Source organism: Sorex araneus, chromosome 1 (genome assembly GCF_027595985.1).
Source record: "Sorex araneus isolate mSorAra2 chromosome 1, mSorAra2.pri, whole genome shotgun sequence".
Classification (NCBI taxonomy): Eukaryota; Metazoa; Chordata; class Mammalia; order Eulipotyphla; family Soricidae; genus Sorex; species Sorex araneus.
The window spans coordinates 222,584,764-222,728,942 of NC_073302.1; the positions used below are offsets into that span (position 1 = coordinate 222,584,764).

The 144,179-nt window shown below is 42.9% G+C and overlaps 1 protein-coding gene and 2 non-coding genes across 3 annotated transcripts; all 3 read right to left on the reverse strand.

The window, feature by feature from the left end:
* Positions 1-592: 592 nt before the first annotated feature.
* On the reverse strand, positions 593-62,483 carry FAM124A (family with sequence similarity 124 member A). Its single transcript, XM_055119530.1, has 4 exons — positions 62,264-62,483; positions 50,872-50,903; positions 24,967-25,703; positions 593-4,076 (listed from the first exon to the last, which is right to left on the reverse strand). Exons 1-4 carry the CDS (start codon positions 62,326-62,328, stop codon positions 3,288-3,290), a joined length of 1,623 nt encoding a protein of 540 aa, XP_054975505.1. The 5' UTR covers positions 62,329-62,483; the 3' UTR covers positions 593-3,287.
* A 40,521-nt stretch (positions 62,484-103,004) lies between these two features.
* Positions 103,005-103,113, reverse strand: LOC129401410 (U6 spliceosomal RNA). Its single transcript, XR_008628326.1, has one exon. It is a non-coding gene; the product is annotated as a U6 spliceosomal RNA (small nuclear RNA).
* Positions 103,114-103,930: 817 nt separating this feature from the next.
* LOC129401395 (U6 spliceosomal RNA) lies at positions 103,931-104,034 on the reverse strand. Its single transcript, XR_008628313.1, has one exon. It is a non-coding gene; the product is annotated as a U6 spliceosomal RNA (small nuclear RNA).
* Positions 104,035-144,179: the final 40,145 nt, after the last annotated feature.

The following is a 144,179-nucleotide window of genomic DNA, read 5'->3' on the forward strand; positions in this document are numbered from 1 at the left end:
GCCCATCTCCTACATGCATCTGCTCTCTGTGAGTGACTCTCCTCATGTGGGGGACAGCACAATTTGGGTGACTTATGATCATTGTATTACTCAGCAAGCCAGTTAAGGAAAGGCTGAGAAACTGGTTTGTTTCCTGCCTCCCAAGTGGTGTTTGTGGGTATCTGAGCAGAGGCATTTCTGGTGATATTTTGTGTGTAGGGCCAGACGTTTCCATGATCAGTCCCCACAGTGTGGTTTGCTGGTACTTGTGGGGGAGGAAACACTTGCTCTTTGATGCAGACAGAAGGTGGTATTTAGGAACCAGTGAGATAGTACTGAGGGCTGGTGCCTGCCTTGCATGTGGATGACCTGGGTTCAGTCCCCAGCATCCTCTACGGTTCCCTGAGCCTGCCAAAAGTGGTCCCTGAGCACTTCCAGGTGAGGCCCAAACCACACCTTCCCCCCAAAAGAAACCAATAAAAGAAAAAAGGTGGTGATTATGGTAAGCCCTGGTCAGACTGTGGGCAACCTGGGGAGCCCTGTTTGGAAAAGAGGCTGGTAGGGGTGGGATGTGAGAGAGAGCAGGACACTTGATTACAAATACGCTTTACAAATACGCTTTATTACAAATACTCCTAAGACAAGGAGTGAAAATTGAGTTTTATTAAATGAGAACAAATTAGGATCAAATCTAGATTTTCTGTACTACAGAGTTTAATTCAGGGGAGAAATAATTGGAGACCATCTCATGATTTTAATTGAACACATTTATTGAGAACTTACAGTGTACCAGCATCTGTCACAAGAATCATGAAATCAGGATGGCCCAGGGGGTATCCTTCTAGGATGAAGAAAATGCCAGTGTAAGGCCTGAAATGGGAGCAAGGGCTTTCTGATTCATTCTCAGAGTGACTCACGGTTTCCACACAGTCTGGGGGATGAGCGGAACTGGGCAGGGCCCAGGCCTGACTGCGGTGTGTCTGAGCTGGGCTTCCCTCCTGTCCTGTGTTTTGGGGAGCAGTGATAATCTCTGGCATCACTTGGTTTGGTGAATCAGATTGCTCTGTGGGCAGGTCACTGAGAAAGGGCGAGGGCACATCAGTGTTGGGCTCTGAAGTAATGCTGGGCTGCATGTGAGTGTGCCCCATGAAGGACACTGATTAAAGGTGAAGACAGGAGGGGACATCACTTGGGGCTGCCTCACACAGATCAGGTAGTTTTGGGCTTTTACTGAGATCGCCTTCCCCTCTCCTGTTCTTTGGAGGCTACATCACCTCCTTTAACTTTTCTCCTTCCCTCTAAACTTAACCTGTTACTTTCCATCATGCAGATGGATTGAGTTACTTGTCTGGGCAGGAGTTGATGGAGAATTGGTAGCACTCTAGAAATCTCTGCAGAAAGCAGCTTCTCACAGCTGGATCTAACGTGATAGGTCTAACTTAGGGGCCCATTTCTTTTTCAGCCCCCACAGTTATCAGCTATGGCTGGAATCTTGAATCAACCTCAGTCTGGCACAAAAGAATTGGTAAGTCATGATCCTTAACCCAGACCTTGGGTCCTCTCCTGGTCCTAGTGAATAATGACAGATTGGAACTCAGTCTCTGCCCTTCATTCCTCTCTCATTCCTGCTGCTCTGCTACTTTCCTGTCAGAATGGAGTAGCTGCAAGAGAGACCGTGAGGCTGGTGAAGCCTAAAATGTTCTCTCGCTCTCTGCAGAAAAATGTTGCTCATGCCTAGTTTAGAATTATGAGACCATTTAAAAAAATTTATCTTCAACCAGAGCACAGAGTCACAATTCCGAGTCCTAGATGGCCAGGATGTCTGAGAAAGGAGCCAGCGTTATGGGGATGTCCAAGACTTGAGGCTTTGAGGCTGCGGGCAGGTCTGTGTGAGTCTGTCTCTGGGCCCTCTCATACTGTTGAAAACTGTGCTGTGAGTGGTAGCCACAAGAAGCACCAGAGTGGGGATCGAGCAAAGCAAATCCATGCCTTTCTTCCCCAAAGGCAAACGGCACTTGGGGACAGCTTGGCACTGCCTCTGCACTTGGCATCACTGAGGTTGAAACTGTGAACATACTTTGGTTGCAGAGAGAGATGTAAATAGGACCCGTGAGCTCAGGCTGGGGGGGAGGCTGGGAGAGCTCCAGCTCTCACCAAGAACCTTATGCCCATGTGAACCGATGCCCCGTGTGTGACAGTGCAGGAGGGCATTTCCTGGTGAGTGTCCAGTCTGGTGAAGAGAAGATACCCTCTGGTCAGTGTGGCCAACACACCCATGAAATATGAGTTAAGAAGTGGGGAAGACAGGTTGTATGATGATGGCTGTTTACTGGAGAAAGGGAATATGAAAATGGCTCTAGTCTTTGATGTACATCAGTAGACAGTCCCTAGTTTGCAGTTTTTATAAATAGAAGAAACTTTTTCTTTTGGTTTGGTGATGCTCAGGCTCTGTGCTCGGCGACCACTCTTGCTGGTGTTCAAGGGACCAAACCTGGGTCATCATGTGCAAAGCAAGTGCCTTACCTGCTGTATTATCACTTCAGCCCTTAAAATGGAGGAATGTTAGTTCCACCTCCTCTCTGTGTAGGTCTAAGGCTCTATTATTCTGCAATTCCAATGAGCCTTTTAATGCTCCAAAAAAGTACAGGCAGTGCAGCGAGCTCATTACAGTGAATGCTACTGAAGGGCAGGTGCATAGGTAGTTCTGGAACACAGGCCCAAGATCTGACCAAGAACCTGCTAGCTAATGCCAAACCCATACCAAACAGGTTGGTTACTTGTTGGTAAAATCAGGTTTGCAGAAGTTGTGCTGCTCCCAGGGAGGCATGGCTGGAGTCCCTTCCTGGCTCTCCCTGCTCCATGCAGCACCTGAGAACTCTGAGGCCCCAGTTCCCAGCTGGGGACACTGGTCAGATCTGATCCTGCTACTAGGGCCTCCATCTCATTTATAGATTACATGGTCTCATTTCCACACCAACACTTGGGCTTGTTTGTTCTTCACAGCATGGAAAATGCCACATTTGCTCCAGCTGAGCAGGCTCTCTTCCCATTTTTTTAAAAATAATTTTTATAATCGTTTTTTATATAAAAGCAGATGCTTTTATGGAAAGCACCCAGCCCTTAGAAATGCAACAACCTCTTGGGTAAGGCTGCAGGTACAGCCGACGTGGCAGCGATCTGGGGCATGGTCAGGGTCCAGATTGAGCCGGCGAGCATGGGGCTGACGCCATGGCTTGTGTTCAGGCCCGGGCTGTGGTGGGGCAGTAGACCCTGAGCTTGTGTGTCTGGTAAACAAGAGTCCAGGGTGTTCAGATATAGAATTCCTCCGTGTCGTCCCCGGGTTGAGCCCGTGCTGCAGGTGGCGTGTCCTCTCTGCCAGTCCTCTCCACCTGGGGACAAGGACAGGACTGCTCTGGGGGGGACACCAGGGACAAGGAGACACTGGAGGGTGGGCGAGTAGCCATAGCTGTCACTGTGGAACTGGCAGGCCCTTTGGTGAGCCAAGGGAAGGCCTCCCTGGAGGTGTCCAGGGCCACCCCGCCCCCCAGGGGCAGCAGCCCTTCCCGGGAGCCCCTGCACTGGCCGGAGGGACTGCCATAGCTGCCCGCAGCAGGCTGGGTTGATTCTCCAGTGCGGCAGAACCTGCTGGGTGCAGAGTACGCAGAGACAACAGAGAGGTCCGAGGCGGACAGCCGCAGGCCTGTGTCCACATCTGTCTCCTGCGCCCCCTCCAAGTCATCAATGGACAGGATGACTCCATCTGATGCAGCGTGCCCCGTGTTTGCAAACCACGGGCATGCAGAGAGGGAGGTGGGCGAGAGGCCTCCAGTGGGCAAAGAAAACAAGGACTTGCTTCTCTGGAAAGAACAGGGAAAGCTGGGAGGGCTGTCGGCTGCTCCAGAATGTTCTGGCGGTTGACCCAGAGACAGGCTTGTTGGACTGAGCCCCAGGTAGGACCTGTTCAGCGGGAGATGGTGGCTGGGGTCCTGTGGATGGTGGGGTGCGATGAGACTCGGTAGAGGCAGGGCGTGAGGATTCTTCTCCGAGGCGAGGGGAGCTCGTCTGGGCTGGGGGGACTTCCTGTGTACCCTCTGTGCCTGTTGGGGGAAGGAGGCATGATGGGTTAGTGCGGGACTGGGATGTGTGGAGATGAGTTGTGAGAAATGCATCCTGGGACATGGAGGACAGGGAATGTGCCATGGGATCCTGGCAGTAAAGCGGCATCTCAGCTGGAGAGTTTCACTGTCACACTCTACAGTGAAGGCAGCGAAGGCAGAGTTTGGGGCAAGTGGGATCTGACTTCTTGGTGGGGGAATACTAGGGGCCATGGCCCCTGTAGCTACAGGGAATACCATTTTGAGCGCCTGACTGAGCAGGATAGAGGAGATAAGGATGGGCATGAAAAGCAAAGGGGGTGCGTGACTGGTTGGTTCCCCTCCAACCAAAGCATTATAGTGTTTTTTTTTTTAATTGAATCACCATGTGGAAAGTTACAAAGCTATCAGGTTTAAGTTTCAGTTACACAATGCTTGAACACCCATCCCTTCACCAGTGCACATATTCCACCACCAAGAACCACAGTAAACCTCCCCCCTACGCCTCCTCCCTCCCAGCTCCCCACCCCACCTGTGTAGCTGATAAATTTCACTTTACTTTCTCTTTATTTTGATTACATTCAACATTTCAACAAAAAACTCACTATTATTGTTTGAACTTCCCCCCCTCCGCAAAATCTGACCTGCTGAAAAGGAAGCAATTGATAATTTGCTTTCCATTGCTGAGAATGAAGAGATATGAGGTCGTGTGGCCACAATAGCGGCCGCGAGGTTTTGGATTTCTGTATTTTAGTATTTTAGCAACTAAATCCAGAGAAATTTCTGCCAGAAGTTGCATCATTGCAAGCTCGTACCTTTCTGCTACTTTATATTCCACATATGAGTGCAATCTTTCTATGTCTGCTTCTTTCTTTCTGACTCATTTCACTCAACATGATACTTTCCATGTTTTAAAAAAATTTTTTTTTAAATTTTTAATTAGTGAGTCACAGTGACTCACTAATTAAACCACAGTGAGGGTACAGTTACAGATTCAAACATTTCGTGCTTGTTTTTCCCTCATGTTCGGGAGCCCATCCCTCCACTAGTGTCCATTCTCCACCACCAATGAACCCAGTATCCCTCCCACCCCCCAATCCCACCCCCCACCCGACCCTGCCTCCACATATATAAAGCATCATAGTTTGAACATGCTTCTGATGAGAGGCAGAAGTGATCAGGCTGATGGGTACAAAGGGAAATGCCATATCAGACAAAGGTGTGACAGACTCTAGCATACAGGTAATGGTCAGGAAATATCTGAGAAGCAGGTGAGGGTAGGACTCCCTTAACAAGTGAATGGCTACCAGGAGATGAGCACTCATTTCCTCAATAACTAAAACTACTGATTCATCTGCAGAGTTTGTCTCCAGAACCCGGTAAGGGAGCAGCCGGATATGGTCTGACCACAGGAAGCCCTGTAGTGCTGTTCTGTTCTCTCCACCCTCACTGCAGCCCACCAGGAATCCACTTCTGTTGTACCAAACTGGGATCCCATCTCAGTTTGTGGATGGGAAACACACATTTCCATATCCACTTGCTTCTCTATCCCTCTGCTCTGGCCCTGGTGTCTATACTGTGACACAATGCAACCTATCGATTCAATAGAGACTTTGGGGGACACCGAGTCTGGCTCTGTTTAGTACAGGATTATCTAATTCACGAATCTTCAAGTTCAGTAAAAGGTTTGTATTGTGGTTTATTCTCAAGGATATTTCCTGGCACCCCTAGGCAGGTCCTTTCCTAGACCACAAATACCCTGTCCTATGATTAAGCATGTTTTCCCACAGCTATGGTGGTCATGGAGTTTGATGCAGTATCATTTCTTTGGACATATTACAAAGGAGGAGAAACCCTAATGGGAAAGGCTCCATCTTTCTTACGTTTAATTGACAGACTAGGAGACAAAGCAGACAGGCGTGGTGAAAGGCTGTGAAATATTGGGACACTGGGGTCTTCAGAGAGTGGCCAATAGGTAAACCTTGAGCCAGACAGTCGCCTTAGCCTGCTAGCAGCTGACACAAGTAGAAAAGAGGCCCACTGGAGAGAGAAGCAGCATGGGCAGAGAGTGGCTGTGGAGAGAGAAGGGAAGGGCGTATGCGTGTGTCTGTGTCCACATGCATTGGAGGGGGCAGAAAGGAGTCTGGTTGGAGTATGTTTTGGGGGACAGAGACCTCCCAAGTGATGCTCAGGAGGCCAGGGATGCCACTGGCAATTCACAGCCAACCAGGATGGCAGTCCAAAGCAAGGGCCTGGAGAGGCGGTGCTGATGAGGCCTCTGGTGCCAGGGCAGTGGCACCTGGCAATGCTGGGAGGACCATGTGATATAAGGATTGAACCTGGTTCAGGCATGTGCATCCCCAAAGCTATACGATTTCCTGGTTTGATCAGTCTTCATACATGAAAACAGCAATGGGAGGACAAGCTAGGAACAAAGTCTTAGTGGCATACTGGCCAAGAAGATCTTGACCTCCAGAGCAAAAAACAATACATTTATTTTCCTACTGTTGGAATCCAATTTGATCCTAATTAGGTCTCTTCTTGGTGATAATAGCCTTACACTGATTTCTAAGGACTTTATTTGCCCAATTCCAGATAATTCTTAATCCTACAAGCAGACTGATGAACTCATTATTTTAAGCAACATGAACTGAGAGTCTTATATGTGGTTTATCAACTCTGGCATGATTAAACTATGAATGGACTATCAAGATATGATAAACATTGATCTTTCACCAGCAGCTTTTTGAACCATATAAATATATCAGTCACTTTTTATGTGTTTCTATGTGTTCCTTAAGGTGAAAAAGGCCTAGATAGAAAGGCACGACTAATTTTGGATGAGATCCCTTTGCAGTCAACAATTTATTCACTGGTAATAAAGGGTGCCATGATGATAAAGTGGGCAGCAATACATGTGGCATATTTGGGGGCTTCAAGTGGAGGGAGGGGCTGATTTTCAGGACTGAGGCACCACAGCTGTAAAGGTTCAGAAAAACTAGCCTAGGAGAGTCAAACTTGGACAAAATTCTTTGAAGCAAAGGAAGTGTCTGCCAATTGGAGTACAGTGGGTACCGCAGGGCAGGGCACTTAGGCCCAGCAACAATCTACTCAGAGCTTGGAGGCATGAATCACAGCCAGAGGTGAGACCTGAGAGCCGCTCCTATGCGAGTCGCGTGCACCAAGAACTCATACTGCAAAGCCTGCAGGCCAGGTTGCCTTGCGGGTGCAGAGGGAAGGCAAAGAATTAGACGGAGCAGCAAACCACTGAGAAGACACTGAGTCTTCAACTTAAAAGTGTTGAGGCAAGCATGTCAGATTTTCAGTTCTGGCATAATTCTCAATCATTAGGTCACTGAGTCAGAATTCTCTGTGGATTCTTTGTTCAACAGAGAATAATTTCAGATCCTCTTAGTCCTCTGTCTCTATATTCGGGAGTGTGGGCATGGACGGGAGGGGCTGATTCTACTCCCCTCTTCTGTCTCTGTGTAATTTGTTGGAATCCTGAAGTCTTTTTAATTAATTTCTGGTGGGGGAACACTTCAGCAGTGTTTAGGGGTCACTCCTGTTGGAGCTCAGGAGGCCACATGCAATGTTCAAATTCAGGGAATTTGAAATGTGGCTTGTTGCCTTAACCCCTGTACTATCTCTCCAACCATTCTCAAATCCAAGTACCTGGCTTAAGTAAGGAGTGTAAGGTACAGAACAGAAATTAAGGGGATTTCTGATAGCCTGAAGCATAGATCCTTGAGAAACAGAATGAAAAATATTTTCATTTCAGATTGCAACAGGGTAAGATGTGATTCTTTCAAAGATCACACTCCATGGGGTCATTTGTACCATAGTCTTTTAGTCTGGAGTGGTTCCAGATTTTGTACACACAGGGGAGGGAGCCAGCAAAGTATGGGGGAGAAAGGTTTGGAGATGAGCAGGTTCTCCCTGCAGAAGGATCCATGCACCCAGGGTGAGAGTTCTGGGCTCCAGCCTGTGCCCTGCCTTGTGCTGTCCACTGTACTCCAATTGGCAGAAACTTCCTTTGCTTCAGAGATTTTTGTCCAAGCTTGACTTCCCAAGGCTAGTTTTTCTGAACCTTCCCAGCTGTAGTGCCTTAATCCTGAAAATCAGCCCCTCCCTCCACTTGGAGCCCCCCAAATATGGTAGCCCTTTGACTCAATGCCATTTCTTTGGTTAAAGATTTAGTTTTCGCACAGGCAGTGGACTCTGCTATGGAGGTGCTGACCAGTAATCCCAGTCCCGTACCTGCCCCATACCGGGAGTTTAGACATGAATAAGAGCCATGCTTCGGAATCAGGTGAGGCGTAACCTTGGCCTATGTACAAAGGACACTGATGAAAATTTCTGGAAAAATCATCGAAAATTTGTCCTCTCCAGTTGTGCCTGCTTTTAAACCAAACGATTTAAATGAACGCTTTAAATGGTCTTAACTCAAACCTATCTGATGGTGGCGAGATTCAGAGGTCTCCCAGCAGTGCCAAGCATGGGAACCTTGGCCTTGGGGTGGGGCCCAGGTGTGCCCGAGCTATTCATATCTGGGGGTGGGGGAGGGGCGCATCAGAGAGAAAAACTAATTGCTTTTCATCATTTGCATTTGGCTAAACAAGGCAAAAAAGGAGGCTAGTTCTTTAGAGAAGGAAGTCATTGGCGTGGTGGTCCCTCAGGTAATGTTTCTGAACGAATATCTTTTTGCCCCGTTGGCTGCTGTGGGTGCTCTGGTGTGATTTTCCGACTTCAGTGTGCAGCAGCCCCATCTCTGGAGTCTTGCTGTTGTGCGTGTCTCGGCCTGTCTGCGGAGGCTGTGAAAGGAAGTCTCTGTGGGCATCACACCATGCCGTGACAAGCGCGAGGAAAAGAAAAGACAAAAGCAAACAAACAGCAGAAAGTACGTGTGGTCTGCTATATGCGGCCTTCATCATGGCACACGTTTAACACAGAGGCGCCTGCATTTGGAACACCAGGGCCCTGGTACACTCCATGCTCTGCTGCTTTGAAGATAGGTGACATCTGATCTCTCTCTCTCCCTCTCTTCTCTCTCTGCTCTCTCTCTCTCCCCACCTCTCTCTCTCCTCTCTCCATCTCCTCCCTCTCTCATTCTCTCCCTCATATGCTGGAGGAGACCCTTGTGCATGGAGATGCCATCAGTGATGGCAGAATTTCAGCTGGCAAATGCAGGCTGGTGTGGCTGGCAGGGTTCTGGGGGAGGGGAGCCGGGCGAGCTGGCAAGGCACAGCAGCTTCATCCCACCAGCTGCTGTGAGTGAGGCCCTGCACTGATGTGAGAGCGGGGGGACTGAGGGTAGGCCTCAGCTCGCAGCTCACACTGGAAAGATGGGGTTTCTTTCTGAGCACCACCATCTTGCAGAGGTGCTTTTTCCTCTGACTTGACCAACAATGTGAGAGTAATCAGTACCAGAGTCTGAGAATGCCCCACCCTCTGTGATCCCTCACCCACCCTCTCTTGGGGACTGCCCCGAGTTTCTCCTCTGGACACAGTATGTATCTCGGTGCTGGCTTCCTTTCTCTCTTGGAATCAGTACAGGCTAGCTGGCTCACTGGAACCAGCAGTACCCATATTTGCTGTCTATGGAACTTTCGCTGACGAATTCTGATTAGATGAATGAATATCTTCAGGCAGCCAGCAGGGAGATCGGGTTATTCCCTGAAATCACAACCTGAACTGCAGTAGTTGACTAGGGAGTCTCTCCTGCACCCAGAGCACAGAGAACTGGAGAGTGTCTCTTTCAGGATCTGGCTGCAGGAACGCAGTTCCCACCACGGGAACGGACTCTCAAGTGAAGATGATGTGGACTCTGGCCCGGTGCCCTGGTGTGCCTCATGATCATTCATGATTCTTGCTCATCTCATACCACCTCTTTCCAAGGACATTTCTTTTGTCCTTGTTAAAAGGAGCAATAGTATGGCATTCTCTGCTTTGTAATGAAATAGCAATGGACCACTTAAGTCAGGGACCTACAAAAATTAGGAGTTGTTTGGGTCAGAAGGATAACACAGCAAGTGAGTTGCTTGCCTTGCATATGGCTAAACCATACTTGATTCCTGCGCCGCGCCCCCCCCCCGCCCCACCATGGTCCTCCAAGCCCAAAAGAAGTGGTCCCTGAACACATGTGGGTGTTAGCACTAAAATAAAAAATTAGGAGTCCTCTAAAGAAAATTGGTCAAGGATCCACATGCAAATCAGGTTTTTAAATCAGAGAGATAGCTCAACAGACTGAATACATGCTTCAAATTTGGGATAACCAGGTTTGATATGTAGCACAAAAATGGCTTCCTGAGTATTGCCAAGTATGATCCCCAAACAAAAAGGAAAATCATATTTTTGTTTTATTTTTATTTAATTTTTTTGGCTTTTTTGGGTCACACCTCACAATGCACAGGGGTTACTCCTGGATCTGCACTCAGGAATCACTCCTGGTGGTGCTCGGGAGACCATATGGGATGCTGGGAATCGAACCCTGGTCAGCTGTGTGCAAGGCAAACGCCCTACCGGCTATGCTATTGCTCCAGGCCCCATGTTTTTGTTTTAAAGAAAAACATTTTTTTCTCCTTTGACTGTTCTTAGGGTGTTTTGCAGATATGCACTAAGACTCACAGATAATGACTATGTTTTAAAATTAAAAACATATTGATGTGTTCACAGAGACTGGCCCACATCCCAAAAAACAAAAGCAACCGGTGTTGGCGTGGATGCGGGGAGAAAGGGACTCTTCTTCACTGCTGGTGGGAATGCCGACTGGTTCAGCCCTTTTGGAAAACAATATGGACGATTCTCAAAAAATTAGAAATTGAGCTTCCATTTGACCCAGCAATACCACTCCTGGGAATATATCCCGGAGAGGCAAAACGGTATAGTAGAGATGGCATATGTATTTCTATGTTCATTGCAGCACTGTTTACAATAGCCAGAATCTGGAAAAAAACAGAGTGCCCCAAAACAGATGACTGGTTAAAAAAACTCTGGTACATCTACACAATGGAATACTATGTAGCTGTCAGAAAACATGAAGTCATGAAATTTGCATATAAATGGATCAACATGGAAAGTATCATGTTGAGTGAAATGAGTCAGAAAGAAAGAGACAGACATAGAAAGATTGCACTCATATGTGGAATATAATGTAACTGAGAAGTACAAGTTGGCAATGATGCAACTTCTGGCAGATATCTCTCTGGACTTAGTTACTAAAATACTAAATTACAGAAACCCAAAACTGAGAGGCCGCTAAGTGTGGTCACTCGACCTCATACCTCTTCATCCTCAGCAATGGAAAACAAATTATCGAATGCTTCCTTTTCAGCAGGTCTGACTTTAGGGGAGAGACTCTCCAAATAATAATAGTGAGTTTTGTTGAAATATTGTATGCAATCAAAGTGAAAGTAAAGTGAAATTTATTAGTTACACAGGCGGGGGGGGGGCTAAGGGTGGGGGGGCTAGGGGCGTGGGGGGTTAGGGGTGTGGGGGGGTGGCGTGGAGCTATACTGGGATTCTTGGTGGTGGAATATGAGCACTGGTGAAGGGATGGGTATTCGAGCATTGTATAACTGAGATTTAAACCTGAAAACTTTGTAACTTTCCACATGGTGACTCAATAAAAAATTAAAAAAAAAATCTCATAAAAAAACCATATTGACGTGTTAATTGACTTATGATGTTAGTTTCAGATATACAATGTGAATCTCTACACAGACTGAAAAATGGTAGCAATAAGAATATATTACCATAGTGACAACTTTTCTTTTTTTTTTTTTTCCTTGTTTTATTTATTTATTTATTTTGGGGTTACATCTGGCCATTCGGGGGTTACTTTACGGGACCATGAGATGTTGGGGCATCAACTCTGGTCTACCCATGAGCAGAGCACATACTCTGTCATATGAGTTATCTCCTGAGCCATAAGGATTGACTCTTAATGCAAGATCATAGAAAGAAGTCTCCTTTCTTTTGATTAGTTGCTTTAAATTTTGGCTTGTTCTAGGGCCACATCCACAGTGTTCAAGCTTACTCCTGTCTCTGAGGGCTCATTTCTGACAGCCCTCAGGGTACCACATGAGGTCCTGGAAATTGAACTGGATGGTCTGTTCGGTGCAAGACAAGCATTTGACCTGTTGTTATATCTCTCCTGACCCTATTTTATTTTATTTATTTTTATTTTTTTATTATTTTTTTTTTATTGAATCACCAAGTGGAGGGTTACAAAGTTCTCAGGATTATGTCAGTTATACAATATTCAAACACCCTTCCCTTCACCAGTGCCCATCTTCCATCACCAACCCCCCCAGTATATCTGCCGCCCCCTCCCACCTCCCTAGTCCCTACCCTTGTACGTGATAAGTTTCACTTCATTTACGCTTATCTCGATTACATTCCATGTTTCAACACACAACTCACTACCGTTGCTGGGGTTTCCCCCCAAAAAGAAAAAGACAGTCCTATTGCCAATGAGGCATTTGATAGTTCTCCATTGCTAAGAATATAGAGATATTAAGTCCTGCTGTTTGTTACATAACTTTTCTTTTTCCCCCTTGCCCCGCGCCACCGAGTTCACGCCTGTTTAGTAATCGCCACGCTGTCTGACAAAGGGAAAAAAACCGAAGAGGATGGTTATTTCCCGTCATCAGCTGGCGTGGGGCTCTGGCTTAGTTGATAGTCTAATAGAGTGTCTGCAAGCAGTTTCTGGAACCAAAGGTCTTGCGCTGATATCGGCTCCGGCTCGAGATACCACCAGCGTCCCGCTGGTCCATGTACCTAATTTTTCTCCTTATTTCCCATTCCCACGCCACCAGGTCTGTTTGCTTAATGGACATCACACTATGTTTGACACCACACCACATTTCTTCCCGAGAAAGAAGGATATTTCTTCTCAGCCGGCGTGGGGATATAGCTTAGTTCAGTCTAGAGAGATGGCTACCATTTTGATTGCCTTCAATATTTCAACAAAATACTTACTATTCTTGTTAGGATCACCCACAAAAGTCCGACCCATTAAGAAGGAACCATTACATATTGCTGATACTAAGATGACATTAGGTCGCACGGCCGCGGCAGCGGCCGCGCGGTTTTGGGTTTCTGTCTAAAGTCCAGGGAAAAAGTTGAAGGAGAGAGAGAGAGATTTCCGCACGGGGGACCTGGTGGAAACTCTCAAGTCACATACTGCAGGTTGCTGGTGGGCTGCTGGTGTCCCAAGCAGCTCCTTCCTCTTCGTCAGTCATTCTGGGGGTGCGGGCGCGGAGAAATGGGCAGTGACAACTTTTCTTGTGATGAGAACTTTTAAGATCTGCTCTCAGTGATGTTCAAATTTGCCATGCAGTATTTAAGACCATGCTCTAATGACATCCCATGACTTATGATGAAAATCTGTATCTTATGAATACTTTAACCCATTCCCCTGTTTTTTCCATACCAGCAATCCTTTGTATGAATGATCTTTTTTCTTTTTTAGTTTCTATATATGTTAGGTCGATAGTATTTCTTATTCTGTCAATTAATTTCATTTAACATAATGACCCCAAGCTTCATCCATGTTGTTGCAAATGGCAAGATTTCCTTCCTTATTTTACTATGTTTGAATAAGATACCACTGTGTTTAGAGATGTGTGTATATGTGTGTGTATGTGTAAGTTTTTCTTCATACATGTGTCCACTTATGGACATTTAGGGTATTTTCATATCTTAGTTACTGTAAATAATGCTTCAATGAGCACAGGGCTGTAGATAGATATCAGCCTGTGGTTAGTTTAGATATGGTTAGTTTATTATATCTTCAGTAAATTTGAAAAAAAACTGGAATAAGTTTACCATATGGGAGTTATATATATTTGAAAACTCTTCATATTGATATTTTCTATAGTGGATGCACTAATTTATGTTCCTACCAACAGTCTATAAGGATAACTTTCTCCATATCTCAGCCAAGAGTTACCATTTCTTGTATTTTTATAGCGATTTAATAGATGTGAAGTGATATCTCAGTGTCGCCTTGATTTGTATTATTTAATGACTAGTCATACACCTTTTCAATTGACCATTCATATGTGTACTTAGGGAAAAATGTTGACTCAGATTCTCTGCCCCCTTTTAAACTGTCTCATTAAACATTTTTAGTGGCCATTCTTATATTTAAAATCCAGTTACATACAATGTATTAATTTAACAATTCCTTGGAGCAAAGAATGATCCTAGTTACAGACCTTCTAACATTGTTATGCCTAAGGTGTACAATTTAATAAATTGATATATGATATATTGCAAATGATTGCCACAATAAGGTCATAATTATATCCAATTCCTCCCATAGTTGTAATTCTTTTCTTGTGATTAAAAATTTTAAGATCAACTCTTGGCAACATTCAAATATGCAATACAGTATTATTAACTTTAGTTGTCATGTGATTTAATTATTGCCAGGATTTATTTATTTTAGAGTTTGAAGCCCATACTTTTGGCCACCTTCATCCATTTTCCTTAGCCCCACCTGTGGCTGTTTCTATGTCTGTTTCCACGTATAAGTGAGAGCATATAATATGTGTCTCTCTCTGTACCAAATTATTTTACTTAGGACATCTTATATTTATAAACTGTGTTGAGCTAATAACATTAGCTAATCACATTCTGAAGATTTACATTCTTTGCTCCCTACTCCATGGCTACTGTATGGTGTTTCATCTTACATCTTTACCCTAAATGTATTCCTTGGCTAGTGACTGTAGCTTAGTTAGTTTTCTGCATTTGACTTTTAATCTTGATGCTTGCTTTAGAATGTTCAATCCACTACTTTTATTGTTTATTGCCTTATCCAGTAATATATTTTTCTTTCATGTATTTTCTCACGTTTAGTGTTACTGCTTTTCATTTTTGAAAAGTAACCTTGCAAAGCTAGTTAAATAGTAAGATTTTAAACTTACCTGGGAAACATTCTCTCCTTCCATGCTGGGTAACTTTTCTTAATCAAGTCTTTTTGACTGGAAGTTTTTTCCTTCTGGCACTTAGATTATGTCTTGATACTTTTTTTCTGGCCTCTGAAATTTCTTTTGAAGTATCTGTTGCAGCCTTATTTAGTTCCCCTTGTATGCTACTTTTAGGATTTTGTCTTTAACTTTTCTGTCACTGACACTGTCACTGACATCCCGTTGTTCACTGATTTGCTCTAGTGGGCGCCAGTAATGTCTCCATTCATCCTTGTCACATGCTAGTATAGCCCGATGGTGTATTGGGGGCTTTTATCATTTAAAGTTGTTATACCTATCTTATGTATCAATCCACTTATCATTATATGACACTATTTGTTTCCTTTTTTCCTTTTGCTTTTGGGTCACACCCAGCAATGCACAGGGGTTACTCCTGGCTCTGCACTCAAGAACTAGCCCTGCGGTGCTCAGGGGACCATATGGGATGCTGGGAATCGAACCTGGGTCAGCTGCATACAAGACAAACACCCTACCCGCTGTGCTATCGCTCCAGCCCCACTATTTGTTTATTTTACCATTTCAGTACAAATTCTATTTAAGGAACGGCAACGAATGTGATTTTGTTATTATGTAGACCCATTATTCCAACTGTTACCTCTGTGTGTATTCTAATGCTCGTTGCAGACTTTTCATAAAATATACTATTTTAAAATATAGCACTGTAGCACTGTCCTCCCATTCTTCATCATTTTGCTCAAGTAACGTCTCCGTTGTGAAACTTGTTACTGTTTTTGGCATATTTAATACGCCACGGGTAGCTTGCCAGGCTCTGCTGTACGGGTGGGATACTCTTGGTAGTTTGCCGGGCTCTCTGAGAGGGATGGAGGAATCGAACCCCAGTCGACCACTGCAAGGCAAACAAATGCCCTACCCGCTGTGCTATCACTCCAGTCCAAAATTCCTAATTTTTACATTTTTGCTTCTTTCTCTCTCATATTTTGTGCTTTTTATATTACACTTTGTATTGTACAATAGACTACTATATTTATAATTAAGTTTACTTAAACTGTGTAACTTTTAAGACAGTTGTGGGTGAATTATACATTGCCATAACCAGATTATAAACTCCTACTTGTATAATTATAATTAACAATTTTACTCTTATGCTCTAATACATTTAACACTCTTATTTTTATACTGAATTCCCTTTTGTGTTTCTTGTAAGGTAGTATGGTAGTGATTAATTCCTTCTGTTTCTTGTTTGGGAAAATCTTCCCTTTTTCTTTCTTTCTTTCTTTTTTTTTTTTTTTTGCTTTTTGTGTCACATCCAGCGATGCACATGGGCTACTTCTGGCTCTGCACTCAGGAGTTACTCCTGGCGGTGCTCAGGGGACGTTATAGGATGCTGGGAATTGAACCCAGGTCGACTGCATGCAAGGCAAACGCCCTCCCCGCTGTGCTATTGCTCCAGCTCCCCCCACCCCCCTTTCTTATTTCTGAAGGACAGATTTTCCAAGCATAGTATACTTGGTTTACAGTATTACTTTTTATATTTGAAAATGTCATCCCTTTTAACTTCTGGCCTAAAATTTTTATTGAGAAATATACCAACAGCCTGAGGAGTACCTTTGTATATAACTTTTTCTGACTTCTGACAATCTAATCCATCATGTTTTGTGATGTAGCCCTAGACAGCATCCTTAGGTCTAGCATGAAAACAGGCACATAGAAGCAGAACAGAATAGAGTGCTTCCATATAAAATCTCACAAATAGTCATGTGCCACATAATAACACTTGGTCAAACACTGCCTACAGGGACAATGTAGCCCTAGGCCATATTAGCTAAACCTTTACCATCTAGGTTTAAATCCGTTCTATGACAATCGCACAATGACAAAGTTGCATTAGGATGCATTTCTCAGAATGTATTGAGGGGCCCAAGACCTCCTGCAGGGGTCAAGGAGACTGTCTTGCAGATAGCCGACTCTGGCCCAATCTCTGCCACTGCAGATGACTCCCGAGCACTGCTTGGCATGGTGCTGCCCCACTCCCCAAACAGACTCAGTTTCTCAAATTGATACCTTGGGGGCCCTGGGATGGCTCAGTGACTAAAAGCACCTTGCATGCATGAGTGCTAGTTAATCCCAATTCTGCCCACAAGTGAAACACCTGCAACTCTATTGCCTAGGACCCTTGGCACCATGGTCCAGAGAATGACACTTGGCAGGAATATATGTAAGCACAGCAATGAAAGTTCACAACCTCGATGAGAACTGCAATTAGCATGTGAAGCCCAAAGGCAAATACATCTTTATACCTATATTCATTACAGTAGTCAAGATATGCAGAAAGTGGATTATCAGTGTTGCTGCTATTGTGGGACTGAGCTAGTTGCCCATTACATAAAAGCAGATGTACTGAACAGGAGGCAACAGCAGTGAACCAGGTCTGCTAAACCTTCTAGGGATGTGGCCAAGTTGGCATGACTACTCAGATCATCACAGTGCGCCTGTTGGCTGCCTTCTCACCCCAGCCCCTCACTGGGATCAGTGAATACGTCTCTGTGCGAAAAAGATACCCACACACAGCCACAGTCCTCAAGACAGAGTTTGTCAGGCCAGAGTGGGGAGAGCACTTGCCTTGCATGTGGTCCACCTAGATTATATCCCCAGCATCTCACGTGGTCCACAGAACACTATCAGGAGTCATTTCTGAATGCCCAGGGGTAATTTCTAAGCATCGCCAGGTGTGGTCCAAACACCAAAAATTTTAAAAAATAAAAGAGGCAGAGTTTTTCAAGAAAACATGCAGAGAGAAGTAGAAATAAGAGAATAGATGGTATCACTTAGACCAGTGTTCTGCCATTCAGGTGGAAAAGAAGTCTGGCATATAAATCATATCAACCCCCAGTAACATACATGCGATCAAAGAGTCATCTGGGAAACTTCTTTTAAAAATTCCTCCAAAATCTTAAAAAAAAATTCCTCCAGGGCAATTGAAATAAATCTCAGGAATCATTGCATATGTGGACCAGGTATAGGCTGAGTCCTGGCAGGCTCCATTTCTGTGTCGTGGATTCCAACCTTGTGCTCATGGCTACTGGAATGCTATTCCGAATGACTAGATCCTGCATTTTTTCACAACCATGCGCCTTAAAAACTATAAACCTCTCTTTCTTGGTGAAGCAAACTCTTGTAACCTTTCAGCTCTGAAAATCTGATTCTGAAAAACTGTGAAAACCGAGACCTGAAAAATTAGGCCATGTGTAATATGCACAGAGAAAGTGAGTGGGAGAAATGGAGCTGACACACAGGGCTATTCTTATCTTGTCTTAACGCACTCTCCCTTCCCTCTGGCCCCCGCCATGTAAATTAGATTCCAACTCACTCTCTTCCTCTTTTATATAATTATTTTGACTAATGTATACAGAATTTATTATCTTACTTAACTTTGGTAAAAGATCCAGATGGTGGGAATTCCAAAGCTGAGAGCCTTTACTGTTACATTTCCCTTTCAGGATTTTTTTCCAACTTTGTTTTCAGGTGCAAATTTGTTTTTCATAACAGTACTTGCTTTCTAGTCCTGAATACTCATCAATTCCAACCAGTGCTATGCCTTATAGAGGTTTGCTCTGGTGGCGTTATCTCTCAACTCACTTACAACAGAGAACTATTGAATATGACTGTAAAGCTTATGCTAGAAACACAAAGCTGCCTACCTCGGGAGAGATCAACTAACTCCCCCACTGAACACAGGCCAATCTCAACAAAGGCTCCATCCAATCTCCACACGTCACTGGAGAGTCCAAAGAGCAAAGATGAGTCTAATCTTCATCATAAATCTGCCTCACCATGAAAAATGTTGATTGTTTGAATTAGTATAGCAATAACAATGCCTCTACTCAGCAAACAGAATTTGGGACAGCACCTTGACATTTCATGAGCAACTTAGAAGCAGGCCAACAGTGTGTCAAGAACTCACGCTCACTTGTGTTTGCAAAGCAGCAGGCTGCCTATGTCCTTGGGTGCTCCCCGATCACCACTGTGGGCTTTCTTGGGTGGTGAAAACAAGTAAAAATATCACATTAAAAAATCCTGCCTTCGAAAAGCATGCCTCTCAGAGATAAATGAAGAAATAGAAGGATGTAAACATGGGACAATTTGGTAGATGTTCAATGAATACGTTAATTAAGCAATTTTCCCAAAGATAAGATGGTTGGTAAGAGCTGTCTGTGGGACATCGGGCCAGATGTGAGTGTGAGACTGGGTAGGTTGGGTCTTCCTTGGAGTTACAAAAGGTGGTGGAAAGAACAGGCCAGATTTCCCATGGGGTCTGGGACAGACCTGACTCGGCCAGAGCAACAGTACAGTGGGTGGGGCACTTACCCAGCACCCATATGATCCCCTGAGACTATCAGCCCAGAGTAACGCTGGGTATGGCCCCAAACCACAACAAAAACTTAAATTAATTAATAAAAAAGGAATTCTCTCAAAACACAGCAGGTGAAATTGAGTCTCAAATGATCTCACTAAGACTTCTTCAGTAACTGGGTTCTTGGGAAATTGGTCTATCTCCTGGTCACACTTGGTCTAGTATCTAGGGCTTAAATTCTATTATTTACACAGCTAAGACTTTGTCCCATTAATGCAGGTTTTTTTTTGGGGGGGTTGTGTGAGAGCAGTGGACCACAACCAGCTGTTTTCAGGGTCTCTTGGTGGGGTCTGTGGGATCATATGTGGTGCCCGGGATGGAATAGGGGTTGACTGCATGCAAGGCAAGTGTCTCAACTTCTCTGGCCCCAATGAAGTTTTTCTGAGCTGCTCTGTACATAGAAAAGTACACAAAAGCTACTTAAAAAATGAATATCCAATTAACGTTACCAACTTCAAGACCATTTTCTCGTTAAACTCACAAATCTTATTACTCTATTATTAAAGCTAGCAAATGTTGACAATTAGCATTTATTTTTAACAAGGATCTTACAGCTTAATTAGCTAATTTCCTTTAACATATTTAAACTGAATTATATATTTAATGCATTGATTTTCTTTTTAAGTAGCTCAGAGATCTAATTGTAATGAAAGACTTATGTAAATAACTATTGGAAATTTAATCAATCAGCATAAACAATAAAAAAATCCCCTTAAATGTTTCAATGTTAAAAATTTACTGAAAAGTTACCTTTATAATCCTCTTAAAATTGAAACTACAGTCAACTTATTTTGTTATTATTATTTGGGGGCAACCTGCAGCTGTGCTCAGGGCTTCCCCTTGGGTCTGCTCAGGGATCACCACTGGCAGGGTTCGGGGCTTCCATAGTGGCTCTAGGGATTGAACCCGAGTTGGCTGTATGCAAGTTTCAGCCACTGCAAACTGAAGTTTTTTTATAGCCACACCTGGCTTTGCTTAAGGATCACTATTGATGGGACTTAGAGGGCCGTATGGGATGCTGAGGATTGCACCTGAGTCAGCTGTGTTTCAGGTATGTGCCGTAACTACTTTTCTCTCTCTCTGACCTCCCAAACTAAATTTTCTTTCCCAGACAATACCAGCTTTCCAATACACAAATAACATCAGTGTACAGAGGGCCTAAGCATATCAACTACAGTGAAAGGATAGGGTTAATTATTCTAACATGGTAATTTAGCTATGCTGGCGTGAATGTGGGATGAGGCTCTCAACAAAGAAATTCTGGGATGGGAACCTTAGTTGGCCACAATCTGGAGATCATCTGTGATAAATATTGATAAAGGGCATTTAACCTTTACACTTATCTTCATAGCTCAAATGGTTCAATATTAGACTCTTAAACACCCAAGTTATATTTTCATTTATTCTGTTTAAATGTCTTGTGAATCAGAGAAGAACATTTCTAGAAATCTCATCTATATGAAAGCTAGGTGACGACTGTGAAACCTAATTTCGTGGAAATTTGTAGAAACCGAACAGGTTGCCAATAGCCTAATGACATAGGTGTGATTTCAGCCTTGAAGGTTTAGCTTTTTTCTTTGCTTTTCAATTTCAGGAATGGTGAAAGACTAGAGATCAAATTCCATTGCCAGTGACCTACTATTTAATCAGTCATACGAGGTAATGAAGCCTCAGATTAGTCCAAGAGGGCTTGGAAGAACTGCTGGCTTTGCAGCTGCCAGGAGATTTGGGTACAGTTGGACAGATTTGTGACTGCCTGAGAGACATGGATACTCCATGCCTTTCCCTTTCTGCTGTTAAGCTCTTACATGTTAGGCTGTTTCTGTTTAATGTCCACTGTAATAATATATCAATGATCTAGTAACTAAATGGGTTTTCGGAGTCCTGATAACTGCTCTAGAAAATTCAGTGGAGGGTGGAGGGTTTCTTGGGAACATGTGGAGGGTTTCTTGGGAACCTCCTGTAGCCAGTTGATAAGTACAGGCAATAGCCTGGATTTGTGACTGTTGTCTGAAGTCAAGGGTAGTCTTGGGAGGTCGAGTTGCTAATCTGTAGAATCTAATTCCCTCTCTGGGTAGGAAGTGTCAGAATTGAGTTGAATTCTCCTACACCATGATGATATAGTCCATGCTAGTATGCTACAGAAACTCTATCTGACATTATTCACAGAAATTAATTCAAATTGGATTAGAGATATAAAAGTAAAACCTGTAACTATAAAACTTCTTGAAGAAAATGGAAAATATACCTTGGAAATATTGTCTTTAGATATGACACCTAAAGCACAAGCAACAACAAAAATAAGTGAGATGGGGCCAGAATGATAGTACAGAGAATAGGGCATTTGCCTTGCATGCGGCCAACCCAGGTTTGATCCCCGGCATCCCATATGGATACCTAAGCACCACCAGGACTAATTCTTGATTGCAGAGCCAGGAGCATCAGCGGTGTGATCCAAAAATCCAAAAAAAAAAAAAAAAGGAAAGTGAGACTACATCAAACCAAAAGCCTTTACAGAGAAAACAAAAATCAACAGGATAAAAAAGAGAACCAAGAGAATGTGAAAAGAAGAAGAAAATTAAGGTGTATATTTTACAAAGGATTAATATCCAAAACATACCAAAAAGCTCATACAATTTAAAAGAAAAATACCTCATGATCTAATAAATGGATGAAAGACCCAAATAGACATATTTCTAAGTTAGACACACAAATGGTAACAGATACACAGAAAGAACTTAGCATCACTAGTCATAATGGAAATGCAAATCAAAAGCACATTGAATGTCACTCACACACACATACACACACACACACACACACACACGCACACAAGATACAGCTCAAGTGGCAGGGTACTTACCTAGCATGGATGAGATCTCCTAACCCTAGATCCCCTGGGATCTCCTAAACCTAGCATCACACAGCCTCCACCAGCACTGTGCACTTCCTAGCCTGAGAACCCCTGAGAGTCCCCCAAGACTCCCACACACCACAGAGAGGGTGGTCTCTATGTACATATAAAGACAAGAAATAAAGCTGAAAGAGTAATTAATGCTGGCAAAAATGAAGAGAAGAAGGAAATCCTTGGCCCTTTTGGTGAGACTATAAATGGTATGGCCTCTATAGAAAATAAGGATAGAACTACAATTTGATCCAGCAATTCTACTTCTGGATCTGTACGTGAAGGTAACAAAATCACTATATCCAAAAGGTAAGTGTGCTCCCATGTTCATAGCAGCATTATTACAATGGGGTGAAATGGATATATAGTTGTGGTGATACAAAGGAGTATTACTCAGCCCCAAAAGGAATGGCCGGAGCATTAGTACAGCAGATAGGGCACTTGCCTTACATGTAGCTCACCTAGATTTTCTCTCTGGCATGCCATATGTTTCCCTGAACACTAATGGGTGTGACCCCAAAACCAAACCAAAACCAAAACCAAAACCAAAAACAGAAGAAGAAAGTCTTGTTTTTTGCGACAACATGAATGGACCACACTAAGTGAAATAAACAAGTATTTTATGATCTCACTTTCAGTAGAATCTTAAAAAAAGCTGCATAGAAAAAAATACTCCATAAAAGTAATTTGAAGAGATGCGTAATTATATGTCTCATGCTAAATTCATTGCTTTCTACAAGGAATACGTATAGGAACCTGCCCAAACAGCCACAATCCAGAATATAAGGGACTATTATTCACTTTTGTCCACATGAATTTTACTCCTCCATACATTCTTATTTTGGATAAAGACCAGCATTCCTGAGACCAGGATACTGATCTTTTTTGCTAATTCCTTTCATACACTGATGCCCTCTAATTTTAAAAACCTGCATCCTACAGATTTTATAGTCACTGAAATGTGTGGCTCTTCTTTGAAATAGTCTTTCATGTTTGAGAGAAAATATTCTCAAACTCAAAAGAGAATTCCTTTGAGTCAAATTCAGGTCAAGCTTTCAGACTTTGTTCTTTCATTTACATTAGTACAGGGATCATAAGAAAAACATATTCTAATTACTGCAAAATGAAGAAGTCCCCTCAGAAACAATCACAGCAAAATCCTTTCATTAACTTTTACTTATGCAACTGCTCTATGTTTTACATAAGGAATTGGTAGTTTTAAGAAATGAAAAGAATCACCTCACATTTCAAAAGGAATTACAGAGCAAATGCTACCATCCAGCTCAACAAATAATAAAGCAAGATTAGTTCATTTCTTACCTGTATACTTCAAAGGGAAATCAGAACTTTTCCTTTGATCCTAAAGCATCCCAAATTTCCTAGGAAGCCTTATAAATAGTAAATATATGAAGATGATCTCTCTGACTCAAGCTACATGCTGGGCTATAGTTTTAACAGTTATCTGGCACATACCAAGGTCTCATTTCATTTTGTGACATGAGGATTAATTATCTTTCTGACATTTAGTGGTAAAACCAATTAAAACTCAGATACAGCACTTGTGTTTTAGTCAGCACCTATAATCAAAACACTGGCCTTTAAATTGCTATCAACTTTCTCTCTTCAAGTGGCCAAAGGTGTAAACTAGGGCACAGCAGGTTTTCAAAAACAAAACAAAATAGAGCAAAGTTTAATGGGCCTGGAACTGATTCATGTGATCATTTAAAAAAGACTGGGTTTGGAAGGCATTAGGGTAGGGTCAAGGGCAAGATGGTCTTCAAGCACATGTTGAATTTTGAGATCAAGAATACAACTAATGATCTCTACAAAGTGCGGGACGCTGGCAGGTAAGGAACAAAAAAGGGGATCCAGTAATTGAGCCAAAGCTTTAACCACTGAAATGGAAGGATAATTTCCACTGTGTCTCTTCCCTTAAAATATGTCCACTCACCCTTTCACAAGTTGAACCAGAGGCTCACTCTTGAAATCACACTTTAAATCTTTATGAGAGCAATTTTCAAATAAGTTCTGAGTCTAAACGATCACTGTATGACTGAAATGCAAACATGAAAGTTCCTAAGTTTGTAACTGTACCTCACAGTGATTCACTAATAAAAAATAAAAAAAAGCCCACTTCCCTGTAGAAGGAGGGAGACAGCAGAGACCAGGTTTCTTTTCTACTGAATGTCAATATAGGTTTATAATGCTGATTGGTGGTGTTCCCCCACCCCCACCCCCAAGTTCCTTTGTGGAAATGAAGAACATATTGTCAAAAATTCCCAAAGCTGCAGGGAGTAGACCCAGGAATCGCGGATAACAAAAACAATTTCTCGGGCTAGGACCACAGGTGAATCGCCTGGAAGCCAGAGCGCGGGCAAGGTGCTCAGACTGGATGAAGAGATGGAGAGGAGTTGGTGGCACGGGACTGAGACCACCAAGACGGGAAAATGGCCAGAACTGATGAAGGGGGTCCTTATGCCTGGGGACACCCTGGCTGGGTCCCAAACAGAGATCAGGAGGTCCCTGCTCTCCCTTCTCTGACACTCAGCACCCTAGGGCAGGTACTACCAGGAGCATCTCACTTGTCTCTTGGCCCGGGCGGACAGATGGACATACCTGCAGGAGGACCTTGTTCCCGTCGTGGTCCTCGGTCTGCCAGCGCCCCTCGCTGATGGGACTGCAGGGGTGGGGCAGGAGCGGCACCAGCTCCCCGATGTCCCTGACCCGGAACTCCAGCACCGAGGAGTCGGCGGGCACCGGGGTCTGGTCGCGGGGCAGCCTTTTCAGGGAGAACTGGATGTCCACGTCCAGGCTGGAGAAGACTGGGAAGATGCAGAAGTCGGCCTTCCTCTGGCGCGGGCGGCGCCGGAGCAGCAGCCGGTAGAACTGCAGGAGGTCGGGGTAGCTGTCGTGGCGACAGTAGAGCGTGAAGCGCACGATCTCCCTGCCGTAGTGCACGGGCCTGATGGCCCAGAGCGGGGTCCCGGGGGCCAGCGTGAAGAAGTCCTGGCTGCAGGGCAGGTAGGGGAGGAGCCTGCCGGGCACGCGCTCCGTGTGGTGGTGGCGCCAGGGCGGCCGCTGCAGGGTGCGGTGCAGCTGCAGGATCTGCTCCTCGCCGTACTCCTCCTGCAGGAAGAGGACCACCGCCAGCGCGGGCTGCGCCGCCCGGGGGGTCTGCCGCCGCCGCCGCCGGGACGCCCTCCGCTCGGAGACCCGGAACAGCTGGAGGTCTGGGTGGATCCAGGCCAGCACCTGGTCGATGGCCTGCTGCAGCAGCTGCGACGCCCCCGGGTCCGCGATGATGTGGATGCTGACCTGAAAGGGGTCCTGAGCCTCCTCCACAGAAACTTCGCCTGCAAGCAGGAAAGGAACACGTGCAAGTACCCCGAAGGGCCTCGGTGAGAAAAGCAGCGAAGCTTTTCACACTTTTTTCCTTCCTGTTTTGTACTTTTGTTTGGGGCTGTATGCAGCCGTGTGGTCCCAGGGAGTCACCGGCCAGTGCCTGGGGGCCACCTGTGGTATGGAGATTGGAACAAGGGTCAGTGGGATTCAGGGGAAGTGCCCTGACTTCCGGTACTGTCACTCCGGCTAGAGGAGCCAAACTCTCACTCAACGGACTGCACAATTGCTACCATTTTCCCATTCTGAGTGTGAGAATTATATTGCCCTACCAGGGTCTCAAACTAGACACCGGTAGGAGGGATGTGTTAGGAAGTGCCAGTGAGTACTTTTGAGAGAGCGGAAGCTGAGAATCCACAACTGGGCAGGGATACAGACCCGTTAGAGAGGATGCCGTGGCATTAAGTATGTATCACTGAATTTCTCCTTATTCCACATGTGCTGGAGTTCCACACCACTGCAGTCCACGTTTGCTCATGTTCACTGGCGTGTTTTGTTTATTCCTTTTAGCAAACACCTGTAGGTGCCTTTACACATCACTGGTGCTTGGCACTGCACAAGGCCTTTACTCGAATGGACAGACCAAGCCCTGTCTATTGGCATGTCCTGCCAACAGTGTTCCGCTGTTGGTGGTCTGGCTATGGTCATGCCACTGCCAGACACAGGAAAGAACTACATGGGGGTGTGGGGGAACACAGAGCTCATTGTTGTTGTTTGGTGGGGACACACCATCGGTGCTCAGGGCTTACTCCTGATTTTGCACTCAGGGAGCACTCCTAGCGAACTTGGGAGAGTGTATGGGGTCCTGGGGATCGAACCTGGATGGGATGCATGTAAGATAATGTCTTATCCGCCATCCTATCTCTCTGGCATAGAGCACAGAGTGCTTGCTATGAATTGACTGGAGTTGTGACTAGGAGTAGGACCTTGAAGGGAGCGTCATCATTGCCCTCATAATGCCGCTTCCTAGGGATCCGCCCAGCCCACATCCTCCCAGAACCCCAGACTCCTGGAATAGGCATGTTACCCCGCATACCTGTCAGCCCCTGCCCTACAATATCTTCTGCAAAATTTACGGAGTATTAAATTCCAGGTGGTAAGTTGATTAACTTGGCAACTGGGGGAAACAGTTGTCTGCAATATTTTAACTCAACTATTCAAACTTTAAATAAATCAGATAATCTGTTTAAAATAACTCCCATGATAGTGGAGTAATATGGTGGGCACAACCCCTAAATTCATATGGATTTAATAGGAGCGTGAGTCAATTCCAATTTAGTACCATTTGACCAAAGTATGAACAAATTTTTCTTAGGGGGCTCCTGAGAAGCTTTCTAGAGGAGACACAGTGTATGCCAGGGAGCTTGGAGGTGACATCTCAGGAACTTCAGGGTAGGGGAGATTGCCACAGGAGAGGTGAAGAACTGAGCAAAAAACAAGCACATTTGGTTGGGGGTGGTGAATAATTCTGAACCATAGCAACAGATGCAGTAGGAAAAATGAACCAGAGCCAAGGTGTACAGAACTTTTACTCTATTTGGTAGTAGTGACAAGGGATAATGGAAAGTTTTAACAAAGGGCTGCTGGGGTCAAGTCAGGTGTACTAAAGGCAAACTAGGAAGTTAGGAGATGAGTGAAGAGTCAGATCAGGCAGTGAGAGAGATTGCAATCTTGGTCCTTGTTCTTTATCCTACTCGTCACCCTGTTCTCTGCCATGTGACTTTTTGTAGTTCCAGTGAATGGTGAACTGCATTTCACCCCCTTGACATTGAATTAGACCATATGTCTGGATTCGTCAGTCAACAGTGACATGTTTTAGCTTGCCTTCTCATGCTTCTGACATTCCCACTGGAAGAATATGCTTGGACAAATCACTGATGTCAGAGAAGAGGGCAAAAGACATATGGAGCAGACAGCCTAGCTGAACACAGCCAACACCAGACACACACTGGTATACAGCAAGAGCCACCTAGCTGAGCCTGATCAGCTCATCCAAGACACACCAGAAATGATAAACTGTTGTTTTAAGCCATTTGGGGGAGTGGTTGTTCCACAGCATTACTTACAGATGCAGAGAAAGTCAGTAGGACCTCAGAAGAGGCTGGGAGGCACATGGACAGGCCTTGGAGCCCACAGGCTAGGAATTGGGAACAGGAAAATCAGGATGGGAGTGTACCTGGATTTTTTCAGTTTGAAAAACTGTCTGATGTTGATGTTTAACTGAGGCAGGAAGTAGGGGAAGAAGGGGAGGTTTGTGGAGAAAGATAAGTTCTACTTTGACTGTGTTAGCCTGAGAGGGTCAAAAGATTACCAGGAAGGAAGTGGGATATTGTGCTAGCCTACTGCTGAGTTGAATTCTAGGTTGAGCATTTTTCTTTAGACTAGTGTTTCTCAAACTTGCCTGACCATGGCACCCTTCCAAACCTGTTTCCTTCCAATGGCTCTCCAGTGCTGTGCTATGGCCCTCAATCATGCAATTTCCATCCGAGGCCCCTGGAGTATCGTGGGGCCCAGCAAGAGCCTGTGTAGCCCACCACTGCAAAATACTGTGTTGTTAGATTCTTTTTTTTTTTTTTGCTTTTTGGGTCACACCCAGCAATGTACAGGGGTTACTTCCTGGCTTTGCACTCAGGAATTATTCCTGGAGGTGCTCAGGGGACCATATGGGATGCTGGGAATCAAACCCGGGTTGGCCGCGTGCAAGGCAAATGCCCCACCCGCTGTGCTATTGCTCCAGCCCCAAGTTAGATTCTTATTTTTATGAAGCTGTTGGATACATGCATGTATCCATATTATTGGAATGATGAAAAATTTATCATGATGGTTGAAAAAAAATCAAGAATTCATAGATTATTCTGGTCCTTTCTTTTTTAAAAAATTGTATTTATTTTATTTTTAAAAAATTTTTTATCAGTGAATCACCATGAGTTACATTTTCAGACTTACAACTTTTTGTGCTTATTTTTCCGTCATACAATGCCCAAGTACCCATCCCTCCAATCTGGTCCTTTCTTTTCTTGCTTTTTCTCTTCACCGGGAGACTTTTCTATTTCATTAACCATTAATGTCACTATCAACAGAAGTGCAGCTGTGACACCAGTCATGAAAATGCAAACCAATGAAAATTTTCACCAGTTGGTAACTGTAGTAAAGGAAGGAGAAGGTACCAGAATCACTTATAAGGCACACAGCACTTTCTACGGTATCTTGATCACCTAATAGTGAAATGTGTAACTTTGCTAGTCACTGATGAACGCTCTGTGGCTGTAGAGTAAGGACAGCAGGCATGGCCCTTGCTCTATGCATGGCTAATCTTGGTTCAATCCCCGGCATCACGTATAGTCTCCCAAGCACCATCAGCAGCGATCTCTGAGCACCCAAAAATGTGGCCCTGGGGGCTGGAGCGATAGTACAGTGGGTAGGGCGTTTGCCTTGCACATGGCTGATCCGGGTTTGATTCCCAGCATCTGATCTGGTCCCCCGAGCACCGCCAGGACTGATTCCTGAGTACAGAGCCAGGAGTAACCCCTGAGCATAGCCAGGTGTGACCCAAAAAGCCACAAAAAAAAATGTGGCCCTGTGCCTCCCCCTCAAAAAAGAATGCTGGCTAAAAATGGTCAGAAGATGTTGAATAACATGGAAGTAAGAAATTCACTTGAGAAAGTTCCAGATGATTCCACAAAGAGCACATGCAAGAAACTAAATCTCAGTGCAGTCAGGCAGTATCATTAAGATCGTGAGGCAAAGTAATTGGAACTAGAGATTTTGTCTAGAACTGGGTTTCTATAAAAGGAGCCATTGGTGGAAGGAGGTATTAAGGTGATGGGGATGGTGTTGGAATGATGAATCCATGAAATGTACAATTAACAGAATTATAAATCCCAGTACATAAAAATGATAAGGAAGACGTTTTAAGGGGGTAAGCAGAGAGATAGTACAGTAGGTAGGATGTTTGCCTTGTATGTAACTGATCCAGGTTGGATCCCTGGCACCCCATATGGTCCATCAAGTCCCTCCAGGATTGATCCCTGAGTGTAGAGCTGGGAATAAGTGGTTTGGAACCCCCCCCCAAAAAAAAAACCCTCCCCTCCCACCTCAAGAAAGGAAGACAGGGGCTGGAGCGATAGCACAGCCTTGCATCAGACTGACCCGGGTTCAATTCCCAGCATCCCATATGGTCCGCTGAGCACCACCAGGGGTAATTCCTGAGTGCATGAGCCAGGAGTAACCCCCATGCATTGCCAGGTGTGACTCAAAAAGCAAAAAAATAAAAAAGGAAGACAGACACAGTTTCCCATCAGAGCTTCCCATCAGGCATTTCGAGAGCACGGGAACAGTCACTGTGCCTCAGTGCAAAGGGGCCCCAGGAATGCACATGCTTCTACCAGGGAGTCAAAGGCACAGGGACATACAACATGGCAATAATGCAAGCTCAGGGTGTTGATGGAGAGACAGGTCTGAGAGTGACTTCCGGTCTCCACTGAAAGAACCTGGAGAAGTTCCCACACTTTCCTGTTTCCGTTTTGATCTCTTTTTAAACACCACCAGCGACAGAGTAGAGTTCTAGGGCTCACCCTCCTTCAGGAAGAAGTGCTGCAGCTCAGTTTTGGCACAGGCCTGGCAGGTCTCTTAACTCTGTGGCATTCGTGAATGTCACCAGAAAGTTATGTCAATACTGGGGAGGCGTAAGCTTTTGCCATAGTGATCCCTTTTTACCCAAGAATTAAAAAAATTATTAAAGCACCATCGATTTACAAAGTGATTTATACTTGAACTTTTGACATGTGTTGTAGCAGTGATACCACAACCAGTGTTAATTTCCATCCAATGCTCCTGGGTTCCCTCCCATTCCTGCCCTCCGCCCCCCCACCAGCCTGCCATCTTGACAGGCACTTTTTGTGTTTCTTGATTTCAGTGTTGTTGACCGTGTAGTTTTGATATTTGTCTCTCCAGTTCTTCAACACCATCTTTGTTACTTAATCCTCTGACCTGGCCCTCGTTGCTTCTCATCTGTCTCTTCTTCCCTTCCTCTCTACTCTTTCCTTCTCTTCCCTATACTCTTCACCCCAGAACTTTTTCCATGACCCAGTGTGTGGGCATATAAACTAGGTATAGGGATCAAACATTACTGAAAATAAATCATAAAGAAATTTCTTTATTTTAAAATTGGGGGGTGTTGACCCTCAGACTCTCTGTACTGGAAAGAGTGTCTTTGTCCCGCTTTATATTCCTAAAGTGAATACCTCACTTCAACCACTGAACGAGGCCTTGGAGCCCCCCAGTACCTCCAGCATGGCCCGGTTATTCCGGGAATTCAGGTCTCAGCCTTCAGGCCTTTGCATTGAACTGCTGGTGGGTGGGGAGTCAAATCATCATGGTGGGGATCCCAGTCTCCTGAGCACTTTTATTTTGTGAGCACAGTTTGGGAGCTCCTCTGTCCCCCACCCCCCACCCTCACCCCCAAGTTTGCTCCCGACTCCAGGACATGCACATGGTCATACACATAAGAAAACAGGTATTCTACCTGCTTGAACTCAATGGAATCCTAACAGAACTCCACAAATGGGGAGATACTCTTGGTATGGCCCATTCAGAGAGCAGGAAAATTGAGGCAGCAAGTAAAGTGTCTACCAAGATTAAAAAGTGGTTAAGCCCTTGACCACAGTGTCAGAGATGTATGTGCATGCGGCCTCAGTCTGCAGACACGCTCCCTCTCCCCATCACTCACCGCAGAGCCGCAGCAGCCTCTGCCTGCACTTCCTGGTAGGCTGTCACTACTTCCTGCCCTCTACTGCTCACACGCTCCTGATTGGCTGGCTTCTCCACCGCCAGCCAATCGTTTTATGTCTTACACATCTCCTTCCACCCTTCCCCCTCTCTAAGGGAGAGGAGGCCAGATATGGGCCCCCAAATCAAAACAGCAACGAGGAATGGGCTTACAACAGTGAGGCATCAAAAAGGCTAGAAATAACTAGTGCTGGTGGGGACGTGGGGGAAAACCAAACTCTCATTCCTGATGGGTGGGGATGTCGATTAGTTCAGCCTCTACAGCAAACAGTATAGAGGCTTCTCAAAAAAAATCAAAAATTGAGCTTTCAACTTCAATCTCAGTTTTGTCATTTTTGCCAAGAGTCCAAAATCACTATTTAAAAAAGTCATTTGCATATCTGTCTCCATTGTAGCACTAATCACAGTAGCCAAGATCTGGGACACTACCGAAATGTCCAAAAACAGATTAGTGGATAACAAAACAAAACTGGGATTTATAGACACAATAGAATTTTCAGCTATAAGATGAAATTGTACAATTTATGATGTGGATAGAACGAGAGGGTATCATGCTAAATGAAATCAGGAGAGGAAAAAATACAGGATGCTGGCAATAGGCTCCGAGCATTGCTCTACAGAACTGAGTTTTCCAAGGAGGGTTTGGGGGTGGGGGAGGGATCTTGAGATCTTGAGATCCCCACTGGCAGGACTCCAGTGGTAGGTGTACAGCTGGAGCACTGTTTGCTTGAAACCATAACATTATAAATTGTGGCACCTGAATTAAATCTTTTTAAGAAGCTGTTGATCTTGGTTCTATCCGATACTGCCTATGATCCCAGAGCAATGCTAGGAGTGATCTCTAAGCGGAGTCAGGAGTAAGTCAGGAAGGAGCACAGTCAGGCCACCAGCTGTGAATCAACCCATATCATATATATATGTGTATATACGAATTTTATTATATATATGAATAAACTTTTTAAAAAGGAAAGAAATTTAAAAAATAAAGGTGACTCCTTGTTGGCACATGACCAGGCCTTTTTATTTGAGCACTCACCCTGTGGGCAGCCCAACTGGTATGGGCTAATGGACACCACCAAAGAAGTGGATGGAATTGTGAAATAAAAGTGGAGCGACACAACAAAGCCCAAAATAGGAAGGAAGCTTCTGGGCCTGTGAGGAGGCACAGTCCAGTGGAGTGTCTCTCTGGGCAGCACATCGGCCCCTGGAGAGCAGCCACAAAGGCCGTGCTGGAGCCTGCATGGCTGAGTGACTGCTTACGGCTTTGCAAAAGGGCTCCCGGGAGTAGGGGGCTGGGCTGCAAGGCAGTGAGCCAAGTTCCAGCGCATGGGCCGCTGGGAGGCAGCCGGAGGTCCTTTGGAGTAGGGTGCAGACGTACAAGCCCACATGTGTAGCAGGTGGACAGGGAGGTGGAAAGGGCCGGAATCCTGCTCTGAGAATGGTCAGGGGAGCGAGCAGAGGCTCTTGCATGTTTTGACCCCTGTGTATCACCCCAAAACAGAGAGAGATGGAGGGAGAGAGGGAGAGAGGGGGAGAGAGAGAGGGAGAGAGGGAGTGAGAGAGGGAGAGAGAGAGGAGGAGAGAGAAAGAGAGAGGGAGTGAGAGAGGGAGAGAGAAGGAGAGTGAGAAAGAGAGAGAGGGAGAGAGAGAAGGAGAGTGAGAAAGAGAGAGAGGCAGTGAGAGAGGGAGAGAGAGAGGTGAGAGAGAGGGAGAGAGAGGGAGTGAGAGAGGGAGAAAAGGAGAGAGAAAAAGAGAGAAAGAGAGAGGGGGAGAGAGGGAGAAAGGGAGAGAGAGGAAAGAGAGAGGGAGGAGAGAGAGACAGAGAAAGAGGGAGAGAGAGGGAGAGAGGGAGAGGAAAGAGAGGGAGGAGAGAGAGACAGAGAGAGAGGGAGAGAGGGAGAGGAAAGAGAGAGGAAGGAGAGAGACCGAGAGAGAGAGAGGGAGAGAGAGAGGGAGAGAGGGAGATGGAGAGAGGGAGAGAGAGAGAACACAGCATCAGACTACCATCGGGTGCTGGGTTACATACATCCCAGAGAAAATCTGCCTTGGTGGGGCCTGAGAGGCAAGCAGGTGTCCGAGGGGAGGAGAGGAGAGGTGAATAATTCATTGTCATGAAAAGCTCTCTGGAGAGGCAGCGGCCGCCAGGGGCCTGCTCTGCCTTTATCGTATCCATTACCCGCTCCTCTGCAGAGACACCTGCTCCAGCACTGGGGACTTGGCCCACAGGCGGCAGGATGGGGGCTGCCACAAAGCATTCCCGTGAGCTTGGAATTCCCAAGGGGACAAGGAAGAGAGGCTCTTTTCCCTGTAATTATGCACCATTAGGTCTTCCTCTGATAATTTGAAAACAACAAAAATGACAGTAGCCCAGCCCTAGTCCAGGGCTTCTGCATGGCACCACTGGACCATTCACCCTCCTTCCCCACACCTCCTTACTTGTCACTTTTCCTGCATGTGCACTATTTTTGGTCCTCAAAGTTTAACAGAATGTAATAAATTTAACAGGATATACATTTATATATAATTACAATCATTCTAAGACTTGTTACTGATTTTGGCATATTGAATATGCCATGGGTAGCTTGCCAGGCGCTACCATGCAAATATATTATAATATATCTAATTATAATTAAAAAAATTTCTGTTCTGTTTTTTGGCTTCCTGATTGTAGATCCAGGAGTAACCCCTGAGCATTGTCAGGGGTTACTCCTGGGTCTGCCCTCATGAGTTTCTCCTAGTGCTCAGGGGACCATATGTGATGCCAGGGATCAAACCCAGGCATGCAAGGCAAATGCCCTCCTTAACCACTATGCCCACTCAGGTCCCCCTTTTAAAAATTTGTCAGATACTAACCTAAAAGTTTTACATACACCACCTCACCCACCACTTCTGAGGGAGAGTTTAATTTCATATTTAAAACAAGACCACGATGGAGATTCATGGTCTCCACTTTTGCAGGGGAAGAGCTGGCATGCCACAGATCATTCATCTAAACAGTAACAGGATTCACAGGCCAGGGAAACAGATCGAAGGGCTGGAGCCCTGGACCTGACCCAGCACTGCCCGGTCCCCCCAGCAACACCAGGAATGGACACAGAGCACCATTGGATGTGGCCCCCAAAACAAAACGGAAGAGCAGGATCCTTCTGAAGGCCAAGTCTGTTCCCCTCACGACTGTTTGTGCCTGCTCTTCAAGCCCACCAGAACTCTGCCTTCATGGATGGGCTCTAAACGGTGGCTCAGCATTTTCAGACACCCCAGGAGATCCCAATGGGACTACACGAAGCATGATGCTGGGCAGTTTCTGGCAATCCCTGACCTGCGTGAGTGTCCGGACTGTGAATGTGCAGAGACGGAGGGACAGGGTGAGGATCCCTCTGCCTGTGATGGGCACTGGATTGCGGGATGCCCCCAGTTGGCTTTCCCAGTGCTGCAAGTGTGGGGCCCCTTACCGCCATTCTCGCACCCAGGGCTGCCCTCCAGCTCCACCTGTGCTGTCTCCTAGGTGCCAGGTGTCCCACCACACTGACCTTCTCCCCACTTGGGCAAACTGGTGTGTCCCCAAAGCACTTCCTGCCCAGTAGCAGGTGCATCTCATCAAATGGTCCAGATCTCGCATATCGAAGGGAATATCCAGCCAAGGCTCCAAGTTACGACAAGCTCAGAGACTTCGGGAAACTTTTGGTAATGATTCCATCATTATCAGTTTACCCAAATTTATCTCCAAAGACTTGAAATTCAGTTGCAATAATTTATTTAATCAAGAACTGCTTATTAAGCACATGCTACATGCCGAGCATTGCAAGGGACAGTGGTAAAGACAATCTCTGCATTCACAGAATTCATACTCGTAGTGGCAGGTGGAGGCAGACATTATATAAATATGTAAGATGAAGTCACGCTAAGTACCAGAGACACCTTACTGAACAAACGCATGTTCAATGTGGGCATACTGAAGGGTTCCCAAGGCAGAAGCCCAAACCATATACCATCAACTGAAAACAACTGTCTGGCTCCATACAAGCAACAAAAGTAGCACCAGCACCCCAGTACCCCATGTGCCTTTAGGAAGTGAAACGAATCTGACCAGGGACATTTCTAACTGCTGCTTACTTTAGGGACTTTGACCCAGGAGCTTAGATCGAGATCCTCCAGCCTCATAAGCGTAAGGCGGAATGAATGTGTTGGAGGTTGAATAAACTCCTTATTTGCATTTGGGTCTTGAATACTTGGTCTGTCAGCCGGAGACACATGATCACGTGGCAGAAAACCCAGGGGAGACGGTGGGTGAGGTACGGAACAAAGACATACCAGGACATAAGCTGATGCTGTGAAGGAAAATGAGGTGAGAAGGCCGGGGAGAGGACCACTAAACCCACTGCATTGTGGAGTTGCCACCAGGGGCCCAGTCACGGTCTTCTCAGAATGTGCAGAAATAAACGCTCTCCACAGGGCCTTGAAATCCCTCCCGGGAGACGCCATTCATCCAGACTGTAATGAATGACCTGCCTTCAGTTCTTTTCTTTTCAGGTTTTTTTTTTTTTTTTTTTTTGGTAAGAACCTCAATCACTAAACTAATTAAAATTTGAATCAATCCTTTCATTAATAATTAATTTTAAAAATTGAAGCAAAACTTCAGGCTTCTCAATTTGTGATTTTATGATCTCAGCAAAGCCTTTGGGTGGGCAGAAACTGTAGGCTGAGAAGGTGGCAAGGCTGACCCCCCCTCCCACTCCCCCTGCCAGCCTGAAAGGGACATCAGAAGTGAGTCGCAAGGCTCAGCACAGTGGGGAACCTAGTGACTCAGTGAGTCTTCTAACACAAGGAATAAAATTATGCTCATAATAATAATAATAATAATAAGGTAACACGGTCCTTTTCAACCTGAGTCACACAAGTAAAATAAAGAATTAAAGATGAAGTTAAACCCTGTCTATATATTTTGGGTGGGAGTCATATCTGGTAGTGCTCAGGGGGCCATGTGGTGCTTGAGTTCAACTTTAGAGTTCCTTCATGCAAAGCTGGAGCTCTAGCCCTTTAAGTCACCTCTGCATCTCAAAAGTTATTTTTTGTGGATAGTATCAGGGATCAAACCTAAGCAAAACCCACATTTTCATTTGACAAAGGAAAGAACACAGAATTTTTCTGATGCTTAGGTGCATGGAGCTTCTGGAGTAAGTGCAGCATTGCTTTAACTGTTGCTGGAGCTATGGTACAGCGGTAGGGTGTTTACCTTGCATGCAGCCAACCCGGGTTCGGTTCCTCCTCTCCTCTTGCAGAGCCCGGCAAGCTACCGAGAGTATACCACCCACACGGCAGAGTCTGGCAAGCTACCTGTGGCATATTTGATAAGCCAAAAACTGTAACAACAAGTCTTACAATGGAGACGTTACTGGTGCCTGCTCGAGTAAATCAATGAGCAATGGGATGACAGTGACAGTGACAGTGATTCGAGCACTCTCAATATTTTACAGAATCAATGTTAGGTGCATTTGGAAGTGTGACTTGTATTCCTGACCTTTCTGAGATCAGGACACTATTAACACAGGAAAAAAAAAAGAGAGGGTGAGGCACTTTATATAACCTGCATTCCCCCACCCCCAACTTGGGAAAAGAACATCTATTTAACTTAAAAATATTTCTAAGCTTTATTCAGAAACAGATGAAAATGAGAATATAAGAAAGATATTTTAATTTTGAAAAAACTTAACATAAATTCTGGAAGAGGACTCAGGGTTCACATATAATTAGTCTGAGAAAGAATAAATGTAGCTAGGATCACTCAAGCATGGTGATCTAAGTTCTTAGCACTATTGAGTAGAAGTTTGTGAGATGGTAAGACAGGGCTAGTGCATAAGATATTCAGTGCTTATTAGCATACAGAGATCCTTCTCACATAAAAGCTAAGGGACTCAAAATGACTAAAATGACTAAAAAAGATTCTAGCACTTTACACAAAAATCTAGCATGTTACACAAAATTCATTCTTCTCAGGAATTTCAATTCTTTAAAATCACACTTTGCTTTGCCATTTTTATCAACAGCAAAGCCATCCTGAGAGTTTCGATACAAGTCTTCAGAAGAAGAGATGAGAAGGCAGTGCTGGCAAGCGAGGGGACAGAATACTCATTACCTTTCAAAAAGTAAAAGCAGATTGGGAGATAGCTCAAAGACTTGGGGTACATGCTGTGCATGTATCTGGTCCCAGACTACCACAAGGGATGACCCAAACATATTGCCTGGAGCAATGCATGTCCCAGCAATGCCAGTTTGACCCCCTAAACAAAACCAAGCAAAAGTGTAAGCAAAACAGAGGGAAGAGAACAATGCTAACGCTAACTGAGTGAGGATTTGTTCAACAAGGAACCAAAAATCGCTCAGACTGGAGCTGGAGAAGTCCTCACCATCACAGTAATTAAGATTTGTTGTTAAAGCAGATTGATTCTGATAGGCTGTTCAGAAATCAAACAATGTTCTAAGGGAAGAAACACAGAACTACATATGAGCTAATAAATGTGTCCTGGATGTTGCATTAGAAAGACAGTGAAGGAACCTGGTACTGCCTTTGCTCACCATTAGACCCATGACGAGGAAAGGAAGCTGTGGACTCATTTTTTTGACATCAAATTTGGTGAAATAATCAAATGTATTACCAATTTGAATATGATACTACTACAGCCCCTGGTGCTTGTTTCTAGATTTCCTTCACAAATACATATTTTGTAGTCATCTGAAGAAATTGACTAGAAAATGTATAATGGGTGAGGCAGTTAATCCACTCTTCATCTTACAGCCGGGGTGAGGCAACTTGCCTAGGCTGATTATGCAATCCAGTGGCAGAGAATGGACACATCTCAATTCTGAATTCTGAGCTCTCTCCTTAACACCCTGGCTACCTCTAGAGCTTTGCGGTGTCTACTCCTGCTAACCGTCTCCAAGTTGGCAAAAGGGATGGAGATGTCTATTCAGGAGCTCACAACCTACCGAAGGTAGCAAGATATTTACACATGAGCAACAGAAGAGAAACACAAAGTGCTCTAAATAGATGAGTTCTAAATGGTACAGCAGACAATTTGAAAAATAATTAAAGGAGCTGGACAGCAAGTACAGTGGGTCAGCTTTTTGCCTTGACTCTGGCAGGCCTGGGTTCAATCCCTAGCACCCCATATGGACTTCCTAGCCCTGCCAGGAGTCATCCCTGAGCTCAGAGGCAGGAATAAGCTCTAGGCACTGCCAGGTGTGGTTCAAAAATAAAAAACGAACCAAAGATACTGAGCAGTTTCCCTTCCCCAAAACTTTTTTATTGCCTGTGGTCCTCCACCTGAAGGCTCCAACTCTGAACATCGCTTAGGGAGGTAGGAGCAGATAACCCCAGAGACATACACAAATTGTATGACACAAATCTGAAATCTTCTGTATATTTTTCCCAGTCACATCACCAGAAATAGTCCTTAAGATGGCAGGCTTGCTATGGCTATGGGCTGGAGTTGAGAGAGGCTTTTCTGAGCCAAACAGAAAGCAAACATTGGGATGAAACCTAGAATAGCAGCTACGTGCATGGATCTGAGTGCTGGAGAACATGTGCTGGAAAGGGTGGGTTTTCCAGTTTGGAAAATGTCGATTTGTACTTGTAGTGGAAGAAAAGAAACCATGAGGGATCTGACCAGGATTATAGAAGGTTTCTGAGGAAGGATATTTTCCAGCTTCTCCTAGGCTGAGCCCTGTGGAGACAGAGGTCCAGAGGTTCTGAGCCTTCCTTTGCCAGAGGGTTAACAGAAGCTCAGTTCCATTATGGAGAATTACAACAGTTTTAACAGCATTTAACTATGTTCACATAGTTCACACTCACTATTATTGGAGGTTGTTGCTTCTTGTGGAAAATGAGAGCACTGGGGCCAGAGAAATAATAAACTGTGTAGGGAGCTTGCCTTGCATGTGCCCGACTCGGGTTCAATCCCCAGCACCCAATACGGTCCCCTAAGCATTGACAGTAGTAATTCCTAAGTGTATAGCCAGGAGAGACCCCAAAACTGAAGAAACAAATACAAACAAAACAGAAAATAAGAGTGCCATAATCCAACTAATAGTGACCCTTTAAACATGCTAACTTGATGAAAGACCTTGATTTCCTTGTCTGGGTTATCTGTGGCCACACCCTCCTCTGCCAACTCAGCTGTTTCAGTCCACTGCCATGTAATATTAGATATGGGCACACCAATTTGCCCCATATGAGACAAAGGAACATTTCTCAAAGCATGGTGGAAAAATCAGTTTTCTAAGCACACCTTGTAGAGTTTATTAGCAACACTCTGTGTACCTATTGTACCCATTATATTCTCGGAGGCTATAAGCTGAGCTAACACCACCACCACAGAAAGGCAATAATAGCACATGGAATATTCATTTCCTCTCATAGCAACGTGTTGTACAAAGTAGAAGCTGAATAGATGTGAAGGGGAAAAGGACAGAAAGGTGAAAGACTCCTTTTCACTTTCCCAATCAATTCTGATTATTTAACAATAATCAGAATTTTAGTGGATAGGAGGACCCGGATTTTTAGTCAAATATTTCCCAAATACTTCCAAGTTCTTTTCCCCGGGGAAGTTAATGGCAACACTATTGATGTGAATAAAGATAGAAACTGTCTGCTACAAGTGTAAAATATCTCCCATAAAGCCTATGCAGAAAATTAATCTCTTTGCTTTGGCTGCTGTTTGAGGTCAGAGTAGAAGTAGAATCAATAGTATAATGCTTTTAATAAGAACAGCAAAATAGGCCTGAACCTATAGTCCTCCCCAAACCCAGAATTTCCCATTTATACGCTATGTTTAAAAGCCCTCCTACCCTTTTAATTTTATTTTTTATTTTACTGGGTTTGTATTTACACATAGGTTTTGTTTAGAAAACCTAAAAGTAGGTTATCTTATAACCTACTTTTCCCTCTGGAGAAAATAGCAAGCTATTGGGAGCTTCCTGCCCACATGGGACAGCCTCCAAAGTTTCCCATGGTGTATCCATATGCGAAAGCCAGTAACCAGCTGAATCTCATTCCCCTGACCCTGAAAGAGCCTCCAAATCATTGGGAAGGCTGAGAAGAGAGAGGCTTCTAAAACCTCAGGGACAGGACGAATGTAGAGGTTACTGAGACTGCTTGAGCAACTCGACGATTAACAGGATTTCGTGATTCATGATTTGTTGAGGAAAAAATCACAACCTAGGGGCCAAAGCAATAGTACAATGCACAGGGTGCTTGCCTTGCTGGCAGCTAACCTAGGTTTGAGGCTGGTGCTTCACATGGTTCTCCAGGGTCTGCCAGGAGTGACTCCTGAGTGCAAAGACAGGAGTAAACCCTGAGCATCGCTGAGTGTGCCTGTCCCCCCATACCCTCTCCCACACACAGTCACAACTTTTACAAGACCCATGATGCTCATGCCCGAGTGAGAGTTGAAATGGCCCCTTTTGGGCATACTCTACCAATAAGGATCTGAAACTATAAAAATATGTACTTTTACCTTAGTGAATCTATGTTTAAGAAATTATTGTGAGGATTATGCACAAGGGTTTAGCATAAAAATATTATGAAGGATATGTACAAAAACATCCCTGGAATTGCTATTTATAATCATGAAAAAGTGAATATAACTTATGAGATAAATAACATAGCACCAGTGAAGAAAGTGTGGCTCAGAATACAATAGATACTACATCAATATTCAGGCTACATAAGTTCACTACTATATAAGTTCACTGATTTGTAAAGATGCTCAAAATATACTTCATGAAAAATAAACTTTAGAATACCATTTTTAGCAATAGCACAGCAGTTGGGCATTCGCCTTTCAAGCTGCCGACCCAAGTTTGGTTCCTCCATCCCTCTCGGAGAGCTCGGCAAGATACCGAGAGTATCGAGCCCGAGAGGCAGAGCCTGGCAAGCTACCCGTGTGTATTGGATATGCCAAAAACAGTAACAATAAGTCTCTCAATGAAAGACGTTACTGGTGCCCACTTGAACAAATCGATGAGCAACAGGATCATTTCACCCTTTCATTGTTTTGGGGGGCCACACTCAGCAATGCTTAGGGGTTACACCTGGCTCTATGCTCAGGAATTACCCCTGGAGATGCGCAGGGAACCATATGGCATGCCAGGGATTGAACCCAAACTGGCTGCATGCAATTGCTATAATATTGCTCTGACCCCAGAAACATATATTTTTGAGGAAAAATATAGAAAGGAAGATACTGAATTATGACTACTGTTTGAGTCTAGACCCTACTGGTTTTTGAATGGGGTGGGATCAGTGCCCAGGGATTGCTCTACAAGTGTGCGGCTACATGTAAGACAACCCTTGCATTATCTCTCTGGCCTCTTGATCCTACTTTCTTAAACTATGGCTCACAACCCCATGTGGGTAACTTAAAAATCTTGTTTAAACACGTTCTTTTGTGATTTATTGTCAATAAATGTATATTAAATTTTACCTAAGTTGCATAAAACTTTTTAGATGAGGAGGGATCACAAGTGGAAAAAAAGGCATTGGTTGGTAGAATCTGAGTGTTCTTTTTGCTAATATGTTTTTACTAAAATTACTCTGTAAGATTTGAGGATAATAATTTTATTTTAAAATTGAGAAAAGCTCTAGATATGATGGGGAATGAGAGAGGGAAGCTACTTGTTTTTGTTTTCTTCTTTGGTGGTAGGGAAGTGGGGACGCCTGACAACTAGGTAGACCAGATGTCCTTGAAGTGTCACTTCGGCCTCTTAGAGAAAAGGTGGTGATGAGAAGTATGCCTCCATTTTTATTTCATATCCTGGACAGAAACTAAGGTAGAAATCATGTAATTAAAACTTATCTGTGAAGCCAGGAATACATCATTTTCCCCCTTATGAAACAGATGCCAGTGTAGGAAAATATCAAAGGGTTTCTCTGTATGGTATATTGTTCTTCTGATTTGATTTCCTGATGCCTATCTCTGGTTATTGCTTTTTCTTATCAACTGTCAAATAGTAATATCACCTAGCTTTTCAAGTTTCCATTTAGAGGATTCTGAATATATATACCTTATACCGTCAAATAACAGTCTATGTGTACTCACAGGCTTTGGTAGTCTTCATTCAGAAGTTTAATTTGCTACTTCCATGATCCTACAGATAAGTCTCTAACCTACTTCTCAATAAAACCCCAAATGCCTCTAGCTTTTATGATAAAGGTTTAATTCCATGTTTTAAAATAAGCCACATAGTGAAGGAACCCAATTTCCTACTTTTACATAATCAGTGAAGTGATTCCACTATTTATGAAGCAAAATTTTATTTCTCATCTAGACCAGGGCTTCTTAAAACTTCCCCACTCAACAACTCTTTTCTCCTGAGAAATGCAACACAGGTGGGTGTTTCCAGAAACACTCTGGATTCATTATGTGTTGGATTTTGAATTAATTTCTGATCATTTCACATTCAGAAATATTTTACTATTGTCAAATTTTTCTATTTTACCCCAAATTTTATTTTATTAAAGCACTGTGAGCTACAAAGTTGCTCATAGTTGTTTTTTTTTCATATACAAAGTTCCATCAGCAATTCTGCCACCAGTGTTGACTGTTCCCAGGTTCCCTCTCCTACATGCCCTCTCTGCTCAGCCCCAGCCTGCCATCTTGACGGGTATCTTTAATGTTTGATTACTGAAGTTTGGGTCCTGTGATTTCAGTGACATTGACTCTGTGGTATGGATATTTATCATTCCTCAACACCACCAATGTACCTGAATCCCCTTGACCCCTGCTCCCACTGCTTCTCATCTATCTCTTCTCCTCTTCCCTTTACTCTATTTCTTTTCTTTTCCTCCTTATACTCTGGGTCAGTGGATGATCTAGGCACTCCCCCTTTAAACTACTGCATTTCTTCATTCAGTTATCTAAATACCACATGTAAGCGATATCATCTTGCATTTGTCCTTCTTCTGGCTTACTTAATTTAATATGATATATTCCAGTTTCATCCATGGTGCAGAAAATTCTCTGCTTTCACCATTCCTTATAGCTGCATAGTATTCTGGTGTGTGTATACATATATACATATGTGTGTATATATATATGTATGTATATATACTGCATCTTCATTATCCCCTGATTTGTTGTTGGACATCTAGGGTGATTCAAAATCTTAGCTATTATACTGAGTGCTGAAATTAATAATGGTGTGCATATGTCATTTATAATGAATGCTTTTCTGTCCTGGGGTAGATAATCAAAAGTGAAATTACTGTGTTTTATGGTAGCCCAGTAAGTTTACTGAGAATCCTCCATACTGTTTTCCGTGGGGATTGAGCCAACACTGTCAAATTTTTCATAAACTCCAGATTCAGTTTTGTGACTCAATGAAGAACCATAACCCACAACTTAAGCTGGGATTTAGGCACTATGCTAACCCTAGAGTCTAGAGATTATATGAATGGCATCAATAAAATTTAGTTTAAAGAATTTGGATAAGCCACAAAAGAGAAATCTTCCCTATTGGTGAGATGTGTTAAACCAGTGCTCCTCACAATTTCAGCACAAATAGCTCACTTGATTCAGGAGGTCTGGTTGGAGAGTAGCAGGTTTGGGGGCTGAGATTCTGCATTTCTAACAAAGGACCAGGTGATGTTGATATAGTTGTTCCTGAATCATACCAAGAGTAGCAAGTATTCCAGTTTGGTGGTTTTATGTGCTCTACGAGATTCAGAATACGTTCAAAATGTGAGGGAGCGGACAACCAGACTGTACCAACTGAAGTTCTGTGGTTCTTAGGCTAATCTAAAGAAAACAATAAAGGTAATAGCCAAGAAGGGAAACAAATCCTTGGACTCTGAAAATAGATTTGAGGTTACTGAGCAAGGATTTAGGAAGGAACAGGACAGATTAAACATGATGTATTTCTAAATGGAGATGAGGTACTTCAATGGTGGTAGAGGTACAGTGACTGTACACCAAAAGCAGAGATATTAGCACCATTAGAAACTATGTTACCTCAATGATAAAAATATAATAAAAACAACAACAACCATCTCCTACAGAACTGAGGTAGTGGTAATGAATCATACAAGGGACCTTAATGAAGATACCTGATACTTGTCAGGATATCATTAGCCATCATACCATCCATAATCAACTCTGTCTGAAAAAATTATATTCTAAAATAGAGGAAACTGGTGGATAACTTTTCTTCTGGTGCATTTACTGTGACAGGCATGTGAAGCTAGAAATGGGATGGATGGACCTTATTATAGTCTTTTATTGTAACTCCATATTGCTGAAGAACAAGCTGAATGGCTAAAGTTGTTCTTCATAATTAGTGAATAGATTGAATTCTGTTAGGTCTTATAGAATAAGACTCTGAAAGAATGTTTGCTTGAAGAATTATAATGGATAAAGTATCCAGAAGAAACAAATTCAAACTGAAATTTACAAATGGATTGAAGGCTGGTACTACCATCTTTTCCAAAACATTGGACCAGTCCTTATTTGAAGAGATGATAAAAAATTGGCTCTAAATTCAACAATATTTGTCACCAAATTACCTCCTCCAATAAAAAAGAAAATACTTTATTACTCCTAGTGTGCATTGGATTTTGGATTTGAAGAGACATACACTCATATACATACATATATGCATATATTCAAACTTCTCCTAACAGTCATGAATTCTATAGTGAGAAATCATATCTTTTTAAAGGACAGATTTTGAAGCTCTTTACATTTGCTACTAATTAAATTACCTGAGCTTATATTTTCATCCTTACATAGTCAAAGACAAATAAAAATACATCATGCTTCAGGGAACGGGGAGATGGCTCAGAATGTTCTGGGGGCACATAAAAAGGGAAGTCAGGGTTTAAGTCACAAGTACCAAGCAGGAAGTCCCAGCCATACTCGAAGTCCCCAACACCCACACAAATGTACTACATTTCAGACCCGGAACAGCAAGTGAGGAATGAAGCTACAGAGGAACGAAAGGGGGAAGACCCCACGATGCTCCTGGAGGTGGACAGGATGGGCTGTCCCCAGACAGGTGTGCAGGCAGCGTTAACAGCCCCCACCCCCCACTCGCCATAGCTTAGGATCAGGCTTTCTTTAAACTTGTTCTACTCACAACCCTTTTCTACTGAGAAATATTTACATAGCCCTGGGTATATAGGCATATAAAAATAGGTCCACAAACAAAACATTTACTGAGGGTAACTTATATGGAACTTTTTCAACAACAATTTAAAGTTACACAACCCCAGAGGGTGTCACGGTGCAGTTTAAGAAGCTTGACTTTCGATCTGCGCCAGGGCCTTGCAATTGATTAAGTTATTTGACTTTCCTATTGGAGAAAACACCTGCAAACTGCTGGGCCCTTTTTCTTAAGATGAGAGTGTGACCACAGGCTGGCAGCACTCTGAGCCTGGCTGGGAGCCTCCAGGGAAGATCACAGATGTGGCAGCCCAGATACACTATGGAGAGGGGACCCTGTTGGTTCTGTCATGTGATAATGTGTGGAAGTTCAGGCTGGCCAGGACCCCAAGAGGCGACCCAAGTGCCTGAAAGACCAGCATAGGGGGCAAAGGGAGGGTGAGGAAACCTGGGGGGTGGCGTGGGGCAGTCCCTGAGGCCTGGGCATAGTGTAGGGCAGGTTCGGTGATGTCCAAATTTTCCTACAGGTCCTTTGCAATTTAAGGTCTGCCTCTGGACTCCAAACAGCAGAACACATGGGTCATGGCTATTTCTCCATAATTTCTACATGAGAATTCTTAGGGCCTTTCTAAGAACCTCTTACCCAGTGGTCTGCAACCAGCACCCCATGGAGCAGGGCTGCGGGTAGAGAAAGGCTGATGAATGCTGTTCCCGAGCACCTCAACTTGCTATTTGTGTTTTGAAAGCATTAAGGGGCATAAAACTACAAGGCATTGCTGTGGTCATGAATAATTTATTCATTTTAGTGTGTGTGTGTGTGTGTGTGTGTGTGTGTGTGTGTGGTGTGTGTGAGGGATGCGTGGTGCAGTGGTGTTGGGAAAGAAAGCCAGCACCTCACTCAAGCAGGACAAAGAGCTGAGCCACATGCCCAGCCCCCCAGCACAGAAAGAAACCATCAACCATCACTATCCTTGAGCTGAGTCAGAACTTAGTTGGAATTTGAGGGCAGAACTTAAGCGGGGGTGAAGTGACAAGAGCCAGCAGAGCAGCCCCAATCACAGAGGGTGAATCAATTCTCTGACACCTCCTGGCATTATCCTGGGGCTGAAGATCCTCAGAAATGTTACCCTGACCCCCAAATTTCATTTTAAAGCTTCCACTATCTTTGAAGAGTATTCTCCAGCTACGATTACAGCCTGTACATGAACAGACGTTTTCATTCATATGTGAGCAGAAATGTATTAGTTACAGAGTATAGCCAACTCCCCTATCTCCAAGGAAACTGGTGTTTTATTTAATGTGCTTAGAAAGTTTATCCTTTATTTTTTTATAAATTTAATTTTACTTAAAAAAAAAAAAACAACTTCCCAACAGTGCTGGAAATCAAACTCAGGGTCTTGCACAGCCACATCCCATCCTGGCCCTCCTTTTTATTCACGTCACTCGATGATATTCTAACCAGATTTTTAGAAAAAAGTCACCTAAGATTCTGAGAGTATACATTAAATAATCTACCTTGGAGTGAATACAACTTATTAAAATCTCATGAATGTTCAGTGCATTTGGCTTCACAAGTTCCCTGTCAGTCAAGAATGACAAATGAACTTGTTGCAACTAGAAAAAAATAAAAGCACCCACGCAAGCTAATGGACTCATTAAAGAAGACCCCCCCCCATCACCGCCCCAAGCACCAGGAGTGGCAAGGACACAGTGGAAATACAATTCTGTGATCCAAAAGGCTAAGGGAAATGAGACTATCCCAGGATCCACCTGCTTGCACCTTGTACCTCGTCTTCTTCTTTGTAGGGTGGGAGATCAAGTGCAGGGCTCTCCTCTCCCTGCATGACAGTACCCCACCATCACTCACTGACAGGGAGTTTGGACTAGAGCCAGCAGTCTCACTTGGGGATCACCAGACCCCAGGCAGATGCCCACACCCTTACTTCAGTTCCACACCTAAACAAAGAGAGAAGATGCAGATTCTTTGCTTTGTCACCCCTTTCCTCTTCTGCACTTTTTCTCCTCCCACTTTCGCTCCTTTTTAAAGCAGTTTCTAAGACATCTGCATCTTAGTATTCTAAATCTTCTACAAAGGTGCTCAGAGGCCATGCAGCCTGGTCTGCTCCTTCTGCAGGACAAGGCAAAGAACTTCTGGAGCTTATGCAGCTGGCTGCTGGTGAGCCTAGACGATGTTTAGGAAACCTAATTCCCACACCACCGCTCTACATTTCTCTTAGTGCTGACCTCTCTTCTCCCTTCAGAGGATGACAGCAGGAAGAGGAGCTAGTTCTGCATTCTGAGAACAAAGGCCTTCCCAAGAGGGAATAGTTCAATGGGCTCCTGATTGCATAAGGGAGGCCTGCTTCAATCTTCAGCACCACATGCTTCCCGAGCACCTCCAGGAAGGAGTGAGGTGCCCCACTCCCTCTCCGAGCTGGGAGCAGCCCCTGAGTGTCATCGCTTGTGGCCCCAGACCAGCCAAGCCAAACCTCAGAGACTGAGGGAAAGAGCGTGACTAAGAAGAGTGGCAGGTGCTCCTGGAGGAAGTCAGCACTCCCGACAATTCTGTGATGAAACCAGTATTGGACAAATGACACCTTCATGTCCCTGCGAATTCAGGAACAAGCGGGTGAAGGGATGTCACCTGAATGTTGAGTAAGAAACTCTCACAGACAGGAAAACCTATTTTCTAGCCATGAATGGGAAGAACCATGAAGCTGATGAGTGAAGAGACCCCGCCAGTGGCCGCGGAACGGCAATGAGATGCAGGAGCCATCCCCAGGTCAGCAAGTGGAACCTGGAGCCAGCGTGGCCTTGCAGCCTCTGGGCAGGTGCCAGCATCAAGTGGGCAATTACTGAGATAGTGACCCTGGAATGGAATCTATCAGGCCATACTAAGCTTTCTTTCTCCTCAGACCTCTGGGAGTGACTGCCTAGTTTGGGAGTAAACACATTTTCCAAATCTACTTGGAAAATGCCTTTTATTACTGCTGCACCGTTGGATCTAGATTTTAAAGGAGAAAGGGTCAGCAACCTTGCTCAAAGGGCTGAGTGTAAGTGTTGCATGCCTGGAGTTAATCCCTGACGCTGAACGGTCTCCATGAAACTCAGGGAATCTCATGAGCGTCATGAGTGTAGAACCTAATCACAAAGTTAAAAATCTGACATAAAAGAGAAAGACTCTACTAGACTTTTTTTTTCTATTTTAAAAAAGGTCCTCCGTTATATTGCACTAATAACTTCAGGGGGCTGTCCTGAGTTCTGATATGGCCAGAACTGAGATTTCCTGTTCAGAATCAGGATGTGATGGCTATGGAGGAAGAAGCCATTTTGTAGCTCAGAGGCAACCCAGGCTGGCAGTAAGAAGCTGAGGATGGTCTAGCTGATTGATCAGGGTCAGAGATGTTCCCAAGCAGCCCTGAGTAACAACAGCCCTGAGTAATACTGCCTTTGGACTTTGGTTTTTAATGGTTACCGGAAAAAAGTGCTACTTTGCGATTATATTTCTCTATGATTTATAGTCAAAAGTATTTCCTAACTAAAATATAAAGTGCACATTCTCATTCACCCAGAGGCCCCATCCCTAAACAAGTGAGGCGGGAATCACCCAACACTTAAAGAGAAAAGAGAGAGCAATAAAAAGGGATCGATCCCAGTTGCACTAAGAAATTCCAACTCGTGTAGATTGCAATTAAAATAATGGAGAGAGAAACAGCCCCAACCAAATCACCAGTTTCGCTGACAGGAGAGGAGCTTTGTTGTGACCCAGAGGACTGATTTGGGAGCTACAAATGGAGCGAAGACTTCAGGCACACATTTATAAAAATTACTCTCGAAGAAATGTTGCCTCTGGGCAAGACTGAGTGGAATGAGACAGACACGGAGAGAGGCAGTTCAAGAGAATGTTCCATGAGTTTAGGAAGGCAGGAGCTTCAGGGAGTGAATGCAAATCATTGGAGCATTATTCTCATTATTTCTAATGGTTCTTAATAACTAAGGGGCAATGTCGGGTCTCCAGTTGACAGAAATGATCACGAAGTGCTCATAGCAGTTATACTAATAACAAAATATAATTTGACACTAAATTACAATTCCAGATATATAGCTTTCTGCACTCTCACTGCAGAGAAAACTAAGCCAGAACATCAATAAACAGAAGAATCCAATTAAGTATTTTTCCCATTTGGGGCCTATTAGAACTAAGAGTTTAACAGGATAGTGAGACAGGACAAAAACAATTCCGTATTTACTGATTTAAAAACACCAAGGCTTTCATTGTAATGTAAGTTATTGTTATTTTAAAATCTTCAATATGAATGGCTCTAGTCATTTGGAGAGTGATATTTATCATGTAAATTGTTTCTATATGTTGTCCTATATGAGGCCTAATGTCAAACAGATTTACTTGTAATTTAACATTTAATACATGTACCTTTTTATGCCCAGAGTATGTTTATAAACATAATTCAACATTCATTTATCCTTACATAAGTATAACCTATGATATTTGCCTATAGATACAAAAATATAATGGAAGAAATCTGTTCACAGATGAGTTGGGAAAACCCCATGAGTTAATGGGCTATCTGGCTGTGAACAACAGAATTTTGATAACTATTGACTGAGTTACCTCCTTTCTTTTAGAAAAGATGCTTCTAAAAGAAACCATCCTAATAAAGTTTGAACTAAGTTAGTTTTTTCAGATGTAATTGCCAGAGAAAAAGCATGGTATTTCTAGTCCAGAAATCAAGGGGCAACCAAATTTTCTAGGGAATGCCTCCAAACTTCGAGAATCAGAGTACCCAGTATTGTGGGCTTTGCCAAGGCCACCTTCCCTGATTCTTATTTACCATTAAAGCAAGTGTTAAGTCGATGCCAGTTACATAAACTGTGGTTTGGGACTCCATGTGGGCTTGTGTAACTGACTGCATGGGCTGCAAAGCACCAGGCAAAAATAAAAGGTTTTTGGATGTGCAGTGATCAAAATGAATTACAAAGTTGACTGAGTCATGAAGCCATGGTGTTTCTGGCAGTACTTGCTTGTGTTGCATTTCGTGGCCAAAAGGGATCATGAGTAGAAAATAGTTAAGAAGCTCTGACATAGAACATCTTCTCCCTACCCCTGCAGAGGTGAGACCGCCCCTAGGACAATGTGGAAGCACATTTCAAAGATACTTACTGCTGGTAGAGGACTTGTGGCTGTAGTCAGACCTGAAATACAAATCGTAGTGTTAGTAGGATTAATATTTTTTCTCTTTTGCTTGTTTAATTTTGCTTAGGGGCTATACTGGTGATGCTCAGGGGTTACTCCTGGTTCTGCCCTCAGAAATCACGCCTTCTAGTGCTCAAGGAGCCATATGGGATGCCAGGCATAGAACCTGAGTTGACTATATGCAAGGCAAGTGCCGTACCTGCTGTATTATCCCTTTAATCCCAATATTTTTTTATTCAAATGTTTTTTAATTGAATCACCGTGAGATACAGTTACAAAACTTTCATGTTTGAGTTTCAGTCATACAATGATGGAACACCCATCCCTCCACCAGTGCACATTTTCCATCACCAGTAACCATCCCACCACTTCCACTATCCCACCATTCTCCCTGCCTCTATGGCAGACAATTTTCCCCATACTCTTTCTCTACTTTGAGGCATTATGGTTTGCAATACAGACACTGAGAGGCTATCATGTTTGGTCCTTTATCTACTTTCAGCATATATCTCCCATCCTAAATGATCCCTCCAATCATCATTGACTTAGTGATACTCTCCATGATCATCCACTTATAAGCTAATTTCATGACTTCATCTCTCCTAACAGCTGCATAGTATTCCACTGTGTAGATGTACCAGAGTTTCTTTAACCAGTCATCTATTCTCGGACATTTGGGTTGTTTCCAGATTCTGGCTATTGTGAACAGTGCTACGATGAATATACAGGTGCAGATGTCATTTCTACTGTGGTTTTTTTTGCACCCTCGGGACATATTCCCAGAAGTGGTATTGCAGGGTCATATGAAAGCTCAATTTCTCATTATCCAAATGATTTATTCAAGCAAGCATTTTCAATAGCCACTATTCCAATGTTTAACTGGTTAAAGAATGGCACAGAGACCAGGTAGATGGTTCAGATGGCTGGACCCCATGCCCTGCACGCAGGAGGCTGGGGTTTGACCTCCAAAACTGCATATTCTCCTAAGAACCCCTGTAAATAATTCCTAAGCACAGACACGGGGAATTGCTGCCCATGAGCAGTACCAGGTATGGCCTAAAATAAAAAAGAAAACAAGTGAAAAATCTGGAGTGCTGGGGACTATGTTGTGAAAAATAAAATTATGGGTGAACTTGAGAGCAAAACTTAAAAAGCACTTTAGAAAGACTATATTTTACCACATAATCATTGTACCCTGCTATTTTAAATACTGGAACAATTATTTTTTAAATTATTATAGTTTAGGTGATGTATTTACAATAGTATTAACACTTATGGTTTTTCTGTATAATTACTGCATCTCACCACCACCAAACTGCCCAAACATTACCAATGTCCTTATGTTGTTTTTAGTCTCCCTTATAAAAAGGTTCATGAATTAGGAGAGAGCTTGGTGGACTGAGCACATGTTTTGCAGGCTGGATCCTGGGTTCAATCACCAGCATGACATGATTACCTGAGCACTGCCAGGAGTGAGACCCAAGCACAGAGCCAGTTATGATCTCCAAACCAAAAACCAAACAAGCAAAAAGCTTCACATAACATTCACATAATTTTTGCAAACAAAAAAGTCTGCGATGATGTAGCGATGCATGGTAGAATCTCTAGATGGGAGACAAAATGGGTCCTGAATCATTCAATTTGCATGCAAATTTTAGAAATGAAAGTTAATCTTTTGGGGGAGAAAGCTCAGAATTTTTAACAGATTCTTTCTTTGATTTTGGGTCACACCTAGCAATATTCAGGTCTTACTCCTGGGTCTGTTCTCAGGAATTACTCCTGGCAGTACTCAGGGAACCACATGGGATGCCGGGGACGAAACCCAAGTCAGGCAGGTGCAAGGCAAGCACCTTACCTTCTGTACTATCTCTCCAGCTCCCAAATTATCAATAGATTCTTGAAGGGGTTAGTGAAGCTGCCAAAGGCAAACCACTGAAGAAGAGCTCCCCTTCAATGTTAGCACCCTAATGTACAGTGATGTCCCACTGCTGGCTACACTGCAGAGGGGAACAGGGGGAGCCAGAGAGGAACTCTTGCTGCCACTGCGTCCCTCAAAGTCAGCTGGACATCAGGAAACAGAGAGGTATGCTGGTTTTGACCTTGTTAAAACCAGGGAAGAAAGCCCGGTGGCTATTAAAGGAACAGGATGTGGGCTGTGAAGGAAAGAGAAAAAGCAGTGCCAGGGCAGGGGTGAAACTATCAGCTTTTCTGGGTGGAATTTACTGCTGCCTCCCACGCTGGGCGTTGGGCCACGTCTCTGCCCTACTGTGGGCCCAAGAGCTTCTCCTCTCTGGAAAAGTCCCCAGTATGGGAGCTCTTGGTTCACTCCTCCCCAGTCACTCAACGTCACTCTTAGTAGAAAATTAATCTCTTAGGCATGTAGGGAGTGTTCCACCAAGATGGTACTTAGGCGGCATCGATAGGCAAATGATGGCTAATTATGATTAATTTTAAAGTTGTACATTCCTTTCATTTAGTCATTTGTTGCTTTTTTAAAAGTCCAATTTTTATTCCATTGAGTCATCCACATTTAAAAAAAAGTGTATCAGAAAAGTTAAAAAAAAGCATAAGAAACATGCTTCTTTTTGTTGTTGCTCTTGCACATAGCTGGCATGTTACCTTTGGTCACATGTGGGACCAAACCTGGAGCCCCTGTCTCCAAAGCAGACACTCCAGCCTTCTGAGCTATCTTCCTGGTCTGGAAGCTGGCTTAGAATGTTAAAATACCCTGTACTCTTCACAGAAAAGAATGCACTCATTTATTGATAGAGGAACAAAATGGAAGAAAAACAACATCTGGTTTTCTCTTTTCAAATAAAACACTTTAGTAGCCATAGTATCACTACATTTTTTTTTTTTTTTTGCTTTCATGGGTCACACCTGGCGATGCACAGAGGTTACTCCTGGCTCTGCACTCAGGAATAACTGTTGGCAGTGCTCAGGGGACCATAGGGGATGCTGGGAATCGAACCCGGGTTGGCCATGTGCAAGGCGAATGCCCTACCGCTGTGCTATCGCTCTAGCCCCAGTATCACTACATTTTAAAACCAGAAAATATAACTTGTTAACATTTGCATTTCCCTTTATGTATTATAAACATCATGTGCAAATACCCATTTTTAATATCACTGATTGGGAAAAGGAAATGCTATTATTTTGTGTGAGGAGACCGACCACTGAGGGCTGAGAAGGGTCTGAACTAGGTGTTCCGGGAGGCAGCAAGGAAAGAGAGAAGGTGGGAGGACTGGCTAGAACAGCATTTCTTGGCGGGTTCCATTGCTCCCCATTGCTCCCCATGCGCCCCAGGATATTCCGAGAGGACTGCAGGTGAAAACTGAGTAAAGGCGGGGCGAATAGCATGAGATTAAGGCATGTTTGTCAGTGTGCAGATTGTTACAACATGCCAGTCGACCACAAGCTTACGTTCGGTAGACTAAGAACACCTGTAAAGGCGATTAGAGGCCGCTCCAAAAGCCTCTGTCCTTCTCAGAGAGCCCAGCAAGCTACCCAGAGTATCCCGCATGCATGGCAGAGTCTGGCAAGCTACTCATGGCATACTCAATATGCCCAAAACAGTAACAACGACGGTCCTCATTCCCCTGATCCTGAAAGAGCCCCAAATACGCCATCAGGCTACACCAGCACGTGACAGGGACGAATGGAGACATTACTGGCACCCACTCGAGCAAATCAATGAACAAGGGGATGACAGTGATACAGTGATAAATCAGTGTACTAACACAATCATCATCTGCGGTGGTAGATACAATTTCAAAACCATTCCATTATAATATGATCCACTTAAGATGGCAGGAGTTGAAGTTTCATGACAAATCAAATAAAACATTCCATAAGATGTGTACAAGACCTGTTATTAAAGTTTTGTATTTTCACAGGTGCTAGAGAGACAGTACAGTCTCGGGTAGAGTGCTTGTCTTTTTTTTTTTTTTTTTTGCTTTTTGGGTCACACCTGGCAATGCACAGGGGTTACTCCTGGTTCTACACTCAGGAATTACTCCTGGCGGTGATCAGGGGACCATATGGGATGCTGGGATTCGAACCCGGGTCGGCCGCGTGCAAGGCAAATGCCCTACCCGCTGTGCTATCGCTCCAGCCCCGAGTGCTTGTCTTTTATCTAACCAACATATCTTAGATTCTTAGCACCCCAAATGGCCCCCTTAGCCCTGCCAGGAGTGACCCCTGAGTGCAGACTCAGTAAGCACTGAGTTCTGCTGAGTGTGGCCCCAAAATCAAAAATAAAATAAAATAAAATTTTGTACTTTCAGCCAGGACTGGAGTACAGCGGGTATGGCATTTGCCTTGCACGCAGCCGACCTGGGTTCGATTCCTCTGTCCCTCTCGGAGAGCCTGGTAAGCTACTGAGAGTATCCCGCCCACACGTCAGAGCCTGGCAAGCTACCCCTGGCATATTCAATATGTCAAAAACAGTAACAACAAGTCTCACGGTGGAGACGTTACTGGTGCCCACTCAAGCAAATCGATGAACAACGGGATGACAGTGACAGTGACAGTGATTTTCAGCCAGAACTTTCTGACTATTCCTAAGGCAGATGGGATCCACATATGCATACATTTGAAAGTGCTGCATACAAATGTGTATGTATGTAGAATGCAATTTACATTTGAAGCATATTTCAAGAATCTTAAAATGCAATGGTTGTCTCTTAGGACAGGTGGTGCTAGCATAATTAATGCCCCTGCAAGGAATTCCTTTGTATTTCTTATGGCTAAAAAGACTGCTGGGTCCAGTCTGCCCCTCAGGCCATCTCATCACACTTCCTTCCTCTACAGCAATCTTTGTAGCACAAATCTGGTCATGCCATGCTTTGAAGTTCAGGCAACAGCACCAACATAAAGCCCCCACCCTTCCCTCTGCTCAGCTCTTCAGTCCCATCCACCACCCCAACCCGCATCCCTGTCCACCGTCAAACAGAAACCACAGAGGAAAGTTTCCCCAACTGCACATTGCTCTCTGGTCTCCGGGTCTGTTTACTGAATTCATAGAGTTGCTTTGGACTAATGGAGATACAACTTTATTTATTTTTTTCGAGAGGTGAAATTTAAAATGTTTTTTAAATTGTGTTATGCCATTATAACTTGCATACAATTACACAGTCCTGTAACTGTAGTTTTAAGTAAACAGATGCATTACAACCTATTCAGCCATTTCCCTTTGTCATACGACTATACCTTTACAAAGCATGCAATTGTGGCATATTTATCAGTGTGGCATTATATTTGCTTTATTTTCCTTAAAAAAATGTGATCATGAGTGGGAATTGGGATTGAGTCAAGGTATGAACACTGGTGTAGGTCTTAAAATACATATTTCCAAATAATTCTCCCAAGATTATTTGCTGGAAATAGAGCCAGTAAAAGAAAAATTATAAAGCTCAAGACAATTTTATTCACAAATAGATTTAAACTATTTCAGAGAACAACAGATGTCTCTGAAAGGGTACGAATCCCAGTATTTTTAAGGTTGGGAGTGAACAGCAGTATGGATCCTGACAATCCTATTTATTGGTCTCACATATTAATAATTTACCCAGGTGGCTCTGCATAAGACATTCAACTTTGCCAGAATAAAGCATGTACACTGTGAACTTTAGAATAAAGCATTTATGGATATACAATACTGTCACTGTCATCCCGTTGCTCATCGATTTGTTCGAGTGGGCACCAGTAACGTCCCTCATTGAGAGACTTACTTATTGTTACTGTTTTTGGCATATCCAATATGCACAGGTAGCTTGCCAGGCTCTGCCGTGTGGGTTCCATACTCTCAGTAGCTTGCCGGGCTCTCCGAGAGGGGCGAAGGAATCAAACTCAGGTTGGCCAAGTGAAAGGCAAACGCCCAACCGCTGTGCTATCGCTCCAGCTCCCATACAATACAGATAAGCAAAATAATACAAGGATTATATATTTTTGTATACTTACACATACAAATCACAGCCTACTTGCCAATTTATACACATAGACATATCAGCACTAGAAATATCTTACTAAATTTTATTTTCCAAGAAAATCTTATGATTTTTTTTTTCTTTTTGGGTCACACCGGGCAGTGCACAGGGGTTATTCCTGGTTCTGCACTCCGGAATTACCCCTGGCGGTGCTCAGGGGACCATATGGGATGCTGGGAATCGAACCCGGGTCGTCCGTGTGCAAGGCAAACGCCCTACCCGCTGTGCTATTGCTCCAGCCCCGAAAAACTTATGATTTAATCATCTTAATTGATTGTGGCATTTCAGTAAAGTTCTCTTGATTATTTTTGTAAAGTATGAGCAAAATGAATCATGGGCCTCATATTTCTCTCATTTCAAGAAGTCTGAGCCTGTGGTAATTTGCAGAAAACTAGCTGCACCTTACATAGAAGGTCACAGCACCGACTATCACTGCTATCACTGTGATCCCATTGCTCATCAATTTGCTCGAGCGGGCACCAGTAATGTCTCCGTTGTGAGACTTGTTGTTACTGTTTTTGGCATATCGAATATGCCACGGGTATCTTCTGCCATGCGGGCGGGATACTCTCGGTAGCTTGCCGAGAGGAGTAGATCAGTTTATCTTCTATGCAAGATTTCCCCCTTTGCTGTTCTTTAAACTGGTCCCATTTTAAAGTTTACCTGTTCTTTCATAACTGCATAGATTTGCTGATACTTATTTAACCACAATAAATTAACAGTTGGTGGCCACACCAGATAAAGAACACGCCGTAAGCGTACATTTTCAGACGCTCAGTATCAGCTACCCCTGGATGCTGGCCCACTAGTGCCAGGGCAGAAGTTTCAGTGGAAACCAAACCAACAGGTGTGGCTATATTGGAAAGAGTGACTTAAAGGCCAAATCTGCAGACAGCATCTATAGAACATCAGATAGAGCATTGGCTTTACTTGTTCTACAGATTTTTGTTTGGCTTTTGTGTCAGCTGTGCTCAGGGGCCTCTTCTTGGCTCAGTGTTCAGGGATCACTCTAGGTGGTACTTGGGGAACCATTTGTGGTGCAGAGATCAAACCGGGGTCAGTCATACACCAGGCAAGCATCTTGCACAATATACTGTGTCTCAGACCTTATTCTACAGATTTCAGTTGGGTTTATAATACCAGCTGTTCTCTGCTAAAGGCTTTTATTTCTTTTTTCCCCCTTTGATGCCAGAGATCCAGCCCAGAGCCACACACATATAAGACAATTGCTCAACTACTCAGTCACATCCCCCAGTTGTTTGGCTTGGTGAACAAATCTGGTGGTACTCAGTACTACTTCTAGACCCATGCTAGGGGCTGCTACCTATGGAGCTCAAGATATTATGTGGTGCTGGCAATCAACCCCAGGCCTCCTAAATGCAAAACATACACCCAGTCCTTTGAAATATCACCGTGGCCCTTGTTTAATTTAAACAGCACACCCGGCCCATTAAGTGGGTACTATTTTCATCATCTCCTGTTTACAGAAGAGAAAACAGCAAATAACTGGCTCAAGGTGCCACTACTTCTGAGTGGAGAAGTCAGAATTTGAACCTGAGTTCTGTGGCCCTTGATTAGCATAAATAGCCCACTGTCAATGGGACCCACAAAAGTTCTTAAAACTGTCTCTTTGATCATGCTGCTAAAAGAACTGATTATTAATTTAAGCAAGACGTTCCCAGCCCCAGCTCCTACGGTGGTGTTTCCCCCTGACACACACACACACACAACCTAGCAATAGCCCCTCCCTTTCTCCCCAAACTGGATAATTCCACCGGCCTGGAAAATCCCACAGTTCTGTCTGGGACTCTCTGCCTTCCCCCGGTTATCTGAGCACCGCAGCCGGGAAACAAATGGTAAGGAGGCATGGTGTCTCCACCAGCACCTCTCACCAACCTCACCTGCACTCTCTAGCCACACTGCCACATCAGCATCTCAGAGCTCCATCCTCCCAGAGGAGGGAGCCTGCATTTGCACGGAAAGGAACCCCATCTTCCCACCTCTCCCTCCAGCTGTTCTCTTATCAAAGCCACCCCAGCCACATCCGGTCTAGGGCTCACCCATGCTAGAAAGCTGATACTTCCTGGGTCTGTGATTAGGTGCACTTCTGACCAGCTTGGAGGACCATATGCCATGCCAGGGGTTGAACCAGGGTTGATTGCATGCAAAGCAAGAGCCTTGCCTGCTGTCTTACCTCTCCAGCCCACAGATGGGGTTATAATTTTGCTCCCGTATCCCATATCCCTATCTTCTCCTTCCCTTTTTGACTTTACAGAATCTTTTCTGAGGATGTTTTCTCAATACAATTCTTACCTTGTTTAGGAAACCCTTCCCCCACTCCACCCTCATCTTCAACTACACCTCTGTTCAGTGCCCCCTGTTCCAGGCAAAGGGCTCTAGCTCTCTCTTCCTCACCTTCTCCTCCCTCTGGAAGTCATCCTGATCTGGCTTCCATTCCTCCAGGGTACTGACAAATATCATCTACCTTCATCACTGCCATTAAACACAAAACAAACAAAAGATCCTCATGATTCCAAATTGCCCAGCTGATCTCTTTCCTGTCTTCCCTTGACCGCTAAGTACCACCTAGCTCTTCCTGCAGAGAAAAATCGATGCCCACATTCCCTCTAGCACTTATCACTCCTCTTTTGCCTGCCAATGAATGTTCGACTTTTCAAGGCCATTCTTAAATAGTACCTGTTTCACAGAGTTGTGGAAGGATTTGATGAGTTAATGAAATATGTTCAGTCTTAGAAGAGGACCTGGCACATAGGAAATGCCAAGTAAATGTTTAATATTGTGCTGAAGAGATAGTTCAGAGGACTGCAGCACAGGCTTTGCATGTAGGAGGCTCGGCTTCCATCCCATATGGGTCTGGAGCACCATCAGGAATGACCTCTGAGCACTGAAATGGGGGTGGGCCCTGAGCATCACTGGATATGGGCCCACCAAAGATGGCTACTTGTTGGTTTAATCTATTCCCAGGGTTGCAAGTGCCATCTTTAGCTTGACAGCTCCCACATATAACATCAGCAGATGACCCCTGTGAGTTCCAGAAAGATAGTCAATTGTCAACTTATTATCCCTACTTAGATGTCTCTCAGTAACCCCAGAATACTCTAGCATGTTGAAAATGAGTCTCATTGTCAGTTCAACTTGGTTTGGAGATTCTTAGGCTACTTTCAGAACCCAATGGAAAGTCAGTCTCTTTCCCATAAGAATTCACCTCATTCTGCATATAACTCGAAGCCATTCATGGACACCCACCAAGCTAATGACCCTCACCTTGGCGGATGTGTTACTTGAGCTGAGTCTTGGGGGAAGAGTAGGGTTTCACCCAGTGGGCAGGCATACCCAGCAGAAAAGGGCAGAGCTGGCAGCCAGGGCAGTCTGACAGGAGTTAGGAAAACCCTGTTTAGGGCTTGGGGTAGAGGGGGACAAGAGACCTGCCAGGGAACAAGGCCACAGAGGGCGAGGGGGGAGCTCTGAACACTGAGGCCTGTTGGTCACGCTAAGCTTTACAGAAACACTAAATGTTCTGCAGGAACAGACACAAGCTCAGATTTGCATTTTCTAAGGATTAAGAGCAAGCGTGTACTGAGCTTTTTATGTGCCTTGACTGGTAGGCAACTGAAGTCTGGGCCGGGTGAGAGAGGGCGAGCTATGAACAAGCAGGAAAACCATGATGAACTTTTTTGATAATTAAACTTCAGTGGAAATATGACAGACACAAGGCTAATAAGCAGGCATTGAAAACGATGCACACTGCTTTACCTTCACCTTCAGCTTGAAAGAACCCCAGGGAGGCTACAAGAATCCTTTACACTGTCCTGTAACAGCTACATACTTTTGTGACAGAAACAGAGAACAGAAGCTCCAGTAAACCTTTCCCGGGATTCCTGGCAGCTGTCTGGCTTTTCTTTGGGATCTCGGGGTGATGTCACTCCCCAGGCAAGGGCTTCCTCCCTGCATCTACAAGAGGCCTTGGGGAAAGTGTCTTAGGAAAACTCTGCAGTGTGAAAATGAAATGCACTCGTTGCAGCTTTATTTAACCCAACTGAAAATGAGCTGGCTCATTTTGCTTTCGTTTCTTCTATTCATGATCCAACTAACTAGAGACAGGATTAAAAAAAAAGTCAAGGATCTTGAGTCAAAGCTGTTAAGTGTCTCATATAAAGTGTGGGAAAGAGGAAGGGAGTTCAGAACTTGGAACCAGGTTACTGCTCTGGAATGGAATCGGGCTCTAGAGTTGAGTGTAAATGACCCCAACTTTGGAGAAGCAGGGAAAGTGCACTGCAAGGTGTGAGTTTATGGGAGTCAAGTTCCAGATTTGGGCTAGGTGTGGAGGTAGGGGAGGAAGGGTGGGGACAGGCAGGCAGAGGGACCTTTTTGCAGGGCTCAGATTGGACCGCTGGGTCCGTTCCGTGTCTGGATTCTCTTCCTGCCCTCTCAGGGTTAGGAAACCTGGCGATCAGCCTTCACCTCCCGAACCTTCCAGGAATGAGGCTTCCTGGAGCCAGGGCAACTCCAGCCCTCCAGCGGGTCACTCTAAATAGGAAAAGACACCCTTTCCTCCTGGGTGGATAAGCATCCTGCAAGGGGCGCTGACTCAGCGCGGGGAAATCCTCCAGAGATAGGGGCTGCTTGGAAGCGCTCACAATTACATCCATCTCCCGAAGACTGCGGGTCTTTTGTCCCACTCAGGAAAGCGTTCAGCGGGCTAATTAAGCCTCAAAGCTCTGCGCTAATTGTTGGGGTCGGTTGAAGCGACTTGAAGGTTAACCCAAGCGGCGGCGTCAGAACAAAGCCCCACCCACAGCCCACCTGCACCCGAGGCAAGTGGTCGCAGCTGGGACAGGTGCACCGCGGTTAGGAAGTTGGGGCTGGGGGGAGGGCGGGAGTGAAGAGAGGGGTCTCGGCATGCACAATAAAACCCTAATATGAAAAGAGGGAAATATCATTCTCTTCGACAACTTCTGGAAGGCTTCTAGGTACAGATGTCCCACCCTCTTCTCTTCTCACCCATAAGCCCTCACCCCCAAATCCCAGGGGCTCCGGAGCTCTAAGACTGACGCCCCCACCCCAGGTCGAAACAAGCCCCAAAGCTCCTGTCCATAACGATGCTGGGCGATGACCCAGGGTGCGGTCACCTCCCATCATCTCTGTGATCTTGAGGGTCGGGGGGCCTGGGTGGGGCGAGGGACTAGGTGAGCGTTGGGGGGTAGCCCGAAGCCCCCGAACTCCCCGCCCCCTGACCGCGCTGGACAGAGCTGGCCCTGCAGCCGGTCCGGCCGGAGCGCGGGGGTCCGGCGGTCCGGGGTGGCCAGGGCCGCGCGGCTCGGCGAGAGCCCCCCTCCCGCGGCCCGGCTCACCCTCCGGTCTCGGCGCCCGAGTCCACGCAGTCGTCGTCCTCGCCGCCGCCGCTCTTGGGATCCATGGCCCGCTCGCGCCCGCCCAGCTGCCCGGCCCAGCCGAACCGGGGCTGGCTCTGTCCGAGCGTCCCGCGGGCCGGGCTCGTGCCGGCAACTCGGGCGCCCGTGGCAGCCGGGGTCGCGCCCTCTCCTGGCCGCGCCGCGCACAGCAGCCGGGGCCGCGCCGGCCGCCCCGCCCCCGGCCCAGCGAGCCGACGTGCCCGCGCCGGGAGGTGGGGGGGGGGGGGGTGTGCGCGCTCCTGTGTGCACCCTGTGTGCGCGCGCGCACGTGTGCGCAGGCTGGGGAGAACCAGCACGTGGTTCGCCTGTGCACGGATGGTGAGGGGTGTGAGGTCTGGGTGCCGGGGTCTGGGCGCGGTGTAGACAGACTAGTTACTCACTTGCTGGTGGCCTCTGGGTACTTGCCGGGCGTTGGTGCCCCTCGGCCCCTCTGTGCTCTGTGGGTCCGGGGGTGAGTGAAGGCGGTGCCCGCCGCCCCGCTCCCGGGCCCGCTGTCCTGGGCTCTGGCGCCCCCGGCAAGGTCCCTGTGCAGGCAGCATCGAGACTCAGCCGCCGTCCCCTCGGGGTCTAGCTGGCTCACTTAGCTGTTTCCTTGTGGGTTCCTCAGAATTGCCAACACTGACTCTGTTATCACCTTTCAGCGCAGGTCTGAGTGGCTTCTCTGAACCCAGCTTGTCAGTTTACAATGGATGTTATGCATTCATTTGCTATTTTTAAAAAATTTTTATTAGTGAATCACTGTGAGGTACAGTTACAAACTTACGAACTTTCATGTTTGCATTTTGTGTACATCCCTCCTATTTTTTTTTTTAAACGCCTTGACAAAGAATTTAAAGGAGCCAGGGAGATAGCACACAAGGCTGAGCACATGCTTGCCTATTTTATTTCTGGCATCATGGTCCTTGAGCACCTCAGGGAGCAACCGAGCAAAGATGCTCAGTACCTCAGCTACTCAGGATGTTGCCCCGAAACAAACAGGGATGAGAACAGGACTAAAGAATGTAGCTATGATATATATTAAGGCAGGGTTGTTGCAGTTAAAAGATTGTGAATGTTTGTAAATACCCTCCATTACCTTACAATGAGTTAATTACTGTGAGAAGTACTGATCCTGCCCTTGAGGACACAGGGCACAATCAGAACAGTTTGGATTTAATTTTAACAGCCTCTTCTAAACCATTAGAATGCACTCACTGCAACTTTCTTCTCATAAGGCAAATCATTTGTCTCTTTGAGCCTTAATTTAGTCATTTGTAAAATGAGACTGATGCTGCCTTAAAGCGGTTGTGAACTGGGGAACTTGTAAAATACTTGGTGTTGGTCCTAGCACGGGTAGCTAGCACGGGTAGCTCTTCTTGCATTTCAGGGCTGAGCTAGCTGCTTTCTCAACCTCAGTTTGTGGAGTGGTGTCAGCATGGTAACAAGTGATGCTTGTGAAGAGGAATATATTTTCCTTCTTCTTTCCCTCTATTCTTCCTGCTTAGTTATCTACCAAAATGGCATTCCTTTTATGACTGTTAATTTAATGGCATGGGCAATAGATCCAGTTAATAAAAATAGACATGTAATCTCCTCACCAATCAAAACCACCAGTAAATATTCCAGCCCCAAATCTTAACTGAACTGGCTTCCATGAGCATAACTTTCCTTGTGAATAAAAAATGTGCTCATTAATAGAAAGAAAGATGTGTGCAGGTTCTTCAAGGAGGACCTCCCTTCCCATATACTGAACTCTAAAAATTCACATATGAGGCAAAACGAATAATGGGAATGACTTATGGCCCAATGCCATTTATTCCCATTTAAAAGTTATTGATTCATTCAATAACTACTTAGTTACAAACTGGAAGTTGAATTCTGGATATAGAAATATGGGGAAGCAGCATCTTATATGTCTACCCATCTGGAATTTATAATCTGAGGGTGAATAATTAAACAAATAATTTATCTATTAATAAATATATAAAGCATAAGTGGGATTAATGCTATGATAAAAAATAAGAATGATGTTTCCTGGAATCTAGTTTAAAATTGAGTGTTAGAGAGAGGTCTTTGAGGGAGGAATATTTTGGTCATTTTCTGCCTCAGAGCCTTTGCACTCCTCCTTAGCATCTTGAGCTTCTGCAAGAGGCCTGTTTTGCAAGAGGCATGCCATGTGTCCTTGAGAACTCTGTTCAAAGGGTCCTTCACAGAGCAGCATTCTGACTAGTCCCCAGTCACAGTACCTCCTATCTCTGCTCAACACTTGTTAACAGCACCGGTATTGGACAGGTTTGTTTCCTGGTGACCTGCCTTCCCCAGCCTCTCCCTGACAACGCCAGCTCTCCTAGAGATAGGGGTAGGGGCTGGGAGTCCTCCTTTTGTTCACTGTGTCTCTCTAACACCAAGAATAGTCCATGAACAACAAATATGTTGAGTGAATGAATAGAGACAGCCCCCTGCAGAGCTTGGGAGTGAGGAGACTCTTTTGGTGGGGAAAGGCAGGGGAGGACACTGAGCATTTAACTGAGCATTTAACTAGAGGGGGAACTGAGCAAAGGGGGTGACTAGAACACAAGAAGTTGAGGCAGTTTCACATAAATTCAGAATCACCAGGAAATCAGTAGAACATTAGGGATTATTTGGAAAGTAGAGGGACAAGTAGAGCGTTAATGAAACTAGATCATCACATGGATGCAGGTGTGGTGATTTGTTTCTCACCATCTGATGCTTCATGGATGATGTCGGACTAAAATGTAATATGAAATTTTGGCAACAATAATAATTTCTGTTGGTATAGTCTATCACCACGATGAAGGTGGTGAACCATCATCATGCAAGGGGGTGGCAACGGGGCCAACCAGTGAAGAGCAAACCAACAGGTGCTGCCCAGAGATGCAGGCAGGTACAAGGCTGGACTCCTTGCATTGACTGTGTTGATCTGGCCAGTACTTTCTATACATGAGCAGCATATCCATGCACAAGGTGTGTGGCATGTTTGTCAGTGTGCAGATCATTACAGCATGGCAGAGCCTGGCAAGCTACCCATGGTATGTTCTATATGCCAAAAACAGTAACAAAAATGGGTCTCATTTCCCTGACCCTGGAAGAGCCCCCAATATGGCATCATTGAGAAGGATGAGCAAGGAGAGGCTGCTAAAATCTCAGGGCCGAACTAGGCTGCCAAAACAAAGAAGGGCTAAAATGACTCTGCATTTTAATGCGTGTACACTGGCATCGGAAGCATCCATTGAGGACCTGATAGTGCAAGCGCAGAAGATCAAGTACGACATTATTGGATCGACCAAAACGAGAAGGCATCGATCACATCATGCTGTTTTTGACACTGGAGAAGAACTTTTTCTCGGAACATGCAACAGTCGAGGCATCGGTGGTGTCAGTGTCCTTGTCAACACTTCCTTGGCCATGAACATTGATTCATTCAAATGCCTAACAACCCAAATGGGACGCTTATGTTTGAATAGATGTGGCGCACTGCTGGAAGTTTCTATCTTTGTCGTCTATGCACAAATATCCAACTACAATGAAGAAGAAATTGAGAAATTCTACATGGAGCTGGAGAAGTTCTATAAAGAAGACCACATCTTCTACAAGGCCATTGTCGGAGATTTTAATGCCAAGATAGGACTGAGAAGGTTGCCCAAAGAATTCCACATCGGGACCCATGGTCTATAATAGAACGAACAGGGTGAAAGACTGTCTGAGTTCATCATGTCGACCAAGACCATACGTAGTAACTCAAAGTTCCAGAAAGCTGAATCTAAATGTTGGACGTGGGAGTCTCCCAGTGAACAGTTTCACAATGAAATTGACCACATCATATCCAATCAATGGTTTTGGCTGACCGATGTTGCTATTGTCTCAAAATTCCAAATGGGATCAGACCATTGTCTCCTTCGTGCAAAATTCTACTTCACAGAGTGGGGAGAATGGGCTGCAAAGTTTAAGAAAAGAACTCCCAGAATGACCACCAACTGGGAGCTCTTTGCACTATTGAAGCAATATGGGAAGATGCCGTCATTAACGACATTGGTGAGGAATACCATCGACTGGTTCAGCACCTCCATGATTGTGCAAGGAACACCAAAAGAGAGAAAGTCACAAAAAGACTCCTGTCTTCGAAAACTCTCGATCTCATCCACTAATGTGGTTTGGCGCGAGCCTCAGGCAATCACAAGCTAATGTCTGAGCTCACAAAATTGTGCAGAGAAGCGATAAAGGAAGACCTCAAAGAGAGAAGAACAGCAGTGTTGGCCGATGTGGCAGAAGCCAAGAAAAGTATTCACAACTCCCACGGGTCCTTCGACAACTATAAGACCGAGATGACTGCCCTCTGACGTCCTGATGGATCTATCACATCTTCCATAAGGGCAATAGATTATCCACAAGTTCTACTCAGATCTCTATGATAGCCACATCCACCTGCCTACATACCAATTTCTGCAGGATGTATAAATTGTTCTCAGTGTTCTCCCTTCCAAAATCTGACACACCATTTCGTCAGTAATGAAGCATAAAGCACCCGGTCCAGAAAAGGTCAGACCTGAACACCTGAAGAATCTGCTGCCAGTACTCATCAATACACTGGTTTGACTCTTTACACGCTACCTGTCTGAATGCGAGGTTCCATCCCAATGGAAAACCAGCAGGACTGTTCTGTTGTACAAGAAGGGAGACATCCACGACATGGGCAACTACCGCCCAATCTGCCTGTTGTCTGTCATCTACAAGTTATTCACTCGAGTTATCCTGAATTGGATTGGCAGAACACTAGACCAAGGATAACCATGCGAAAAAGCTGGGTTTCAAAAAGGATTCAGCATGATCAATCATATCCACGTGGTGACCAAGCTCATTGAGGTTTCTCAAGAGTTCAAGATGCCGCTCTGTCTAATGTTCATTGATTTAAAGAAGGCCTTTGATTCTGTTGAAACTGAAGCGGTCATGGAAGCTCTAGCCAAACAGGGTGTTCAAACTCAGTAGATCAGGATCCTCCATGAGCTGTATTACAAATTCACCACCAGGATCTCACCATTCTACAAGGAAGTGATCATCGATGTAAAGAGAGGTGTTTGGCAGGGCGATACCATTTCACCAAAACTTTTCAGTGCCACCCTTGAGATCATCATGTGATGACTGGAATGGGAAGGAATGGGAGTGAAGATAAATGGTCGGCAACTACACCACCTCTGCTTCTCTGATGACATAATTCTAATAACACCAAACATTAGCCAAGCAGCACAAATGCTGGCCGACTTCAACCGTGAGTGTGGAAAGGTTGAACTGCAGCTGAATATCTCATGAAGATAATGTTCATGAGAAATGGACTAGTCCCTGATCTTCCATTTGCTCTCAATGGAACAAACATCTCCGAATGCAGCAGCTATATGTATCTGGGTCAAGAACGACCTGGCACCTGAGCTGTGCAGGAGGAAGAGAGCAGCATGGAATGTCTTTAAGAGCGTCAAAGAAGTTGTTAAGAGGATGAAGAACCTCCAGTTCTAGGCACATCTTTTCAACTCTACCGTTCTTCCTGCACTAACATATGCCTCAGAGACCTGGGCCCTACGAAAACAGGATAAGAACGCTATTTGTGTCTCCCAAAGGGAATTGAAAGAGCCATGCTTGGAATATCACATTTCACTCAAGTGAGAGAAGGCATGTGGAGTTATGACCTCTGTCGACGATCAAGAATCAAGGACACTCTCTCGTTTGCCAAAGCATCGAAAATCATATGGGCTGGACACGTAATTCGATTTAGAGATGACCGCTGGACTAGAGCTGTTACCGACTGGATCCAATGTCAAGTGGAAGTGTGGACGTCAAAAGACCGAGTGGCAACCACCTACGAGATGGTCAGACTTCTTTGTCAAGACCCTGAATGAACGGTTTGAGGCTTTTCATGTTCCTGGAGAGAGCAGACGCCATTGGGCTACACTAGCACACGACAGGGACAAATGGAAATGTTACTGGCACCCGCTCGAGCAAATTGATGAGCAACAGGATGACAATGATACAAGTGATACAGTCTATCACATGATATCCAAGTATGAGCCACTAGTGGTATACCAGTGGCATTAACCTGTTTTAGAAACTACAAAAGTGGTCATATAGTCACTTTGAACACACATGGTCATAAATGTTCATACAATGAATGTTCTGTCATCCTGTCCTCCTTACATCTATGGGAACTGATCATCTATTCTTCTTTTCATTCATCTATTAAAATTTTTCTTTTTAATTTGGAAGCCATACCTGGCAGTACTCAAGGGTCACTCTTGGCAGGGCGTAGGGTACTAAGCAATGCCTGGGTCTGCCACATGTAAAGCATGTGAAGTTCACTTGTGCCCAAGTTTCAGATCCCCAATTGTGGAGAGACCAAGTCCACCCATGATAATGCAAAAACAAAGGAACTTTATTACTAGCCCAAGCCAGTACTAGCCCGAGCTAGGGCCCAAGTCTCATCCAACGCAGTGGAGTCTTGACAAGGACCCCGACTCCAAATCACAAGCAGTTTATGTAGGGTTCCGCGTTAAGAAGCAATTTATATACTGGTATATTTTTAGCACTGGCCCTATTACAATGGTGGTCAGCGATTAGGCAATGGTTAACAACAGTTTCTCAGGAGGGTACAGTGACCCTCCATGACCTGCCAGACCCCAACTGCCCAATTCTTTATCTATGCACATAACTTGATTGGGAGTCTACCAGAAACTTCAAGTCCTGCTCCACGGAAACAGAAACTGTGGCCTCGTTGAGACTTAATGTTGACTGCAGCCTATCATGGCATCAGTTTCACCCTCACACACTCAATGGGCTAAGTGCACTCTAGTCCTCATTTGTCTATTCTGTGTAGGGACAACTTTTGTGTGTTCCCTCATTTCATCCAGAGCAAAGGTCTTCTCATTTCCATAGATGAGGAAATGAAACTATTGGGGCAGTCAGATGCCATGTTCAGGTGGTCCATAGCAAGTAGAGAACCAAGTAATCATTCATCCACACAGAGTCCAAGTCATCCATCCATGGGGTGGGGGTGACTCCACCACACTCTCAGAAGGACACACTAAGAGAAAAAGGTCAGGGAAGAAATTAGGACATCAGCTTGTTCCTTCAGAGAGGAAACAGTTGCTCCAATGATTCCAGTCTTTTTCAGTTCTCCCAAGAAAGATCAGATCAGAAAAAAAATACCTGGATGCATCTCAGAAAGGGGCACTCCTCTACATCTCTGTAACTACAGGGACACACATGTTCTCATTCATCACTGACATTGCTGTTCATTTATCATTGATATTGCTGTGTGATGGCAACCCAGGGATGCCTGGTCAGTAGAAAGGGAAGTTGAGCAGGAATCACAGCCCTTCTGAGCAACCTCACTAGTTCTGTGTGGGTTTTCAATGTCTGCTGGGTCAGGCAGACTTGCTTGATGAGCGGCTTGTTGGGATCAGTGTAAGGATCATGGAGTGGTGGCCCAGCGAACCTTGCACGTGACCTGTTGTGACTCCCAGGTGCCACTTCTGGCTAGTTAGCAGCCAGCGTGTTTATCATGGCCTGCAGAACCCTCCTCCCTTGTTCCCAGAGTGGGCAGAGAACGTTCTCTGGATCCCTTAGTGTTCTGGGCCGCTGCCCTAATATTCTCTGACTAGATTATGAGAACAGCCTGGTGGGAGAACACCATAATAAACTGGCTAGGATGCCTGACTTAGAGACCTGCATTTGTCACCCCTCTAGATAAAACCCTGAAGTGTCTCAAAAGTACTTAAGTTAGGCCTTTTGGTTGCTGATTTGCATGCATACAAAATCTCATATATAATCTGGTTAATTCTCACAGAACCTCTGGGAACCCTCAACTTACTCCTAGTTGGGGCTGTTGATAATGGGCTGTTCTCCATCTCACCGGGAATGTCAAGTTCTTGAGAAACTGATGGAGCATTGGCATGTAAGATATCAATAAATCTCCAGCATTTTTCTCAGACAGGTCTGCTGAATTTTACCTCTATCATTTGTTTCTAGTTTTGTTTATGCTATTGCTTAGGTATAGCAGAGCAACAGTCCACTCATCCATTTATTGGCTGAGCCAGACAGGGATTGGTTTCCAGGAATGTATTGTTCCCAATCACTGTCATGCCATTGCTCATCGATTTGCTTGAGCAGGCACCAGTGATGTCTTTATTGTGAGAATTCTTGTTATTGTTTTTGGCATATTGAATGTGCCATAGTAGCTTGCCAGGCTCTGCCATGAGGGCGGGATACTCTCAGTAGCTTGCCGGGCTTTCCGAGAGGGGGAAATAAATCAGAGGCCACTAAATGTTCTAATGTTCTAATATCGTTCTTGAATTGAAATACTAGTGGGCTGGGCATGGGACTCAGTGTCAAGGCACATGTCTGTCTTGCATGGGCAGGCCTGGGGGTTTGTTTACCTGGCGCATGCATGCACGTGCACACATACACACACACACACACACACACACACACACACACACACCCCTTATTATAGTGTATCTGATAGCAAGTAGAGAATGAGAAAATAAAATGAGCAACTAGGGAGCAAGTGCTTCAAAGTTTTGTTTATTCTTTTTTAAAATTTCTTTGTTAATTTTTTTTTCCAGAAGCAAAAATTTGAGGTTAAAAAGAGACAGAAAAAAACTTTCTTCCAAGTCTCCAGAAGAATTTGTCTAATGTGAAAATAAATATTATGATCCTGACAAGAAAAGTTATAAACTATTGACAAATCCACTTAGACAAATAAAACCACTAGCCTTACATGCAAGCATAAGGGCACCATATGGCAAAGAGATAAATGAAACTAAAGATAAGCGGATGGGTTGAAACTAATCTCATTAAACTATAAATGACTTTGCCTAAAAAGGAAGCGCAGAGATGGGGTCCTACCTTGGTGTCTTCACAAGAACTCTCAGCCTTCAGTTTATGGGATAAAATCTGGGGTCCAAGACCAGTCACCCCACATGTGAAATGTTTACTCTTCCAACTGCCAGGTAATAGGCATAGAATGAAGCAGGACTACAAAAAAGATTGGGAAAGTGCTGTGGAAATTCAAGAATGTGGATTTCCATAGTCTCAAGTGCCTTCAAAGATGTATTTGACCCCAGAATTATGCCCAGGTCCCCTACTCACCATTATGCTAATGACACAGACATACATAGATAAAGACATGCAAGGTTTGTCTTCTTCCTCTTCCGACTATCATATTTCCCTTTAGTGACCAATGGTCCATAGCTTTCAAGGTCTACATTAAGTTGCCTGAGTTCCTGTAACAAAGTCCTCAGATGTGATGGCTTGTACACCAGAAATTCACTTTCTACCAGTTTGTTTTCTGGAAGTTGGAAGTCCCAAATTCAGGAATTGGCAGATATGGATTCTTATCAGTCTCTTTCCTGAGCTTGCAGAAAATTGCATTTTTGCTGTTCTCACAGTCTTCCCTTTGTTCAGTCAGACCTCTAAATTCTCAGTGTGCAAACTTCCTCTTTATAAGGATACCAGACAGTTTGGGTGAGGGTCCACCTTAAACAACTCCTGATAAGTCAGAGAACGTAGGTCCAAATATAGATCACTTGTATCACTTGTCTTCCCGTTGATCTTCTATTTGCTCGAGCGGGCGCCAGTAACATCCCCATTTGTCCCTGTCGCATGCTAGTGTAACCCATTGATATCTGCTCACTTCAGGAACAAGAAAGCCTCAAACCGTCCTTCAGGGTTTTAACAAAGTAGTCTGACCATCTCTTTGATGGGCGCCCATGCAGTCTTTTGTCGTCCTGTGGATTCCAGTCAGTCACAGCTCTAGTCCAGTGGTGGTCTCTAAACCGCATGACATGTCTGGCTCATCTGATTTTTGATGTCTTGGCAAATGAGACAGCGTCCCTGATTCTTGATCGTCAACGGAGGTCGGAGCTCCGGATTCCTTCTCTCACTTGAGTGAGACATGATACGTCTAGGATAGCTCTTTCGATTCCTCTTTGGGATATCCGAATAGTGTTCTCATCCTGTTTGCATAGGGCCCAGGTCTCTGAGGTGTAAGTTAGTGCAGGAAGAATCGTGGAATCGAAAGGATGTGCCCAAAGTTGGAGATCCTTTGTCCTCTTAACCACTTCTTCGACGCTCTTGAAAGCGTTCCACGCTACTCTCTTCCTCCTGCAGAGTTCTGGCGCCAAGTCATTCCTCATGTTGAGTTATTGACCCAGGCACACATAGCTGCTTCATTCAGAGATGTTCATTCCATTGAGAGCAAATGGAGCATCAGGGACTAGTTCATTTTTCATGAGCATCATTTTGTTGAGGTTCAGCTGCAGTCCGACCTTTCCACACTCGCGGTCAAAGTCGGCCAGCATTTGTGCCGCTTGGCTAATGTTTGGCGTTATGAGAACAATCTCATCAGTGAAGTGGAGGTGGTGTAGTTGCCGACTGTCTATCTTCACTCCCATTCCTTCCCATTTGAATCGTCGCATGACATTTTTGAGGGTGGCACTGAAGAGTTTTTGTGAAATGGTATCGTCCTGCTGAACCCCTCTCTTTATGTCAATGATCACTTCCTTGTAGAATGGTGAGATCCTGGTGGTGAATCCATAATACAGCTCGAGGAGGATCTTGATGTATTCAGTTTGAATGCCCTGTTTGGGTAGGGCTTCGATGACCGCTTTAGTCTCAACAGAATCAAAGGCCTTCTTTAAGTCGATGAACATTAGACAGAGCGGCATCTTGAACTCCCTCGAATCTTCAATGAGTTTGGTCACTGTGTGGATATGATTGATCATGCTAAATGCTTTTCAGAACCCAGCTTTCTCGCATGGTTGTCCCTCATCTAGTGTTCTGCCTATTCTATTCAGGATGACACGAGTGAACAACTTGTAGACAATAGACAGCAGGCAGATTGGGCAATAGTTGCCTATGTCATGGATGTCTCTCTTCTTGTACAACAGAACGGTCCTGCTGGTTTTCCACTGGGACAAAACTTTGCATTCAGACAGGTAGCGTGTGAAGAGTGAAGCCAATGTATTGATGAGTACTGGCAGCAGATTCTTCAGGTGTTCATGTCTAACCTTGTCTGTATGTTTCTTTACCGATGAAATGGTGTGTCAGATTTCAGAAGGGAGGACGTTGGGAACGACCAATCCATCCTGCGGAATTTGGTATGTGGGCAGGTGGACATGGCTGTCAAAGAGATCTGAGTAGAAGTCGTGAATAGGCAATCCTCTCCATTGCCTTTCTGGAAGATGTGATAGATCCATCAGGACGTCGGAGGGCCATCATCTTGGTCTTGTAGTTGATGAAGGACAGGCGAGCATTGTGAATACTTTTCCTGGCTTCTGCCACATTGGCCAACACTGCTGCTCTTCTCTCTTTGAGGTCTTCCTTTATCGCTTCTCTGCACAGCTTTGTGAACTCGGACATTAGCTTGTGGTTTCCTGAGGCTCGTGCCAAACCACAATGATGAATAAGCTTGAGAGTTTCCAAAGACAGGCGTCTGTGGCTTTCTCACTCTTGGCATTCTTCTTGCAGTCATGGAGGTGCTGAATCAGTTGATCGTATTCCTTGTTGATGTTGTCAAGGACGGCATCTTCCCGTATTGCTGCAATAGTGCCAAAGAGCTCCCAGTTGGTGATCATTCTGGGAGTTCTTTTCTTAAACTTAAAGTTTGCAGACCTTTCTCCCTGCTCTGTAAAGTAGAATTTTGCACGAAGGAGACGGTGGTCCGATCTTGTTTGGAATTTTGGGACAACAGTGACGTTGGTCAGGCAAAACCTTCGATTGAATATGATGTGGTCAATTTTGTTGTGGAACTGTCCACTGAGAGACTCTCATGTCCAACGTTTAGATTCAGCCTTCTGGAACTGTGAGTTACCATGGATGGTCTTGGTCGACATGATGAACTCAGACAGTTTTTCACCCTGTTCGTTCTATTATAGGCCATGGGTCCCGATGTGGAATTCTTTGGGCAACCTTCTCGGTCCTATCTTGGCATTAAAATCTCCAACAATGGCCTTGTAGAAGATGTGGTCTTCTTTATAGAACCTCTCCAGTTCCATATAGAACTTCTCAATTTCTTCTTCATTATAGTTGGATGTTGGTATGTAGATGACAAAGATAGAAACTGCTGGCAGTGAGCCACATCTATTCAGGCGTAATCGTCCAATTTGGGTTGTTAGGCATTCGAATGAATCAATGCTCATGGCCAAGTTCGTGTTGACAAGGACACTGACGCCACCAACCCCTCTGTTGTCACATGTTCTGAGGAACAATTCTTCTCCAGTGTCGAAAATAGAATGATGTGATCAATGTCTTCTCCTTTCGGTCAGACCAATGACATCGTACTTGATCTTCTGTGTTTGCACCATCAGGTCCTTGATGGATGCTTCCAATGCCATCGTGCATGCATTGAAAGTACAGACAGTCATCCACTACCCAGCCACCGCCATGCTCCAGTCCACTCTCCGGACACTTGGGCCAATCCTCACGCATGAATGAAGCCCCACAAAACCAGGTAAGCAGAACTTTGTGACCTTGAACTCTAGGCTCAACGAGACCCTGAAACAAGATCCTCTGTCTGCCTCCTCCAATCTCCGGCACCTTAGGGAGGGGGTCAAATCCAGATGCCCCACCCTACCCAAGCCAGATAAATACCTCACTGGCTGACCCCCACTACATCCACTACCCGGCCACCGCCACGCTCCAGGCCACTCTCCAGACCGCATGACTGCGCAACACACCATAACACACTTAATACCCATTTTCCATTATTCCTGCACCATATTTGATAGGGTTCAAATATGGTGTGAACCATGGGAACACCTCTAAGGGCGATTGGAGGCCGCCCTAAAAGCCTCCATTCCTCTCAGCAAGCTCCCGGGAGTACTCCGCCCGCACGGCAGAGCCTAACAAGCTACCCATGGTGTATTCGATATGCCAAAAACAGTAACAACAATGGGCCTCATTCACTGGACACTGAAAGAGCCCCCAATATGGCAGTATTGAGAAAGGTGAGCAAGGAGAGGCTGAAAAAATCTCAGGGACGAACTAGACTACCAAAATGAAGAAAGACTAAAATGGCTGTCTGTACTTTCCAAATATAGATACATTGACTATATTGTGCTTCAATGAACATAAGGCACATTATTTAGCCCTTAACATCATAGAAATCTATGACACTGGATAAGATGTATAAAGGGCAAACTAAGAATCTGGGTGCATAATTAAACAAGTAATTTTTATATTAATATACCAACACTCTTTTACCTCTGTATTCATTGCAGCGCTCTTCACAATAGCTAAGGTCTATAAACAACTCAAGTGCCCATGAGTAGATGATTGAATAAAGAAATTGTTATATATATGCATATATGTAGTGGAATACTCTGCAATTATAAGAAAACATGAAATCGTGCAATGTGCTGTTATGAGAATGGAGCTAGAGGGTATACTGAGTAAAGTCAGTCAGAAGGAGAGGAATTCATAAGAATGATTTCTCTTAAGTTGGGATAGAAAGAAATATAGTGAGGAGTGACAAATGCCCGAAGGTGACAGAATGAGAGATGGTCTGTAGAACTCTGCTTACTTGATTGGAGGCAGGAGGTGTCGGGATGGGAGGCATCCCTGGGACACTGGAAGAGGGAAGCAGATGCACAGGTGGTGGGTGTAGTGTGAAATGATATATGCATGCAACTCTCGCTAACAGTACTGTAAGTCACAGGAACAGAATAAAAGCAGTGAGGGGTGGGGGAACTCTCCATGTTATTACGTTGCAAGTATGTGTGAGATTAAGTCTAGAGGCAAGGATCTGCAGATGTGGTTCAATGGCTTCAATGTCTGAAATCTGGTTCAATCCCTGGAACCACAAGAATTAATTTATTAAATAAGAAAAGAGGCATGTACATGCTACTGGGAGTGTTAGGTCAGAAATACTGAGCTGTGAGCAGAATAGGAGGGGAATGATGAAGCAGAAAGGCACTGATGGGAGAAAACTTTCTTTTCTGGGGTCTCAAGCTTCAGTACCATCTACTGTAAAAAATACACACGCAGAAGGATGTGTGTTCGCGGGCTCTCCAGGCGGCTGTCTCTCACTGCCCGTTCAGTGCTTTCAAGCTGCTATGTATGGACTGGATCAGGACGGCTGTTGGCGATGGGAAGTGAAGGAAGAATGAGGACCAAGCTGATTGCTGATTCACTGTATCACTGTCATCCCATTGCTCATCGATTTGCTCAAGTGGGCACCAGTAATGTCTTCATTGTGAGACTTGTTGTTACTGTTTTTGGCATATCAAATATGCCATGGGTAACTTGCCAGGCTCTGCCATGACCTAATTGTATACAGGCTCAAAATTATTAAAAACCCTTGCCAAGCTCATACCACTAAAAATGACAGAGCTTAACCAAGAAAGAGAGTTCAAGTGGTAGAGCGCATAATTAGCTTGAGAGAGGACCTGGGCTTCATTCCTAGCACCCATGAGTGCTGGACACCATGGATTGAGTTGTTAAGCTTTGCCAACAGATGTGCTAGGACTTCAAGAACTGTTACTGTGGCTCTCTTAAAAATTAGGATTCCCCTCCCTTCCAGCTTTTTTTAAAGTCTCAGTCATATAATGATTGAACCCCAATCGCCTTACCAGAGCACATGTCCCACCACCAGAAACCCCAAAATACCCCCCTTCCATCCAGCCCCCACCTTAGTAGCTGATGATCTTCACTTTATTCTCTCTATACTTTGAATACATTCAATATTTCAATAGAGAACTCACTATTATTGTTTGGAATTTCCCCCAACAGTCAGGTCTGCTGAAAAGGCATCATTTAATAATTTCTTTTCATTGCTGAGAATGAAGACTCTATAAACTTGCAGGGCCGTGACAGCGGCCGCGTGGTTTTGGATTTCTGATATTTTAGCTCAGTTCACAGTCCCAATGCATTACTGTAAGAAGCCGCTCTGGGTGCCAAAATGGGTTAGAAGACCTCTGGAATCAAAGTCTTTAGGAGCAGAGGGTCTGTTTTGTGCTCAGCAGCTCCGGATCTTATCTGGGCCGAGGACGTGCCAGTAATGCCTGCTTCCCATGATTGCCTATGAGCCACAAAACTGCAAAAACCATACCTCTGGGTTAGGAGTCTTAGAAGGTGGCTCTCGCCACGTGGATATTGCTGCTGCCACTATTTTCCGTGTAGGAAAACAGGGTGGAGAGGAAAAATTCATCCCCCGGGCAGCTCGGAGTTGTAGCCCAGCTCACAGTCTCAATGCATTGCTGTAAAAAGCCGCTCTGGGTGTCAAAATGGTTTAGAAGACCTCTGGAATCAAAGTCTTTAGGAGCAGAGGGTTCCTCCCTTCCAGCTTTGCCCTGGCCTCTCCACATCAGGTTGCTGATTAGTCTCCATTAATCTCCCATCTCTCCCATCTCACACACTCTTCCTTCCTAGCCCCTCATTCCTCGATCCCAGCTCTCAGAATTCTCTCTCTGACTTTGACCTCTGTATTCTGGCTCTGACTGCTTCTCCTCCAACGACTCCCTGACTCTCTTTTTCTACCTCTCCCCACTTATCTCTCCACCCCTCACCCTCTGCGCCCATCACCAGTAGCAGAATCAATATAAGAAAGCCCTTCCTGAGTGCCCAGCATGCTCAAGGGCAGAAACATCACCCCGGGAGTATTCATCTTCTCCTAGCATCTTAACTAACATCTTAACATAAGTTATTTTGTATGGGCACAGTAAGAGATACATTGAGGCTTGTAGGGCAGCTCTCCTGGGAACATCTCGCTACAGACTCAGACTACAGCGCTCAGGCCAGATTCATCATTCCTAACCCTAGCAGGGTCCGAATCTAGTTATTACTTTTTGGATCATTACAAAAATTTTCCATGACCATGCTCTTAACTTATAGTTAAGCATTATGGCACTTTGGCCAGGCCCATCTCAATGCCAGGGTAGCACATAACTCACCGCTTGTCCTGGGTCCATCCAGTCCCTCGTTGGGACCCTGTTTTGGGGGGCTAGGAAGTAAGGGTAACTGAGGCTTAAGTTGAGAGAACAGAAGTCCACGAGGTAAATATCATTGAGAGTCAGTTAATTCCCACATTCCAAAAGCATAGCATCTACTGTCTTCTTGTGCCCATACAAAAAGGACAGTTCTCTGAGTAAACTATGCAAAGGGCTTAAGGAGAAGAGGAAAACAATATTTATAAGTCAACAGAGCACAAAGAAAGAAGTCACAAATAAACACTGTGATGGGAGTAACCCAAATAAACCTAAACTCCCTGTGGCAAGGCAGAAAAGGCAAATCAATGGTATTCTACAACCTACCTTCCCTCCTCCCCCCCCCACATTTCCCAGCTTCTGGGGGTCACTATTACAATAGCTTCTCCTATCAGTCTATTGAGGACTTTGTCATGAAGCTCACAATTCTATTTCCACTCCAAATACTTGTCTTTATGTTGCATTCATTTCAAAAATAAGTATAAAATCCAAGTTCCTAATTCCTGATGACCACGTTCCATCCCTCCTGCTCTGGTTCTTGCCTTCACACCTGCTCCTGAACTTGCCACAAACTTCTACAGGGGCATCTCAGGCATGAGCCACCCCCAAAAGGTCTCTGTACAGATGTTCTGTTTCCAAAGCTGTTGCCCTCAGTACTCTTGAAAAACTCTCCCCAGACTCAGGCCAGCACATCTCAGTGTGCTTTCTACCCGGCTCTCTCTCCAGCTGCATCTCTTGCTCCACCATCTTTCCATTTCCTAGGAAAGATCCTGCTGTTTTCCAACTGCCCTGCATCAGTGACTGAGCAGGGCCCTTACGATACACCACTATAAGGTTATTATCTTGTCTTAAAGATGCTTCCAGCTGCATTTGGAAATGAAGAAGGAACTTGACAGTTTGAAGAAAATACAATCTTTTCTTCAACCCCGAGTCAGGCTTAAGGAGCCTCCTTGGCCATGTAACCCTCTCAGCATTATAGCTAACACCTATTGGTGCATTCCCCTTGTTTGCATTTCAGGCGGTGGGGTTGCAGGCTTGTGGGCCCCTGAGTGAGGAGGCAAGCGGGTGTGGATGGGAGTACGAGCAGAATCTCAGGTTCTAGCAGCTCACTGCCTGGATGGGAGCGCCTTTGCCAGCAGACTCTCACCTTGGTGCTTGAACGTCATTATAACAGATGAATTTATGCCCAGAGTAACTAATAACTCACTAATCTGGAGTCCAGCACACAGTAGGAGTTCTGTAAATATCACTGAAAGGGTGCCTGAGCATATGGTTTGTGAACATTCTGGTGTTTTTGTTTTCCAATTTCTTGGAGGAAACTAGAAAAAATTTTCAAGACATTTTTTAAAAAAAGAAGACTTACAGTTTTATTAAAGCATCCATCATGGGCAAGAGAGAGTATGTAACAGAGCAGACACAGTTCAAATAATTAGATTTCATCCCACTGGGAGATTTACTTACTGGAAGAAACATGAAAAAAGGGGGACACTGAATGACAGTGGTTAATTCCCACAGTCCCTCAAGAATTGACCCAAATGACCTCTGGACTCTTCCAAGTGTGAGTAATCTAATGTGGAAAACATTAGATATGAACTTCTTGTGCTTTGATGCTTTCAATTTTCCACAATATTTTCCAGAATTCACAGTATTATGTGCGGATCATCTCGAGGTAAACTGGAGCATTTTCTTTCCAGTCTCCCTTGACTAACAATCTCCTACTGTGATGGCTGCTGATGCTGCCTCTGTGTACGGTCCTCACAGGGGAAGGTTACTGAGCTCTGAGAATTGTTTGCTGGTGGTTGTAGAATCTTCCCTTCTGAAAGGAAGAGGGCTTTCCTCTCTTCAGCTCCTCGGGGTTAGGTTAAACATTCTCCTGCTGAAGGGGAGAGGATTGGTTTCACAAGTTTCTCGGGCCTCTCTGCATTGTGATTCCACGATCCTATTCATGTTAGACAGAAGGCAAAGATAACTGTGCCATTCCCTGTAACCCTGACTTTTCTCTTGTGGCTGAGATGGAATGGAAAATAGAATCTATCATAGTGATGGGAATCTGGCTGCTTTGGAATAGTGACTAGCGGCACGGTGTCGTCACCGAGGAAACAAGCAAAGCCCAATTCGGGGATCTTGGAGGGTTTATGATGCTGACTCACAATTTATCTGGATATGGTTCTTGGTGGGAGGGAATGCATGTTATGTTTTGTGTGTGAGTCTAGGAACATGGGCAAATGGAGTTCTAAGTGATTTAAGAAACCAATTGTGCGTAAACCAAATAGATCAAGGTGCAACTACTGGCTTTATATTAAAAAGTTGAGAAGTTGGGTCAATAAATAGTGGAAAATTTTAGATTGTCACATGATACTAAATATTAGGATGACTCATGGGGGAAGTAAGACTATCAAACATCTACCCACTTGGTTTACATGAGGTCAAACGCTGAAATATTTGGAAACATTGAAATATCTGGCATTACAATGGCAAAATTTTTGGATAAACAATGATGTGAGTTTTTATTTTTTTACTTCCTTTTTGGGTGCTGCAAAGCAGAGTTTTGGAAAATCTCTTTATTATATTTAACTATAGCTTTGTTATATTTAATTGTAATTTACATTGTGTTTCAAAACATAACCTATAGCTACCCAGAGAGTTGGTTTTAAAAATAAACATCTTTTATTATATCATCTAATTTTTTCCCTTCTATGATAAATATCAGAGAGTCTCTTGCCCGCACGCCTGGCTGGCTGTCTTCCCCGGGGCCCCTCGGAGGGGATGGGGTCCAGCTTCCCTCCTCACCCCAAGCAGAGCTCTCAATGTCCAACATCCAGAGACTTAAAAGCAAACTTCCAGAAGATATCTTAAAACCTACTTCTCCCTCTGGGAGAAACTAGCAAGCTACTGAGAGTTTCCTGCCCACATGGGACAGCCTTGCAAGCTTCCCATGGTGTATCTATATGCCAAAGCCAGTAATCAGCTGGATCTCATTCCCCTGACCCTGAAAGAGCCTCAAATGAGACATTGTTGGGAAGGCCAAGTAGAGAGAGGCTTCTAAAATCTCAGGGATAACTCAACACCTTTATTGCAAACCACAACACCTAATCAGAGAGAGAGAACAAAAGGGAATACCCTGCCATAGTGGCAGGGTGGGGTGGGGGGAGACGGGACTGGGGAGGGGGGGAGGGATGTTGGGTTTACTGGTGGTGGAGAATGGGCACTGGTGAAGGGATGGGTTATCGAACTTTGTATGGGGGAAACATGAGCACAAAGATATATGGATCTGTAACTGTACCCTCATGATGACTCTCTAATTAAAAATAAACTAATAAAAATAAATAAATAAATAAATATATCTGCAGAAAAAAAATAAATAAAATCTCAGGGATAGGATGAATGGAGAGGTTACTGAGACTGCTCGAGCAATTTGACAATCAACGGGATTTCGTGATCATGATCATGATCATGATGATAAATATTGTAGGAACTTCAGCTTGACCCCCATCCTGCCCAGGTGGCCACCGCCTCACTCTCCTCTTGACATAACTCTGCTGGGTTTCCTCGGGCCTCTGGACACTGACCCTATAGATCAACCTGATTTCTTGTACCACTCTCTCTGTTCTAGTTCTCCTTCCCTTATTTTCCCTTTCCTCCCCTTCCCCCCCCCCTCTCCCTCCCCTCTCCTCATTCTCTACTTTTTTCCTTTGGCAACTTTATACCTTCTCATGAATAAGCATATTCAATATACAAAAGACTTATCAATTTGTATCTTTGACTTATTTGTCCCTGCTGAGCTTCAATGCTAAATCCAATTTCCTACATGGCATTTTCACTTGACTATTTCAGAGATGAGTCAAGTTCAACATGTTCCTCAGGCCAGGATCTATATGACAGTTAGCCTCCTAACTGCACCCTTATGTCCACAGCATTGTCACCCTCTATCTGTTCTCCATCACAAGACAAGAAATTTTATGGAATATCAAATTAGATCATATTGCTACTCTCTTTGAAGTCCTTTTGCAGTCTCCCAATACCTGCAGGAATGGGAATAAAGGGTATGAATGCTGTCTCGAAGTGCTGAGTTGAAATGCCTGTGAAGCCATCCATTTTGGATCTAGTGGGCAGAGGCAGAGAGAGGTAAGAGTAGGAACAATGATTCTGATAGTGGCCTCTGGACGTAAGAACCGCTGGGCATGTTGTCAGCTTGAGGAGGATGTCCCTAGGCAGGAATCACACCATAAAAATCACAATTGAGCATGGAGGCAGTATCCTAGAAGTCTTAGAGTATCGAAGTCTAAGTCTAATTTGCCGTGGTCCCCAAAATAATCATGATTGTAGGGAGTTGTTTTGTATTAACACCTAACTCACAGTAGATTGTCGTACATATACTAGCCAATCTACACATTAAGAGTGAGAAATAGGACTGTTAAATTCTTCTTAAGATTTAGGTTTAGGGGCTGGGGCTGGGGCTCAAGAGGGTGTTGCCCAAGAGGTAGATTCATGTTTTGCTTGCATTTGACCCCCAGAACTTAATGCCATCCCACTTGCAGCACCCCTCCAAAGAAAGTGACTAAGCTAAAAGAATGATTCCTACTGTATTAGGAATCCAGAAAATTCATGTATGCTTCCAATTACTGCCAAGCTGTCTTAATTTTTGTCTTGTTTTTGTTTTTATGTCACACCTGGTGGTGCTCAGGATTTACTCCTGGCTCTGTGCTCAGTGGGGCTTGGGGGAGCATATTCAAATGGGGGTCAGCCACATGTAAGGAAAATCACTTTATCTCCTGTTTATCTCTTCAGCCTGAGGAGGCTGCGTCTGAATGTTCTGTGCTAGCTAATCTTAATATTGAGATAAAAATAATGAGGCAGCTTTTATTCATAGAGAATTTTTCCCGACAAATATTTTTGCTCCAATATAAAAATAAAACATCAAATAATCAGAGGAAAACAAAAGGCAACAAAAATGTTCAGCATTTAGCTAGAAATATTTAGCTCAAAACAATATCATCATTTCAAAGGTAACTTTGTACTCTCCACAGGAACCAGCTGGAAAAATGTTCTAATTTATTAAACTTTTTGCCTTAAGGAAGATAAAGCCATTTAGTGAATAGTCATTTGATTCCTTTCTTCTGCTCAGGCCTGGGTGTAGGGGTGGTGGTGGGGGGAATAAGCAGAGAGAGATAAGCGCTGTGCTCCTGATACAAGTGCCTTGGGGGGAAAGAATTAGTGAGAAGCAAGTTTTGCTCCAGCAAGCAGATATAGCAGATATTGGGAGAAGCACAGTGAATGTTCCAACCTCAGAATTGCTGAGATTGGTGGTATTTCTCCTGCTCCTCTTTGCTCAGTAGGATATTACTGAGGATTTCACCCAGGGGCAACCTTGCACCCTTCAAATACATTGAATACTTAAGACCTTCTGAGTTAGGTGTTCTTTACCCCAACTTTGCAGACAGGAAAACTGAGAGTATGGTCAGGTAGGAAATCAAAGGTAGTAGTCAGCAAGAGGTGGAGTTAGAACTCAAATGATTTGGTTCCTGGGTTCACAGTCTCAGCACCCCATCTCTTTCTTTTGCTCAGAGAGAGAGAGAGAGAGAGAGAGAGAGAGAGAGAGAGAGAGAGAGAGAGAGAGAGGAGAGTCTCCAGGCCCTGCTCCATGTTCCAAGAGGAACCTAAAGAGAGAGCGAGGGGCTGGAGTGATAGACAGCGGGCATTTGCCTTGCACGCATCCAACCTGGGTTTGATTCCCAGCATCCCATATGGTCCCCTGAGCACCGCCAGTGGTAATTCCTGAGTGCAGAGCCAGGAGTAACCCCTGTGCATTGCTGGGTGTGACCCAAAAAACCAAAAAATAAATAAATAAATAAAGAGGCCAGGTGGAAGAAAATAAAAATAAAGAGAAAGAGAGGAGAGGGGAGGAGATAGATAGATAGATAGATAGATAGATAGATAGATAGATAGATACATACATACATACATACATACATACATACATACATACATAGAGGGGGGGAGGGAGGGAGAGAGGGGAGAGAGAGGGAGAGAGGGAGAGAGAGAGAGTCCCCAGGCTCTGATCCATGTTCCAAGAGGAACCTAAACTAAAAAGCCCCAAGTCTGCAGGAGAGAAGTGTTTTGAGAGATCTGCCTACAGCGGAGGGACCCCAGCAGAGCACCGGGGCAGGAGAAGCAGCTGGGGGAGCTTTGGGACTTGACGCCTTTCCTTGGATTCTTTTGCCTTTTTCCCCAGGCACTGACTTGACACGGGATCTTTCCCACTCCTGCCGGCTCCACAGGCCCACCTAGCGCGAAGTGCGCCCGAGGGGGCGGGGAGAAGAGCGTGAGCCCGGGGAAGCGCAGGGCAGAGCACAGAGGTTTGCTCCCTGCTGCCCAGCTCCAGCTGAGCTGCAGGGGCGCCTCTTGCTGCTCTTTCCCCACTCCTGGACGGCCCATTCCGCTGCTGGAGTCTTCCTCAGGGAAGCAAAACGCGTCTGTCCCCAGCTTTCTTAACGAAAATGTCCATGGGACGCTCGTGGCTCAAGGACTGCCCTCCAGTCTGAAGCGGGAGGTGGCGGGTTCAAGACCTGGGGCAGCGCGAGCACCTGCCGGATGGTGATTCTGCAGTCCTGCTGTCTGTCTGTCCTGCTGTCTGTTTGGCTGTGAACATGACTCCTGCTCCCACCGCTGCCAACTCCAGGAGCACGGGAGCTCCAATATCAACAGAGCACTGTCGCACTGTCATCTGTTGTTCACAGATTTGCTCGGGCGGGCAACAGTAATGGCTCTATTGTGAGACTTGTTACTGTTTTTGGCATATTGAATACGCCACAGGTAGCTTGCCAGGCTCTGCCGTGCATGTGGAATACTCTCGGTAACTTGCCGGGTTCTCTGGGAGGGGCGGAGGGATCGAACCTGGGTCGGCTGAGTGCTAGGCAAGCCTGCTGTGCTATCGCTTCAGTCCCAAATATCAGTGAAAATCCATGAATTACCTTAAAATTAAATTCCCACAATCTCCTATTCTAATTTTTGTTTCCTCACAGTACTAGCAACTATCTGATATTAATTATTTATGTCCCTAGTATGTCAGCTACTGCTCTAGGTACTATGATACAGTTCTCTTTTTCTTTCTTTCTCTCTCCCTTTCTTTCTTTCTCTCTCCCTTTCTTTCTTTCTCTCTCCCTTTCTTTCTTTCTTTCTTTCTTTCTTTCTTTCTTTCTTTCTTTCTTTCTTTCTTTCTTTCTTTCTTTCTTTCTTTCTTTCTTTCTTTCTTTCTTTCTTTCTTTCTTCCTTCCTTCCTTCCTTCCTTCCTTCCTTCCTTCCTTTCTTTCTTTCTTTCTTTCTTTCTTTCTTTCTTTCTTTCTTTCTTTCTTTCTTTCTTTCTTTCTTTCTTTCTTTCTTTCTTTCTTTCTTTCTTTCTTTCTTTCTTTCTTTCTTTCTTTCTTTCTTTCTTTCTTTCTTTCTTTCTTTCTTTCTTTCTTTCTTTCTTTCTTTCTTTCTTTCCTTCTTTCCTTCTTTCTTTCTTTCCTTCCTTCTTTCTTCAATGTTTTGTAAACTGGCTAAATAAGCATGAATCTAGACAGATATGGTATGTTAAGAATAGATGGTAAAAAAGATCTTAGGCACAATCAAAACCAAGAGGGGAAAATTGTCCAAAAGGGTTTCAAATATCTTAGCACAAAATATTTTATTAAGTTGTATCAAGCTATTTATGAGTCAGCATTGTGACTTCTTCAGTTTAAAAATGTATGTGTAAGGTAAAAAATTTTACATAGAAAAAAAACTAAATATGATGAAAAGAGAGACTCTTTACCACTCCAACATTTTTGTTCTTTTAAACAAACTCCTTCATGCAGTTTTTTCTTTTTTCTCTCAGACATTTCCAAGCTAAGCCCTTATCATCCCAGATGCCCTTGGTTTTGACATTTGACTCACTTATATGAATATGTTCTTTCAAACCAACTTACAATATTATAAGCACTTTGTATTAGCTTGATTCCCCCCCCCCCCATGCATTTTAGAGAAGTTCCTAAGAACGAATAATGCGCATTCATCTCCATTTGTGGATAGATTTCCTTTAAATAGTTTATTGTGTGAGTAGCTTCATTTTAAAATAGTAAGCTACTGATAAATCCAAACAATACCTTAACAAACATTCTTATGATACCCTTTGCAAATTTGTCTGTTTCAGTGTATCTGTGGGATAAATTGCTGGAAATGGACTTGGAGATATGAGTGTCTGACTTAAGAGTCGAGGGCCCAGGAGATAGTGCAATGGGTAACGTGCTTGTGTCATATGTGACTAACTGTGGTCCAATCCCTGGAACCACATATGCTCCCCTGAGCACCACTAGGAGTGATCCCTGAGTATGCAGCCAGAAATAAGTTCTTAGCATAGCTGAGAGTGACCCCCCAAAGCAGAACAAAACAAAACAAGTTGAAATTTTTTCTTCCTCAAACTCTTCTAAATGGATTCAAAACTTAGTTGTACTTCTAGCATCCCCACTGTGTTAGTCTACCATGGAGCTTGACACTTTATCCCTGGACATTCAATTTCCTATCTTAATAACAAAGATACTTAAAAGCCATGCAAATAATGCACCAGAGATGTAATTTATTAAAGTGGCACTCCAAAGTACCACTTACACACTGGGAGAGTAGACTTAATAACGCAATTTTACAAGCTTTTATTAACACTCTCTGCACTGGCCTGATTCATCCTTTGTGAATGTCTCAGTCACATGTGTGGTCCTCAGCCACCATGAGAGGCATAAGGAGGACGCCTGGTGGGCCTTGCCATATGAAATCACAGCCATGCTGAGCCTTCGGTCTTGCTGTCAGGGGCCCATCTGCAGCTGGTGGGGAGGATTTCTATGAACACACATTAAGCAGGGGGAGGAAAACCCCTCTTTCTCAGGGATTAACAAGGGCATTCAGAGCCTACCCAAATGTCTTGGCTTGTCCCATCTCTGCTCCACAGGGAGAAGATAGCCTGTGTGGAGTTCCTTTTAGAGTAGATCAGAGCAGGGGACAGGGGAAGTGTAGAACCTATTTTGAGTGAAACAGACCCCATCCTGTTTCTGACTGCCAGGATGAGATTTTGTAAGGGGAAAATTAACATCTGGATGCATCTCCCTCTTGGGGGCTATTGGCGTCTACAAAGGGATATCAAGAACAACCATTTCTCTTTCTATCAACAATTTGGAAGGGAAATGGAAAGCCATCTGCTGATTGGTGCATGGACCCCCACATTATAGCATTCTGTCTGAAGACTCCTGTCAGTCAACCCCTCATTTCAAACCAACCCCCAGGCTCCTTAGACGGATGTCCTTGCTTGACCCTTTAACTTGCTCTATATGCTGCCCCAGCTGGAAGACCCCTGGGAACTGTCTCTTGCTTGTGGACTGGATTAGGATCCTTATTCTTGAATAAATGTTTTCTTGATTATATTATGCATGGATTGGTCCTACATCAACAGGCACAAGAACCACTCTTGGAACATCACTAACAGGTCTTAAAGCAGCCCTAAAGGAAAAGCTGCCAGTAAAAATAAGCCTTTTTTTCTTCTTTTTCTTCAAATAAGAGAAAAAATACTATTATATTTCAAGAAGTGAAGCAACACATTTGTAGCGGTATGCTGGTAAGCCAATTCTCTGGAGGGAGATAACAAGCTCTGATTTATAGTGTTTACCAGTTGCCACGGTAAACAGTTCCACCATGGCCTGTTGGAAGCAACGTACATGTTGCCTATGTAAGCTAGTGTGAGGCTCCAGCTCATCACGGCACACTGCCTTTGTACAGACACGAAGGGACTATTCATTTCTCTAAGCAGAATTCTTGCATGCATGCACATCCTCCCAACTGTGTCAGTGCTGCCACCTATCCCACTGATAGGTTAAAATAGATATTGGGCTGGAGACATCGTACAATGTGTACATAGTACATAGTACAAAAAGTACAATGATGCTTGCCTTGCACGTGGACAGCCTGGATTTGATCTCTAGCACCCCATATAGTTCTCTGAGCCCAATAAGGAGTGATCCTTGAGCACAGAGCTAGGAGTAAGCTCTGAATACTACCAGGTATGGCCCAAACAAACAAAAACTCTTCTTTGCAGCTAACAAAAATATTTGTGTTCTAGTTATTATTTATGCTTACAATACCTAAGTATATATTGTCCTTTTAAAACTATTATGCAGGGCTGGAGTGATAGCACAGTGGGTAGGGCGCTTGCCTTGCATGCGGCCGACCCGGGTTCGATTCCTAGCATCCCATATGGTCCCCTGATCATCGCCAGGGGTAATTCTTGAGTGCAGAGCCAGGAGTAACCCCTGTGCATCGCTAAGTGTGACCCAAAAAAAGCAAAAAAAAAAAAACCTATTATGTAGATGGACTTTGTGGGTCAGGAACTTGGATAAGGGTGTTCTGGGGAATGCTGATTACTGTTAGAGCCACCACTAGAAAGATGAAAAGACCGGATATTTGATAACTTGTGGACTGAAATAATCAGGATTTCCTCATAGTTTCACATGTTACAGTCATGGAAGCCTACATATCAACACTTGACCTCTCAACGTGGCTGCTTGGACTTTTTCATGGGCTTATAACTCAGTTCCAAGAATTGGCATTGCTAAAGAATTAGGTAAAATCTGCATTGCTTTATGATGTAACCCTCTTTCTTGCTTGTTTCTTCAAGGGAGCTCTTAAGACAGCACCATCTGCTAGTGTTATAAATTCTCCAGACTGGAGAATATAAGTTCTTCCTTTCAACAGGAGAGTCTATTATCTTATTTTAATAGAGTATATGAGATGGGCATTGTTGCCAATTTTGGAAGAAGTTAAGTGAATGACATTTTGAGAACTCTTTACATATTTCTTCCCTCAAATTATCTTAAGTTTGACCCTTCCGAGAAAAATTTCAGAGCCTCTGCCAAACAATTTTTTAGGTATTCTAGACTCTATTCTAAATGCTATCACCAGAAGCAGTGTGAGGGATCACTATTTTAAGAATCCAGAACCATATCTATCTCTCCAACAAGAATGTATCAGGTATTGGATGTACCTGGCATTGTGTTGGGTACTTGGGAGAGTGCACAAATGTGATCTGGGTGCATAGGATCATGTCTAGACCAAGTCTAATGGGAGAGATTTGATTACTTAACAATATAAAAAATTTAAATATTAATAGTTTGTAACAAGTGTTAAAAGGCAATAAATATGCTATGTGATGGAGAATGATGAACAATATGCTATGTTAGAGAGATCAGGGATAGCTTTTCTGAAAAAGTGACAGTAAGGTGTCAAAGGGGGTAGAAAAAGTGACTCAAGTAGCTGAAGCAGGTGATGTCTCAGAAGCAGGTGATGATAAGTTGCAAGTTCTTAAGTTAGGAAAGAGTTAAGAGCATATTAGGAGATTAGTAAGGAAAGTGAGTAAGACAGGACCAAGAGCCTGAATGAGAATAATATCGTGGAACCACTAAGGTTAACATCCTGGGAAAGGAAAAAGTGGCCCATGACAGTGGAGAGGGGATGAGGAAAGAAAGACATTGACACTAAGGATCATCCCACAAAAAATTTGGGAAGGGGGATGAAGCAGATAGCGTACACTAGTAGAACATGTACCTAGTATAAGGTATTAGTATATCCTGAGTTTGAACCCCAGATGACTGGCAGTGCATGACACCTTGAGCACTACTCCTAGGTGTGGTCTGGTTATTTGAGGTGCAGCACCTCCGAGTATTTCCAAGCGTGCTAAATCTGAACTTCATGTTGTCAAGTCAGGCCTAGGCACTTCCAGGAGAGGATCCATGCCTGCTAGCACAGCTGTGTAACCCTGTAAAAAGTGCTGAGTGAAATGAATCAGAGGGAGAGTAACCAATATAGAATGATAACACATAAAAGAAAAAAATCACAGTATAATAATAATACCCAAAGACAGTAGACATGAGTTCCAGGAGGACTGGTCATAGTTGGAAGCATGCCACAAGTTGCGGAGGTGTGCAGTTAAGACAGAGAAGGGACCACTATGGCAATGATCCCTGTCATCCCGTTGCTTATCGATTTGTTCGAGCGGGCACCAGTAACGTCTCTCATTGAGAGACTTATAGCTACTGTTTTTGGCATATCCAATACGCACAGGTAGCTTGCCAGGCTCTGCCGTGCGGGCGCCATACTCTCAGTAGCTTGCCGGGCTCTCTGAGAGGGGTAGAGGAATCGAACATGGGTTGGCCTCTTGAAAGGCAAAAGCCCAACCGCTGTGCTATTGCTCCAGCCCCTGTGCTATTGTTATCACTCTGGACAAATACTGAACAATACTGACACTACTGCAAACCACAGTGCTGGGGGTCGAGGGGGCGGAGAGAGAGAGACAGAGACAGAGACAGAGAGGGAGGGAGAGGGAGGCAGTGGCAGGCAGACAGGCAGACAGACAGATAGACAGACAGAGCAAGAGAGAGAAGTGTCTGCCTCAGAGGCAGGCTGGGGGTGGGGGTGGGGGAGCTGAGGAAGGACACTGGTGATGAGAAATGTGCACTGGTAAAATGACTGGCGTTGGAACATTGTATGACTGAAACCCCATCATGAACAACTTTGTAACTCTGTCTTTCACAGTAATTCAATTTAAAAAATGTTTGGAAAAGGTGGAAGAGGCAGAAGGGGAGTCTCAGGAGGGCAAGGAGGGCAGAAAATCTAGGAGGCACACTGAGATGAAGAGAGAAAAAGAAACCACTTCCAGAATGTCGTCTGAGGCATCTGCTGACTTCAGCCTACCAGGTGGGGAGCTCAGAGCCAAACAGCGCCCACAGGGGTGGACAGCCTGACTGTTATTGATGATGTTGATAAGTCTCCTTGCATTTGAGACAGCTGAAGAGGCAGAGGTAGGAATCTCTCAGACATTTTGTCTGGGCGGGAAAGAAGAGAAATGGAACACAAGTGTTTTCTAAACCATTCAGGTTGCGGTAAAACCTCACAGACTGGGTGGCTTGTAAACAGCGGCTGTATTTCTCACAGTTCTGGAGGTGGGAGGCCAGCGTGGTTGGTGCTGGCCAGGTTGCATTCTATCATTTTCTCCTCGTGTCCTGGGCTGTGAGAGAGCTCTAGCTCCCACTCTCCCTGATGCCCACCCTATTCATCAGGGCTCTGCTCTCACCACATAAGCAACTCCCAAACACCCCTGCTTTTAGTATTATCAACTTGGATGTTAAGATTTCAACATATAGATTTCAGGGGATACAGATGATCCACTGCTTTGTAGGCATTGCTTGGTTTAATGCAAATAAAAAGTCTTGAGAAAGTTAGGTTTTAAAAGTTTGGTGGAGGCTGAAGAGAGAGTATGGAGGTTGAGGCACTTGCCTTCCTTGTGGCCGACCCCAGTTCAATCCCTGGCATTACATATAGTCCCTAGCCCAGTTAGCCCTGAGCATAGACCCAGGAGTAAGTCTTGAGCACCGCTGAGAGTGATCTGAACTTTCCTAATCACCCCCTGCTCCACACACCCAAAGTCTTTTCTACTAATCTTTATGGATCCATGAATTTCCCTCCTTCCCTCCCCCAGAATCTTTTAAAATTTCTTTTCAAGTACTAATGTAATGCACTTTAAAAAATATTGAGCTAACCTTAATTGTTGTCCTTTAGCTTTTATATAGAGAAAAACCAAGAAAGTTACCAAAAGGCTTTTTTAGTAAAAGTCTTTTGGATTCTTTGCAAAATGGTAATAAGAACATTATCATTGAGTCCCTCAATATACCTTATATAAAGAATTTTGTGACAAATTCCCTGTACAAATCAATACTAGAAAAAAATAAATGACTTCTCTGAATAAACTGGGACATTTCAAAATATTAATCAGTGATTCAAGGATGAATCATAACATCCTATAGCTGAAAATGACCTTGATGCACCCTTTTCGAGCGCAGCGCAGCAGAGTCAGCTGATTTGCTTTTCTACTGACCCCCCCTTCACTGATTTCCTCTTTTGTAATGTGGAAAAGTGAAATGCTTTGCAGACTGCTAGGGGGTTGTCCCCTCCAGCTCACACTATTTTCTTTTCTATTAGAATCATTTAAAAAATATTTCAAAAATTTGGAGCTTGATGATTTGTTCTCATGTATTTACCCTACGTGGTGTCAGTGGGACAGCATGGAAAAGTTGAGGTGTATGTCTTAACCACCAGAGCCAACACTACTGTAAGTATGGAACCCAAAATACAACAGTTAAACTTCAAAATGTGTTTGTCAAGGAGATAGGTGGGGACTCAGGGAGAAATGGGTCATTTGTTGGGGGAGGGCTGTGGCCTCTGGTGGGGTGATTAGAACTGGAATATTGTATGACAAGACTCCATTACAAATGACTTTGTAAATCAAAATTGCCTAAATTTAAAAAAGGAGAAGTCAACTTATGTCTACATTTTAAGGAAGCTTATCTTAGCAAATTCTGGCAGGGAGGCCATAGTTGGTAGAGAGAAGGAGAGAGAAAGGGAGTGTTTTCAGTTGGGAAGATAAGCCTGGATATTTGGGAAGAGGCTAAAGCTGATCTTAGAAGATTTGGAGCCATCACAGTTTAGATAGTTGAGTGGTGAGATTGGTTTAAGTCATCAGCAGTATGTACATAGAGAGAGTTCAAAGACCTCACAGATATTCAGGCTATATTAACTAACAAGGGGAACCTTTTTTCCTGAAGCACTATGTAAGTATATGTAAGTATAATATATTGCCAGACAGAATGATAAGTTGATGCTTTTTTTACAGAAGATTAATACGATAGAGATGGAAACTTTTATACAAAAAAATCTATCACCTTGTCCTGTTGCTCTGCTTCCTTGTCATCATTCCATTCTTCCCCATGACCCTACCTAATCAGGGCTCTCCACATTTCTCAGCAGTGTCACCATGCAGCCTCAGAGCATGTATTACTGCCGGTAGCTCACAGCGCTCATGTTTTACCCACACTGAGGCCAGAGCCATCCTTCTGCAAACCAAGGGTGTTTGCTGAAGGCCCATTCTTGCTTGAAGTGGCAGTCATGGTTTACTACTTATTAATCATTGTGTTTACAAATTTAGATGAATGTCACTATACTAGTAACAGGGATTTTTCAAACTAAAGAAAGAATAAACGTTTTTCTCCCCCCCCAATTTTTGGCATTTATTTTCTATTCACTGCAAATAATATGTCATAATTAGGAAACAGAACTGTAAGTAAAAACAGGGACACTTGTCAATTTGGTACCATGACTAGTCAGTCTTAGTATAAGCATATATTTCTAGAAAAAAATCAGAAAAAAAGGAGTTGGTTGCTAACAAAGAATGCCAAATCTCTGCCAAGAGATCCTTTGAAAATAAAAATGGTTTTGTCTGCCAGAGATCAGCAGATGGGAACCTCAGTGAAGGCAAGAGATTGAATTAGTTGACTTTTATTTTTCCTTGAGCATATTGATTTGATTTTGGAGTCAATTTATATGACAGTTCATCAGGATAGAGAAATTTTCATCACTTACCTTGTTTCAAGTATAGTGATACACCATATCTCTACCACACTCTATTTTTATTTCTCTTGTATTTTGACACAAAAGATATATCAAAATCAGAGATAAAAATTATTAAATACCTTTTTATTATTTAAAAATTGCATTACAAATTCCATAAATTTTAGGATTACACAGAATCAACATGCATATATCATATTACACTCACCACTGAAAGGCCTATCCCGTCACTGTCACTCACCATTGTTCAGTTTTTCCTGAACTGATTACACCTTTCCTTCTGTTAACTAAATTGTCTTGTAGTTCTAAAGTTTGTTTTTATTGTTTTGAAAAGAACAAAATTCTGCAATTTTCAACATCATGCTATGTAAAGTTAGTCCTAAGGGCAGGAACAGATACAGAATGATCTCTCTCATGTGGGACATAAAGATACATGGCAGGGAGCAGCAAAGGTTCAAAGGCAATGTAAGTGGAGAACTGATCCACACAATTGAGTCAGGGGGTTGGGAGGGAGGATGCTGGGAGCTTTGAAAGAATGAAGAGTGTCATGTTGGAATTATGTGTATGATTATTAATAGCATTATAAATCATAGAATATCAATAATATTTTAGAAGTTTGCCTTTGTCTCATTTTATTATTTTTATTTGTTTGCTCCATATGCCACATATGCATGAAACTGTGTGATGCCTATCTTTCTCTGCCTCGTTTATGTCATTAAACATAATACCCTCAGGTTATCCATTTTCTACGAATAATAAGATTTCATTTTGTACAACTGAGTAGTATTCCATTGCTTTATCACCTTTCATTCCCCAAATTTGTGGCTTACTAGATACAAATATTGGTTTTAATAAAACTCTGGTGTTTTAAAAAATTATTTTTGTGAAGCAAGATAGTTTTTATTGAACAAAATTTAGAAACTTGTGAAACAGGCATAGGGAGGAGAGGAAAATATGTTCAAGAGAGAACGCTAGTTTAAAAAAGCAAGCAAAGAGAGACACAGAGATAGGAAGCACAATATTTGTTCAAGAGAGAACACAGTCTTGGGGACCAAGTCAGACTCTGGTAGTTTAAGTATAAGAACTTGGAGTGGTATGAACTTAACTAGCACACTTTAGGGGAGCACTTGAGTGAAACTATTAGAAGTTTCAGCAACATCATAGACAGGAGTCTGCAGGCTCAGTACTTGGAGTGAGGAGGGTAGAGAGTTCTTTGGGGAGATCTGGACTTTGGAGGACAGTAATTTTATACCATTAATGATAGTATCTTTCTGTGGGATTCCAAAAAAAATCTTTAACAGTGGCGTCAGAAATGATAACATTTTAGGTAATTTGATTTCCTGTGGAAACTGCTGGAAAGCTGAGTTTATGCTCTGGTTAAGTCTGCCTGAAACAAGGTCAACAAGTCATGAGTGAAAAATTACAAGTTTGATGGATCAAGGACTCTAATCCCAGTGGAAGACTAGCATTTGGGTGGACAATTTCTACTGATGGCCTGATCTAGATTCTGATCCTGGGAGATGTAACAGAAAGGAGGTAGTGACAGGTATCCTCAGAAGTGAGACAGAATTCATTCACACCAACTTATGGGATATCAATGCTTGCTTATGGCTGCTATCATTGTAACATGCCATTTGATGGTTTTGTGGTTTCAATTTACTGTGTCAGTGTAAAGTAGAAGTTTCTACCTGGGAAGTAAGAATCTGAGGCCCTCAAGATGATGATTTACCTCTAAATATTTTGAAGTCAAGCAGAAATAGCCAGAAAGCTTCCCAGAAAAGAATTCTCCAAGGTTGAAAACATCATCACATCTAGCATGAGAGCATACAGAAAACAAGTTTTCCACATTATTCCATATTAAAGTAAGCCAGACATGATCTTGGGAAGTTTGTCAAAGGAAAGCATGGATATAGGAAGGAGAAGGTGACAACTGAGTCTTAGAGGTAAAATATACAAGAGAAGTGAAGGTCAAGAAATAGAAAGCAAGGTGATGACCAGGTCTACTAAAAAAAGATTTTTTAAAAAAAGAAAGTGCAATGAAACATCAAATAAGACCTTTATAAATGTTTAAGAACAGGGGTATAACTCAGTGATAGAGCACTTGCCTTCCATTGTGTGATGATCTGGGATTGATCCTTAGCACTGCAGACAGCATCGTTTTTAATTTTAAAAAAAAGTTAAAATTTTACTTTTTTCCTGTGGTTTAAATTTTCTTAGAGTAAGATATATGTTAAGTGAGGAAGAATAAAATTCACGGGAACTATTTAGTATTCTTACTGATACAAAAGTCAGACTTTTGAGTATTATGAATAGAGAAAAGAGGCATTATTTTGTTGACTGTTCCTGTAATTGGTTATTCTAATGGTTATTGGTTCTTTGGGGCCACATCTAGTCATGTTCAGGTGCAACTTTGGCTCAAGGGTCACTTCCAGTGTTGCTCAGGGTACTATGTTGTGCCAGCAAATGAATCTGTTTCTTTTTTTTTCCACACTTGTCAGCGATTTATTTTTTAAAAAGGGGGCAGAGTCCTGGAGGTGAAGGGGGAGAGAAGACTGTAAAGGGGAGAAACTGAAAACTGAGTATGTGCGAGTGTAAACCAACCCAAAAGACAAACATGGGGGTGGGGGGTGTTCCAATGCAATCATACAGGCGACATACTTGAGAAAGAAAACAAAACAAAAACAAAACGAACCAACAACCAAAATTCCAACCTTGTAGCTTGGATCCGAGTTAGTTTATATAAAAATTAAAAACTGTATAAGGTTTCTTCACTAAGTTCTACAGGCCTATGGGATACCTAGCATATGCTTACAAAGTCTGCCCCATCTCCCTTTTCCAATCCCAGGGCCGGAGCCCAGACCAGATCCTGACTCAAATGAGCCAACTGCCTATCCCTGTAGCCTAGATCCTTTACTCTTGGAAAAGGAACATACGATGGCTTCCGGGGTATCTTTTTTTTTTTTTAATTGAATCACCATGAAAAAAGTTACAAAGCTTTCAGGTTTAAGTCTCAGTCATACAATGATCAAACACCCATCCCTTCACCAGTACACATGTTCTACCACCAAGAACCCCAGTATACCTCCCATCCCACCACCACCCACCCCCCGCCTATGTGGCTGATGATTTTCACTTTACTTTCTCTTTGTCAACGATTTATTTTTTAAAAAGGGGGCAGGGTCCCCTTTACTTTGAGTACATTCAATATTTCAACAGGAAACTCACTATTATTATTTGGAACTTCCTCCCAACAACCAGACCTGCCGAAAAGGCATCATTTGATAATTTGTTTTCCATTGCTGAGAATAAAGAGCATATGAGGTCACACAGCCACTGTTGCAGCCACGCGGTTTTGGAATTCTGGTATTTTAGTAAGTCCAGAGAAATTTCTGCCAGAAGTCAGGTCACTACAATCTCGCACCTCTGTTTAGTGGGCTCTAAAAGATGGCAGTCACCATGCTGCTGCCGCTGAAAGAAAAGGCCAAGAAAAGGCCAAAGAAAAACCTTTCCCCTCCTTGGGTGGCATGGGGCCGTAGCTTAGTTCACAGTCTAGAGGCAGGAAATGAGTCTGTTTCTTTCACAGGCAAAGTCTGAGGTTGTTCTACTGAGCTATCACTCCAGCCTGAAATGCTCTTAGGAAAGACACTCATTTCACAGAACCAGTGGGGAATGTGTATTGCAGATGCTTGTTTAAATTGTTTGGCATGGGATCAGAGACACCAGCTTTTGTTTAAAAAGTGGCCAGGTAGACCACTCAACACCCCTATTGCGAACCACAACACCCAACAGGAGAGAGAGAACAAAAGGGAATACCCTGCCACAGAGGCAGGGTGGGGTGGGGGGAGATGGGATTGGGGGGTGGGAGGGATACTGGGTTTATTGGTGGTGGAAAATGGGCACTGGTGAAGGGATGGATTCTCTAAACATTGTATGATGGAAACATGAGCATCAAAATGTGTAAATCTGTAGCTGTACCTTCATGGTGATTCACTAATTAAAAAATAAATTAATTTAAAAAAAGTGGCCAGGTAGAATTGACACTGTTGCCCACACCCACATGGGAGTGACAAAGCTATGAGCAATGGTTTCCACACCTGGATTCTCAAGATAGTGCCCCAGGAAATAATGACACATAGCAGCATTTTGGACCCGAACTATTTTAAAACTTGTCAGAGGTTAATTGATAAAAAACAAGAAAAATCAGGACTGTTTTGTAGCTTCTTTGATAATTAATTTTTCTCTAGTAGCTTGTAGAAATTTGGGGTAGCAGTGGTATATTTTATAATGAACAATATTGTGTTTTTAAAATGTTGAAGATCAGAGATATATAAAAGAGGCAAAATAAAATGAGTAAATCTGTAGACACATGAATACTTTTATTTTTTTTAGCAATTGCTTAGATAAAAACTATAGCTAGTAGCATGTATGTAAGTAGCTAGGGGTAGGGATCAGGGGTGGGGTGGCCTTTAGGGGGGAATGGAAAGATTGGAAGAGAATATAAGTGTGTGTGTTTATGATTGCTACTGTGTGATAATGTTGTGCTTATAAGAATTCATGCATGCATGTGTGAGAGTGTGTGTGGGGGTATGGGGTGGATGCGTGTGTGTGTGTGTGTGTGTGTGTGTGTGTGTGTGTATTCTTAGAAAAGTCCTTCCTTTCACCTGAACCACTGGCCCAAGTGATGCTGGCATTCATCACGAGAATATAATAAACAAATTGTATTAAATCGGGTGGCGAAATATGTTGGCCTTTAAGCCCTTCCCCTCCTCCAATTCATCAAATTCTTCCTATAATTTTCATCGACTGCCTGACTTATTCAGGACTCAATGGGATTCAATCTGCCACATCCAAATTTGTCTCTTTTAGCAAAAGTAATTAGATGCAAATATAAATTACAACTATTGTCAACATTCAAGTGGGTTCTAATGATAATTAATAATTTCTATTCATAGAAATACTTATTCAGGGGACACAATAAGGCAAAAATTCAAAAAATTGGACAGAGGCCAATTATTTCTCAAGCAGAAATAGCTATATTATAGTCATTCTAAAGATGTTACAAATTTGCAGTCCAGACATTAGAGCTTCATGCTATAAGTAAGAGATTTCTTATTTTCTCACCTAAATCTTATCCTTTATAATAACAATTGAATAAATGAATAAGTGACAGAATGAATTGAATGCTATTTTTTTACTTGAAGGTTTATTCACAGATCTTATCTCATTAAAAAATTATTCAAATGGGCACTGGTGAAGGGATGGGTTATTGAACTTTGTATGGGGGAAGCAAGAGCATAAAGATGTATGGATCTGTAACTGTACCCTCACGATGACTCTCTAATTAAAAATAAACTAATAAAAAAATTATTCAGAAAACATTGTATTAAACATTCAGCTGTGATTAATCAGAATTCTTATGTTTGAAAGTGATAAACTCATACCACACTCATTTTAAACTAAGAAGATACTGATTCATGTAACTACAAAGCTGGAGTGCCCTTTAGGTATAGTTGGGCCCAAAGAGTTGATTTTTATTGATTGATTGATTGATTGAATCATCACAAGATAAAGAGATTCAAAGACGTTCATGATTAGGTTTCAATCATACAGTGCTCCAACACCCATCGCTCCACCAGTGTACATTTCCCAGCACCAGTGTTCCCAGTTTTACCCACCACCCTCCCCACAGCCGGCCTCTATGGCAGGCACTTTACTTCTCTCTCCCTCCTTCCCTTCCTCTCTTTCTCTCCCTGTCTCTGTCTTCTATCTATCTTATCTACCAATCTCTCCCCTTTTAGGCATCATGGTTTACAATACAGATACTGATAAGTTATCATGTTTGTTCCTTTACCTATTTTCACTACACAGTTTTTATCCAGAGTGATCATTTCCAACTATCTTTGTCCTAGTGGTCTCTTCTCTATCCCAGCTGCCTTCTCCCCCAGCACTTGAGGTAGGCTTCCAACAGTGGACCAACCATCCTGGCCCTTGTTTCTACTGTCCTAGGGTATTAATCTCACATTATGTTTTTTCATGTCCCACAAATGAATGTAATCCTATGTCTGTCACTTTCCTTCTAACTCATTTCACTCAGCATGATATTCTTCATATTCATCCATTTATAAGCATATTTCATAACTTCATTTTCCCTAATAGCTGCATAGTATTCCATTACTTAGATATAAAATAGTTTCTTTAACCAGTCATCTGTTCTCTGGCACTCTAGATTGTTTCTAGATTTTGACTATTGTGAATATGGTGCAATGAACACAGAAGTGTAGACAGAATTTCTGCTGTGGTCCCTGGGGTATATTCCCAAAAGTGGTATTGCTGGATTGTATGGAAGCTCAATTTCTAGCTTTCTGAGGAATGCCCATATTGCTTTCCAAAAAGGCTGAACCAATTGGCATTCCCACCAACAGTGAAGAAGAGGCCCTTTCTCCCCACATCCATGCTGACATTGGTTGCTTTTGTTTTTTTTGATGTGGGCCAGTCTCTGTGGTGTGAGATGATATCTCATTGTTGTTCTGATTTGTATCTCCCTGATGATTAGTGATGTAGAGCATTTTTCCCTGTGTCTTTTGGTCATTTGTATTTATTCTTTTCAGAAGTTTCTGTTCATTTCTTTTCATTTTTTTTATGAGGTTGGATGTCTTATTCTTATTAAGTTCTACCAGTGCCTTATATATCTTGTGTTATATACAAGATAGGATTAATTGTATGGGTATAGCATAAATATTTTTTTCCCATTATGCAGGCTGTTTTTGTATTGTGGTCACCATTTTTTCTGAGGTGCAGAAACTTCTTAGTTTAATGTAGTTTCATTTGTTATCTTTGCTTCCACTCCCTTGGTCAGTGGTGTTTCATTCTTGAAGATTCCTTTAGCTTCAGTGTCATGGAGGGATCTGCTTACAGTTTCCTCCATGTATTTTAAGTATTCAGTTGTGATATTGGGATCTTTAATCCATTTTGATCTGACTTTTTGCCTGGCATTAGACAGAAATCTGAGTTCATTTTTATTTTTGCATGTTGCTGTCCAGTTTTCCCAGCACCACTTGTTGAAGATACTTTCCTTGCTCAACTTCATATTTCTTGCTCCTTTATGAAAGATTAGGTGATAATATATTTGAGGGTTGGTGTCAGGATATTGGACTATATTCCATTGATCTGAGGCCTGTCTTTATTTGAATATCATGCTGTTTTGATTGCTAACACTTTGTAGTAGAGTTTGAAATTGGGGAAGGTGATCCCATCTTCATTTTACCAAAGATTGCTTAAATTATTCATGGGAGTTTTTTTGTGTATAATTTTCAAGAGTGTTTAATCTATTTCTTTGAAAAAATGTTATGGGTATCCTTATAAAAACTGCATTAAATCTGTATAGCGCTTTGGGGAGTACTGTCATTTTGACAGTGTTAATCCTCCCAATTCAAGAGCAGGGGATGTGTTTCCATTTCCTTGTATCCTCTTTCATTTCTTGGAATAGTGTTTTGTAGGTTTTTTTTTTTTTTGGTATAGGTCCTTAACCTCTTTAGTTAAGTTGATTCTGATATATTTGATTTTCTGAGGTGTGATTGTGAATGGGATTGTTTTTCTACTATCTCTTTTTTTCCTTTTTTTGCTTTTTGGGTCACACCCAGCAATGCAGAGGGGTCACTCCTGGCTCATGCACTCAGGAATCACCCCTGGCGGTGCTCAGGGGACCATATGGGATGCTGGGATTTGAACCCAGGTCGGCCATGTGCAAGGGCTGTGCTATCCTACCAGCTGTGCTATCACTCCAGCCCCGTCTACTATCCCTTTTATCTCTTTTATTACTAGTATATAGGAAGGCCATGGACTATTGGGTATTGATTTTGTAATATGCTACTTTACTAAACAAATCTATTGTTCCCAGGAGATTTTTGGTAGATTTTTTAGGATTTTCTAAGTATAGTATCATGTCATATGCAAATAGTGAAAACTTGAGTTCTTCCTTTCCTATCTGGATGCCCTTGATGTCTTTTTCTTGCCTAACAGCTATGGCAAGTATTTCCAGTACTATGTTGAATATGAGTGGTCAGAGTGGGTAACCTTGTTTTGTGCCTGATATTAGGGGGAAAGCCTTTAGTTTTTCCCCATTGAGAATAATGTTTGCCGGTGGCTTGTGGTATTTTGCTTTGATTATATTGAGGAAAGTTCTTTCAGCTCCCATTTTGTTGAGAGTTCTTCATAACAAATGGGTGCTGGACTTCCTCAAATGCTTTCTCTGCATCTCTTTATATGACTGTATGATTTTTCTCTTTATTTTATTTATATGGTGTATTGTTGATTATGTTGATTGACTTGAGAATATTAAACTATCCTTGCATCCCCAGGATAAACCTACTTGGTCATGGTGTATGATCTTTGGATGAGTTGCTGGATTCTCTTTGCTAGTATTTTCTTGAGGATCTTTGCAGCTGTATTCATTAAGGAAATCAGTCTGTCCTTTTTGATTATCAGGGTGATCTTTGCCTTATAGAAACTGTTTGAGAGTGTTTCTGTTTCTTCAATTTCCTGGAAAATCTTGAAAAATATTGTCAGCAGGTCCTCTTTAAAGTTTGAAAGAATTCACTAGTGAATCCATCCATCCACTTTTGTTTTGGGGAAGACTTTAGATTATCATTTCAATTTCCTTGATAGTGATAGGTTTGTTCAAGTATTTCAAATCTTCTTGGTTCAGCCTTGGGTGGTTATTGGAATCCAAAAATTTATATATTTATTCAAGATTCTCTTATTTCCTGCTGTAAAGATTTTCAAAGCAATCTCTGATGATCCTATGGATTTCTGTAGTTTCTATCGTGATGTCTCCCTTTGCATTTCTGATTTGGTTTATTAGGGTTCTTTCTCTTTGTTTCTTTGTGAGTCTTGCAAGTGGTTTGTTGACCTTGTTTATTTTCTCAAAGAACCAGCTCTTGGGTTTGTTGGTCTTTTGGATTGTATTTTGAGATTCTAGCTTATTGATTTCTGCTCTAAGTTTTATTATTTTCTTCCTCCTGCCTAGTTTGGACTCCTTTTGTTGGTCATTTTCCAAAATCTTAAGCTGTTAGTTATTTATGTAGGCTCTTTCTTTCTTCCTGATGAGTGCTGGCAGAGTTATAAACTTTCCTCTTAATACGGCTTTTGCTGTGTCCCACAAATTCTGGTAGCTTGTGTCCTATTCTCATTTGTTTCCAGGAATCTTTTTATTTCCTCTTTGATTTCTTCTCTAAGCCACTGGTTGTTCAGTATCAAACTGTTTAATTTCCAGGTATTTCATGAATTTGCGTGTAATCCTTGCACAGGGGCCATACTGATCTTCTCTGTATTGTTCCAAATTCTTTCGCAAATTTTTATGTGTTTGATATTCCATTTATGTGTGCTTCACTTCTATTTTCAGTGCCACATTGTCTGAAAAGATAGTTGATACGATTTCTATCCTCTTAATTTTATGAAGGTGTGCTTTGTGGCCCAGTGTGTGGTCTATCTTGTAGAATGTCCCTTATGCACTGAAGAAGGATGTGCATCCAGCTAATGGAAAAGTCACATATGTATACACAAACACACATATATGTATACATATATATATATTACCCCCATCTTCCATTACTTCCCTCAAATAAAGTATTCTCTTGCTGATCTTTAGTCTGTTTGATCTATTGAGAGGTGACAAAGCAGTGTTAAAATCTCCAAAAAGTGTTGTGTTGCTATCAATGTTTTTCTTCAAGTCTATTAGAAGTTGTTTTTAAGTATCTTGCTGGTCTGTCATTAGGTGCATATATGTTTCAAAGTGTGAGCTCTTTCTGATGTACAGATCCTTTGATCATTAAGAAATGACCTTCCTGTCTCTTATAACCTTCTTTAGCCTGAAGTCTATGTGGTCTAAAACTAGTATGGCCACTCCAGTTTTTTTGAGGGGTTCTTTTCTTGAAGAATCGTTTTCCAGCCTTTGACTTTGAGCCCATGTTAGCTTTGATTGTTCAGATGTGTTTCTTGCAGGCAGCAGAATTTTGGGTTAAATTTTCTAATTCATCCTGCCACCCTGTGTCTTTGAATTGGTACATGTAGTCCATTGACATTGAGAGAAATTATTGTGATGGGGATTTGTGATATCTTTATGTAGAAATTTGGTATACTTGTAAGTCTTGTCTCATCTTAAAGTAGCCATGCTAGTTACTCTTGCAACAAAAATATGGAACACTTCACAAATTTGCATGTCATCTCTGTGCAAGGACCATGGTAATCTCTGTATCATTCCAATTTTAGTGTATGTGCTGCCAAAGTGAGTATAAGAGTTGATTTTTTTCATCTTTTTTTCTTGTGATTTCTTTGAGTGTTGTCCTTACTCCTATAGCAGACAGCGATTCCTAATCAAGGAAGGTATTTCAAAGCACCTTGAACTGATAGATTTAGGACTCTAATGCCCCAGAATATGGTTTTTACCATATTATCTTTTACCATACCCAGGGCATCTATTTTGCAAAACAATTCTTTGGAAGATGGTGAATCAGTCTTGTTTAATGCCCTTCATTCATTAAGACCATTAAGCTAGCGCCTTTTGCTGTCCTCACCTCAGTCCTGTGTACATCTCTAGGAAAAGGTGGATGGTATTATCTGCACTTTGACCACCTTGAATGTAAGTAGGATTTTTCTCCTGAAGGAAGAAGGAAGAAGCATACTGATCATTTCATTCCACCTTCTTACAAGTTCAACTTGAATGGAAGGTGAGACTTATGAGGCTGGTGCAAAGGACCGGAAAAAGGGTCTCAGTGAATTTTAATGGCCAAGACACATTAACAACACAGATGCCTCAAAGTAATCTGTGTGCCTCTATGTGTATAGTGAGTTTAATATCTATTGATAGTGATTCTCAGTCATGTCATGTAGGATAACATTGGGTTTGTCCTTTTAGCCTTGCCATAGGGAATTTAGTTTGCCTTAAAGCAATGGCCTTTCTGTATGGACACAGGAAGACAGTTAATATTATGCTTTGTAACTTGGCAGCTGATTGACTCCAATAATATTTACTCCTGGGCATTTGCTTTCTCAACTCAGTTGCCCTTAGTTCCTAGCACCCCAAAAGCAGGGTCCCGATGAGGGACTGAATGGACCCAGGGCAAGCTGTGAGCTACCCTGGCATCGAAATGGGCCAGACCAAAGCGCTACAATACTTAACTACAAGTTGAGAACATGGTCATAGAAAAATGCTGTTATGATCCAAAAGTAACGATGAGACTAGGACCCTGCTGGGTTTAGGAAGACTAACTTGACCTGAGGACTGTGGTCTGGAATATATAGTGAGATGTCCTCAGGAAGAACAAAACTTTAAGTTTGATATATCTCTTTTTTTTTTTTTTTTTTGCTTTTTGGGTCACACCCGGCGATGCACAGGGGTCACTCCTGGCTCAAGCACTCAGGAATCACCCCTGGCGGTGCTCAGGGGACCATATGGGATGCTGGGATTTGAACTCGGGTCGGCCGCGTGCAAGGCAAACGCCCTACCCGCTGTGCTATCGCTCCAGCCCCTTGATATATCTCTTACTGTGCTCATACAGAATGACATTGCTAGAAATATTAGAAGCAGATTTACTACAACTAATTAAGTGGATTACTAGCTGAGAAAAGATGAAAGCAACACACCCTGGATGGGATCCTGCCCTTACGCGAATCTCCTAGTAATCTGGAGTAATCTCCTTAGATGAGAATTTGTTAATCTCCTGGAGGAGCGGTCTTACTCCTCTTTGCTGATTTGTTAATGTTCAACCCACCTTCGTGTCACCACCCTATGTGATTGCTATGTAAAGTAAGACTGTAAGAGAAGTGGGAGAGAAGACACAGAAGGGAGAAGACACAGAAGTAGAGCACAGAGCAAAAGAGAATCAGAGAGTCATCGGAGCCAGAAGCAGGGGAAAGAAAGACACAAAGCGAGTGAGAATCAGAGTCAGAGTGAGAGTCAGAAGTGAGAGTGAGTGGGGCTCCAGAGACTGAAGCAGAAAGGCTCCAGAGAGAGAGAGATCAGAAGAAGAGAGGTGGAAGAGACCAGAGGAGAGACTGCAGAGACAGAGTCAGAGATAGAGAGACAGATAGAAGAGAGCACAGCGGCACACACAGAAGCAGAGCACAAAGGAGGAGCCATCCCGATCTGGTCCATACATAGCAGCTCGAGAGCACCGAACATGAGCAGTGCACGCGCACGCAAGAGAGAGAGAGAAAGAGAGAGAGCACCACTCCGAGAGCCCTCGAATACAACACACACATCACATCACCCCTTCTGCATGCGCACTTATATTTTTTACAATGCCACATGGGCAAAACAGACCTTAATTAAAAATTAAGTTCTCTGAGCAGAGTGGGGTTTCTTAGGTGATTGAACAAGTGTGGAATAATTTATTACTAAGTACATAAGCAGTTTTATTGATGTGTACTCTTCAATCTAAAATTAATTCCAAATATCTCTAAAACACAATTATCATGACTGTGTGTTTCATCAGTATCTCAGCTGAACACTAGGGAGTTGTCCTGTCAGGTTTCTGAATAGTCGAATAAATCAACAAAGCCAAATGAAAGTAACAGGAAAGTATTTAATCACTTGTTGAGGTGGTATGAGCAAGAGGGTAAAAGCAGAGAAGCGAAAGCTCTTCCGTTCCACATGCAAGGCTTCTGGAGGTCAGTGCAGATGTGGTTTACTATGGAAGTAACTCCAGGACAAAGAATTCTGCATTATTATGGCTCCAATAGTTTTATTGATTATCTAGGAGCCTGATCAGACTGATATCTAATGTAGAGAGGAGAGGAAGAGAGAAAATGAGACACTAGAATGGAGAAACTGTGGGTAAAGTTTGTCCATAGTCACTGTGAGAAAATATGTTGTCAAGATTTCCAACTAAGAAGCCAGAGAAATAATACAGGGTTTAATGTGCTTGCCTTGCATATGGTCAACTCCTCTTCAACCCCCACTAGGGGGTTGACACTAGGTCCCCAAAGTACCACCAGATTCCTGAGCACAGAGCCAGGAATAGCCCTAAATAGCCTGGTGTGACCCTAAAATCTTTTTAAAAATCTATTAATTTTACATTTATTATGTTTGGGATGCCTGCGACTCAAACACTGTCCCTGTCATTGGCATGCAAGGTAAGGCACTTGCCTATTTCTCTGCCCCTTTGGTTCTTTTAGGGAAATTAAAAAGAAAAAATTAAATTCAAAATGAAATTTTACTTAACACTTTCTATGTGTAAATTTCTATGCTAAGTACTGTGGTATAAACAGTGATATCTGAGTAATTTACATGTATATAATAAAGACAGATAATATATGAGAAATCCTTTATATAAATTTCCAAACTGCATAGAATTTATTAAATATATTAAGAATGAATTGGAGATTTTGATTATAGCATGAAGATTATTTCCCTGTTAGAAGTTATTCTTCTAAAATGCAATAAAATAACAAATTTTGAAAATGTTGGTTATTAATTCATTAATTCAATGAATATTTGTTAGTCTGGGGGTGTGGTGCCTCCAGGAGGTCAACCTGTACCCTCAGGGGAGAGCGTCAGCAGCCTGATGGTGCCGTCAGGCTTCCTGATAACCCCAGATTGCCTCTGTGCTTTTGGCTGGACCCCAACACCTCAGAGCTAATGAAATTAAATGAAATTTAATTTCCCGAGAAATTAAACCACCAAAAGTTAGATATGTGGTAGTCATGTTCACAAATCACCTCTGGCTCAGCTATACAAGCTCATCTATTGACCTTGCTTCGGAGACCCATACATAAATCTTGAAAGAGATCAAAAGCCAACGTTAATCTAAGACCTGCAAAGACTGAACACACTAGAGTAAATTGGAGGGGGGCAGGTTAGTTGGGGCCCACCCAGCCAGATCCTAGGGCAGCCACTAGCTCCCACAATCCAAAACCGCAAACCATGCCCTTGTTTGGATTCCACCATCTCAGGATGAATCTCACTGAGCTGTAACTGCTGAAAATTTGGGTATGTGGGTTTTGTGACTGAAATCTCCAAGCTTTCCTGGGGTCGGGATGGGCAGCCCACTCCCACTGTCCTGTACTTATGGAAACCTTGGCAGTCATGCTACTCAAAGCTACTCCAGCCTTACCTTCCTGATAAAAATGCTGAAAGAGGGCTGGAGAGATAGCACAGCGGGTAGGGCGTTTGCCTTGCACGCGGCCGACCCGGGTTCAAATCCCAGCATCCCATATGGTCCCCTGAGCACGGCCAGGGGTAATTCCTGAGTGCAGAGCCAGGAGTAACCCCTGTGCATCGCCAGGTGTGACCCAAAAAAGCAAAAAAAAAAAATGCTGAAAGCCCTGAACAATCATGATGATCTCTTAGTACCTGTTTGGGAACCATAACGCACAAAAGATAAAGGAGAGAGGGGCTGGATCGATAGCACAGAGGGTAAAGCATTTGCCTTACACGTGACTGACCCGGGTTCGATTCCCAACATCCCATATGGTCCCCTGAGCACTGCCAGGAGTAATTCCTGAGTGCATGAGCCAGGAGTAATCTCTGTGCATCGCTGGGTGTGACCCAAAATTAAAAAAAAAAGGAGAGAGAGAGGAAGAATTAAAGTGCCTGCCATAGAGGCAGCCTGGGGGTGGGGGGTGGGGTGTTGGGGGATGGTTATAGGGAAACAGGGGACATTGGTGGTGGGAAATGTACACTGGTGGAAGGATGCGTGTTGGATCATTGTATGACTGGAACCAAATTATTAATAGCTTTGTAATGGTCTATCTCACAGATATTCAATAAAATTTTTTTATATCCTTATATCCTTAATTGGTTATATCCTTATATCCTTATATCCTTAATTGGTATCTCAGACTACTGAAAGAACTTAAAAGCACAGCATATCTATTTTTGTGTTCTCAATAGAAAAAAATTGTTATTCACCTGTGTGCCAATAGCTTGAAGAATGCTAAACTCAAAGACACATCAATGGCTGTCTTTGGCATGTATACTGTAGTTGCAGGTATGTAAGGTTTTAGAGTCAGTTCGTGGACAAGAAATAAAGAGGAGCAAGTGGCAAAGAGCATCAATGGATAATGTAGGAGGAGCTTGCAAAGGAGACAGAAAGATTTGGCATGAGAAGAGGGAAGAAACAGAAGAGTGGGATACTAATAAGTATCATGAGAAAAATGCAAGGGAGGATATTTCCTGGCAAGTGTCACAGTCTGTTGAGCTTTTGGTCAGGATAAGTATCTTTTCGATTTAGTGGTAAAAAGGTAGCTTTGATGGGGGTATTTTAAAAAATTACTTTAAAAATAGAATCACCAAGAGATACACAGTTAGAAAGTTGTTCACAATTGAGTTTCAGTCATATGCTATTCTAGCACCCTTCCAGTATAATGGGGGCATTTTTGAAGGAATATCCCTGGTGGGAAGACGAGGGCATCTGAATCTTAACACTTTTTACCAGAAACATGATCTGTACTCACATAATTTACACTGTCTCCCCTGCTCTTTGATGCATGTTTTCTTGCAACATTGCCTTGTGAATCTCACCACAAGTGATGGTCCCTATTTAAGACCAGTACATGTTTCTGGGGAATAATATACTTTTTGGTTGCATGGAGAGTCTCTAAAGCAATGCAAGGAGGTGTGGTGGCCCCACAGGCATTTCTCAGACAACTTGGCCATGGTGCTTGGGGTTCTCCAAGGCTATACAGCCTTTGATACTCTGGCAATCAGGTGGTGCTGGGAATCAACTTGTGTGCATGTGAGGCAAGTTCCATAAGCACTGCACTATCTCCCGGGGTCCTGGGTATTAGATTTATGTCAGCATTTCAAGGTCCTCCCTTTTGTCAGAAGGCAGAAACTCACCCGGGAGAAAGTTGAGGAGACCTTAGGGTTTAGCCAGATTGATGGAGTAGGTGGTGATACCATTAAGATTGGAACATAAAGTGAAAATAAAACAAGAGAAAGATCTAACAATAGCAGAGAGGACTATAGTAGTCAAAAAGTTTAGAAACAGGCATATTGGCAAGTATTTTTAAATAAGCATCCAGGAGAGAGTATAACAAATCTACTCTACAGATTTATCTAATCCTTGAAATAGAAAAAGACAATGTGTTACAGTTACAAGTAATTTGCAAATAAGATATATACCATCTATTTTTGCTGTTTCTATATTTTACCAAGTATTATTCTAATTTTTAGATTTACTTTAATTATTAAAACAGCATTTTCTTGTATTAAAATGTTTTATTTTTGAAAAGAAAAATATGGGCCAAAGAGCTAGTGCATAGGTAGAGGGTGTTTACCTTGCATGCAGCTAACCCAGTTCAATCCCCAGAACTCCATGTAATCCCTGAGCCTGCTAGGAGTGATCTCTGAGTACAGAGCCAGATGTGAGCCTGGAGCACAGCTGGATGTGCTCCCCACCCCACAAAGCTCCGTAGCACCGCAGCACTGTCTTACCATTGTTCATCAATTTGCTTGAGCGGGCACCAGTAACGTCTCCAGTGTGAGACTTGTTGTTACTGTTTTTGGCATACTGAATATACCAAGGGTAACTTGCCAGGTTCTGCCGTGTGGGCAGATACTCTTGGTAGCTTGCTGGGCTCTTCAAGAGGGATGGAGGATTTGAACCCAGGTAGGCCGCGTGCAAGGCAAATGCCCTACCTGCTGTGCTATCACTCCAGTCCAAAAACAGAAGAAAAGAAAAGAAAAACATATAACTGATTCTTGAGTAACATAAAGGTTAAGGGTGCTAACTCCTATATAACTTTTAAAGAACCCCAAATTTAACAGATAGTCTGCTATTTTTGACCAAGAAGATTGTTTTCATGGCATTTACTTACACTGTTCTTGTCTGCAAGTAGTGCTATGTGTAGTCTGTAAATCTGTAAATTTTGATACATTAAAATTTTTTGTAATAGATTTTGTAATACATTTGTATTTTACGGTAGTAAGTGATAATCTGTATTTCTATTTTTGTGGGGTATTTGGGCCATAGTATGTGGTGCTTGGGACTTCTGCTTCTGTGCTCAGGTGTCATTCTTGGTGGTGCCAGCCATTAAATTGGGTTGACTGTGTGCATAGTAAATGCTTTAACCCCTATACTAAGTCTGGGGTCCAATAAAATTAATTATCTGCATATATTTTGTACATGCGTGGCATACTTTTTCTTAGATTTTTTATATTTATAGGATATATTGGTCATCTTTAATTATTTTACATCAATACCAATGTCCAAAAAATGTTTCAAAATATAATTATTGAAAAAACTCATAAAGAAGTCCAAATTTGTATTGTTCATGGGATAACTATATTAAGAAGAAAATAAAACCACAATAAATACACAAGTAAAATAAAGGTACGTTTCTTTTGAGTCTTTCAATTATATATTTATATTAGTATATGCACAAGTATAATTGTTAAAAATAAATTTCAGTTACTATAAAATTTTTACTGTTTTTTATAATTGCAATGTTTTACTGGTAAGATGATATTGATATGAACCTTTATATCTATTTGTCTACTTTTCTGATTTACTTAAGATTAATTCTTTTTAAAATTTTTAAAATTTTTTATTCTTTTATAGAATCACCATGTGGAAAGTTACAAAGCTTTCAGGTTTTAGTCTCAGTTATACAATGCTCGAACATCCATCCCTTCACCAGTGCACATATTCCACCATAAGATCAATTCTTAAAAGCTAACTTACTTATGACTGAGTATGTAGCTCAGGGCTAAAGCACTTGGCTTTCATGTATGAAACTTTGGGTACTATTCCTTGCACTGTCACTGTCACTGTCATCCCGTTGCTCATCGATTTGCTTGAGTGAGCACCAGTAATGTCTCCGTTGTGAGACTTGTTGTTACTGTTTTTTGGCATATCAAATATAACACGGGTAGCTTGCCAGGCTCTGACATGTGGGTGGAACACTCTCGGTATCCTGCCAGGCTCTCTGAGAGGGGCGGAGGATTCGAGCCCAGATCAGCTGCGTGCAAGGCAAATGCCCTACCCGCTGTGCTATTGCTCCAGCCCATTCCTTGCACTATACAAACAAAAGCAAAATCATTAACTGTGGTTGGAAATATGCCTTGGTGGTAAAATATTTGCCTCACATTTGTGAGGTCATGGGTTTGATCCCTGAAATTTCCTTATACACATATACCAGCTAAATTACTTAAAGAACATTAAACTGCTTTAAGCTAAGTATATATTGCCAAACTATTATAGAGATTTAATTTTCAAAAAAATAACTTGAAAAGGTCCATTCTTTAGCATATTTGCTAGGAAAAGGTATTCTCTGATTTTTAAATATTTGTAATTTGGGGGGAAATTTTAATTTGTCATTTTAATTTGTGCTCATTGTCTACTAGTAAACTTGAAACTTGCTCTTATGTTTACTAGTCATTTGTACTTCTTTCAATACAGATTATGTATTCATGGTTTATGCTTATTTTTTATATGCAAGTTTAATAGCTAAATACTGATTTATTTCATGGTATTAATTTATTAAAAACCTTCATCCTTTGCGTATCATTTTAATTGCCATATTAAATGTTTTGCTTGTTTTTTATCACTTAATTTGGTTTTTATTCTTTTCTTTCAGATTTTGAAATTTTCACACAAATGAGCATATATGTTTTTCTTTATATTCTATCGTTTTAAACTGACAACAACAGTTTGTTTTGCACAAATAAGACACCTGTGCATTTACTATTTCGTCTCATTATATTTACATTTTAACACATCTCAATTTATCTACAACAACTTATCATAGTAAGTGTTGTCATATTGAAAGAAACCACTATTTTTTTCTATCATACCATTTACTAAATATGTTATTTTCACATCATTTGGCTGTGGAGAGGAATAGTGGGAAATATAATGCCACCAGAAAAGCAAACTGGATGAACAATCACCTTCAATAAAATCCAGGTGAAGAGGTGTTCCCATGAATCCCCAAATGCAAGTGGGTTGGCATGAATATATATTTAACAATATTTAAGTCTGCTTGGTACCAGTAACTACTTTGGTGGAAATGAAGGGAAATGAATGCAGTTTCTGACAGACCTGAGACTACAAACTTCAAAACTGCTAACACATTTTCACAGGAAAGGGTAGTTGACTGGCTGAGAACAGAAAAATTTGGAAAGTGTGTTACAACCTTTAATTTGTGGCTAGAGTGATTTAATCCCAGTAAACTCTCAAAACTAACAAGCTTCAACTCCCTTGAAGGAAAAATATATCCACTGAGGAAAAAGTGCTGGGAGAAGAGTCTGAAATGATGGGAAAATAGACAATAAGTGCCAAAGAGAGGACTTGAAGTTTGGGTCCTTCTGAAAACAAAGCTTGAAACAAGAACTGGTGAGCACATGATTTGCTGGGAATGAGACCTGAGGAGGAGAAGAGTGTTATCAGGGATGTGAACAAGGAAAATCCAAGTTAAGGAAGGCTTAGCTAGTTGACTACCCCATGGGCAACACGGTTCCAAGACTACGAGAACTTATCGAGGAACGTATTTTAATTTTCTTTCTTTTATATGGTCAATTTCAACATGTATTCATTCTTTGCCTTCTTCGAAGACAATTTGGAGTGTTCATTTATTTCTCAATATTCTGTTTATTTTTGTAAGCATCTTAAACAACTGCTGAATAACAGAATTATTTGATCAGACTTATTTTTTACCTTAATGCTTAATTGAGATTATTGAAAATTAGGTCTAAAGTGAAGTTTGTTTTGATTGGTAGAAGTGGAGTAGGGAGGACTAGAGATGGAATTAGGGATTGTAGGGTACCTCATTCAGTTCCTAATAAAACAAGTAAAGGACAGTGACTCAAACAGACTATTGAAAAAGATAGATATCTATCTCTATTTAACATGTAAATTTAGCATATTCTATATTAAATTAAAAATGAATAAATGTTCTTATATTTGGCCTTTTAAAGATATTCAAGGTTGGTAAAGGAAACAACACTGCCTATAAAATCATAACAACCTAATCATAACAACTTGATTACTACTTAAGTTTCCAAGAATGTCAGTGCTAAGAATTATTTCCCTTGATCTCACTAGTGCATATGACAACCATATGAATACATCTGTGTGGATGCATAATTGGTTTCTAGCTTAGAGACTCACCATACATGGTTGTGGGTATTGTGAAATAGTTATATATATTCATAATTTCACAATAAGATCTTTGTGTTTGAATCCTTGAACCTTGGATACCTTTTAGTATGTTCCCGCTCCACCTCCTCCCACCTTAGTTACTGTATAGATGACCTTCTAAGGAGTCATTTGCTTTTTTCCACTTTTGTTTTAATCCTTCTCTCTTTTTAAAATGTGAGGGATCTGTTTCAAATCAAGGTGCATGTATTTGGTGAAGCAGTTTTAAGTTTTTATGAGATTTAAATTTATTTATTTTTTAATTAAATCACCATGAGATAGGACATTACAAACCTATTTATGCAATTTACTTTTTAATCCTTTCCATGAAGTCTCTTTATATGGTCAAGGAAATCTCTTATTCACGAAATTCAGAATTTTCATATTTCAAGTGAATCAAAACTGATTGTTTTGGTATTTTTTTTAGGTAATTCTTGCCCTTCTTGGCCTGCTTAGATCTGGGGCTTTGCCTCTCCCCTGGCTGTTCTTTCAGGAAGCCAGAGAGACATCATCAGGCAGGAAGAGCAGCTCAGAAGCAAGGCCTCCTGGAAGGGTTTGGCTCCGTCTTCTTTCAGAAATTGATGTCGTGTTGCTTACCAACCTGAACATGGCTTGGGGTTGAAAATGAGGGTCACATAAAGAATTGAATGCTCAGAGGAGGAAAGGGATATACATGATAGCCTTTTAGTTCCTGTATTGCAAACCATAATGTCCAAAAGGAGAGAGACAGAGAAAGAGAGAGAGAGAGACAGACAGGCAGACAGACAGACAGACAAATAGAAGAAAAGTGTCTGCCATAGAGCATAGAGGCAGACTGGGAGTGGGTGGGGACATAGGTGGTACACTATCATGAAGGAATGGGTATTGGAATATTACAACTGAAACTCAATCACAACTTTGTAACTGTGTATCTGTGTAATTGCATATTCAATTAAAAAATTTTTAAAGAAAAAAATTAAGGTCTCAAATGAAAAATTCAAGAGACTTCTGGGGAAACAGGCATTCTGGCAGAAACCTCACTACCTGAGTAACATTACTAGTCCCTAGTTCTGGAAAGTGGACAGCATAATTATGAGGGGGTGTCGGCCTGCATCCAGTTCCATAGGCCTCCCAACCCTACTGCCAATCCTGTGTCCCTCTCCCACACATGAAGAGAAATATTCACCTTGGTCAACAGCCTTCTTATAAGTCAGAGACTCTGTGTAGTAAGAAAGAAAGACAGTTTTTGGAGAGGGCAATTTCAAAATTTCAAAAATTCCCAAATTTTTGAATTTGGGAATTTTTGCAAATTCCCATCAGAAGCAAAACCCCCATTGTGTCTAAGAGTGAGCTGCACAATAGACAAAATGTAAGCAAGGAATAGAAACTTCTCTCTTACTCGACAGATGATTCTGCTTTGAATGGGGAATATTCTGAGCCAGCATTTGGGAAGTGCCTAATAATAATAATATTAAGGAAAATAACAGTTACCATTTATTAAACACAACAGCAGTGGGTACTAAGTGCTTAAAAATTTTCTTTTAAATGAAGGAAATTTGTTGAAGCCCTTTCAACAAAGATATTCACTAATTTTCATAATACTCTCTAGACACACAAACAAATTTCTGAAACCATAGTGTTGGTGTGGGTGCTAAGTCAGGTCTCTCTGGCACAAAGTCTTAGATTCTTAACCACTGTATTCTTCCAGAATAAGAAATAATAGCTTCTACTGGTTGAATTAATATCTGTTATACGTATCTTACATACATCATTTCCAATATAGCAAAATAGAATTACTACCATCTTCATTTTATAGATAGTCAAACAAAAGCTCTCGGATTCATCATGTTCTCAGTCTCTCGGTTGGTAGTCTGAAGGATCTGGATCAATTCCAGGTCAGGGAAGGCATGGGTCCAAGACCTGGGAAGCCAGCCGTCTCCCTCAGTCACACTGACTTTGGGGCCAGAGATCTTTCTGGCTGTGAAGAGAAGACGTATGTTCGGTGAGGACAGACTTGCCTTAATCTTACAGTTGGGGCTGGAACTTAATTCAACTGTATTTACCCAGGAAAGTTTATACAAAAGAAAAATAAGCATATGTCCTTGGAAATGGAATGCCTTGAGCTAAATGTATCCCCGTGAAAGCAGAATTATCCAGCCAAGACAGATGGCTTATTGAGAAGATGGAAAGTATAAGATAACTGTGGATGCCTAGCATCAGTCAAGGCTTGGGAAGTCAATTCTAGGGGCTGAACCCCATGTCTTGTGAAAAGAACTCTTGGAGATACAATGGGGAAGTTCCCTTACCTTCATAAACACCATGTCTTCGCATGGTTTCAGAGTCCAGACACCCGTAGGCCCTGTCCCTAATGTGACTCTATTGCATTTTAATGATTTGACAAATGATCTGAAGGTTGGATGGGGTTGTGTGCTGATTGACCTGGTATGGGTTCTCAACACATCAAAGGTGACATTAATCACCGGACTCCTTCCACCCCCACCCCCGCCCCCTGCCCCTGACAAAGGTCCACAGTTCTATCTGGGAATGACTGGAGGACATGCTGATTATATCCTGGAGAAGTGACTGGAACAAAAAGAGAGTGAAATTGACCTCTCGATGTGTAAGTGATTTTGAAAGGGGCATTTTCCTAAATTGCCTCTCTTTTCTACCAGCACTGGCAGAGCTCTGATGCCTCTGACTATCTTTTCTTTATTTGTTGTTCAGCAAGGGAGCAAGCAGCACAGCAGTGGAAATTCCAGGCTTAGCTTTCACTCGGCATTTGATTTACACTATCAAGGCAAGTGGGAGTTGCAGAATTTTGAGGATTCCAAGGAGATAGATCTGGGTCAGAGTACAGAAAAGAGCCGAAAAAAGACATGGGTGGGTGGGAGGTGTAATTGGGAGATTAGCATCTAGAGTCAGGAAGGCTTTTAGACGCTACTTTGTGGCAAGGAGCATTCAAGATGGGGGGCGGGGAGACATTGAATCATCAGGTCAAGTAGGACTAGTAATTGGGATTGCAAGGTTCATGTCTGGGAGGTTTGGAACATTCAATTTTGTGCCAGTGTGTTCGGGCATGCTAGTGACAGCTGCTTGTAATGTGTATCGAGGTCGATGTTGAATTTGGAATTGTTTGTGAAATCCACTTTATGTGGGAAAGATGGGTTAAAGATTTGTGGAGGTAGCTCTGTGTGTGTGTGTGTGTGTGTGTGTGTGTGTGTGTGTGTGTGTGTGTGTGTGTATTTGTATGTGTTGAGGGTGGTCTGAAGTGGTACATGGATGTTGGCTATTCAGGTCATTTTTCTGGATTTGGTTTGTGTCTGTTGTATACAGACAAAATATTGGCATATTTGGAATATTCAGGTATTATTTGGAAAAACATGCCATTTCATAGGTCTAGAGATCATATGCTATCTTTCTATTTGAGAGATAGAGAAATTGGGGCTGCCTGAAAAAGGTTGGAACCAGTCCTTAGTATAACCGAGATGAGAAAAGTGGCCTCTCATTCCATACATTGTGGACCAGATAATTAGGACCAGATAATCAGTGTCCATATCTGGAGCATTTAAACATTACAACACAGAAGCTTTTATGCTGCTCTCTAATTTTTTTTTTCCTAAGTTGAATCACCGTGAAATACACAGTTACAAAGTTGTTCATGTTTGAGTTTCAGGCATACAATGCTTCATACCCATTCCTTTACCAGTGGACATTGCCTGCCACCAAGGTTGCCAGTTTCCCTTCTGCCCCCTCCCCCAGCCTGCCTCTGTGGTAGACTTTTCTTCTTTCTCTTTCGCCATTTTTTCCGAACTGCATTTTTCAATACTGTTATCATGTGTATCATTTAACTCCTTTCCAGTTCTGTCCAGAGTGATTATTTCCAACTATTATTGTCATAGTGGTCCCTTCTCTGTCCTAACTGGACTCCCCCCATTCCGTCCCCACCCCCACACCGTTATGGCAAACTTCCTATCTTGAACCAGTCCTCCTGGGCTTTATTTTGATTGTCTATGGGTATTATTCTCATACTATGTTTTTTTTTTAAAATATATCCAGCAAATGAGTGCATTCATTCTGTATCTTTCCCTCTCTCCCTGACTCATTTCACCCAGTATGATACTCTTTCATATCCATCCATCTATAAGAAAAATTCATGACTTCATTTTACCTCATGATTACATAGTATTCCATTGTGTAGATATATAGTAGTTTCTTTATCTACTCATCTGTTCTCAGGCACTTAGGTTGTTTCCAGATTCAGGCTATTGTAAACAATGCTGCAATGAACATAGGAGTGCAAATGTCTTTTCTGGGTTTTGGGGTTCCTGCGGTATATTCCCTGAAGTGGTTTTGCTGGGTACAGCAACTCAATTTCTAGTTTTTCGAGGAATGTCCATATTGTTTTCCAGAAAGGCTGAATCAGTTGACATTCCCACCAGCTGTGAATGAGAGTCCCTTTCTCCCCTCATCTGTGCCAGCACTGGTTGTTCTGAATATTTACCAGTCTCTGTGGTGTGATATAATATCTCATTGTTTTGATTTGCATCTCTCTGATAATTAGTGATGCAAAGCATTTTTCATATGCTTTTTGTCAATTTGTACTTCTTCATTGAGGGAGTTTCTGTTCATTTCTTCTCCCCATCTTTTGATGGGCTTGGATTTTTTTTCTTATAAAGTTCTACTAGTGAATTATATATCTTGGTTATTGACCTCTTATCAGATAAGTATTGGGTAAATAGTCTTTCCCATTCTGTGGGTTGTCTTTATGTCCTGGTAGTCATTTCTTTTGAAGTTTAGAAGCTGCTTAGTTTAATGTTTATTTGTTCATTTTTGCTTTCACTTTATTAGTGCTGTTTAATCCTTGAAAATGCTTTTAGCTTCAATGTTATGGAAACTTCTGCCTAAGTTTTCCTCTATGTACCTTATGGATTCAGGTCTGATATCAAGGTCTTTAATCCACTTTGATTTGACTTTTGTTCAGGGTATTAAAAAGGAATTTGAGTTCTTTTTATTTTTCCATGCAGCTGACCCAGTTTTCCCAGCACCACTTGTTGAAGAGGTTTCCTTGCTCCACTTTATAATTTTAATTCCTTTATCAAAAATTAAATGTTCATATACTTGAAGGTCTGTCTCAGTATATTCAACTCTATATCATTGATCAGAGGGTCTATCTTTATTCAAGTTCCATGCTGTTTTAATTACTACCACTTTGTAGTACAATTTGAAGTTGGGAGAGGTGATGCCTCCCATTATCCTTTTCCTGAGGATTACTTAGCTACTTTGGAGAGGGGGGATGGTGGCTTATTGTTCCATATGAATTTTAGGAATGTTTGATTTATTTCTTTGAAAAATGTCATGAGTACTCCCATAGGGATGGCATTGAATCTGTACAATCCTTTGGGGAGTATAGCCATCTTGATGATATTAATCCTCCCAATCCATGAGCAGGAAATGTGTTTCCATTTCCTTCTGTCTTCTTTCTTTTCTTTTTTGTCTTCTTTCTTTTCTTTCTTGTCTTCTTTCCACCATTATTTACTTGGTTGCCCCTTCTCTATCCCAGCAAGCTTTTCCCCCAGCACACAAGGTTGGCTTCCAAGCTGTGGAGCGATCCTCCTAGTCCTTATCTCTACTATCCTTGGGAGTTAGTCTCCCATTATGTTACTTTATATTCCACAAATGAATGCAGTGATTCTCTCTCTCTCTCTCTCTCTCTCTCTCTCTGACTCATTTCACTTAGCATGATACTCTCTATGAAGATCCACTTATATGCAAATTTTATGATTTCATCTTTTCTAACAGCTGCATCATATTCCACTGTGTAGATGTGCTGGTTTCTTTAACCAGTCATCTTTCTCAGGCACTCAGATTTTTCCCAGATTCTGGCTATGCTTTCTGTGCCATTAATGAACCTAGTAGAAATCTTGGGCCGCCTCTCCTAACACTTGTTCAGCATCAAGGAACTTACCCAGGAAAGGATTGGCAGCTTGACCTCATGCAAATGATCAAATGCTCAAATGTTCAAAGTATAAATATCTATTGGTTCTTATTGATAGGGACTGGAGCGATAGCACAGTGGGTAAGGCGTTTGCCTTGCACGAGGCTGACCTGAGTTCGATTCCTCCATCTCCCTCGGAGAACCCAGCAAGTTATGGAGAGTATCACATCTGCATGGCAGAGCCCGGCAAGTTAACCATGGCATATTCGATATGCCAAAAACAGTAACAACAAGTCTCACAATGGAGATGTTACTGGTGCTCGCTTGAGCAAATCTATGAACAATGGGACCACAGACAGTGCTGGCTGTTGAAAATAGTGCTGCAATAAACATATAAGTGATGATATGCAGAAGAAAGTAATTTCTTCTGTATTTTTTGCATTTCCAGGATATGTTCCCAGAAGTGGTATTGCTGGGTCAAATGGGAGCTCAGTTTCTAGTTTTTTTGAGAAATGTCTATGTTATTTTCCAAAAAGGCTGAACCAGTCACCATTCCCACCAGCAGTGAAGGAGAGTCCCCTCCTCCCCACATCCATGACAACACCTGTTGCTTTTGATTTTTGGATGTGTGCCAGGCTCTGAGATGTGAAATGATATCTCATTGTTGTTTTGATCTGCAACTCCTTGATGATTGGTGATGAAGAGCATTTTTCCATGTGCCTATTGGCCATTTGAATTTCTTCTTTGAGAAAGTTTCTGTTCATTTCATTGCCCCATTTTTCTGATGAGATTGGATGTTTTCTTCTTGTAGAATTCAACCAGTGTCTTGTATAGCCTTTATATTAACCCCTTGTCAGAGGGGTATTGGGTGAATATCCTTTCCCATTCTGTAGACTGACTTTCTGTTTTGGTCACTGTTTATTTATTATTATTATGATTATTATTATTATTTTTAATTGAATCACCATGTGAAAAATTACAATGCTTTCAGGCTCAAGTCTCAGTTATACAACGCTGAAACAACCATCCCTTCACCAGTGCCCATATTTTACCATCAAAAAAAAAACCCAGTATACCTCCCATCCCTCCAACCCTCCCCCTCTCCGCCTCCCCCGCCTGGGTAACTGATAAATTTCACTTTACTTTCTCTTTACTTTAGTTACATTCAACATTTCAACAAAAAAACTCACTATTATTATTAGGAGTTCCCCATTAGAGTCAGACCTGTGGTGAAGAGATATGACGTTTTGGATTTCTGTATTTTAGCAACTAAGTCCAGGGAAATTTTTTCCAGAAATTAGATCATTGCAAGCTTGTATCTTTCATTAGTGGTCCTCATAGTATGGCGGTCACCACGCCCTTCCCTCCCCCCCACCCCCCCAGCAAGAAAAAGGCGTGCGAGAGAAAAACCTTTTTCCTCCTGGGCAGGCATGAGGCTGCAGCTTAGTTCTCAGTCTGGAGACATTCTGCAAGGAGCTGCCAGTATCAAAAGTATTTTAGCTGGCCTCTGGAATCATGCTCATGCAGCTGCGGTGAGGCCGCACATGTGTGGCCCCTGGGATCACATCTCGGTGGTGAGCCCTGGTCATTGTTTCTTTTGAGGTGCAGATGCTTCTTAGTTTAAGATAGTCGTATTTGTTTATTTCTGTTTTCACTTGCTTGGTCAGTGACATTTCGTCTTTGAAAATACCTTTAGCTTCAATGTCTTAGAGGGTTTTGCTGACCTTTTCCTCAGTGTACCTTTTGGATTCTGGTCTGATGTTGAGGTCTTTAATCCATTTTGATCTGACTTTTGTGCATGGTGTTAGAAGTCTGAGCCCATTTTTTTTTTTGTATGTAGCTGTCTGGTTTTGCCAGCACCATTTGTTAAAGAGACTTTCCTTGTTACACTTCATATTTCTTGCTCCCTTATCAAAGATTAGATGATCATATATTTGAGGGTGTGTGTAAGGATATTCAACCCTATTCCATTGGTCTGTGGCCCTGCCTTTGTTCCAGTACCATGCTGCTTTAATTATTACCGCTTTGTAGTAGAATTTGAGGTTTGGGTAAGTGATGCCTCTCATCTTCCCCCCACCCGCCCTAAGAATTGCTTTAGCTATTCATGGTGGCTTGTTGTTCAATATGAATTTCACGAGTGTTTGTTCAACTTCTTTTTTTAAAAATTTTTATTTTATTGAATCACCATGTGGAAAATTACAATGCTTTCAGGCTTAAGTCTTAGTCATAAAATGCTGAAACAACCATCCCTTCACCAGTGCCCATATCCCACCACCAAAGACAAAAAAAAAAAAAACCACAGTACACCTCCCATCCCGCCCACCCCCGCAACCCCCCCCCCCGCCTTGTAACTGATAAATTTCACTTTACTTTCTATTTACTTTGGTTACATTTAATATTTCAACACAAACCTCACCAATATTATTAGGAGCACCCCATTAGAGTCAGACCTGTTGTGAAGAGAAATGAGGTATTTCTGTACTTTAACAACTAAGTCCAGGGAGATTTCTTCCGGATCATTGCAAGCTGGTAAACCCCGTCTGTGGTCGTCATAATATGGCGGTCCCCACGCCCTTCATTCCCGGGAAGGGACAGGCGAGAAAGAGAAATACCTTTCCCCTCCTAGGCGGGCATGGGGTCGTGGCTTAGTTCTCTGGCTGGAGACAATCTGCAAGGAGCAGTCCATGTTGAAGTTGGTTCAGCTGGATCTGGATTCACGCTCGTGCAGCTGTGGAGGAGCCGCACGCGCGTGCGGCCCCCCGGGGTCACATCTCGGCAACGGTCGTTTGTTCAACTTCTTTGAAGAATGTCATGGGTACCCTTATAAGGATCACATTAAATCTATATAATGTTTTGGGGAGTATTGCCATTTTGACAATGTTAATTCCCCCTATCCATTAGCAGGGGATGTGTTTCCATTTCCTTGTGTCCTCTTTTATTTTGTGAAGTGACATTCCGTAGTTTTCTTTGTACAGGTCCTTTGCCTCCTTAGTTAAGCTGATTCCGAGGTACTTGATTTTCTGAGGCATGATTGTGAATGGGATTGCTTTTTTAAATATCACTTTCTTCTTTCTTTTTTTTTTTTGCTTTTTGGGTCACACCTGGCAATGCACAGGGGTTACTCTTGGCTCTTTACTCAGGAATTACCCCCTGGCAGTGCTCAGGGGACCATATGGGATGCTGGGATTCGAACCCGGGTTGGCCGCGTGCAAGGCAAACGCCCTACCCGCGCTGTGCTATTGCTCCAGCCCCAACTTTCTTCTTTCTTATAGTTGTTGAATTCTATTTGCTAATATTTAGTTGAGGATTATCCCATCCGTGTTTCTCAGGGATATCGGCCTGTAGTTTTCTTTTTTTGTGGGGTCTCTGTTTGCTTTCGGTATTAGGGTGATATGTGCCTCATAGAAACTGTCTGGTAGTGTTTCTGTTTCTTCAATTTCCTGGAAAAGCTTGAAAAGAACTTTAAATGTTTGGAAGAATTTGCTAGTGAATCCATCTGGATGTGGGCTTTGTTTTGGGGAAGACTTTTGATTACAATTTCAATTTCCTTGATAGTGATAGGCCTGTTCAGGTATTCCAAATCTTCTTGGCTCAGCCTTGGGAGATTATAGGAATCCAGGAATTTATCCATTTATTCTAGGTTCTCTTATTTTGTGGCACACAGGCTTTCAAAGTGATCTTTCATGATCTTTTGAATTTCTTTGGTTTCTGTTGTGATGTCCCCCTTTTCATATCTGATTCATTTTATTAGGGTTCTCTCTTTCTCTTTTTGACACTTAATAGTGGTTTATTGATCTTGCTTATTTTCTCAAAGAACTAGCTTTTGGTTTCATTGATCTTTCAGATTGTGTTTTGGCTTTCCATGTCATTAATTTCTGTTCTTTAATTATTTTTTTCCTCCTGCCTGGTTTGGGCTCCTTCTGTTGGTCCTTCTCTAAGATCTTGAGCTGTGAAGTCAAATAATTTATATGGGCCCTTTCTTCGTTCCTGAGAAATGCTTGAAGAATTCTAAATTTCCCCCTTAACACTGCTTTAGCTGTGTACCCCAAGTTCTGGTAGTTCATGTCTTTATTCTCATTTGTTTCCATATATCTTTTGATTTCTTCCTTGATTTCCTCCCTGACCCACTCGTTATTCAACATTGAGTTGTTTAATTTCCAGGTGTTTGATTTGATTCTCACATCTGTGTGTTATTAACTTCTATTTTCAGTGCATTGTGGTCTGAAAAAGTGGTTGATACAATTTCTATCTTCCTGATTCTATTGAGGTATGTTTTGTGGCCCAGCACGTGGTCTATCCTAGAAAATGTTCCATGTGCACTGGAAAAGAATGTGTATTCGGTTTTTTAGGGATGGAAAGCCCTGTATATATCTATTAGCCTGCTCTCTTCCATTTCTTCCTTCAAAGCCAGTACTTTTTGGGTGAGTTTTAATCTTGTTGATCTATCAAGAGGTGATATGGTGGTGTTGAAGTCTCCAGATACTATTGTGTTGCTACCAATGTCCTCCTTGAAGTCTATTAGCAGTTGTTTTAAGTATTTTGCTAGTCCCTCATTTGGGTGCATATATGTTTAGGAGTGTGATTTCTTCCTGCTGCACATATTCCTTGATTATTAAAAATGGCCTTAGCTGTTCCTTCTAATCTTTTTCAGCCTAAAATCTATGTTTTCAGGTATTAGTACGGCCACCCTGGTCTTTTTGAGGGAGTTGTTTGCTTGAAGGATTTTTTTCCATCCTTTGACTTTGAGTCTGTGTTTGCTCTGACTGTTCAGATGTGTTTCTTGTAGGCAGCAGAATGTTGGGTTCAACTTTTTAATCCATTTGCCACTCTGTGTCTCTTAATTGGTGCATTTAGACCATTGACATTGAGAGAGATTAGTGATATGGGGTCTTGTGCCATCTTTCTGTAGAGGTTTGTTGTGCTTGTAGGGGTTTTTCTTGTCTTACAGTAGTCCCTTTAGTCCTTCTTTTAAGGTTGGTTTTGAGTATATGAAGTTTATGAGCTGTTGTTTATCCATGAAATAGTGTAATGTTCCTTCGAGTTTGAGTGAGAGTTTAGCCGAATAGAGTATTCTTGGTGAGGCGTTTGTTTCATTGAGTTTTTTCATTATATCCCACCATTGTCTCTGGGCTTAAACGGTTTCCTCTGATAAGTCAGTTGTAAATCTAAGGAGTGCTCCTTTGTATGTGATTTTCTTCTTTGACCTTGCTGCTTGCATTATTGTGTCTCTATCTGTGGTATTCATCATTCTGATTATGATACATCTTGGAGTCTTTTAATTAGGGACTATTTTAGCTGGTACACTTTGGGCTCCTTGGATCTGGAGGCCTGCATTTTCCAACTCTGGAAACTTCTCAGCAATGATATTTTTAACTGTTGCTATTCCATTGGGGTTGCCTCCCTGTCCTTCTGGTACTTAGACGATTCTTATGTTGTTGCTCTTTAGTTTGTCCCCTTGGTCTCTGATTCGCCCTAGAGCTATTTTGAGGTCTTTTCCCATTGTATGTTGTTCCCTGTATGCTTTCTGCAACTCACCTTTAAGCTCACTGATTCTGTTTTCGATTGTTGTCATTCAACTGTTGCGGGTACCCATTGAGTCTTTAATTCATCTACTGAATCCTTTACTAGTAACACTTCTGTTTGTAGCTTTCTTATTTCTGCTCTCATTTATTCTTGTATTTTATTGGCTGTCCATTTCACTGTTTCTTTCATTTACTCCTTTAATTTACTGGATGCCTGTTCCACCATTTCTTTGAGTTCATTAAGCATCCTCAACATTTCAATCCTGAATTCTTTATTGGAGAGATTGTATTTGTCGGTATTTCCTATTGGGGCTCCTGGGCTCCTTTCTTCATCCACTTCTCGTGCTGTTTATTCATGTTGCTGTGGTAGTATAGAGGTGAGAACTTCCAGTTTACTATCAGTGTCCCCCTCTCATTGTGAGAAAGGATTCTGGATGAGCTCTGTTTATGGTGGTCACCTTTTCCCCCATCTAGAATGCTGACTTCCTCTTTGGTGCTCCTCTGTGACTTCTAGTGCAGCTTCAGAGGCTGTGTTTTTTTATATTAGCTTGTTCAGTTTCTTGTGTTCACATTTATTTTGGTGAGATTGGAATAGGCTAGTGAACTACTGGCGTGATATGTTTGTACAGCCAGGCTGTCCTCCTCAGAGTTAGGTAATGGAGATTGAGATGTGAGTCCAAAGTGCTGGGAAAGGGGAAAATAATTGTGGCCACATGCACGGCCGCTGCCCTGGAGGCCACGCTGCTGCTGCCACTGTACCTGTGGGGGAGTTGACCTAGTCGGTGCCTGAGCTGGACTGAAGTCTCACTTCTGATGCAGCCCTAAACTTTGCCAGGGATTGCCTCTCGCCTGGGTGCTTGGGAGGAGGGGGCCACCATGGCCGAGGGGGGGCAATCTTGCCGTGTTTTGTTTGTTTGTTTGTTTCTTGGTCATACCTGGCGTTCTTCAGGGGCTACTCCTGGTTCTGTGCTCTGGGGTCTCTCTTGACTTGGAGAGGGGTCAGATGGTACCAAGGATTGAACCCCAGCCTCCTGCTTGCAAAGCATGTACACAGGCCATTGAGGTTTCTCTGGTCCCTTAAAGGGTGATTTAAAGGCCCTTTGTTGCTCTCCTGCTATTATCTTACACAACCTTGCAGTCTCTTTAAACAAGACTTTCCCTCCATCCTCTGCCATGCATCAAGCAGCCTTCTTCCATTTCTGGAAGGAGACTGTTCTTAATTTAGGTATTCAGTGGCTCATTTCATAAGCTTGCTTCAGGAAGGGATTTGGAAATCCTAAAAGCTTTATAACTACTGCCAGTAGATAAATTTCTAAGCTCTTGCTTAGAAATTTTCAGCATTAGAAGGTGTTTTCCTATACCTTATTCTTTCTTTTTTGTGTGTATGTATATATGTATATTTAATATGTATGTATATATTATGTATATATGAACATATATATGTATATATATAATTTAATATATAGATTACAAAGTTATCTACATATTATCTACAATAATTACAAAGTTATTCATGATTTGATTTCAGGCATACAATGGCCCCCCCAAAAAAAATCCCTTTACCAATCAATGTCTTCTCTCCACCAATTCCATCCCCATCCTATTTTCCTCCAGCCCACCTGCCTGCATCTATGAGTAAAATGTTTTGCAACTTTTAGCACTGTGGTTTACAGTACTGTTGTTTATAGGGTTCCATGCATAACACTTCTTCTAGAATTCTATTTCTTCTTTAAATAGGGTTTCTCCCAAGCTAACTGGGAAAAACTACCTGGGTGTGTCTTTAACTTGGTAAGAGTCTGTTGCTAGGGTGGTTGCCAAGGGGTAGAGTTGGGAGTAGTTTATGGTCTTTTTTTTGTGTTCCTTTCCTGGCCTTTGTTCTTGCTGGAGCTTCTCTGGGCAGGGAAGGGGTTTGGGGGAGGAGTCCAGTCTTCTGTGGGCCTACAGTGGTGCCAGGTAAAGGTCTTATCAGGCCTTTGTTCCTGTGCTCACAAGGTAGGTTTTCAGCAACCTTAGGGCTACTGGTTTTATTTCTTCCCAAGAGCTCATTGTCATGGCGGGGGCGGGAGGGGGGGGCCTTCCCTATCTGCCTACCTGACTGCTTCATATAGCCACTAGAGATTTCACCACCTCAAATCTTTAGGGGAAAAGTGGGTTCAGGTTCATTATCAGATTCTTCATGCTGACAAAAGGTCCATAGACCTGCTGCACACGGGGTGAAACCTCACGCTGCCTTAGTTTTAATGGGGTCCAGGCAATGATTTGTTGACTTTCAGAGTTGTCAGTCTGAAAGTCAGAAAGTAAAGAATGTGATTAGAACTGGAGGAATTAAAGTCTTTTTCCTCTGTCCTTGAAGGTTTGAGTGACAATGTTTAAATTGCATTTTCAAAGTGAAAACAATGTATTTGTTTTCAAAACAGTGTTTTATTTTAATTCCAGGATCTCTCTTAGCCTTCTCAACTTGGAAAATTTAACTTTTCTGTGGTACCGTCATTTACTTGAACCCCATCCCCCAAATATCCATTCTATCAAAATAGATCTGCTATCCTCTTTAGATTATGAATGTATCCCCTGTAATTAGAATAGTTCTTAGCTGATGGTCATTTTTGATAAATATCTGTTGAATGAATTAGCTCATAGTTTGATATGTAAGATTGGAATTGCAGTTTTTGTTGTACCCTCCCTAGAACTTTTGAATGAAGAATTGCCTTATCTTGGTGCACTGTGTAGTGGTGGGAAGGTTTGAAACACAGTCAGGTAGCTAGAGGCAGAAACCCTGAAGGACCCATTCTAGGAACTGGGAAAAGATTAATGGGAAATAAATTATAAAGCTGAATAGAACAGAATAGGAGAAACAAACCATGTGATTACCAAGGCAAGGGGAAGGAGTGGGAACAATAAAAACAATTAGTCTATTAATATGTCAATGTAGAACATAAAACAGAATGTTTCCACCACAGTAAGTTTCAAATTATGCCCTTTTTGCCTCTGTATACCTCAAAGTAAATGTGCTATGTTGCCAAGAATCTTTCTATCGAAAGCACTCCGTACAGTTAGTTCTTCAGGGCTGCAATTTCAGGTGATTGCTTCGTTTCAGTCCTTCAAAGTTAAATCATTAATTAAATCACCTTATATTTTAACCTATGGTGGTCATAGTGTGATTGATTAGGCAAGTTTCATTACAACAATGGGAATAAGAATTTGATCTCATAAAACAACAGAGTGGAAGACTAACACCCAAGAGTAGTAGAGATAAGGACCAGGAGGTCTGCCCCACAGCTTGGAAACTGGCCTCACATGCTGGGGGAAAAGGCAGCTCAGATAGAGAAGGGAACACCAAGTAGAGGATGTTGGGAGGACCCACTGGGGTTGAAAGATGCATGCCAAAAGTAGACTGTAGACTGAACATAAAGGCCACTCAACACCTCTATTGCAAACTACAACACCCAAAAGGAGAGAGAACAAAAGGGAATGCCCCGCCTCAGAGGTAGGGTAAGGTGGTGGGGGATGGGGTGGGGTGGTGGGAACTGGGAACATTGGTGGAGGAGAATGGGCACTGGTGGAGGGATGGGTAAACGATCACGGTATGACTGAAATGCAAACATGAAAGTTCGTAAGTTTGTAACTGTACCTCACGGTGATTTACTAATAAAAATTTAAAAAAAATTTGATCTCATGGGATAATTTTGAAGATTGAATAAGACTACATGCAGAACAGCTGGTCTTAGTTAACACTTGTTTATTGGGGGTTGTCATTATTACTTGTAATGCTCTACATTTGCATAGTGTTGTCATTATTACTTGGAATGCCCTTCAAAGCATATCAGTAGGGAAAATTAAAAACTTGGCTTAAATATAGTTTTATATCTAAACTTCCAGAACCTGTCATTATGTATCATCATCGGGAAGGGATGAATAGCATTTTTCCTCCTTTGCTCTCTTGATCACTTACACTGAAACATTTCCACCAAAATTGTTCTAGCCAAAGTGCTCAGTGTTGCTAAACAATGACACATTCTCCATTACTCCTTGTCTCTCATGACTTACCATCATTACATGTGGTTATGCTGTTATGCTGCTTTCACCACAGGCATCTAGGATACCCATATTCTTGTGTTTCCCCTGGTCTTGCTGGTTACTCTTTGTTGGTCTTCTTTGCTTGTACCAATTCTCTTTCCAACTTCTTAGATCAACTATCTTAGATCTCAGTACCTGGGCCTGCTTTCTACTTATATTCTTTCCCATTAGTTGAGGTTCTGACAGAAAAATTTTAGGAGAATAGCAATGGACATTTTATAAAAACACAAATAGGGTTTAGGATATTAAGAATCAATAACTGGAGTTAAAACAAATAGGAAGTCTGAGGGGCTTAGAAACAAGAGTGGTTGCTAGAATCCAGAATAGGAGCTGAATGAATGGGCTGAATGATGGGAGCTGTGACCTTTGGTACAACTGAGTCCACACAAAGCATCTCAGCAGGGAAGAATGAGAAATCAACAGCCCAGCGTCTTTCTGTACTCTTTAATATTCTGCTGATGCTCACATTGATGGAACCCAAAAGGAAGTCAGGCATTTCACTGACAAAACTCCAAACTGAAGTCTCCTGTGCACAAAATGGGAAGAAAGCACTGGAAGTGGAATTAGAAGAGCTATAGGAGAGATCCAGCACGCCCCTCACTCATCTCTTGTAGTTTGAAAGCTTTAAACACCACCTAATAATGAAGACTGCAGATTCAGTGAACTGAATGTTGAATATTATCTCTAAGCATCTGTAATACCGAACTCTCATTTAGCCTGTCTCCATATCTGCAAATTCTGACATCCTCTTCTGTACTTCACTTGATATAAATCTATTGGTTCCATTGCTCATCTATGGTCACCCTTGTTTGATCTCTTTCCCACACATCCTTTGGCATGGAATTTGGCTGACTTTATTTTCAAAGTATATTTAAAATCTAAGAAATTTTATGGGTTTCACAAATTGCTGTTCATACTTTAAAAAGAATGTTCATTTATTCATTAAATAAACAGCATAATTAGGTGTATAATCCCTTGGGCTAGGTATAGCAAGAGGATAGAACAATGACTGTGGAAAGCTATATTCCTCTTTTATTTATTATTGTGATTATTTTATTTTTTTGTGCTGCATCTGGTGATGCTCAGGGGTTACTTGTAGCTCTGCATTCAGGAATTACTTCTGGAAGTGTGGTGGGGACCATACGGGATGCCAGGATTGAACCTGGATCAGCAGTTTGCAAGGCAAATGCCCTACCTGCTATACTATTGCTCTGGTCCCAATATCCTCTTTTAATTGAGCTCATAGTCCTATGTCATAATCACATTTCTATAATATTTTCTAGCCTTACCTTGTGTTAGTAGATCTGACTTCAATATTTAAACTTTGGAGCACAGTCCATCAAGTTGACTACTAGCCAATGTACTGCCTGTGTATTTGGTATCTGACCCATATAACATGGACCCATATAACATTTCTAACAAGGTTAGAAAATGGTCCTAACCATTAGTGACTCATAATACGTGGCCTTCGTGTTTTCAAACACTTCTCAATCTTAATCCCTTTCTTTTTTTTATTTTTTTATTTTTAAAGAAATATTTTATTGAATCACCGTGAAAAAAAGAAAGAAAAAAATTACAAAGCTTTCAGGTTTAAGTCACAGTCAAATACTGATTAAACCCCCATCCCTTCACCAGTGCACATGTTCCACCACCAAGAACCCCAATACACCCCCCTCCCATCCCACCCCCCATCTAAGTAGTTAATGATATTCCCTTTATTCTCTATATACTTTGAGTACATTCTATATTTCCATACAGAACTCACTATTATTGATTGGAAATTTTCCCCAACAATCAGGCCTGCTGAATAGGCATCATCTAATAATTTCTCTTCGTTGCTGAGAGTGAAGACTCTGAGTCGCGCAGTTTTGGGTTTCTAATATTTTATCTCAGTTCACAGTCAAAATGGATGGCTGTAAGAATCTGCTCTGGTGCCAAAATGGGTTAGGAGACCTCAGTATCACAGTCTTTAGGCGCGGAGGGTCTGTTTCTCGTGCCGCGGCTCCGGATCATCTCTGGGCGGAGGGCGCGCCAGGAACGCCCCCCCCCCCTCCCAGGACCACCTACAGGCTACGTCACTAAAGAGAGTCCTGCCTCCGGGTTGAGGGGTCTTAGAGGGTGGTTCTCACCATGTGGGTGCTGTCGCTGCCTCCATTTTTGCTCAGAAAAATGGGGTGGAGAGGGAAAAATCCCTCCCCGGGCTGCACGAGGTTGTAGCTCAGTTCACAGTCAAAATGCATGGCTCAAGCATCCGCTCTGGTGTCAAAATGGGTTAGGAGACCTCAGGATCACAGTCTTTAGGCGCGGAGGGTCTGTTTCTCGTGCCTCGGCTCCGGATCATCTCCTTAATCCCTTTCTTTATGTTTTTATGTTTTTATTTTATAAAGTAGTTCACAATATTTCATTCTATTTAATACTCAAACACCAATCCCACCACCATTACACCTTCCCACCAACCCAAAACCTCCAGAACCCAGCTTCCACCATGCTCCCGCTGATGCTCTGCCCGAGCATGCAGAGTGGCCGTGAGCATGGCAGAGGCGGGTTCTGGAGGTTTTGGGATACTGGGGCTGGGTCCCTTGGGGCGGGGAGGAGGTCTCACCCGCCTTCCTCCGGGGCACTCAGAGTCTTCACATCTTTCTTAGGCAGCTTAGATTTTATAATGCACCTTTTATACCTAAATTTGTGGCTGTTCTAAATTTCCTCATCACTTGATTCCATAGAAACCTGCCTTGTTTTATACTCATTGCTGAGGAACCATCCTTATATGTATAAACTTCAGCATCTGGCAAACTTGGGACACTTTGTAACAGACTACTTTTCTACTGAGAGCAACTAGAATAAATGGAGCAAAATGAATTTTTTTTTTTTGGCAGCGGGGAACACATGCTAGTGGCCAGGGCTTACCCTGGCGCTGCATTCAGTTATCACTCCTGGAAGCTCAGAGGACCCTGTTGTGGAGCCAGCCAGGGATTGAACCTGGGTTTTTCCATGTGCCAAGCAAGCACCCTAATCACTGCACTATCCCTTTAGAGTTAATGATGAAATATTTGATGGCAGAAGTGAACAACTGAGACTGGCAACATTTGAGGAGTAAGTTATTACTGAGAAGAAACATTTCCTGAGTTAGATAAACTTTCTTCAGCTGCTACTTCAGGTCAGTAGTGCTTATCTTCAAAGGGAAGAGACAGAGAAGCCAGTGGGTATTTCCTCAATCTGAGGGGAAGGGGGTGTGTAGACATAAATTGGACATGGGAATTCCCAATTTCATTAGAACCCAAGTCATCAAGATTCCAGCAAAAACTGGAGTGTGAAAGGGTCACGTTGAATCACCTTGATGCAATAACCTTAATCTGTGAGTTCTCTCAGTGCTGCAGGTCTAGTACAAGGCATCAGGTAGAGGTGAGTTTTTGGAATTCTGGAAACAACAAAAAAATAAAATTTGGGGTCCTCCAAAAGGGAGATACCCGGGGAACTACACCAAGTTTTAAGATGAAATTCCAGCATAGTGTACCTCTGAAAAGAGTGATCCCTAAAGTGTGATGAAGATGCTTCCTGCCTCAAGGCTTGTCACTCTCTAGTTGGACTGAGGTGCTCTCTTACTCTGCTGCCTTACAAAAAACAGGCAAATCCTCTGTGAAAAGAGATAAACAATATCTAGAGCTTCTATAATTTTCAACTATGATATTCTGAATTCAATAAAAATTCCCAGGCAAACTAATGAACAAGATCACAAGATGAACAGATCAACCTAAAGGGACTCATGAGTTTCTCTGTTATTGGAGTTGACAAACATGGGCTTTAAATCAACAGTAATTAGTGGGTGCAAGAAAAGAGATGACAAGATGGAGAATGTGACCAGAGTCTTGGAACTTACTCAAATGGAAACTCTTTGTGTGATAATTCTAAGTGCAATAACAAAGAACTCAAAGGATGTCTGTATACTTTGGACAAACTAAGGGATTAGGAGGAAGCACAGTAATTTTAAAGCGTAATCCTGGACTGGCAATATTAGCTATAGCTGGGGTACACACATCTCTGCATTCCTGCTGCTACTTAAATGTGTACATACTAGAAGTCAGTTATAGGTGGACCTATCTTAGTGAAATATCACTTAAATAAGTGACCTATAATCAAAAAGGAAGTACTCCTGAAGCACTATTGAATGTGGCCCAAAAGCCAAAAATTATGGGGGAAAGGCTGCTTCAACTTGAGAGAGTGACAGAGAGAGACAAAGAGAGAGAGGGACAGAGAGGGACAGAGAGGGACAGAGAAGGAGAGAGAGGGAGAGAGAGGGAGAAAGACAGGGAGAGAGAGGGAGAGAGAGAGAAAGGGAGAGAGAGGGAGAAAGAGGGAGAGAGAGGGAGAAAGAGGGAGAGAGGGAGAGAGAGAGAGGGAGAGGTTGAGAGGGAGGGGGAGAAAGAGAGAGGGAGATAGAGAAAGAGAGGGAGAGGGGTGCCTGTGGGGGGAGGGAGCTCAAAGGGGAGGGCTAGGCATATGCTTAGCATGCGGAGTCTGTTTGATCCCTAGCATTGCAAGGTCACTTCAGTATCCTGCAATACCACAAGGAGTGACATTTGAGTACTGAGCAACTTTCTAAGTATGGCTGGATGTTACCCAACAGCAACAATAAATAAGCAGGTCAAGGAATTTCCTTTTTATTTCAAATTTTCTAAAGATTAAAATTTTTTTGTTATCAGTTATCAGTTTTCCTGCTCATTTTAAGTCTGCCAGTTTCTTGGGTTATTTTGACACTGTTTGGGAATTCATCTGCATTTTAGCAACGCATAATGAAATTCATGAAGAGTGGTGCTCATTTCCTGCTTTACCTTTTGTGCACCAAAAAGTATGTCAATGTGGAGGAGCAAATAATTTTTTTTTAAATTGGCGTTGTGCCCTCAAGTGCTAATGTCACACTGTACTATCTGTGAGATGCCAGGAATGAGACATCCCATGTGGTATAAAATGTGTAAGAATTAAAAATACATAAGACGTGTTCCAATTTAACACACACGATGGTAAGTGAAACACTTACCATCTTCCCCCTTTTACTGTATTTGAATATTTCAGTGGTACCACTGAAATAATTGCAACAACCCTGAGTTCCCAGCATAACAATTGGATGGCAATAATAGCAGCAAAGACTCAGAGAAATAGACAATGATTTTTTGAAAGTCAATAAAAATTCAGCTATAATTTATTCCCTTAAAGGGGGAGAGCAAGCTGGTCTTTCCACGTGATTGGAAGAAGCTTAAGAGCTCAGCAACTCAAAGAAGATATCATTATTTACTGCACTCAGTTGTCTTCTCATTTCTTGGTTTTCTATACACACATATACACACACATACATGCACATGCACGTGCGCATGCATGTATCCGAGCACGTACACTTCTTACCCTTCCAGTGCTTGTCCTGAGACATTTTTTCATCATTTCCAATGAAAAGGAGTGTGTGCTGCCTAAATCCATGCAAAGAAACCTTTGGGAAAATTAAAATAAATCACAGGTGTGTAAACAACTCCCACCTTTAAAAAGTGTTTTCCACCAAGTGTTGCTGGCCACAGAGAGTGCATTCACCCTCAGGAGGAAGGCAAGGAGTCTTTCATACCTGGTTTGCAGTAATAATCCCCAAATCCCACTTTGGTAAAGTCAAAAGCATAACGAATCTATCAAAGGCAATGGAAACTGGTCTGACCAGCAGCCCCCTCTAGGCTCCAGAAGATGAGTCCAGGGTATGAAGATTTATAGGGTAGGAAAAGCCTGGGGCTTCTGGAAATGTTTTTTTTTTTTACCTGGTCCCAGAGTTGATCACACAGAATATTAGTGCTACCCAGAGTCTCCCACTTAGGAAGTGCCCATTGTGCAGGAAGAATTTAACATTTGACTGTACAAAAGTACCACCTTTGAGGATGAACAATATGACTGATTGAATTGAACCCACCCACTTATGGCAAGGGGTAACAACTGGATTGTTGCCTGTAATACAACTGTAAGGTACTGTAAGAGTGGAGCTGCCACATGAAAGCTAGTCTGGGAAGGTAATTACAGTGCAGGAAAGGGGACCGCATACCCTTGCCAGAGACACTTGAGGCCTGTTGCCCTACAGACTCACTGTCCCCTCTAACACTAGTCACAGCGGACTTTGTCCAGTACCAATTGTGATCTAAATCACGGAACATATATTTCTTTTTAGTTTGTTGTCCCATCACCTCTTTAAGGGAGGTGTTTTGAGGAGTTCAGAGAGACCTTAGAAGAAGCCAGTATGTAGTAAGATTTACAGCTGTGGGTCTGTCTGGTCTCTGGGTTAGGAGCAGGATCTGGAGACAGAGGCCCAGTGTTAGAGCTTTGCAGATTTGGGTGAAATTTCCTTGGCTTCTCTGAGCCCTAATTTCCACATCTGCAGACATGGTGACTATATCACAGATTATATAGCTGTGAGTTCATCTGGAGAAAGTGCTTAGGACCTGTTATCTACTTGGCACAGAGTCAGGCGTGGAAATGTATGGTCTGTTTCCTGACACCATTTCTTAAAAGTGGAAGGAACGGATCCTTGCAGTTTTCTGAGGTACAAAGTCAAAATTTCAAGAATAGCGAAACTTTGGTTGCACTTTCTTAGCAAGAAGTGCTGGGCATCAGGCTGGCTCATTGTACTAACTCCCCTTTTATCTAGGAGAACCACTCAGCCATTGTGGGCATTGCAAGGAACAACTGGGGAGCGGCTAGGGCTGAGATGGTGCCCCTGAGACTTGGCACAACAGGGTGAAGTCGTAGGCCTTCCCTCCCCAAGAGCTTCCCGCAGGATAACATTGGTTTGCCCTTTCTCTCTTGCCTCAGGGAGCTTAGGTTACTCCCATGCCATTCCTCTGTATTTATTTGTTACTTCTTTCTTTGTGCTCTGCTTTCTCAATGGGTCAATCACCTTTATCTCCTAATCAGACTCTGTTAACTTGTAGATATTGCCTTTCTCTTCTCCTTAAGTCCTTTGCATAGTTAATTCAGAGCAATGTCCTTTTTGTATAGACACAGGAAGACAGTTAATGCTGTGCTTTTGTAACTTGGGAGTTAATTGACTCCGAAAATAATATTCACTCCTGGGTATCTGTTTTCTTGACTTAAGCCTCAGTTGCCCTTACTTCCTAGCACCTCAACAGCAGGGTCCCGACGAGGGACTGGATGGAACCAGGGCAAGCTGTGAGCTACCCTGGCATTGAAATGGGCAAGGCCAACATGCCATAATACTTAACTATAAGTTAAGAGCATGACCATAGACAATTTTTGTCATTATCCAAAAAGTAACAGCTAGATTAGAACCCTGCTGTAGCACTGTTGTCCCATTGTTCATGGATTTGCTCGAGTGGGCACCAGTAACGTCTCCATTGTGAGACTTGTTGTCACTGTTTTTGGCATATCAAATATGCCACAGTATGCCAGGCTCTGCGGTGCGGGCAGGATATTCTCCGTAGCTTGCCGGGCTCTCTGAGAGGAATGGAGGAATCAAACCCTGGATTGGCCATGTGCAAGGCAAATGCTCTATCTGCTGTGCTATCACTCTAGTCCCTGGTAGGGTTAGGAAAGACTAATCTGGTCTGAGCACTGTAGTCTGAGATCTATAGTGAGATGTCCCCAGGAGAGCCACCCTACAAGCTTAATGTATCTCTTACTGTGCCCATACAAAATACCTAATATTAAGAAGTAGAATTCAGGTGGGCTGGAGTGATAGCACAGCTGTAGGGCATTCGCCTTATACGTGGCCAACCCAGGTTCAATTCCTCTACCCCTCTCATAGAGCCCAGCAATCTATTGAGAGTATCTTGCCCATATGACAGAGCAAGCTACCCATGGCATATTCGATATACCAAAAAACAGTAACAACAAGTCTCAAAATGGAAACATTGCTGGTGCCTGCTCCAGCAAGTCGATGAGCAATGGGATGACAGTGACAGATAGACAGTGACAGTGACAGAATTAAGGTGTTAATTAAAATGTTAATTAAGTTATTGGACTAAGGAAAGGAGAAGAAACCCTAAGTGACATTTTGTCCTTAAGCCTGATAGGTGATCAGGAAGGGCTTTCATATGTTGATTGTGCTACCCAGGGTGGTTACTAAGCTCAAAGAAGAGAGACCGAGAGAGAGACCGGAGAAAGAAAGGGAATGAGGGGCTTAGTGAGACTGGAACAGGTGCGTAGGGAGAATGGAATAAACGGCAACTGAACACCAACCAGTCTGGTCCTCATTTCCTCCTTCTTCTGCCCATCGCATCCCCTGGCCCTGGTGGGGAAGCCGTGTGAGACCACTGAACACAGGCTGCAAGGGAGAGCCACGGGATTTTCCTAGCCAAGATAACTAGTACTCACAATAGCTTACTATCACATGTTAAACACTAATTAATTAACTAGCACAATGTAAGAACTGACTAGAGTTGACTACTCCTAGTAAAGCATTAAAGCTGACCAGTATTCAGTAGAGGTGACTAGTACTTGAAAGATAAACTAGTGACAATCAATAGATAACTACATTTAAATAGTACATGCAAAAGTTAACTAGTAATGACCAGAAGATGACTAGTATTCAGTAGAGTTTACTAGTACAAATCAAAAACGTACTAGATCTAATTAGTACTAATTGGTATTAGCTAGTACTAAATAGAAAGCAACTAGAATTAAACCAGAGTTAACTATTACTTACTGAGAACTAACTAGCATTAATGCTCAAGAAGTTAACTAGTACAATAAAAACAAACTATTTAACTGGTGTCAAACTGTATTAACTAGAACCAATAACTACTACTCATAAGAACTGAGTAGTCTAAATGAAGCACTAGAGTTAATTAATATTCAGTAATGTTAACTAGTGTTGATTGGAAACTATCACTTTTATCTCTTGTCATCCTGTTGGTCATCAATTTGCTCGAGCGGGCACCAGTAATATCTCCATTTGTCCCTGCTGCATGCTAATGTAGCCCAATGGTCTGCCTTCTCCAGGAACATGAAGAGCCTCAAACTATTCATTCAGGGTCTTGATGAAGAAGTCTGACCATCTCCTATGGTGGGCGGCCAGGTGTTCTTTTGACGTCCCGTGGAATCCCGTCAGTAACGGCTCTAGTCCAGCGGTCAACTCTAAATCACATTACGTGTCCGACCCTTCTGATTTTCGATGCCTTGGCAAATGAGACAGCGTCTATGGAGGTCGGAACTCTGGATTCCTTCTCTCACTGGAGTGAAACGTGATATTCCAAGCATAGCTCTTTGGGAGAACCGAATAGCATTCCTATCCTGTTTTCGTAGGACCCAGGTCTCTGAGGCATATGTTAGTGCAGGAAGAACAGTGGAGTTGAAAAGATGTGCCCAGAGCCAGAGTTTCTCCATCCTCTTAGATAAAGAGCGTTTCTTTGATGCTCTTCCATGCGGCTCTCTTCCTCCTGCACAGTTTTGGCACCACATCATTCCTCATGTTGAGTTCTCGACTCAGGTACAAATAACTACTTCAGTCGGAGATGTTCGTTCCATTGAGAATAAATAGAACATAAGGAACTAGTCCATTTCTCATGAATATTGTCTTCGTGAGATTCAGCTGCAGTCCGACCTTCCCTCACTCAAGGTTGAAGTCAGCCAGCATTTGTGCTGCTTAGTTAATGTTTGGTGTTACGAGAACAATGTCATCAGCGAAACAGAGGTGGTGTAGTTGCCGACCATCTATCTTCACTCCCATTCCTTCCCATTCCAGTCATCGCATGATGTTCTTGAGGGTGGCACTGAAGAGTTTTGGTGAAATGGTATCACCCTGCTGAACCCCTCTCTTTACGTCAATGATCACTTCCTTGTAGAATGGTGAGATCCTGGTGGTGAATCCATATACAGCTCATGGAGGATCCTGACGTATTGAGTTTGAATGCCCTGTTTGGCTAGGGCATCAATGATCGCTTCAGTCTCAACAGAATCAAAGGTCTTCTTTAAATCAATGAACATTAGACAAAGCGGCATTTTGAATTCTCACAAAACCTCAATGAGCTTGGTCACCGTGTGGATATGGTTGATTGTGCTGAATCCTTTTTGGAACCCAGCTTGACAACATGGTTGTCCTTCTTCTAGTGTTCTGCCAATTCTGTTCAGGATGACTCGAGTGAATAACTTGTAGACGACGGACAACAGGCAGATTGGGTGATAGTTGCTGGTATTGTGGATGTCTCCCTTTTTGTACAACAGAATAGTCCTGCTGGTTTTCCATTGGAATGGAACCTTGCATTCAGACAGGTAGCGTATGAAGAGCTGAGCCAGTGTATTGATAAGTACTGGCGGCAGATTCTTTAGGTGTTCGGGTCTGACCTTATCTGGCCAGGTGCTGTACGCATCTTTACCTATGAAATGGTGTATCATATTTCAGAAGGGAGAATGCTGGGAATGACATATCCATCCTGCAGAATTTAGTACGTAGGCAGGTGTACATGACTGTTGAGGAGATTTGAGTAGAAGTCCTTTTCAGTTGCCCTTCAGGAAGTGATAGATCCATCAAGACATTGGAGAGCAGTCATCGTGGACTTATAGTTGGCGAAGGACAGGCAGGCGTTGCAAATACTTTTCCCGGCTTCTGCCACAGTGGCCAACATTGCGGCTCTTCTCTCTTTGGGGCCTTCCTTTATTGCTTCTCTGCACAGCTTTGCGAGCTTGGACGTTAGCTTATGATTGCCTGAGGCTTGCGCCAAAACACGTTGGCGAATGAGCTCTAGAGTTTCCGAGCACAGGTGTCTTTTTGTGGCTTTCTCTCTCTTGGTGTTCCTCACACAATTGTGGAGGTGCTGAACCAGTTGGTTGTATTCCTTGTTGATGTTGTCAATGATGGCTTCTTCCCGTATTGCTGCAATAGTGCCAAAGAGCTCCCAGTTGGTCATTCTGGGAGTTCTCTTCTTAAACTTTGCAGTCCTTCCTCCCTGCTCTGTGAAGTAGAATTTTGCATGAAGGAGACGGTGGTCTGATCCCATCTGGAATTTTGGGACAACAGTGACATCGGTCAGGCAAAACTGACAATTGAATATGATGTGATCAATTTCATTGTGGAACTGTCCACTGGGAGACTCTCATGTCCAATGTTTAGATTCGGCCTTCTGGAACTGCGAGTTACCATGGATGGTCTTGGTCGACATGATGAACTCAGAACACATTTTTTTGACTCCACTGTTCTTCCTGCACTAATATATGCCTCAGAGACCTGGGTCCTATGAAAACAGGATAAGAACACTATTCAGGTCTCCCAAAGAGGAATTGAAAGAGCTATACTTGGAATATCACGTTTCACTCAAGTGAGAGAAGGAATCTGGAGTTCCGATCTCCATTGACGATTGAGAATCAGAGACACTGTCTCGTTTGCCAAGGCATCAAAAATCAGATGGGCCAGACACATAATGTGATTTAGAGACAACCACTGGACTAGAGTTGTTACCGACTAGATTCCACGAGATGTCAAAAGAACATGTGGCCGCCCACCTACGAGATGGTCAGACTTCTTCGTCAAGATCCTGAACAAATGGTTTAAGGCTCTTCGTGTTCCTGGAGTGAGCAGATGCCATTGGGCTACACTAGCACGTGACAGGGACAAATGGAGACATTACTGGTGCCCACTCGAGCAAATCGATGAGCAACAGGATGACAAGTGATACAAGTGAATTAGATCTAACCAGTAGACACCAGAGTTACCTACCCCAATCAAGAGCTAACTCAAGAAGTACAAGTCAAGCGATAACTACCTCTCACCCGAGTTAACTAGCACAAAACAAGGACTAATTAGGATCAATGAGTACTCAGTGGATTTTCCCATCCCAAACAACTCCTTAAACAACTTCCTAGCACCGGACTCTTTGTCTAATCACTTACCTGAAATTTACCTTTTTTTCGCGTTCCAAATTAACCAACCTTCAGTTAAACAGCACTTAATCAGTGCCAATTAAGCAAACTTACCTAGCAGTGAACCAGGCACCACATTTAGATATAATGAACATGTATAAGGGAAGAGGGTCAGAATACTGAGATACCATTTTCAGTTCTTTGCAATGGACATTTTTAAATACTAAGTACAATTGTATACCATAAGAATCATTAAAGTTCTCAAACACTATGAAACCAAAGGAGCTCTAAAGTTCTTAAACTCTGGCTAACTTATACCCATGGCTATTTTACCCACACTGACTTTCTGAAGCCTGACATCTGAAGAACAAAACATCAAACACCAGAATAACCAGGGTACTGAGTGCATGGAGGCCCAGGTTCAATCTTTGGCTCCCCATCAAATGCAGAATGTGCTAGAAATAAAAGGGTATCTATGACTGATAGAGGGCAGCCATACTGTTAGAGTGTACTGGAATAACTCTTGTCTTAGATGCTTGATCTGGCAACCTTTTTTCCCCCAATCCCTGAAGAAACCTGGGAAAGCATAAATCCCATGGTCATGCAGAAGATGGAACAAGGCTATGGAACTAAGTGTGATTTAAAAACTAGCCCCCTGCAGGATCTGGGCCAAACTTGATCTGGGCGGACGGTAGAAGCCTAGTTTGTGAAGGGATTCTGAAACCTCCATATTGGATGCTAAGTCAGACCAGCGTGGAATCAAAAGTTTCCTGGGGATGATTTAGCTCAAGACACAGAAGGAATGGCTTTAATCAGAGTCTTGGCTTAGCTAGGACTTAGTTCTAGGCAAAAGAGACTCAGGCATCAGTGTCATTTCTGAGACAGGGACAGAACTTGTTAAAGATATCACTCTACTTTGGACTGGGCTAGGCAGGCCTGGGGTGGAGGCACAGGCCAGAGACAGGGACAGGCAATTCAATGGTTTCGTTAAGCTTGGAAGATTTCCTGGGTCAGGCGGGAGTGACCTCGCTTCCTGGAATTCATATGTATGCCCGGTGGCAGAGCCCACACAGGAGCACAGCCCTTGGTTGTGACAAGGAAGTAAGTAAAGTAAAAGCCACCACTGGGAGCATCAGTCTGCCAGATCAGACCGAAAATCCAACCCAAAGAACAACCTGAGAGCAGGATGTCTGGAGCACTTTGCTCTAGGTCTTTCTCGCATCCTAGCCTGCTGCTAGGAAGGAGAACCCTCATTTCCAAAGCACTTCCCTTCAGGATTCTGGAGAAAGCTATGATGGCACTCAGACCTCACAGACTGCAGTGTACCCAGGGGGCTGAAGTGAGCTCCGTTTGGGGAGCTGGCCTGTTAGCAAGTAAAACTGCGGCAATGGACTGTGACTGTCACTGTCATCCCATTGCTCATCGATTTGCTTGAGCGGGCACTAGTAACGTCTCCATTGTGAGACTTGTTGTTACTGTTTTTGACACATCCAATACACCACAGGTAGCTTGCCAGGCTCTGCCATGTGGGCGAGACAGGAATGGAAATAAATGGTCACTTTAAAATACCTCCCTTGTGGGCTGAGCCTTGCCTGTGGCCAATCTAGTTTCCATCCCCAGCACCCCCAAGAGATGCCCGTGTGCAGAGGGGTGTGAAGTTAGCATAAAAGCGGTGGCTGCTAGAAAATAGCTGGGAAGCACGGTGAGGTGCTTCAAGGGCAAGACCCCTGGAAACAGCCTGCAGAACTGCCTGACATTGCCATCTTCAAATGCAAAACTGTACCCCCATTAACCGGAAACAACCAGCATAACATCTGGCGTCCGTACTGAAATTGTGCTTGCTTGCTCTAGCTAATGAGAAAGCTGATTAGCCAGGCAGTCTGCAATCAGGAATGCTTAAAACCCTTTCATGGACCCAGGTTTGAGGTTGCTCAGTCCCCCGAAACCCTCGCTCTCAGGCTGGGCAGCCCCTGCAGGACAATAACAGCTTTTCAATTCAGCCAACAAGCATATTGGAGATTTCTTGGGAAATTCTCACTCCGTAACACGAGGAATGTCCTGAACACAGAGCCAGGAGTAAGCCATGGGCACCTCTTGTGTGAGATTAAAAAATAAAACAGATGGCGCCGACAGTGATTGGTCAGCGAGGTGGAGCAGATGGCCTGGCTTGCTCAGGAGTGACTGAATGACTCGGAATTCTCGGAGAGCAAGTCTTCCACCAGGGGTCACTCTCGAGCTGAGATTCTGGCTTAACTCATCCCAGACAAGGATAAGCGCGCGCAGCACCACCAGAAGGGGCTTTTTTTTTTTTTCTAATTATTCTATTTTTTATTTTATGTAATTTTTTTTAATAATTTATTTATTTTTACTTAGAGAATCACCGTGAGGGTACAGTTACAGATTTATACACTTTTGTGCTTATACTTCCCTCATACAAAGTTCGGGAACCCATCCCTTCACCAGTGCCCATTCTCCACCACCCGTAAACCCAGTGTCCCTCCCACCCTCCCCAATCCCATCTCCCCCCCACCCCACCCTGCCACTGTGGCAGGGCATTCCCTTCTGTTCTCTCTCTCTAATTAGCTGTTGTGGTTTGCAATAAAGGTGTTGAGTGGCCGCTGTGCTCAGTCTCTAGCCCTCATTCAGCCCGCAACTCCCTTCCCCCACATGGCCTCCGACTACAATGTAGTTGGTGATCGCTTCTCTGAGTTGCCCTTTCCCCGGAACGTGAGGCCAGCCTCGAAGCCATGGGGTCAACCTCCTGGTACTTATTTCTACAGTTCTTGGGTATTAGTCTCCCACTCTGATATTCTATATACCATAGATGAGTGCAATCTTTCTATGTCTGTCTCTCTCTTTCTGACTCATTTCACTCAGCATGAAACTTTTCATGCCCATCCACTTAACTACAAAATTCTTGACTTCCTTTTTTCTAACAGCTGCATAGTATTC

Bases quoted from the DNA above. Each gene is read 5' to 3' on its own strand.
- FAM124A (XM_055119530.1), bottom strand. From the start codon at position 62,328: ATGGATCCCAAGAGCGGCGGCGGCGAGGACGACGACTGCGTGGACTCG. The intron at 50,904-62,263 runs GTGAGCCGGGCC...TTTGTATTTCAG, and splicing joins TCGGGCGCCGAGACCGGAGG to GTCTGACTACAGCCACAAGT. The intron at 4,077-24,966 runs GTATGTCCATCT...TTCCCCCAACAG, and splicing joins GGAACAAGGTCCTCCTGCAG to GCACAGAGGGTACACAGGAA.